This window comes from Lygodium microphyllum, chromosome 5, assembly GCF_053477565.2.
Source record: "Lygodium microphyllum isolate KBCC chromosome 5, Lygodium_microphyllum_v1.1.10, whole genome shotgun sequence".
Classification (NCBI taxonomy): domain Eukaryota; kingdom Viridiplantae; phylum Streptophyta; class Polypodiopsida; order Schizaeales; family Lygodiaceae; genus Lygodium; species Lygodium microphyllum.
Window position 1 is genome coordinate 101,001,251 of NC_141139.1, and position 144,179 is coordinate 101,145,429.

Below are 144,179 nucleotides of genomic sequence, written 5' to 3' on the forward strand. Positions count from 1 at the left end.
TTTGTAGAGACTTGCAGAGACTGCCAGATGTATTCGGTAGTGCGTCATCGAGATGAGCTTCATCCGACCTATCCCCTATGCATTCATTATAAGTGGGTAGTTGACTTGGTTACTATGCCTATGGGTCTATGGCAGATGAGATATATTGTTTTGGCTAGAGAGGATCTTACCAATCATGTTGAGGGCAGATCTTTGAGAACGAAGACCACTAGTGCAGTGTGTAAGTTCTTATTAGAAGAAATTTTCTGCAGGTATGGCTGTGTGGGTAAGATCACTGCGGATCGCGGTGAATTGGATGCAGATGAAGCTAGGGAGTTTTTCTCTCAGCTAGGAATCAAGTTGGCTCTAACCACAGTATACAATCCAGAGGGAAATGGGAAGAGTGAAAGAGGGCATCCGCCAATAGTGCAAGCATTAGCCAAAGCATGCAGAGGACGGATTGGAGAATGGCCGAGACTTCTACCATTTGCTTTGTGGGCTGATCGTACGACTCACAGTGTTACCATAGGATATATGCCCGCAGAGTTGATGTATGATCAAAAATCGGTTATGCCGACTGAGACTTGTGCTTTGACTTGGTCAGTTTTACCTTGGCAGGAGGATTTGACGAGAGAGGAGCTTTTAGCTCTTCGGATTTGACAGTTGGAGAGAAGACCAGAGGATATTCAACTAGCTATTGACAGGTTGAAGGTTGCTAGACTAAGAAATAAGGACAAGTTTGATAGCAGGCATCGCTTGCGGCCTAGAGCAATAGAAGAGGGAGACTGAGTATTAGTCTTTGATAGCAGCCTTGAAAATCAGCATACTGCACTTCGGAAGATGGTGAAAAGATGGTTTGGGCCGTACATAGTCAGACATGTCTTTGACAATGCAACATATGAGCTGACCGAATTGGATGGGACAGTGCTTAGAGTGCCTATTGCAGGAAAAAGAATCAAGATTTTCAAGAAAAGAGATGATGAGGATTATGCATTGGAAGAATTTGCAAGAAAAGAGCAACGAGAAGAAACTCCAGTAGAAGAGACAGATGATATGACAGATAATCTTGCTGAAATACAGGGAATATACAATGAAGAGATTGATCTATTTGTGGATCTTGATGATAATGATCATGGGTAGTTGGCCCATCCGGAGGATGCACAGGATTAGAGGGGGTGGATGTCGTATTGCTGCGCATCCGAGGTGTGAAATCCACCCAAAAGTTGTGTGTGTGGGAGTTGATTTTTTGTACATACTTAGTTGTTATGTTTGCATCTTTATTCTGCTTGGTGGAGGCTTAGAGTTAGCCATGTCCTGCCATGGGCGAATTGCAACTCCCAAGTCACAGCTTATCTTGCCTGAACTTCAACTTGGGGTCATTCCAGGTGCTGGAGGCACTCAATGTCTACCCCGATTAGTTGGTTTGTCAAAAGCCATGGATATGATCCTGACATCAAAGTCTATCTCTGCTGAAGAGGCTCTTGAATTGGGCCTTATCGATGCCATTGTGCCATCAAAAGAGCTCCTTGACTACGCCAAAAAGTGGGCTTTAGATATTGCAAATTTTTGCAGGGCATGGAGTATTTCTCTTCATAGAACTGACAAACTAGAGCCCTTTGGTGAGGCACGACAAACTTTGAAGTTTATAAGACAACAAGTAGAAAAGAGAGCAAAAAAAAAAAGCACCCTTTAATTTGCTTAGATGCTATTGAGGAAGGACTATTTTTGAAAGGGCTTTTTTTGGGGGGAAAAAGGCTTAATGGAGGAGAGAGCAGAAAAGTAGGGGAAGGAAAAGGAAATCAGGGGGGAGCTTCGGCGAGCTTGGAAAAAAGACTGCAATGGGGTGATAAAGGATGAGAACCAGGCCGTGAGGAGGAAGAGGATGACAGTAACAACGAAGGGAGGAATTGAAATCGGAGGGCTCTGCAATTTCGACAACTTGGGGGGGAATTCTGAGAAGAGAAGAACAAGCAATTAGTTGGTTCATCGCTGGTAAAAGGACAATGATGTGATGTTTCTGTGATCGCTCTCTTTGGCGGATCCACTAGTCTTGTCTTGGTTCCTCTCTCCGTGATTCCTTTTCGACTGTTGGACACAGTGACGATCGAAGCGAGAAATGGAAGCTACTGCGACAGTAAAGATCGTTATGCTCGTGGAAGACGTGACGAAGGAGATGCAGTAGAGGAACATGAGGTGAACAGGGGAAAGGAAGGCGTTTTGAGTGATTGCGTAAATAGATCTTCTCTGAAACGGTACTCGACCATATGGCGACGAACAACAGTTGTGAAAAAGATAAGGTGGCATCATTGATACTGTGTATAGCTGGGCAGAGTGGATCCAATGCCGCATTGCAATTGGCCTTGCTACTGTTGTTCACGTACAACTTGTGCTCATAGTTCAGTAGGATTTTCATGAAGGCACTTATAGTCTAAAAAGATTTTCATGAAGGCGCATGTCTAAGCATTAACAGGAAAGAATGTTTACGGAGGAGCACAAGAATAAAGTAGAGATCTAGATGGCATACAGTTTTAATGGTAACAATAAGGCATCTTTGAAGGCTCCATACTATATAATGCAGGGATCCGACTGGCATTTCTGTGCTGTTCAGTGATATGTTGTGGAAGATCATATGTGTGATTTCGAATTCAAAGTGATAGGAGGATTGCAGTCTGCAATGTGCACCCTTCGGAGTCAGCTATCCTTCAATGCCTAGGATGTGTCAAAACAAAGATAATCAACAAGAGTTACCACTGTTCTCCTGAGTGCTTTGCGGACTGTTGGAAATATTGTGACCGGTGATGATATTCAGACCGAGGTTATCCTAGACAACGAAGCACTTCCTTGTTTGTTGTCTCTGCTTTCTCAAAATCCTAAGAAAAGTATAAAGAAGGAAGAAGAAAGGGGAAAAGACTCCCAATTTGATCGGCTTTTATGAGATGACTGGTGCTGGAGCAGGCTGATCTGCCTCCAGATGGGCTCCATTTGCAGCTGTCCAGATCTGGTTGACTGTTACAAATTTTTTTTATCTATACAAGAGAGCTGTATGTATCTACAAAAACTATACCTGAATACAAAGATGCCTTCTTGATCCTATTCCAACCCCTTAAATCTTACTTCAGATTTCCTTGTTCCTTTGGAAAAGACAGGCTATTAACATGACATGAATTTTTGTCAAGATGTTTATTGGAGAGGTTCCTATTCAGATGAAGTTGATTGTATGTCACATATTATCTGAAATTGAGCTTTTAAATTGAATCTGATCTCGCTAGATTGATCTCCTATCCTGAAATTATTCAAAGTCCTCTGTGGTCGCGACTTTACTTTCGACAATCCTTCGACAACATGCAATGGATGGATTGCAGGAGCCAATCCACCACTCACAAGGCCAATCTATACCCTCAATGCCAGAGGAGATAGACAACCTTCCAGACCTACCTTTAATCTTGGAGCCTGAGATGGAGGCAATGATCGATGCATTGATTCCCATGGATGTTGAGACATCTGATCCGCTTAGAGAGGAAGCATCCATACCATTATATGATGGGTGCCGAGTATCTCGGTTGAAAACATTGCTTGCACTCTTAAGTGTGCAAGCAAAATACGGGTGGAGCGATACGAGTATGACCGAGTTATTCAGGTACCTTGCACATAGGCTTCATTGATTTTTTTTTTGACACTATTATTACAAACATTTGTGCTTTTTCAAGGTGTTTTATGATTTTTTTCAGGTTATTGAAATATCGTATATTACCACTTGCAAATACCATGGTTGAGTCTCTGATGATGCACGACATGTTTTACGGAAGCTTGGCATGGACTACAATAATATCCATGCATGTATCAACGATTGCATACTGTTTGGAGATGAATACGAGACTATGGAGACATGTCCAAAGTGTGGTGCTCACAGGTATCGACAGGACTTGCAAGGGCAAACCATCCCTCAAAAAGTTCTCAGACACTTTCCGCTCATCCCCCGCATAAACCACATGTTTCATACGTCTGACATGGCAAGCTTGACAACGTGGCATGTGCAGAATAGGTCCACGGATGGAGTTCAACGAATATCAACGGATTCGCGCGCATGGAGCCACATTGACTCTACCTTCGCAGGATTTGCGCGAGAGCCAAGGAATCTTCGGCTTGGTCTCGCAATGGATGGTGTAAACCCATTCGGTCTGTACTCAACTTCTTACAGTGTGTGGCCTATAGTGCTTGTCAACTACAACATCCCTCCATGGCTTTCTACGAAGAAAGGACATCTCATCCTTAGCTTGCTCGTCCCAGGCCGCTACAAAGTAAAAAATATGGACGTGTATCTTTGTCCATTAGTCGATGAGCTTAAGATTTTGTGGGAGGAGGGGGTCATTGTGCAAGATATGAGCATGCGCAATGGTCGGCGGTCAGCCAACATTCGAGCCATTCTCATGTGGATGATGCATGACTTTCCGGGATTGGGAGAGTGCTCAAGTGAGCAGACCTCCGTTCTCGCTGGTAATATCTATATTTTATCTCATTCAATCAAGTATTCACTAGGTCATGGCTCGCCTTATAGGTCTGGTTACCTCAGGTTATCATCCATGTCCATTGTGTGGGCCACAGCTAGACTCCCGAAGGTCACGAACCATGAAGAAGATGGTTTATCAAGGACATGCCACTTTCTTGCTGGAGGATCATGAACTCAAGGAAGGTTTCCTTGGACGACCTCCAACACGTATGAACGTTGCAAGCTAGTACGAGCTGAAAATGGTAAACCCAGAATCACATCCAAATGGAATGCGACGGTTCTCAATTTTCTACGAGTTGCCATATTGGACCCACTTACAGGTCAACCACTTGTTGGATCCCATGCATATTTTCAAGAATGTGGGCAGCTTGCTATGGGACCACATCATAGGTAAGAGAGACACTATAGGGGCACAAATGGATTTGAAGGAGGTAGGTAAGATGGAGGCGCTTTGGCCGCAGTCGAGTGCTGATGGTCATGTGAAACTTCCTCGCGCTCCTTGGGTTTTGTCCACTAAAGAAGAGCGCATTGTGAAGCAAGTAATCAAGTCTATCCGCACTCCGATGGGTATGATGCGTTCTCTCAGGTCCGCATTTTCTAAAGATGACCAATTGTCGGGGCTAAAATCCCATGATTGGCATAAGATATGTCAGGTTTGTGCTACGAATGGATTGTAATTAGTGTGGCCATTTTGCAATTTGAAAAGTGGCCATTATTCATAATGCTTTCTCATTTGTGGCAGTTTGTGCTACCGATCACAATCGCAGGATGCCTTACTCCAGAAATTCGTGGGGCCATTTACAAGTTGTCGACTTTGGTGCAATGGATCTCACAGAAAGAGATTAAGACATCCTCTATTGAATCCGCGAGGCGAGGAGCAGTGGAGACGGTCTGTCTCTTTGAGAAATACCTGCCCACTAGCATGCTCATGATACAAGTCCACCTTCTTGTGCATCTTGGACGAAGTGGAGATTGCTGGACCTGTCCATACGCGATGGATGTTCTTCCTAGAGCGCTTCATGAAAACCCTAAAAGGCTTTGTGCGACAACGAGCTCGGCCAGAAGGTAGCATGGCCGAAGGTTGGTTGGTGTCAGAGGCGTTAGTGCATATCTCACAATGGCTACCAACGGTGGAACCAGACAATGAAATGCTATAGACACTGAAGGATGATGATAGACTGACTGGAGATGTGGTGGTTGGAAATGGGGTTGAAAAAAGAATGGATGCCTCAATGGAAGAGAAGGTGAATCGCTTTTGTATGTTGCACCATGCCTCCATGGAGACGTGGCTCGCGAAGTACCAGATTGCAAGGCAAGATCGAGAGGAAGCGCGAGCTGAATTCCGATGTAGTACGCGTCATCGACCGATTCGATATCCCGAAGGCATGGAGGAGATGCCGCGGTTTATGTCAACACGATGGTTGCATGGAACCTTGACCGCAGCATCCAGCGAAGGGACAGAGGTCTCAATGGAGGAGTGGGAATTCTTGAGGGGATGTAGTCCAAAGGTGATGAGGGGTTTAGAATCTGTCGTATCTAAATTTTATATGCGACATCTAATTTGAGTGTTTCAATGTACAGTACAAAATATATAGTGCAGCGTGGTCGCACGGACGGCATTTTCACGTGGAGCGTATTGACAAAATGCGCTCCACAATGAACTGTGGTGTCATGGCAAGGTTCGAGCAAGAGAGCCGACGATGAGCAACGGATCCGAACACGGTTGTGAATGAGATGGAGTATTTTGGGAACTTGCAAAGTATTATTACGGTGGATTAGCGTAGCTTCTCCATGATACTATTCGATGTGCAGTGGTTCAAAGTGGTACTTGGAGAAGCTGGAGCAACAGTTCGACGAGGTCCATCGAGATTTCTCAAAATAGATTCTGAAAAAAAATGGACGGATTTGCGCGACACCTTTGTGTTGCCAGCCCATTGTGAATAGGTGCATGGAGTCATTTGCTTGCTAATTGTAATACAATATGGTTTATGTCACAATGGTTTGAACTCGCTTTGTACGTGTTTGTGAACAGGTAATCTTCTATCCAAAACCCCGACAACCTCGATGGTGGTATGTTATACCTTCAACTCCCCGAAGTGCGAGAGTATATGATCAAAGCGATGTTCCGAGCATAGATGAAGATAACATGCAAATAGAGGGGTCGATATTACAAGGGGTGGAGGCCGTCAAAAGCTTAGAGCCCGCATCGGCTAACAATGATGGAAATACAAGAGTCCAAGAATTTTTTGAGAACGAGGCGGACTCATTCTTTTGTGGTGACATGTCTATCGACCTTCCAGTGTATGCGGAGTTGTGTCAGGAGATTAACATGGGACCATAGGATACTTCATACTTGGAGCATCCACTTACTCAATTCGTTGTTTAGATCTCCTATAAAGGTACATAAGATATGCACTTTAAGAGGGATTTTTTAAAAATGATTTATATTACTGTGCTTTGTATAATTTAAATTGATTATTCTAACACCATTTTTTATTTGTGCACGTGACATTTTCAGGATGAGTCGAGGGATGAGCGATGAGGAGTTGCACGACATCTTCGCACGCATGTCTCCAGACCAGCTTGCGAGATTCAGAGAGATGGCAGACTAGGAGCTGTCTCGTTCTTCGTCAGGGTGCTCTGCTAGATTTGCTTCAGCGCGATCGGATGCTTCAGCTTCGAGCAGACGATCTCGACACTCACGACTTGGGCCAAAGGGAGGGACTGCATCGGGATCAGGGGGATGCTGCTGTGGAGACACAGATGTGGTGTCTTTGTCTCGTTGTTCAGCTGGAGTTGCGTCACCTCTAGGATTTGTCACACCTGTGGGGACGTCTACTCCAGTTACTCCGGCTTTTGCGCAGCCGTCAGCAGGTGGCACCCCTTTTGGTGCCACCCCTTTGGGTGCCACTCGGAGAGAGGTTACCCCCCTCGGTACACCGGATGTAGAGGGGTCTCCTGGATATGCCCAGGAGCGTGGACGGAGATGGGAGAGGACCCATCTTAGGCAGACTCCTAGGGGTTATGGATATCTAGTCGATAGTAGGTCAGGAGCGGAGGAGGGTGATGGCTTGCATGAGAGAGTTGTGCCAACAAGTTTTTCGGCACAATGTCTTGGATCATTGGAAGAACATACCGGAGGGGAGCAAGGAGTACATAGTAGTGTCCTTGCACAAGGAGTTTTCGGTGCCAACCGCAGTAGATAGATTCTCTACGGGCTGGATGATGGATTGCATGCGTGCATACATGTCACATAGATGATTTGACACACACAAGGCAATCAAGAGTGGGACTGCAAAGCCCGAGTGGTTAGATGCAAACGACTAGCGCCGACTGAGAGAGGAGGCTACAGATTCTCCAGGATGTTGGAGTCAGCAGCACGAGGCGGCGAGGGCACGACTTGAGGCCGAAGTGGTCCATCATCTTGGGAGTGGCGGCCATAGGACATATTTGGAGGACTTTGTAAGTTTCTCTTTTGTTTTACTTATTTGTTTTTTTGAAATATTCTTTGTACTGACAATCATGTTTCTAACAGTTAGCATTTTGTTTTCTTTGCAACACTCCATTACAAATCGCGATCCGCAAGGCCTTGAGACTCGATATGCAGAGAGGCATGGTCTCAATGCATTGATCGACCGATTGTATAGACGCGACGGCCCTGTAAGTCACTCATCTTTCTTGTCCGTAGTTACCATGAGATATTTGAATGCATTATTGTATGGTGGATTGAAGTGTTGTTTCTTTTTCTGCAGAATCCGTTCGATGCTCCTTTGCGGCGGGATGAGCTTTTGAGGGGCGAGGATTTCTAGCTCGCCCTTGGATCCTTGGAGCTCACACACCTTTATTTTTTAGTCGCCTGATCTATGTAGACATTTTCTATGTATTAGTGATATCCTGTCATGATTGTACCAATCGCTTTTTATGCGATCATGTATTTATTTCATGTATCAGTTTTATGATTTCAGTATACATTCTTTTTGTTTGCAAGCGCTTTGTATACAGTAGTGCATAAACTATTTTCAAAATTTTTTTAATCCATGTTACCGTCGCTATTGGCATCACAAATTTACTGCTCGCATCGCTATTGCCATCGCTATGCGCGTCACAAATTTTATCTATTGGCGTCGCTATTTGCGTCACATTTGCGACGCTAATAGTGACGCATATAGAGATGCCAATAGCGACGTTTCTATGGCATTGTCAATAATGACGCTTTTTGCGATGACGGGAGAAAATTTTGTTGTTTGTATTTTCATCGCTTTAAACGTCGGTATAAGGTCTATATCTTATAGTGCACGAGTAGGGGAAGATTGGTTTGATCATGCTGAAAAGAATTGCCCTAGGGTTCCATTATACGTGGATGAAATATTAGTGGAGCATGCTATCGTAGACAGTGGGCCCTCCGTCAATATCATGAGTTCAGAGTTGATGGAGAGGTTGGGCCTAGGCATCCAAAAAGATAGCTCCACCCTTCTTACAATGGCTGATGATAGTCTAAGGCAACCAGAAGGTTGCATTACTAAAGTCCATGTTACAGTTGCAAGTGTAGAATGCTTCTTGGACTTTAGGGTAATAAGATTTGCAGGACGTCCTAGCTATCGAGTATTTCTAGGTAGGCCTTGGATCTTACGAACAGACTATCAAGTCGATATACCTGCCGGTCGAGTGGTTCTAGGTAGAGGTGCTAATCGAGTAATAGTCGATGCTTACCCTGAGTCTTCTCAGAGTGAGAGAGCTCCTTTATCCTCTACTGAATTAGAAACAGTAGATGATCCATCTAGTAGTGAGACATCATCCATCAATGAATCTAAAGAGGGGTCCACTATAGAGAATATTTATCAGATAACTCTAAATGAGCTAATAGAGCCGCAAGATAGGATAAGAGACGCAGATGTGATTGAGTTGGACCTTGGCACACCGAATGATTCACGACCAATTAAATTAGGTTCCATGCTCAATTTAGCAGAAAGGGAGGACTATGTGTCCTTGATTCAAGAATTCCGCGATATCTTTGCCTGGAGTTATGATGAGCTGAAAGGCATTCCTCCCAGCCGGCCTGTTCATACTATTCCTGTAAAAGAAGGCAATCGTCTTGTGCATCAGAAAGTAAGGTGTATGCCTTTTGAATTGAGGGACGGGTTGTTTGAGGAGTTGCAGAAGTTACGGAAAGCTGGTTTAATCTTCCCTGTACAACACATAGAATGGTGTTCACCAGTTGTCATCAGGAAGAAGAAAAACAACCTGATCTGACTATGTGTAGATTTTAGAGAGCTGAATAAGTAGATGGCTAAGGATTACTACCCGTTGCCATTTATTGACCAGATTTTGGATCAATTAGCGGGTAGGGAAATACATTCGCTTATGGATTACTTTGCACGATACAACCAGATGGCAATTGCAAAAGAGGACAAGTTGAAAACAACTTTCATTACTGTCTTTGGTACGTTTGCGTACCATGTGATGGCCTTTGGTTTGTGCAATGCACCTGGATCATGGCAACGAATAGCAGAAATGACCTTTGGTGACATCTCCCCAGATGAGTTGAAAGTATTTATCGATGACTTGGGGCAGCCACTGTAAGGGAAAGGATGTTGATTATCTTAAGAAAGTGTTTTAAGCATTGTAGACAATTTTGTATCGCTCTTAATCCACGGAAGTGTCTTTGGAGTGCCTTATGGGCTATTGCTAGGCCATGTGGTTAGCTCAGTAGGGATCGCAACTGACCCTGAAAAGATCAAGGTTATAGTTGCTATGAGTCCACCACGCACTCTGAAAGAGGTACATAGCTTTCTGTCATCGATAGGATACTATCGGAGGTTTATAAATGCCTTGGCAGAAAGGACGTTGCCATTAACGAACTTATTATCCTTCAGCTCTTTATTTGTATGGAGCGACCCTTGTCAGGTAGCTTTCGAGGATGTGAAATAGGAGCTAGTAAAAGCACCAGTTTTAAAAGCACCTAAAAGAGGCAAGGTATTTTATATATTTTTAGCAGCCACTATGCATAGTATCAGCTCTGCTGTTTAGCCCAAATCTGGGAGGAAAAATGATATCATCCGATAGCTTTTGATAGTTGAAAATTGGGCATATCAGAAATTAACTACACTTACATGGAGAAGTTGTGCCTTGCGATGGTCTTTGCGACTAAAAAATTTAGACACTACATCCTCTATGAGAAGGTAGTTTTCTATACGAAGGCGGAAGGGCTTAGATTGCTTATGAACAAGCTGCAACCGCTTGATCGTCTGTCAAAGTGGTTAATCACTTTGCAGGAGTTTGATTATGAGATTAAGAGTAAGCCACCGAGGTTGTAGGGTATTGTGGAATGCCTTGTGGATTTCGGGGAGATGAAAGAGACTTTGGCTGAAGGAAGTGATATCGAAGAAATGTTTAAAACTGATACAGCTTCTATCCCATCTTGGTATGTTACTATCGCACATTATCTATCAATAGGAGAGACTGGAGCTGGTTTATCAAAATCAGAAAAGAGGAAAATCATACAACAGGTTTTGAAGTTTTCCTTAATCACAGGAACACTATATCGGCAGGGTGTTGATGATATCTACCCCCGATGTGTCATGCCTGACGAGGTCCCTTTCATCTTGGAAGAGTGCCATGACTCTGCATATGGAGGGCACTTCGCTAGACGGTTGACGACACAGAAAGCTTTAAGAGTTAGGTATTGGTGGCCGTCCATCTTCCAAGATTCCTTTGAGTACATTAAGAGATGTGATACTTGTCAAAGATATGACAGCAGAGAGAATAGGAAACGCCCACTTACACCTATTATGGCTATCCTTCCATTTGAGAAGTGGGGCATTGACTTTGTGGGTCCTATCACCCCGTCGTCTACTACTCAGAAGAGGTACATTATAGTAGCAACTGATTATTTTACAAAATGGTCAGAAGGGCGGGTGATGAGGTAGGACAATGCAAAAGATACTGCAAGTGGGACAGTGCAAAAGAGAAGCATGGGTGACAAGGCAGGACAATACAAAATGGTCAGAAGCGTAGGTGACGAGACATGACAATGCAAAAGAGACTGCAAGTTTCGTTTTAGAGTAGATTATCTACCGTTTCGGTCCACCGAAGGAACTAGTATCGGACTGTGGAATCCACTTTTTGAATAAAGTGATCAAAAGCCTAACTGAAGCTTGGCAAATCAAGCATAACAAAACGACCCCCTATAATCCGCAAGCCAACGGACAAGTCGAAAGTACTAATAAGCAACTTGTGGGTATCTTGTCTAAAATAGTCTCTAAGAAGAAACGAGACCGGGACAGGAAGCTGTATGTGGCAATATGGGCATATAATACAATGTTCAAGCGAGCTACCAGCCATACTCCATTTAAATTAGTTTATGGGGAAGAGTGTGTGTTACCCCTCGAGATCGATTTGCCAACCATACGGTTTGCAATTAACCACTCTTTGGGAGACGAGGATGCACTCTTTGAACGTTTCACGACCATAGCCCACCTAAATGAGCTGAAATTGGAGAGCTTATTACACCAGGAGGTAGCTAAACATCAGATGAAGTAGTTGCACGACCTTAAAGCAAAGAAGTATACCTTAAAAAAGGGCAATTAGTTTTATACTACGATGCGCGTAGAGAGCTGTTTCCAAGGAAGCTGGAACCTAGATCGGATGGCCCCTACAAGATTGTCAGGATAGGAAAAAATAGGCCTACGGCTCTATGGCTGATCTGCAGGGAGTAGAATTTAAAAATAAGGTTAATCTTAATAAGGTTAAACCTTATTATTTCTAAGTATGCTAACACGAAGAAATGCATTGCAGGTCCATGCTGGGGCTGATTTGAGACCTGCAAAAGAGCTTAAAGCTGGTTGATGGGGCGGTTAATTCCTTATTTCGAGCACCCATATCTAGAGCAGAGATACCATCAGGGGAAACTTCTCTGGTGGAGAAAAGGATACAAAGTGATTGAGCAAGAGGACGGAACCTTTGTGTGGGAGATCAAAGTCTTCTGCCCATCACTCCTTATGAATGTTGACAAGTATCCCTTTTGAGTTTAATAAAGAAGGTGGGATGGAGCCATTAGTTCATCCTCTAAACATGCTAAATTTTGACTATCATAATTATGAATAGAGAAGTTTGTGATGGCAGGCTGTGTAAACCCATTGTGGACGTACACATTATATTTTGATGGAGCATCTAGGGGCCCTAATAAAAAGGGGAGTGTTAGAGTAGTAATCCGAGATCCCTGACGTAGAGTTACGATGAAGTTAGCTGCTTATCTCGGGGTAGGATTCACTAACAACATGGCAGAGTATAAAGCCTTGATTATGGGACCGCATATTGCCAAGCAAGGTGGTATTCGACAGTTGTTAGTAAAAGGGGATTCCCAGTTGATCTTGAATCAGCTAGATGGGACATACACAGTGCGGAATCCCATCTTTTGTATGTATCATCGAACTGCCATGACCCTACTTGAAGAGTCTGAGAGTGTCTCTTCAGTTGATTCCACGTTACTGGAATCAGTTTGTGGATTCACTGGCAAACCTTGCTTATGAAGAAGACCTTTTCTTCAACTGTGGTCCTAGTTTGGATATTGCTATCAGTAATGAGACAGGACCCGGTCGCTTGTGGGGAATGTTATCAGAGCATGCAATACATGGCATGCGATGGTTAATATGGGTGATGCAAAGAGTAGCCGAGACCCATCTACCGTTGTTATCCTGGACCCATAGGCTGATTAGACAACATATTATGCGTACGCCTCTTGCTATATATGCAGGAGGGATGTGTCATAATCTTATGCATTTAGTTTAGGGCTGCGAGCCCTATTTTTTCTCCTTGGAAAGGAACATATTATTGTATATCTATACTATTTTAGGGAGGGATGTGTAGGTGCTATTCTGTTTGATTTCATTAGGCCAAGAGGGCCAGTTTTGCGAGGTTTTAATGTTTTATCTCGTTAGACCAAGAGGGCCGATCAGTTTTTGTAGTGAAATGCTTTGTTTCATTAGGCCAAGAGGACCAGTCGTCTGTTTAGTACGGGTGCGGTTAATGATTTCTTGTTTTATCCTATGCTAGACAGGTTCAAAGAAGAGCTTGGAAGGAGCCTATGTCGCGCGGAGACTTCTCGTGGCCCTATCCAGGTGATATCTCTCCTTTACGAGTAACATGCTTTTTATGCTATATGTATCTGTGTACTTATAGGGGATTTTTCTTTCTTGATTGGGGATCGACGTCCAAGGCATAAAGTCCCAGGTTTAGGTTAGGTATGTCTGAGGGAGGTCTAAGTAGTTGTTGCCTCCTGTAAAGACATTACCAGGCATCGAGAGACCTGTTTCAGAAAGTCGTCCTAGTGACTCTATTCTGCTAGCCTACTAGGCAACCGTTCTAGGAGTTCTTGTTAGTTGTGAGGCAGTTAGAGAAGCCTGCTAGAGGAAAAAATGATGATGATAGAGAGGAAGAAACCCCGAATATCTCAAAGACAATAAATATATACACATCTGTAAAAAGGGGTTCTAACCCCTATAAAAATAGAAAAGCAAAGAAAGAAAAATTTATAAGCAGTTGCTCATCACCTTGCAAAGGCCTGGTAGGTACCTGGGGACGAGTCAGACCCGGGGTCGATGCCTTGTCTTCCTAGGGATGGCATCTCACTGGAAAAGAAGAAAGTAAGGAAGGTTGGAGCGAAAAACAAAAGTGAGCATTAGAAAAGGATTAACTGTCGCCTCGCGAGGGCTTGGTAGGTTCCTGGGTGCCGAGACAGGACCCAAGGCCGATGCCCTGTTCTCCTTGGGTCACTACGCTCAGCTCCCTCCTTTTTACATGCCTAAGTATGGAAAAATAAAAACCTAAAAGAAGAAATGTGCTAAAAGAAAATACTTCTTGATCAGGCTATAGGAGTCCTCGCCTAGTAGGAGCTCCCGGGTGTGTTGTCCTTAGTTAGGTAGGTAGTTCAGACCACCACTTAGGGCGACCTTTTTGATAGTTCTTTTTAGTTTGGCCATGTTGGAGTAGTGGGTTAGTGACTAGCTTCAGGTGTTCTACTAGATTATACTAGGTCTACTCCTTATGGATTTCATGCCGTGGGTTTGTCAGGGGTAGGGTGAGCAGTGTGCTGTGATTTTAGTATGTATCTATTTTGTATCAGCTTGATGCTTCCTTTGGTTGTTTTGTACACATCTGTTGTGGGATTCAACGGGCTGAGTCACCCTATCCCGTGGTCGCCAATGAGAGTGGAGTTTTGAGCTTGGGATGTGCCTAAAATTTGCCAAAAAATCCAAAATCTAGGGGAAAAATGTTCAACATCGAAGGCGGCGGCTGCAGCTAGGACGATTTTAAGCACCAAGTGAAAGACAGCTTTCAAAAGGCGCCCGAGCGACACTTGCAGATGTTTGATAATTTTTTCGACTGTCATGCCTGATGCTGGGAGCTACCAGTCAGTGCAGGATGTCGAGACGGACGCGCAAGATTTTTCAGAGGGTCGAATCGGAGCCTGGACGCGGAAGAGGCTAAAAATTGGCCAGGATTTGAAAAGGTGGACAAAAACTTAGGACCAAAAGGGGGTGCCCTTTGGGAGGGGGCAAACCTCCCCTCCAATTTTTTCGTGGCAGGCGAGAGCATGCCATGGCTGAAAACGGCGCAAAAATCGGACCCCCCTTGATTTTGGGGTTGTAAGCAACCCATAGATCAGACATTGCCTAGCAAATGCTCCTTCTTCCCTGATCATATCGCCGGTCTTCGCGTGAGGTATGGCTAGCTGAATGAAGAGATCAGAATCTAGTATTTCTCTCTCCTCCCTCTCTCCTCTCTATGGGCTATTCATGTGCACTATCTTGAAGGAGGAATCGGGAAGGAGATTGAAGAAAATGGTGATGGAGATTGATGGAGATGCTGAATATTGATGTGCAGCATTGGATTGAGAGTAATGGAGGCTCCGTGTGCTGGTCATGCAGTCATTTCATGCATCTCGGGTTTCGTAAAAACATGGTATGGCCATTTTTATGAAGAAAATGAAGGCTTTTTGGTATTTTATGATGGTAATGATGTCCTTATTGGATGAAAATTTATTTGAGTGCTGGTTGCATCATGATTAATTGCTATTTATCAAAAAATATTGATTTTGCAATGATTTACATGTGCTATATAATTTCCGTAAAACTTGAAATGCAATTTTTAAGCGGTAAAATGACAGTTTTGTCGTTTCGGGTGGGTGGAATGTGTTCCTATGGGGGGAAAATGGAAAATACATTGAATGTTAGTATGTTGAAGTGATTGGAACAAGAAAAATCATAAAATAGCATATTTTATTGATAAATAAATCAAGAAAATGGAAAAAATAAGGGGAAAAATAGAAATACGTTTCACAAAAATAAGGAAAAATATAATGATTGTTTGTGGATGTATGGTAGTGGCAAAGCATGAGGTTTAGCCTCAGTTTTCCCCACATCCTTGTCAAATTGGTGATTTATCGCTTTTCATACATCAAAACATGACAAAATGAACCTCTACACCTATGCAGCGAAAGCAATACCTAAACGTAGGGGGTTGGGATGTTTGAATGGTGCGATTTGCGTGCTGATTGTTGCTGATTTTCTGATGCATATCATGACATATAGTTTGTTGTATTTTAATTAAGAGGATAGTAGCACGGGTGTTGTCTCGGTGCTATCCTTACATCGTCGCAACAAGTTAGTGAATGAGCATTGGAAAGCTTGTTGTGCACAACACGTTTCTGATTGAAAATTATGTTTGAGAACTTTAGGATCATCCACTTTTGCATGTGCATGTGAACCATGGTATCAGAATACAAAGGACTGGATGCATAGCACTTGTCTTCGATGACGATGACCCACGCTTGAATGTGGAAAGACAACCTAAGCCATAGGATAGACGTTTGTTTCTTGCGGAATTATTTGGTAAGGACACATGGTATCTCCTGGAATACGTTCAAAATGAAATAGTGGAGTTTGTTCATTTGTTCTATATGTTGAGCAGCACATCAAGGGGCTAATCCCTGCAATGTAGGAGAGCTGTAGTTGGGTCGTGGTGATTCCACCGAGAGGTTGCCTCCCATGTATGTGATTATCGTGGCATTTATTGCCAATGTGTATGGGTTCTCCCTATGTGGAGTTTATAGAAAGAGAAACGTTGGACTACAAAACTATAAATGCATAGATTAGGCTTTAGGACAGTTTCTCCTTTAGCAGCAGATAGACGCTCCTGGACTACGAGGCCGTGTGGGTGGGTTTGTCTATTATGAGCATGAGGTCCAGCTAGTGCCATAGCCAGTGCGGATCCATTTGAGATCCCATCACATCTCCCAATTTTGACACCAATAAATCTTGGATTCATTTGGCTATAAAGTATAGATATGGAAACCCTTCAGAGGGGCAGCAACAACAGCACATCAATTAATGACAGCAGCATGTCCTTGGTAGCAAGAAGCAGTACTCAACAACCTTGAATAGCAGTGTCATGACCAACAACAGGTCAAATAGTAGCATGTTCTCATGGCAATGAATAGGGTGACAATAACCAAATATCTCAACTTGTTTTTAAACAGTATTTAAACTTAAATGGAAAGGAAAATAGAAGGGTTCAATGAAACAACATACCTCTTTGAAGCTTTTGGACTTGAACAAGAAGTTCCACTAGGCTAGGAGTCCAGAGAGCTCGGCGGTGTATGATGATTCTTGAGTGATGTCCCACCAGGCTAAATTGTGAATCTTTGCCTTGCTCTGAACTTGCTGGAATAAATAGCTGTACCCATCTTGATTCAAAAGAAGGAAAAATTAAATCTCCACCCATCTTGATTCAAAATAACGAAAACTTAAATATTCTAATTTACCCTCATCATTTTCCAAAATGGTATGTGCAACCTTGGCCTATGCCTAATGCAGCAACCAAGACATACTGAACTTGAATGCAGGAGTTGTACTACTTATAAGCTGAGGTCCATATAGTAACAACAGTACTAGAAGCATCCAATTCTTGTGTCTAAGACTTGTCACATCTCATGGGAGTCTTATCATTTCTTTGTACATAACTCTTGTTCTTATCCTATTATTTTGGGGCAGCCATTTATTGTTGAGTCTCGAATGGAGACTAACGTTCTGGATGATGGGTCTGCCTATGTACGGATCCAAAGCAAGTATGGAAAGAGAGTTGTCCAGTTCATGACCATTTGTATCAATCATCAACAGAATAAAGATTCTTTAAGGGATTCCCCTCTTCCAACAAGAGAGCCAAATTTTTGTTAGGTACCACTATCTTGCGAGACGATAGTGGTACGAGTTAGGGAAAGCTCTCGCCTCCTGGCATTGGTAGTTTTTCCTCATGTGTTTATGGTGTGTCCACTGAAAGTACTTTGTCTTCTCAATATATTTCTGATATGCATAGAGCTACCAGTTAGTATGTAAAAAGAAAAGAAAAAGAATTGATGCTTGGATGTGTTTGCAGGAAGAAGATGGATAGATGGTCTCTATGATGGCCTTTCATGCTCAGATACCATGGAAGAACTTTCGGTATTTCTGAATAGTAACAATCAAAAGTTGTCATATGTCTTACAATTCCATTCTCTGGTGATGTATTATGAAATTGTTGATTTCATTCTTCAAATAAATTTAGGTATTGAGGATTCTTAGCAAAAAGTATTCCTTGCTTACATATTTCGGCAAAAAGATTTGGATGTTGTTGTTTATACACAAAAAAAATTGTGTTTACAAAGGTATTTTCATCAAGGGTTGAAATTTTCAAGTTGTGGCAATGAAGCTAGAGTTCATACAAGATATAAGATAGTTGATAAGAAGGTTAGACCAGTTGCAGGACCGCTACCTTTGGATAGTGATGAGATGATTAGGAGAGCTGCTATGCAACCTCCTTTACATGATCTTGTAGTTTTTCTTTCTTTCCACATGAGATTGGATGTGTTGATCCTAGGGTTTTGACACTTATGGTCATTTTTACCCTTCTGCATGTCCCTTGGAATCTATGGCCTATTCCTGTGCCGACGGCTCACCTGCCCAATTTGGTAGAGCTTTTGAATAAGCGGACCAGGGTGGGGATTCTAGAGCCATCTTGAGCTCCATATTCCAACAGATGGTTCATCGTTCCTAAGAAGAATGGGACATTCAAATTCATACATGACTTACAATGAGTAAACAAGGTCACTATTTGGAATGTTGGTACATGACCTATTGTAGGTTTGCCAAAGCTTTTGCTAGACGAGCTATCTCTTCACTCGGCGATATTTATTTTGGATATGATCAGTTCTAGCTTTCCCTTGAGAGCAGAGATTTGATTAGGATGAAGACACCTTTAGGCCTTGCCCGAATGTGTACGCTTCAGCAAGGAGCTACTAATTCGGTTGCCCATATGATGAATGTGATGAGGAAGGTTCTACGGGATTTTATTCCTGAGCTTACCATGCCCTTCATTGATGACTAACCTATCAAGGGTTGCTTAGAGAAAGAGAGGGATGATTCTTTAGACGACCATGGATGCAGGTTCTTTGTGGCTTCACATATTAGAGATGCTGAGAGTTGAAGGAAGTCAAATTGACCTTATCAGGGTTGAAGTCTATTTTTGGAGGAAGTCAAATTGACCTTGTCAAGGCTGAAGTCTATTTTTGGAGCGAGAGAAGTTCTAATTGTTGGACATATGTGTGGATATTATTGGTGCACAGATCGGTCGCCGTATGCGCGCGTAGTGAGCGTCAGAAGGTTCCCAAGAACAAAAGAACTCTATTTTTTGCACACAAATCATCTATAATCTTCTCTATGGCATCAACCTTCATAGGAGAAGGCTTCCTGCCATAGTTGATGCTAGGAGGCATATTCCATGGTCGATTCTGTGAGGTTTTGCAGTGGATTCTGTAAAATTTTATTGCTCATATACAAAGTGAATTCTTTGTGTGAGAAGTTGATAGGGACGCCTATCCTTTTCGGGCGTTTTTTTAATTTTGTAAGTACATGGGTGATTCCATAGTGGGTGATTCTGCAAAATACATATTTAAATTACTAAATGTTTATGAGTTTAGAGTGTGCACTCGTGATAAATTAAGGTTAGGATTGATTTCTAACCAATTTATTTATGTAGGTGAAGACTGCTAGGTATTCACTTTTGTCGATTTAATTGTATTATTTTTCTAATAATTGTGAATGCTTTAGTTGATGTGTAAAGCAAGCAGTGGTGGCAGTGGAAAGCATTGGAGGATAGTGTGTATTCAAATTATCATCAATTTTTTATGGGCGTGTATCTTAGGCATGGCGCCTATATTTTATCGCGCTTATTTATTAAAGCGCTTGATATTTATTTATTATTTTTGTATGCGCATGGGCGCACGATTTAAATACTTGTATTGGACATTGTATTTGGGTACCGCCTGACTTCTTGGGCGCCCAATAGCTTTAATTCTTTAGTGCCACAAAAGCAAACACAAAAGCTAAAGCATGCTAATTGTAAATCGGGCTATTTTTTGAGCTTGAAGATGAATAATATATAAAATACATGCTTTGTGGAGCGCTCACACAAGGCATGGGGGGAGATTGCACCCAATTGGTCTCTTGTTCATGTCATGCAAGCTTTCTTCATGATTTGTGTGCAAAAAGTAGAGTTCTTTTGTTCTTGGGGACCTTCTAGCGCTCACTACGCGCGTATACGGCGACCTATCTGTTGAACAGTGCGCGAGGGAGACGAGGAACGGAGGAACAGAGAGACACAAGACACCGAAAGTGGAACCCCAGAAGTGTATCAACTGAGCATACATGATAGGAATATATAGAGGGGACCTGGGGTGCTATATATAGACAGACTATATATATAGCTAACACCCCTGCTCAAATAAATGTCCCTTACTATGGATGAAAAAACCCTTGGGGGCTCAAGGAAAAAACCCACAGCTCTATATAGGCCTACCATTATATTAATATTCAAAATATAAAATTACAAAGTTGAACTTACAAGAGCCTATTCATAGGCATCAAAGGAGCTACATCACTCAGGAATTACAACATCAACAAAGAAGGAGCTACATCACTCCTGAATTACAACATCAACGGAGAAGGAGCTACATCACTCCTGAATTACAACAGCCTATTCAAAGGCATCAAAAGAGCTTTATCACTCCTAAATATACAACATGTAAAATAAGGATAAGCGACATCACTACAAAAGATAAAATCTCCAAGAAATCCTTCAACTGAACTTGGGATGTAAGCAGTATATCTATCACATTAAAACTTAAAGAAAAACGTTACAGTGACATTAGAACAACACAAGGTCTATAGAGACGGTTTGCGACGCTGCTCTATAGACAACATAACACATGTGGAGCCCCATGAAAATAATATAAATAAAACAATTTTTCATCAGCTGGAATATAGACGCTCATCAACTGGAAAGAATATAAACGAAATAATATGTCATCAGCTGGAATTTAGATGCTCGAAACAATGTGTCATCAGCTAGAAAGAATATAAACGAAACAATGAAGAGTTTGTTGTTGTCATGAAAGCTGACAACATACGAAGGCCAAAACGTTGCTTCTTCTGTAGCATCAATAGATTGGTAAAGATGTTGCTGAGCTCGCCATGATGTGCAGTAATGCGTCTACAGATTTGATAGAAAAATCTTAGAAAAAGCTTCGTTCATGATAATAATAGGTGTTGCTTCTTCCCTACGTTACAGCTACAAAAGCATGATAGATATAATTAATGCTCCATATAAAGCTAAGCTTTAGAAATAAAGCAACTAATAAAAGCACTGTCATACTCTGCAAGAAGCTTCCTCTCTCTCTCTCTCTCTCTTTATCTCTCTCTCTCTCACTCTCACTCTCATTCGTTTGTATCAATCCCCCTGCACTTCCATTGATCCTACACCTATAACATCTTCCTATTTTCTTTAACATAATCCACCAAACCAATTTCTTTGCACTCGAGATAATGGCATGGGACGCCCGTCTCAAGGAGTCTTCGTATAAGATTTGCTTCTAAAAATAACTCTACAAAATTTCTTTCATCCATCTGCCTAATGTGGTAGCCAAATTTTGTTGGATCAGTTGATCATTTAAAGATGGGAAACCCAATGCGGCTCTCCACATCATGCATTCATTGGATCATGTAGACATCAACTAGCCAATAGTTTTTTTTTTTTGCAACCTTTGGGACAAGGAACTTTAGAAATATGGAAGTCCAAACATTGTCATGGCACTTATGGGGAATAAAATAGATTTGAATGCTTCAAGGGTTGATGTAATAAAAAAGGCTTCAAGTTGAAGCACTATAATTGTGTGACTGTAGTGGGCTACTATGATATGTGCACTAAAGTCAAAGAGTTGGAACAAGTATCATGGAGTGAGAGCACAACTCTGAGATGTGTTAAGAATTTGATCCAAGCATTGAGTAGCTACATGAATTTAAGTTTGTGTAATCAACTTTTATGAGTCAAATCATTTTTAGTTCTTTGAGTGTTTGCTTCCTTCATGCTTGAGATCTCCAGTAAATCGAGGCCTGGCGTTTGACTATCAACCCACGAGATGTAGATCTATCTCACATGCCAACCATGATCAGTGTCCACATGCCATGCACCATTTCCATACAATCCATGCTCAATGACATTAATCTCAAACCTCTAGCAAAGAAACACAAGGAGTTTCACGCTCCCCTATTTTCACTACCGTTTCAATGGTAGCACTTGCAGAGTGATTTCTTGTGTAATGACTCCAAGCAATAAATCCTAGAGTCTCGTCCCCATATTGTTGCATCTTCCTTACTCCATCATGCAAAATATTGTTTTAAGACAATGCATTTTTAGCTACTTTCTTCTCTTTTCCACATGCTATCCATTGATTAGCAATATTCTACATAGATAAACCAGTACTTACATCATGCTCATATTCAGCCTCAATGCCCAACAAACCACTTTTCTCTTCAAATTGCAGTAATGCACTAGTGGTATCACCAAGAAATTGATGCTTTGTCTTAATTATGTCAATGATTTCTTCATGAAATTCCCGCATTGCAATGCCAAGCACCTCTCCCAATGTGAATTCCACCTGATTGTTTAAAATCCATTCTTCAAGAACCTTCTTAAGATCCATGGTTATCTCAATATTAGACTGCAATTGATATCCTAAATATTTACCCTTATTTTTGCCCCTTGTTTGCTATCTTGTTTTATATCCTACCCAATCTCTTCCATTACATGCCTGGGAGGTGGCTAATTTGTATCTTTAGACTTATTCACACTCTTCTTGTCACTCTCTTAGATGTCTCTGCATTATCTTCATTTCTCTTCTACAAGTGCATCTATGTTTTGTACTTTTGCTAAATATGCATATACTGAATATGTATCTACTAGTGATTCCCAGCCAATTATGTCATAATGACTTGCCATGCATGAGACATTTCACTATCAATAACTTTTCTATTTTCAACTCTACATGCAAAGCATGTATCCATATTCAACCTTCGCACCAACCATCACTTGGCTAGGCATTCTATCCAAATATAGACCAAAAGTAGTAGCATGTACAACCACATAAGCATGTGGAACAACCAAGTCTTCCAACAACTTTTGCATACCTCTCTTTCCAAAATTCAAACCAAGAGGAAATTTTGTTTCTTGTGTATGAATCTTGCAATCTTTCTATAAGATGAGCTATTGTGCCAAGGCCTCCTAATAAGCAACACAATCCTTCCTTTCATGCTACAGACTATCACACCACATGCATCTTCAACAATCACTTGGCTAGGCATTCTATCCAAATGTAGAGCGAAAGTAGAAGCATGTACAACCACATAAGCATGTTGAAAAACCAAGTCTTCCAACAACTTTTGCATACCTCCCTTTCCAAAATTCAAAGCAAGAGGAAATTCTATTTCTTGTGTATGGATCTTTCCATCTTTCTATAAGATGAAATATTGTGATGCCAAGGCCTCCTAATAAGCAACACAATCCTTCCTTTTATGCTGCAAACTATCACACCACATACATCTTTTCCTTGGTTTAGGGGGTTGTTGCCTGTCCCCTTTCCTCTTGTCCTTTTTCATCCAATTTTTCAACCTTCAATTGAAGATCTCATGTACCTTTAACCAATTCATCTAATACATCTTCCCTAACAATGGGAACAACAAGTGTAGACATAGGGTTAGTCGACAGTTAGCCACAAAAGTGGGTGGCTTATTGGATACATCAACTATTTTTTCTGAAACAGTGAGCAAGCTAGATACATGCAATCTTTCTCTCCTTCTATACTTTTTCACCAATGGAGTAACAACTTTCTTGCCTCTACTCTATTTTAAGCCATGTCTCTATAGTCCAACCCTCTAACCAATCATCAAGCTTCTCTTGAAGCTCAAGCTCTACTACTTGTAGAAACAATTCAATCTTCTAGCTTGCAAGAGCTTACTGTTCTACAAGATCTAACCGCTCAAAAGTACTTTCAAATTATCTTAATAACTCTATATCCATAAGACCCTTATTGGGTTTTAGAACCCACTCCTAGAAAGTCTTGTGGGTAATCAAACTAGTGCCTTCATGTATATTTTTTTCCTAAGTCTCTTCTTAAAAGCTATTGAGTTAGCATCGAGCATGTACAATTTAGTAACTTAGGCTTTCAATTCATGTACACTAACCCATACAAAATACTGGCTCCATGCAAGTTGAGCCACCCCAAAGGACTCCATCTTTTGAGCATAAGTATGAAAACATGCAAATACATTCCTGCCATTAAACAAATTCATCTCATACGCTACTGCTTGCAGAGTATTCATCACAACAGTTTCTATTTGAGCAAAAGCTTACATCACCTATTGTTGTTATAACTACATAAGCATGTTTATATTCTACACTAACTACTACAAAAAAATCACTAGAAATTGTGCTTGAAGGCTCTCCCATCCGGTCTTTCCTTTTAATGACATTTCACGTCAGCTTCACCAATGTCGAAGGGGTTTTAGTCGAAATATCATATCCACTAGGGTTCATAGAGAGAGAGAGAGAGAGAGAGAGAGAGCAGGAGATAAAAGAGAAGAAAAAGAATAAACAAGAGGTACACAAGATAAAGATAAAGCTCAATGAATCAAAGTGCTATGTATTAATAGAACTTGAGAAGATAAACAAAATCCTTGTCTAGGACTACTCGGAAGCAATCTCCAAGCATTAGATCTTTGAGAGCTCCCTAGTAGACTAAAAACGTGCACAAAAAACTAGCTTCTTCTCTATTGCTTAGACAAAAAATCTGATGGTTCCATTGGCTCTAAAAGGGGGGTAAAACCTGAGGACATCTTATCAAAATTCTCCCCAATAACTCCTTCTTCTCCCCATTTGAAGTGCTATCACACCCGCACAAATTCAAAAACCCCTTCTTTTTTCTTGAGATCTCCCAAATTTGACTAAAAAGCCACTTGCTTTTTGCATATCACTCTATTCTAGAAGTTTTCTACACATTTTTAGGATATTTACAATAAATAATATCTAAAAGATCAAAAATAGGCTAAACTTATCCAAACATCACGTGTTTTTGAAGTAACCATACTATAGACACTAGCACTAATGACTAAGATGACATTGACTCTCTAGATTCATAAGAAAGCTGGATGATGATGCACTTCAGGTTTTTGTCGCATTTTTTTTCATGTTAGCAACATGACAACGTACTACGAACTCAAAGTTTAAGATTCTTCTTGAGCTCAAGATTACTTCATCATGCAATATTCCAATGCAATGCCAACTTGTAGAATTGTTGAGGGTGGCATGTCTTATTATTTGGGATGAGGCACCAATGATGCATCGACATGTGTTTGAGGCATAAAATATAGCATTGACGGACATAATGGAATGATGTATGCCTTTTTTGAGGAAAGGTTATTCTCTTTGGTGGAGATTCCCATCAAATACTATTTGTGGTACCAAAGGGTAGTCATCATGAAGATATGATGTGTTGTTCCAGATCTATTTGAAAATGTTGCATATACATATTTCTCGTGACCATGTCTTTTGTGCTAATGGAGGAGGGGTTGACACATCCACGACCAAAAGATGAGGCAAGGTGAGATGCATAGCCTTTCTTCCCAAAGTGTCAAAGAACTATGGAGATGATGAGTAGTTGTTCTTTCTCTTGGAGTTTTTGAAAAATTGATGCTAAAGTTAAGAAATTGACAGGTCAATTAGGAAAACTCATGCAATTGTTTTCAAAGAAAATACAAATGCAGAGTATATGCACATGATGTTCTATGGGAGTTTCAGAATGCACATATTCGCTCACATAGCATTGTCAGAGAGTTGCAATGTGAGCTGAAAGGTGCATTAGAGCGGGTGTATGAAACAAGGAAATTAGTGGATAGTATGATGAAAAGAGAGAGGCATGATTCAAGTAGATCAGAGAGCGGGACAAAGACTTCCATCAACTAGGAGAATGTTGAACATGCTGTGGTTTTGAAAAAAGAAGTTGCATCTTTAAATTGTCTATTGCTAGGTTTAATGGTCCACTGACATTGCCCTTCATCTCAAACATTTTCTTCAAAAAGTCCTTAACTTAAGCAATCCCACTTTCACTATGACTTGTAATAATCAAGTCATCCACATAGATGACTATGATGGCCAAAATCTACATTTTCCTTTCTCATATAAAGTGATCAATGTCATAGAAACATAAAAGCCAATATTGACAAGATACTCTCTGATCTTGTGAGACCATGTTCTAGGTGCTTGCTTCAACCCTTAGAGCACCTTCTTTAATTTGCACACATATGTGCGATACTCTAAATCCTCATAACCTACTTCTTACTCCATATACCTGTTCTTGTGATTCACCATGCAAGAAGGCATTCTTGACATCCATTTACTGCAAACTCCAACCTTTGGCTACTGCCAAAGCAATCACACATCTAAAAATTTCCATCCTAGCAATTGGACTGAATGTCTCTTCATAATATATGCCATATTTTTGAGCATAGCCTTTTGTAAGTATCCTAGTATTATATGTGCTAATAGATCCATCTGCATTATTCTTGCTTTTGTAAACTCATAGCCCCTCCCACAAGCACCAAGAACAGCAAGAAAACTAGAGAACACTCCCACAAAATCTATATGGAAAGCTTGGCTTTCAATCTCGAGCCTCTCTTCATTCCACAAAGCTGGCACACAAAAGATCAACACTCTCCTCATCCTCACTCTCTCCCTTCTCCATAGATACAACAAGAAACGCACAAAGAGAAAGAAGCAAGAATTGAGCCCCAAAAGAGAGAGAGAAATATACGTGAGAGTGGGATGATAAAGAGAGAGCAAGTGGTTGCAACTCCCCTAACCAACCATCACACAACTCTTCCCATATTAATATTTCTTATAAAAAAAACATTTGAGTACATAAAAATTTAGGACTTTAGAACCTTAGCCTTTTTTTTCCTCCTTGTCCACATATTAGACCATGCAACATGGTACATTTTGTATTTGGGAATACACAAAAGGATGGCTCTCATGACATTTTGATGCAAAAATTTCACTTTGCATGACATAAATTTTCCCCATATTTGAGCTCCATGATACTCCCACACTAAGAAGTGAAGCGTCCTCACGAACTAGTGAAGAAGATTCACCATCAAGGAAAGGGAAAAAAGGGAAATCGAATGGAAGAAGAGTCACCATCAAGGAAAGGGAAAAAATAAAAACCAAATGAGGGAAGTCAAATTATCGTGAAGCTTGCAAGGAAGGGACCCGTGCAAACTCCCACACTAAAAACATCACATAGTCTCGAAAAAGAAAATGTTCTTCCGCAACAATCTAGTGAGGTGTCCACCATCCCACATAAGAGTATAATAGGAATTTGTGTACCTAACATAATAGGACGCCACATATTTGTGTACCCAGCATAGCATGTGAACATGGACTCTCTCTTGAGTTTTTCTCTTAATTTCTACTTTGATGGTTTAATAAAGAAAATATTACAAAGGTTAATATCTAATTAAAGTAATAGATGATAAGGTTCATGGAAGAAAAATGAAACGCTACCAGATGTGTATCCAAGAATAGGTCGTCAATGTCTACAAAGTGAAGCAGAAAATATGAGTGCTTGATTCTCCATGACATACATGCATTGGATATGGAAGAGAACTCAACCTTGAGTGAAGCATGTGATGAGCTAGGTGTTGAGATATTTATTATATAGAAGGTAAACCAGTGCCCTTCTTTGCACTATCTAGACAAACACTAAGTTTCTTTTCTTCTTTTCAAAGACCATGGCAATATCTACATGAAGAGAATAGATAGGCACCATGAGCTGAATCCAAAAGAGCCGGCTGCTATCAGGGTACGATGAAGAACAGTCTGGAGGACAAAGCAACCTCATGTTGTTCTCTATCATCACATTTAGCTTTGCTCATAGCCTTCGCTTCACCTTCTCTCCTTCTTGACGTGAAATTGTAGTTTCCTTAGCTATGCACCACTTGACAACCCCTCCCATAAGCACCAAGAACAACAAGAAAAGCAAAGAACACTCCTACAAAATGCATGTGGAAAGCTTGGCTTTCAATCTCAAGCCTCTCTTCCTTCCACATAGCTGGCACACAAAAGATCAACACTCTCCTCATCCTCACTCTCTCCCTTCTCCATAGATACAACAAGAAACACACAAAGAGAAAGAAGAAAGAGTTGTGCCCTAAGAGAGAGAGAGAGAGAGAGAGAGAGAGAGAGAGAGAGAGAGAGAGAGTGGGGTGATAAAGAGAGAGCAAGTGGTTGTGACTCCCCTAACCAACCATCACACAACTCTTCCCATATTAATATTTCTTTATAAAAAAATCATTTGAGTACATAAAAAATTAGAAATTTAGAAGCTTAGATTTTTTTTCCTACTTGTCCACATATTAAACCATACAACATGGTACATTTTGTATTTGGGAATACACAAAAGGATGGCTCTCATGACATTTTGATACAAAAATTTCACTTTCCATGACATAAGCTTTCCACATATTTGAGCTCCATCATAAACCCACTTACAGCCAATTATAGCTATCTTGCCCTTAGACAAGAGCACCAAATCCAAGCCTTATTGGCTTTTAATGCAACCATCTCCTTATCCACTTTGTTGCATCCCAATGAGCATGACCAAGAGCATCCTCAAAATAACTGAGCTCAATGTCCTCAACTACCTTTACCATATAAGTATAATGGTGAGATTCATAACCTTCAAAATCAAATATTTTAATAAGATATCTAACTTTGCTAGACTTGCATACCACTCAATCACTCAATGGAGCCTTTACATTACCATGTGCTCTCTATACACTTGATGTTCTAACTGAAGGAATACCAAGCTCATCATCCAAACTCTCTAAATCACTAGAATCTCCATTAAACCCCAAATGACTAGTAAATTTATCATTACTATCCAACACTTTCTTATTCCATTTGTCTTTAACTACAACACATAGATTCACCTAAAGATATGGGGTTACTCCTTAGTCTCCTAGAGCAAGAGCTAACTATAGGTATCAAATGTTGTTTCAGGCTCACTAAGATTCCATGATTCTTTCTTTTCTTTCTACACATAACTATCACGATCATCATCACTATTTAATGCATCACCACTAGATACATACCAACTACTCATCTCATAAAAAATAACATCTGTGCTCACTCTGAACTCACCTATGACATCGTTATATCAATGATACCCTTTCTGCTCTAAAGATTATCTTATAAAAATATATTTTTAAGCCTTTGGATCAAGCTTATTTTTAGCTCATCTAGCACATGAATATATGCAATACAACCAAACACTTTCAAGTGTGATACACTAGGCTTCTTGCCTGTAAAGCATTTTTCAAGGGTCATCCCATGAACTACAATTGTGGGAGTTCTGTTCATAATATAGACAATACTATGAACAACTTTAGACCAAAAATGTTTTGGCATATTCTTTTTAACCATCATTGCCCGTGTAACTTCTACAATATGCCTATTTTTTCTTTTTACAATGCCATTTTATTGTGGGATATATGTGCAAATAAATTTTCTCTTTATCCCATGATACCTCAAGAAGCTACTCAACTCATTAGAGAGGTACTCTCCCCCTCCATCTGATCTTAAGCACTTTACTTTCAAGCCCATTTTTGTTTCAACATCAGCCTTGAAAGATTTGAAGCACTCAATACATCACTATTTTCCTTCATGAAATATACCCATAACTTTCTTGAATAATCGTCAATAAATATGATAAATTTTTTTCTATCACCAAGAGATATATTCTATGTAGGACCCCAAACATCTATATACATAACATCAAGTAGATTTATGTCATCTCTATCATGCAATAAAGATTATCTTGCATGCCTACCAAACTGACATGCTTCACACACTTTGTGAAATCGTACAACTCTAAAAGAAGACAAGTCTGTAACTAATCCTTTGGATTGCTTTAAGTTTATCATATACACATTTTCATGTCCAATACGTTGCCATATTTCAATGTCTAGAACTGCTCCTTTCCCTTTAGCATACAAAACAACATTCATAGTGGGAATTCAAGTATCTAAAATGAATATAGAGCCAACTCTACTTCCTTTGATGACCGACCTACACTTATCATTAAAGTCTTCTACAAAACAACCTTTTGTATTAAATCATACTTGCAACCCTTGCTCTACCATTTGGCCAACAGACACTAAATTCTTTGTGATTGATGGGACATGTAATATACCACACAGACTCTTTGTCTGGCCATCATGTAAGGACAATGGATTCTTTTTAATGTGTGAAATTGGGTGCCATGAATCATCACTTGTGTGCACATAACCTAAATTTTATAAATCATGCATCTCTCCAAATAATTAAACATGACTAGACATATGATTAGATACAGCTGAATCAATTTACCATACATCATCATGTGTTCCCTTTCCTATAACATCATTCATCATATGCTACATAACAAATAGATGCTTATTTTTGTCTTCATTCTACCATGAAGTCAATGCATAGTGTTCAAACACAAACTTGTTGCTTTGACATAGAATTTGTAGAGACTCCAAAACTTATGAGTCTAGTTTAGGTTCCAAAACCCCAACAGAGAATTTCCATTTCCTCCCTTCTTTAACCTTGGGCAAGTTTAACTCCAAAGAATTTGAAAGATCTTCCATCAATATCCCTTCTGATACAACAAGGCTTAGAAGTTTCACGGCCTTTCCAAATCATGTAAGATCAATCACAGACTACTACATGGCATCTATAGTTTGTCCTACTTCATCTTGACCATAGGCTTGAAACAAGGAGTACCCTGAAGGAGACTCATTTAGTAAATAGAGTGCATGTTGGTATTGAATGTTTGCCATTGAATCTGCTTTACATGTGTATGCCTTCGACTCAAGTAAACCACCTAAACCCTTTTGTTCCTATGGCCTCTTACAAGGACTTACTTTTTGAAAGAACATTTCCTCCTAAATCCTTTTATTATTGTGGCCTCATACAAGTACTTACTTGAAATAACATTTCCCCACTAATGCTCTACATCCCCAACAGTAAACAACAATTGCATTACCCTTCTCTGCTACATCATAAAGGTATTTTGTAATGTCTAACAAAGCAATGAATTTACCTTTTTCCACAACTTGGAGATGTTGAAACTAACCCTAAACCATCTTTTGCAAGGCTTCCACAGTAAGTGTATTGCTTATCACAAACATTGGGTTCCTTGTCATGTCTTTAGATATAGGAGTATCCTCTAGCTTAATATTCTCATCTATCACCCTAGTTGCTACAACCTGGCTCTCTAAATACTTGCTATTCAACTCAATAGAGGTACTAAATGAGGTGATGTATTGATGCTTCTCTTCATGATATGTGTCAAAACTAGTTACACTCTTAATCTATTCAAATATAGAAAAATTTTATGAAGGTGGCATGCAACCTCTTTTAAGAGCAAGCAAAGCAGCACACTACATGGTAGAAATAGATAATCCAACCAAAGACAATGGAAAAGAAACTATTTTGTTACCCGGTTCTCCTAGCTCCATAGGAGTTAAGATAAAGGTTTTCCACCATTCTCTAGCATATTTTCTATTTTGGGTATGCCCACAACTACATTACAAAAAGACCTCATCTCTTCTTTTGAACTAAGAGCATCAAACAAAAGCACATCTTCCCTAGCATCATTGAGTCAATTCTAAAGTACACTAAAACCATCCAATAAGGTTTTCACTGTTAATATCACGCTTCGTATGACCAAAGAGCATTCACGCAACCTCATAGTGACTCATACTAGTCCCATGTGTGCATACCTACTACTTTGAAAAAATCTTGTTTAATGTTAATATCAAGCCTTCTAGCTTGCGCATCTCGTGCATTCTACTAATGTTCCAAAAATCCAAGGTGCATGACTTTGACCTGGTGTCTCAAGATAAATAGCATGTTTTTAGCAAGTCTTGGTTTCCCATTTAGTGTATTTCTTGTTTGCTCCTATTTGATTGCACTTAGGTGACTACTTTTCTGGGATCTTGAAACACCAGTTAATTGACTTGTAAACAATTATCTCTCTCTTTTCATTTAAACCCACTATCTCTCTTAATTCTTCAACAAATGATATTTCCTACATATACCTAGTGTTGTTTTAGTGCAATATGTCCTAGTAAAAATATGCTTTTGAATATGTACTTTGTGCTCAATTACACATGACTTTGAAAATGTGAAAATCAAAATCTATGCCATGCATTCACATTCGATGAAAGACGTGAATAGATGAATGCACTAAGTGCCTAGCCTATCTAGAAGTGCCAGTGCATCATGTAGAATGCAAACATAGTTTCTTAATTATTTTTTATCCTTAGTCTCACCTCTCATCACTCAGCAGAAAGAATTGTTGCACCGTACTCCACCTACCTATATCTCATAGTCTCTTAGGAAAAATATGTGGTCCTCATGATGTTGACCAAGTAAATAACCCTTCTCACAACTAGAGGAGTCCTTCACAAACCTCAAACTCACCCAAACATATTTCCCACTCTACCTAAGATTCCTAATTTGGTGATAAAAATCCCAACTCTTGTACATGCAAAGACTAGTGTGTGCTCAATGAAAGTTGTTGTCTCAAGTGCACATGCACCTAAATATTATTGTATATAGCTACAACAGAAATCATTCCATAGGAGTGCTCAATGATGGTGCAAGTGTGCATTAACCCATCCCGTGGCATAGAAGTAATTGAAAAAATTCAAGAGATGACCCTTGAGTAGTGTAGTGCATCCAACAAGTGAAGTGCTCGTGAATCCATAATCCATGTAATGTGCAAAGATAACAACAAGGCAGTATACCTGATTCAGGATGTCCAATAATAATCAAAATCCAACTTCAATGTGTCCAAATAATACGAACCTTGACCAAAGGTATCAAGTCTTCTTAGAGTCATCACAAGTGGCTCCAATAGCAGTAGAGGTGGATCAAAAGAAGAACAAAAGACCAAGAGAAGAACAAGAGCCAAGTATTGAGCACTCACTCAAAGAGATGGACCAAGAAGGAAATAAGAAAGGAATATATTCCTAAGAGCATCACCCAACCATCAAGGAGTCCCAAAAGGAAGTGCAACCTATAAAGGAAACTCTTTAGAAGAAGGGAGAGAGGATCACAGCCATGCAAAAAACATCCAAAGGAGACATGTGAAGAAATAAAGCTTCTCAATCTCAAGGAATTGAGCATGGAATGGTTGGAAAAAGTAGGAAATTTTGATGGTGGACAAGGGAAGGCTCCAAAGTAACAGTTTTTGATTGGATGAGGAGATTTACAAATGCTCATGACTACACTGTGAGAAATGCGGGATCTAGAGCATGGCAAAGGCGTAAGCTATGGAGGATGGAAGATGAAGATACTACTCACGTTGACATTGACAAAGAAGACAACTGTTACACAAGTGAATTAGGTTTCAAGATTGAGACTTGAACTCATAAACACAATCTTGTGTAGGACTGACAATGACACAGTGACTTGACAGAAGGAAACAAGTACTATTGCATTATCATGATCACAAAGTGATAGTCAAGTACATCATTATATAGGATTGCTTGGTAACACATTTCATCCACTGTGCATATGGGATTCTGTCTCTCTTCCTAGAATAAACTGCATCTTCCTAACCTAGCTGTTCCATACAAAGGGGCATACACAAGGTGTGATTGATAGATTCTCAACACCCCTCCTCAATCACAACCTAAAAGTACAAAGTGTGTAGAGGCTTTAGTGAGAGCAGTACCTGCAAAGTGTGGGCATACCACAAACATGGCAAAACACCAGAGGCTGTCGCAGAAAAGGCTAAGTGTGGGTACCATAAACATGGTGGACATCCAGATGCTGTAACAGGGGCCTCACAAAGTGTACAGAGGCTGTAGTACAAGGCTACATGAGGAGTTTACAAAGCTTATGAAAGGAACATTAAGGCAAGTACAATGCTTTTAAAACAGAAAATGAGAGACAAGGACCGATAGGCCCTTGTGGTCTTTTTCAGCATATGCTATTTCTTTGTCAGCATCATGGAAAATCTTCTTATCTTTCTTCTCTTCTTCATGATCTTCTTGGTCTGCTCCTTTATTGACTTTGCTTGTAGCATTTTTGAGTTTGCTCTTCCAGTTGTCCCCCTCAAGCAAAGTGATAGACATGTCTTCAGAATCTTCAAATGGATTCATTGATTTCTCTTTGGTGTAGGTAGCTCCATTTCCTTTTGCAAGTAGAGTAAGAACATCTTCTATGTCATGTAAATAAGCAACACAAGTCATGTTACTCTTCATGAAGTGTATCCACATAGAAATCTTCCTGATTTTCATTGATATGACCAAGAATCAGCTTCAAATCTGAGATAAATCAGTAAGAGTGTTGTACTCAAGTGTATCAAAGGATACAAGAGGAATAGTGTCAAATAACACTTGATAAGTATCAATAGATACTGTTCTTGATGAGCCTGATGTTGATGCTGGATCTTCTTGAACCTTCTTCTTGTTGATTTTGATGTTTTGATTTCTTGCTGAAGACTGAGTTTTGGAGTAGATCAGAGTAGCAAAACCTTCAGTTGAGTGAAAAAAGTAAGAAAATGAAGCTTTGGAGCTCAAGTCTATGAGAGGTCTTCAAATCTTCAATGGTCTTTAAGTGCTTCAGAGATCTCCTCTCCTTGATTTGATGGACAAATGTTGTTGGAGACTAATCAAATTAGTGAATCAAAGTGGCAGGGTTTAGCTTGACTCAAGCCAATGAGGAAAAATCAAGTGAAATGAAAGCTTGAGACAAAATAGCTATGGAGTCCCACAGTTAGGGTTTTCAGCATGACTGGTTTTTCTGCTGCATCAGCCCACACACACGACCATCCGGCGTCAAACTCGAGTTGGAGGTAGCTTAGGTCATGGGCTTACAAAGCCCTATGGTTGCAGGATGCGGCGCAGTACAGACGGGCTCCATGGTGTGTACGACCGGGCAGAGGCGCAGTTTTAACAGCGATCTCGAATTTCCGCAATGCTGCCGTCTCCATGATGTGATAGGAAGCTACGCCACGAGTAGAGGAACGTTTTTCTAGAAGGAATCGTGGGATGAAATGGCTTGTAGTGTGAGATCCAGGGGCTCAATCAGAGCTATGTGCTGTTTGGCTATGGCTGCCACAAGCTTGGTTGAAGATGAAGTTGAGAAAAGAAGTCATACACTGACACTGAGCTGGATGGAGGTTCAGAAAAATCAAGAGAGGCTGGAGAAGCAATGCCATGCCCAACTGGGCTCTGATACCATGTGAGAAATGCGGGATCTAGAGCATGGCAAAGGCGTAAGCTATGGAGGATGGAAGATGAAGATACTACTCATGTTGACATTGACAAAGAAGACAACTTGAAAGGTGAGAAGGATCGAAGCTTGCACGCGAGCTATGGCGGGAGAGCAAGAGCAAGAAAGAGAGAGACAAGAAATGGGAACTCCAACAGTCACAATGTGTGACCGGGCCTTCCTTTATTCAAACTGTCACTAAAAGAATAAATAATAAAGTGACGTGACGGGCGCCCGCCACCTGCAGTGTGCAGTGGCGAGTACTGTCAGTGTAGTAATACACGGGGCGGCACGGCGGAGGCGCCTTTACCCCCAACAACCTCCCACTTAAAGGCGAATCTGCCCTAGTGAGAAGAAAAGAAAAAGAAAAGACAGTACAAATGTACATAGGTGAGGAAAGGTGACATCTCATCCAACGCCCATCAACCTCCTGAGGAAGGCAAAGCGCTCAGTAGTGAGGCTCTTCATGAGCAAATCTGCAGGATTCTCGTCAGTGGAGATCTTGACAAGGTCAACAGACCTGTCCTCCACGACACCACGTATGAAGTGATACCTCACCTCAATGTGTTTCGTCTTCGCATGGAAGACCGGATTCTTAGCCAATTGAATGGCACTCATAGAATCCGAATGCAGTGTAGGTGTAGCATCAATCCCAAGGTCAGCAACTAGACGGCCTAACCATATGGCCTCCTTGCAAGCCTCAGTGGCTGCAACATACTCGGCCTCAGTGGTAGACAAAGCCGTACACTTCTGAACCCTGGACATCCAAGAGATAGCCCCTCCAGCATAGGTGAATACATAGCCAGAAGTGGACTTCCTACTATCTGCATGTCCTGCATAATCGGAGTCAGTGTACCCCACGACCCCTGTATCCTGGCTGCCATAGCAAATACACATATCTGCTGTGCCCTTCAGGTACCTCATGATACCCTTCACGACATCCCAATGTCTGCTGCCAGGTGTAGCCATATAGCGTGCCACAACACCAACTGCATGTGCAATATCTGGACGAGTGGCTATCATGGCATACATCAAACTGCCCACGGCTGATGCATAAGGGATCTTGGCCATCTCGGCCCTCTGCTCATCTGTCTGCGGACAATCGGCCTGTGATACCTTCACATAAGAAGGTAATGGACAGCCAATAGGCTTTACGTCCTGCATGCGGAAGCGCTCAAGGACTTTATGAATGTACTCCCGCTGTGAGAGATACAAAAGTCCCTGATGCCTATCGCGCTTAATGCACATCCCAAGTATATGTGAGGCCTGTCCCAAATCCTTCATCTCAAAGCTCTTCTTTAGCTGAGATTTAAGAGCATCTAGCTCATCATGAGCTTTCCCTACTATCAGCATATCATCAACATAGAGTACCAAGATAAGCAAACTGCCATCACGGGCTTTCTTCGTGTAAAGACACGGATCCATAGCACTCCTGCTGTAGCCCTGTGAGTGCATAAAGGCATCAAACTTATGATACCATTCCCTAGGTGCCTGCTTCAATCCATACAAGCTCTTCTTCAACTTGCACACTAGGTGCTCCCTGCCAGGTTCTGCAAAGCCCTTAGGCTGATCCATATAGATCTCATCATGCAAGTCCCCATGTAGAAAAGCCGTCTTGACATCCATTTGATATAGATCTAAGTCAAGCTGTGCAACCAAAGCCAAGACTAAGCGCAGGGTGGTCATCTTAACCACAGGAGAGAAGACCTCATCAAAGTCCACACCATGTTCCTGCTTAAAACCCTTTGCTACCAATCTAGCCTTGTATGCCAGCTTGGGGTGTCCAGGGGTACTTTTCAGCTTGTACACCCACTTGCATGGCAAAGCCTTCTTGCCCTTAGGCAAGGCAACCAAATCCCAAGTCTCATTCTTATGCAGGGAGTCTATCTCAGACTGCATAGCCCTCTCCCAGGAGTGACTGTCACCCCTGCGCATAGCCTCATCATAAGTGAAAGGCTCTCCTGCATCTGTAACCAAAACATAATGCATAGAGGGCTGAAATCTGTCAGGTGGACATCTATCTCTAGCAGACCGTCTCACCGCAGGCTCTGCTGCCTGTCTAACTACCTGTCCAACATCCTGGCCCTGTGGAGGAACTGCTGCAGGCTGTACTACTGGCTGTGCTGGAGCTTTAGGCTCCTCCTGAAAGATCACTCTGCGGATCTCAACCACCTTCTCAGGCTGCCTGTGCATCTTGTCTTCATGGAAGACGACATCATGGCTGCGTACTATTTTCCGCGCCTGCGGATCCCATAGGCGATAGCCCATCTCTCCTGACTCACCATAGCCAAGGAATATCCATTTAATGCTCTTTGGATCCAATTTACTCCTCTTGTCCTTGGGCACATGGCAGAATGCCTCACATCCAAAGACACGGAGATGCGCATAAGAGGGTGGCTTACCAGCCCAAACTTCCTCTGCAACCTGGAAATCCAATCCACTGGAAGGCAATCGGTTTATGACATGCACTGACGTACTAACTGCCTCAGCCCAAAAACTCAGGGGTAGGCCTGCATGGCTAAGCATAGAGTGCACACGCTCCTGAATAGTCCTGTTCATGCGCTCAGCCAAACCATTCTGGGGTGGGGTGTAAGGGGCGGTCAACTGACGCTTAATACCCCTGTCATCACAAAACTGCTCAAAAGCATGCGAGACATATTCTCCCCCATTATCTGTCCTAAGGCATTTCAGCCTATACCCAGTCTGGTTCTCAACAATAGCAAGCCATCTCTGAAAAACTGCCAAGACATCAGACTTCTGCTTTATGGGATAAGCCCACACTTTCCTAGAAAAATCATCAATGAAGGTAACGAAGTACTTCGCGCCACCCATAGACATGCAAGGCATAGGCCCACAAACATCGGAATGCACCAATGCCAAGGGCTCACTCATGCGTGGCCTACCCGATTTCTTATGCGTAGACCTATTCTGCTTACCATAAAGACAATGATCACACAAGTCAAAACATGCATAATCCAAAGGCGGAAGATACTGCAAACCAGATAACATTTTCATTCCTTTCAAAGACATATGCCCCAAACGGGCATGCCAAAGTGATACATGTGGGATAGAGCCCACTGCCAAAACATGGTCTACAGAAGACCCAGATACAACAAGAGGATAGAGGCTGCCAGCCTTGGCGCCTCTAGCAAGCACAAGTCTGCCTTTGGTAATCTTCCAGGCAGAATCCCCAAAATAGACATGAAATCCTGCATCATCCAACTGTCCTGCAGACATAAGACTACGCGTAAGCGCAGGTACATGACGTACATCCCTGAGCAAAAAGGAACTGCCAGTGAAAAACTGCAACTAAATATCTCCACAGCCCACAATATCAAGAGACCTGTCATCTCCAAGTTTGACTGATCCAGATACAGTACGGTAAGAGTGAAACCACTCACGGTAAGGCGTCACATGGAAGGACGCACCTGAATCCAATAACCAGCACTGTGCATACATACTAGGTGTCTCAGTCAAGTGTGAAGCATCAGAAGAACTAGCTGCAAGTATAAACTCATCACCACCATCGAACTCTTCAGTCTGCGTGACATTAATTTCCTCAATCTTGACGTTGGACTTCGCAGGTACTATGCTGCGATCAGAGGACTTCTCCTGCACTTTATCTTTCCCCTTATCCTTGCGCTTCTCATTGCGCAACTCATGACACTGTGGTCTAATATGGCCCTTTTTCCCACAATGATGACAAGTGACATTTGCATTGCGTCCACGCGACTTACTACGCGACTTGCCACCACGAGATTTAGACCGACCCTTCTGCGAGTCACGGCCTCGGCCATTACCACGGTCATACCTGTCATTCCTGCCTCTAACTGTCAAAGCATGACTACCACGAGAGGCATCCAAGTTTTTGCGATTCACCTCTTCCTGAAGAAGAGCACTCTCAACATCTGCCAATTTTAGAGTAGCACTAGAGGCACAAAGAGCAGTGCGGAATACATCCCATGACTCATTCAGAGTTCCAAGCAAGAAAAGAGGAGTTACTTCCTCTCCAAAGGTGATATCCTGCAAAGTCAGGTTCTTCAGTATAGCATGGAACTGGCTCAAGTGAGCAGACATAGTCGCATTATCCTTCATGCGCAGATCCATAAGCTGCTTCAACCAGTACATCTGACTCGCCGGACTTTTCTTATCATAAAGATTCTTGATCTTATTCCATAGATCCCATGCACTCTGTGCTTCCTCAAATACATTATAATGTACCTGTTCAGTGAGAGACAATACAATCGTGGACTTGCATAGCTCATCAAGTTCAAGCCAGTCGTCATTGTCCATAGTTTCAGGCTACTCCCCACTCAACCGAAGTGGCTTAATCTGAGATTTCTGCACCAAAACCTGCCATATTTGACTCTTCCAGTAAGAGTAGTTGGTACCATCCAACTTTGTAATGTTAAAGATGGCACTATCATGCGAAGATGACGCCATTATGCAGGCTGGAAATGCCCAAACAGTCCAAAACTGCTTGCTGTTTTACTGCAGAAACTGCCCAAAAATGACCAAAAACGGGGTCCAAAGGGTGAGCAAAGTGTGCCAAAAGTTGCTGCCCACTTAGTACTAGGTGCGGTACACCAAATCAGGATATTTCAGCATGAAAAGTACACCTCAGTCCACCAATAACTGCTTGCTGTAATAAATTGCAGGTATGCAGTCTAGAGAGCAAACTGTCCCAAAATAGGATCCAATGTCAAGCAAACAATGCTAGGTCCAAAGCCGGCATGAAATGGACATAAGCAAGGCCAATGACAGTGAAAAGAACATGAGCTCAACACCAAGCATGTCAAAATAACATCTGCCAGTGAAAGGCACACCACCAGACACTCTAGGCAAAGTGTTCCTGTAACTGCCAAAACCTGACACAAATAGGTATGTGCTCAAAGAGAAAGATCCAAATATGAGACTCAGCTCATAAGCATCCTGTGAACCAAGAGCACATCAATGCATATCCATAAAGATCGGAGTATGATCCCAAAGTCTCAATGTGTATGTAGCTGCTCAAGACATAAACTGCTTCAAATACATGTAAGTGCTCCAATAGCATGCAACTGTCAAAGGTCAAGAAAGCATGTAAAATGCTCCCACTGGCACAAAAGGCATACAAAGCGAGCTCAGAAGCTCAAACAACCCAAGAGAAAGCACCAGTGATAAGTGACCCTGTCAATGCATCAAGCGCATCCAAGAGAGCATGACATACATGAAGCACCGGTCGTATTAACCATGAAGCAATACATAAGCCCAAATAAGCTCTCGGTCAACTTAATGACATCCAAATAGCAACCAAGATCAGTGATCAAGTAAGCCGGGAATGCTCAAATACATCCAAATCCAAGCTCCAAATGTCGGTATGGCATACACGAACCAAATAGCATATGTCACGAACCAAAGCATGTAATGCAAAACCCTAACTGTCAAGCAGAGACATGAGGCATAGGCGGTCCACGAGCATGCCGAGTCGGTCCAAATGCCAGTGAAGACGGAGCTAATGCGAAGCTCAAAATCATCCCATAATCTCATACATATGCTCCAAGTCGTCCCCAAATGTCAGAGATATCATGCCAAAGCTCAAAGCATACATCCGGTATCGGTAGGTAAGTGCCAAAGCATGTAAAGTACCTTCAGCCCACTGTTATTCCAGCATGTATTTACTGTTCTAAACAGTAGATTTCAGCCCCAAATTCAAGCCAAAATCATGGTCAAACCAAATGCATACATCCCCAATACATCCGGGTAGGAAGTAGACCGCATACGGGCATCAAACAAGGTAACCGGAGTAGAGTATAAGCATTAAATGCCAATGCCAAGTGTGGCTGCCCTATTTCCAGCACTATATAACAGTAAATAACACTCCCAAATTAGCCAATATTTCAAGCCAAAATCATGGCATAATCATGTGCATACATTCCCAAGGCACTAGGCATCATGTAGACCGCATACGGGCATCAAATAGCACAACCGGAATGGAGTATAAGCAACAAATGCTAATGCCAATGGTGCTGCCCTGTTTTCAGCCTATTATGACAGTTTATGACAGTCCCAAATCTGAAGAAATCAGCCCCGAAAGATCAAGACCAATACCCAAAGCTTGAATGACATCAAACATGAAGTCTATAGCCCTCTTGATCAAGGTAGAGAGCAAGAAGCAATGGCCAAGTGTGGAGCTGAAGTAGATGAGTGCTCACAGCCTGGAAAAAATGATGCAATCTGCCCTGTTGGTGCTGAACTTGCTGCTGCTCCACATGGGCTGAAAAGGGGGTAATGGGGGGCTCAATGATGGCCCAAGGTAGGCACATACCAAGCCATGAAGGACCAATGCAAAGGGGAGGGAAGATATGAGCTATGGAGCTCAAGAAGAGTGGCTGCCCTTTGTTCCTGCCCTGTTTCAATCTGAGAATACACTCAAATGCCTGCAAATGCTGAAGCAATACCTCAAGGGCAAGGCCCTGATGAAGCTCAAGAAGGCCAGGATGGAGCTCGGGAAGCCGGGGAGAGTCGGGAGCTCAAGAGGTCGACTATGGCTGCCGGGATGGAGACCCAATGCGTGAAGCGAGTTGATGCGAAGGTCGGGAAGCACCGAGTCGAGCTCGAGCAAGAGAATGCCAAGCTCTGATACCAGTTGAAAGGTGAGAAGGATCGAAGCTTGCACGCGAGCTATGGCGGGAGAGCAAGAGCAAGAAAGAGAGAGACAAGAAATGGGAACTCCAACAGTCACAATGTGTGACCGGGCCTTCCTTTATTCAAACTGTCACTAAAAGAATAAATAATAAAGTGACGTGACGGGCGCCCGCCACCTGCAGTGTGCAGTGGCGGGTACTGTCAGTGTAGTAATACACGGGGCGGCACGGCGGAGGCGCCTTTACCCCCAACACAACTGTTACACAAGTGAATTAGGTTTCAAGATTGAGACTTGAACTCATAAACACAATCTTGTGTAGGACTGACAATGACACAGTGACTTGACAGAAGGAAACAAGTACTATTGCATTATCATGATCACAAAGTGATAGTCAAGTACATCATTCTATAGGATTGCTTGGTAACACATTTCATCCACTGTGCATATGGGATTCTGTCTCTCTTCCTAGAATAAACTGCATCTTCCTAACCTAGCTGTTCCATACAAAGGGGCATACACAAGGTGTGATTGACAGATTCTCAACATACACTATAGACCATGTAGGCCAAAATCACTAAGTTGGAAAGAGAGAATGGAATGATGATAATAAAGTCACTTCTCATATAGAAAATCAAAAACTTGTTGAGCTCTCTCAAGAAGATCAAAAGATGGCACAAGTAGTACATCAATAAGCCTAAGTGGTCTTGGTACATTAGAGCTCTTATGTAAGGAGTTGAAATAGGACAAGGAAAGAGCCATTTAAGATAGAATAGAATTACAAAAGAAGTATGATGAGGAGAGATTGCCTCATCAAATTTTTTTGAAGCAATCAACCCAACAATGAAATAAACTACAAACCTAGATAGCAAATAAAACCAAGAGATGGAGGGACTAAAAACTAAGCTACAAGAAGTTGAGAATATGAAAAGACAGGAAGAAATCACCCATGCATAGGTTGCTAATCTGATTATCTAGCTATAGAACAAAAATGAAAGGACAATAGCCCTTACCAAAGAGTTGGTATAAGCTTATCAAACTCATGAACAATCGAAGGTGACCATTGCAAGTCTACAAGGCACCATTGGGATGAGTCTGGTTACTACAATTAGTCAAGTTGAGGAGAGAGCTAGAAATTCCAATGAGGAAATATTGCAAAAACTATTTATTGACTTGGCACATTCCCTTCATAAGGAACGTAAGCTCGAGCTTCATGCAACTACCTATAAACATGCATTCTCTGTTGAGATATCGAGCTCCACTCATGATATGCCAGGGTGACTGTTGTGCATTTATGTCACCGACTTGTCAGTTGCAGATGCGGTTGGTACACCGCCCATGAATAATAGCTAGATGACAGCTATCCTTATCTACTCTAGTTCGTGGCTCAATTAGTATGCCACCTTAGTTAGTTGAGTTTGGTTTGAGACCCATATATAGGGTTCTTCTATTTCTATGCACTTGAGTTCTTTTGGCTTACACAACTAAGAAGAGGAAAATTGTTTTCAGCCTCCACCTTTGTGTGTATTCCCCCATTGTGCAAGCAAGAAAGCTACAAGTGAGACTCCTTCCTTCTCTCCCACAATCTTGACATGGTATCAGAGCCTTGTTCATGGTAAGGAGCTCAAGAAAACAAAACAAGTTCGCGATGTTCTGGTAAGAGGACCAGTGTTGCTTTCATTTTTCTGTTTTGGGAGCAAGTCTTTGTAGGTAGCACAGCCGGAAAGTGCAAGAGTGCATTGTCTCATTGAGACGCCCTTCGCGGTGTAGCAAGAGGGCAGTATATGCTGCGGAAGCGGGCTTTAGCCCTTGGTTGCTCTGTTTTTTTTATTTGAGGCCATTTCGGGGCCTGTTTTGGAGGCGGAAGTTTTCTGCACGCACTCAGGAAAAGGCCTTGTTTTATGTTGTGCGACCACTGTTCTACAGGTCGGTGAAAAGTTACTGTAGAAATTGCATTGTATGCCTGTGCGCAGAGACATTGGGAGTTATAGAATCATCCTTGTTTCCTGTTGATGCAAAATCGTCACTAGGAAGTGACTGTGTGGTCAAATACCACTTTCGTCAGTTTTGCATATTTGCCCTTGTGAGGCTGAAGCTGTGTTCTTTGCAGTGACATAATTTTTTGCAATGTTCTATAATGGCGTCTGATTCTCTTTCACAGATTGTCACTGAAAAGCTTGACAAGAACAACTTTCAAGCATGGAAGTTTAGAATGACGAATTTCCTTATGGGAAAAGGATATTGGAAATTCGTTGTAGGAAATGAAGAAGAACCAGTTCTTCCTGATGTTCCCAATCAACAGCAAATGCAGGCATTTAAAGCATGGCATGAGAGAGCCAGGAAAGTTATGTACTGGCTATCTATCAGCATTTCAGACTCTATGATTGTGCATATTCAAGATGTAAGTACACCAAAGGAGGCATGGGATACTTTGTCAAAAATGTATAGCACAAATACGCAAGCCAGGAAAATGCAGCTCAAGCAAGAGTTGCACAATGTGCAAAGAGAAAGTATGAGCATCAATGACTACCACATGAAAGGTGAAGAAGATTGCAGATGCACTTGCTTCCATTGGGTCGCTAGTGGAAGATGGTGATTTAGTTTCTGTGACCTTGAATGGTCTAAGAAAGGATTATGCACAGTTCCGAACATCCATTTCCGTCCGTGAAAGATTTCCTGATTTTGAGGAGTTGATTGCTCTTCTAATTTCTGAGGAGCAGAGAAATGGTGGTGCATCTTCTTCAGGAGGAACTTCAAAAGAAGCTGTCTTCTACTCAAATGTTGGAAGAGGTAGAGGCAGAGGTAGAGGAGGCCGATCTGGAGGCCGTGATAGAAATCAGAATATGCAGCAAACTCAAGAAAACCAGTCCTATGGAGGAGGACGTGGTAACTCTAGAGGCAGGGGGAGCCAAAGAGGTCGTGGTGGATGGCAAAGAGGCCAAAATGCAAACAGCAATGTTGAATGCTACTACTGTGGTAAAATGGGTCATATGGCTAAAGACTGCTATAAAAAGCAGAATGACATCATGAATGAAAAATTGCAACAAGGGAATTATGCATCTTCTAGTAGACAAGGTGATGAGAGAAATGAGCATTTGTTTATGGTGCAGCACATGACCAATTCTGTGACAAGTGCAGAAGAAAGAAACGATGTGTGGTATGTTGACTCAGTGCATCAAACCACATGACAGGTCATGCAGAATGGATGCAGGATGCAAGAAAAATGGAAAAACCAGGATTTGTGGAGACTGGTGATGATACTGCACATCCTATTGTGCAGATTGGAAAAATTCCTTTGTCTATCCAGGATGGGAAAAAGAAATACCTGTCGGATGTATTTCATGTCCCGAATATCACCAAGAACCTGGTTTCTGTTGGTCAAATGGTTGAGCAGGGCTTGCAAGTCAGATTTAATTCTCATGGATGCTTTGTTGAGGATATGAAAAATAAAGGTCGCTTGATAGCAAAAGGAAAGAAGAAGGGAAGAATGTTTACGTTGGATGCAGACATGCCTTAATTAAGTGCAGCAATGTTTACACATGGGACCGGTGTAGTTGCATATTTATTTGTGGCATAAACGCATTGGTCATGTTAATGTACAATGACTTAAATCAATGCAAGCCCAAAATATTGTTGCAGGATTGCCTAAATTCAAGGTTGCAGAAATGCATAAGGTATGTGAAGCCTATCAATTTGGAAAACAGGCAAGGAAACCATTTCCTAGACATGTTCAAGAGAGTAAGAAGCCATTGGAATTAATCCACTCTGATGTGTGGACTACTAAAGCTGCAACTCTTAGAGGCTGTCATTATTTTGTCACTTTTATTGATGACTATAGCAGAAAAGTTTGGGTGTATTTTATGAAAAAGAAAAGTGAAGTTTTTGGGCATTTCAAAACTCTTAAAGCTATGGTTGAAAAAGAAACAGGCTTGCAAATAAAATTCCTAAAGTCAGATGGAGGGGGAGAGTACCTCTCAAATGAGTTTGCAAGGTTCCTACAGGAGCATGGCATAAAGCAGCAATATTCATGCAGTCATACCCCACAACAAAATGGAATTGCAGAAAGAAAAAATAGGCATATTGGAGAGGTATCTCGTGCCATGCTCAACGAAAAAGACTTGCTAGATTTTTACTGGGCTAAAGTAGTTGCTACAGCAGTCTACATAATGAACAAGACTCCCACTGCAGCAATACATGGGATGACTCCAGAGGAGAGGTATATTGGTAGGAAACCAGATATTTCTCATTTGAAGATTTTTGGCTGCATTGCCTATGTTCATGTGCCAGATGAGTTGAGATCCAAGTTGGATCCAAAAGCTGAGAAGTGCATCTTTATTGGTTACTCTCTGTACAGAAAGGGTATAGATGCTATAACCCTTCTACTCGTAAGTTTACAGTGAGAAGAGATATTGTTTTTGATGAGATGAGTAGCTGGTATAAACCAGTAAATGTGATTGATGTTGTAGATGCACAAAATGGTAATGCTGCACAGAATTCACAGCAGCAGTCACAAAATATTAGTGGACCTGGAGTGTCCTCTAGCAGTGGTTCACATTCTTCGCCATGGACAGGCAGATTGAGATCATGAGAATCTCCTCAAAACAATGCAGATAGTGGTATGCAGGTTTCACCAAAAGGAAAAGAGAAGGTAGATCAGCCCATGTTTGATGTGAATGCAGGTCACTCTTATGTGGATGGTGAATCCAGTGGCTCAGAACAGAGCATTAATGATGAGTTGGGTATTCCTTCTATTGTTACACTTGGAGTAAGGAAGACCAGGGATGTTTTGAGAGCACCTGGGAGTGAACCTACTTTGCACAGGTCTACCAGAGCTAGGTATCCTGTGGACAGGCTGAAATATGATGGATTTATAGCCATTCACTATGCCTATATGGTCAAAGTGATACAGGAACCAGAACCCACTTCTTTTGAGAAAGCCATGGAAAAAGAAAAATGGGAGAAAGCCATGGATGAAGAAATGGATGCCTTGGAAGCAAATGCTACATGGGAATTGGTACCTTTGCCTAAAGGTAAGAATGCAATTGGTTGTAAGTGGGTTTATAAGGTGAAGCACAATGCAGATGGTTTTGTGAACAGATACAAGGAAAGATTAGTAGTCAAGGGGTATGCACAAACATATGGCATTAATTATGAAGAAACATTCAGTCCGTTTGCAAGGATGGCAATCATAAGAGCGGTCATTGCTATGGCTACATCAAAGGAATGGTCTTTACATCAGATGGATGTAAAGAATGCCTTCTTGCATGGTGATTTGCAAGAAGAAGTATATATGGAGTAGCCACCAGGTTGTGTGCATGATGTTCATCCTGAGTTTGTTTGCAGGTTGAAGAAAGCCTTGTATGGCTTGAAGCAAGCACCTAGAGCATGGTCTGACAAGATAGGATAGTATCTTGTCACTATTGGCTTTCAGATTTCCAAGGTAGATTTCTCACATTATGTGAGAAAAACAGAGAAAGGCATTATGCTACTTGTCATTTATGTTGATGATTTGATTATGACAGGTGACAGTGATGAAGATATCCTTCATGTGAAAATGCTATTGAAGCAGAAGTTTGAGATGAAGGATTTGGGAGAGGTGTGTTATTTCTTGGGCATTGAGATGATTAGATCACCAAGTGGGATATGGCTCTTGCAGAGGCAGTATGGATTGGACATGCTGTCCAAATATGGGATGACAGCTATATGCCTATTTCAGTTCCTTTGGAGCAAAATGTGAAGCCGAGCGCAGATGCAGGTGAGCTTCTGGAAGACCCTACTATGTACAGACACATAGTAGGAAGTTTAATTTATATGACTATTACCAGGCCAGATTTGAGCTATGTTGTTGGATTGGTAAGTCAGTTTATGCAGGCTCCAAGGAAACCGCATTTGGATGTGGCTAGATGCATACTCAGGTATGTGAAGTCCACATTGCAATATGGACTACTTTATGAGATTGGGGTTCTGATGCAGTTGCATATGGATACACTGATGCTGATTGGGCTGGTAGTATTTCTGATAGATGATCTACCAGTGGATATGTGTTCTCTTTTGGGAGTGTTGCAGTCACTTGGAGCAGCAAGAAACAGCCTACAGTTGCCTTATCGAGCACAGAGGCTGAGTACATGGGCACAGCAATGGCTGCATGTGAGGTAGCTTGGTTGCATAAGCTACTTTATTATATGCATCAGCCTACAGATGGGCCAGTTGTCATTTATTATGACAACATGAGTAGTATACACTTGGAAAATAACCCAGTTTATCTTTTTAGAACAAAGCACATTGAGGTGCATTATCACTATGTGCGGGAGAGGGTTTTACTAGGTCTTATTGATCTAGTTTATGTCAGCACAAAGGATCAGGTAGCTGACATATTTACGAAGGCATTGGGTGCAGAGAAGCTGCGCAGGTTCAGAGACCTGCTTGGTGTGCAGGAATTGGAATTGAGCTCAAGGGGGAGTGTTGAGATATCGAGCTCCACTCGTGATATGCCAGGGTGACCGTTGTGCATTTATGTCACCGATTGTCAGTTGCAGATGCAGTTGGTACACCACGCATGAATAATAGCTAGATGATAGCTATCCTTATCTACTCTAGTTCGTGGTTGAGTTAGTACGCCACCTTAGTTAGTTGAGTTTGGTTTGAGACCCATATATAGGGTTCTTCTATTTCTATGTACTTGAGTTCTTTTGGCTTACACAACTAAGAAGAGGAAAACTGTTTTCAGCCTCCATCTTTGTGTGTATTCCCCCATTGTGCAAGCAAGAAAGCTACAAGTGAAACTCCTTCCTTCTCTCCCACAATCTTGACATTCTCACTATAGAAAGGGCTCTATTAGTAGGTCATTTGTGATATGTCCAATAGAAGCACAATTACTATTGCAAAAATCCAAGCTCAGTTGTTGGGAGTGGCTTCAAGTGATTAGCCCAATTTTCATTAGGAGATAGGGATCACATGAAGAGCACCCTGCCACGGCACCATGAGAACCACAAACCGGCCAAGAGAGGCTGCAAATACATTGCTGGCCATGAAAACCTGCAAGAAAACTCTCCTTCTCACCAAGAGTCCATACTCTCCAAACACACAAGAGGAACGCACACAAGAAATTGGACATTTCTTCCATCCTCACCCTCTTCCTCTTCCTCACTCTCCATGAGATCTTGCAAAGGAGCACAAGAGAGGGAAAACAAGAACAAGAAGGCAAGTGTTGTGCCAAAATGAGAGAGGGAGAAATGAACCGTGAGAGAAGAAGATAAAGGAAGAGAGAGGGTGTAACCACCTCAACCTCCCACCTCCCCAAATCCCATGGCTGCAACCACCTCCTTTTTCTTTCTTGAATTATAAAAATTCAAATTTGCATACATGGACTAAGGTCTAAGGACCTTTCAATTTTAGCATGAGACAAAAAGGTTTGACCTTCCCTTTCCTTTCAACATTTTTTTAATGTGAGTCTTTTTGACTATACACTTTACATTGCTTCATATTTGAAATTTTACAAGAGAGTACAAAAGCAAAGTGTTAGTTTGCAAAGGATGTTTCCATGTTTAGCACATTTTGGTGCCTTTATTTGCACATATTTCTTGGTCATCATTTCCTCCCACGCTTAAGTGTGAAGCGTCCCCGCGAACAAATTTGAAGAACAACCACAATCAACTCTTGGAAAAATCTTAATCTTCATCTTGGGTCGTCAATCTTCATTTCTGTTCTTCATTGTCTTTGAATTGTCATTGGATTTGGAAAGGAAAATAATCACAAAAAATACACACACAACTAGGTCATTGAGCCTAGGTCACAAACACATGCCAAATAAAACTACAAGAAAATACCCGAAAGATAGGGCTCTTCAACAATTTGAGCACAAGAGCAACATCACACTTTAGTTAGAATGAAAGATAACCACATTATAAAGCTCATGAAGAAAACCCGAAAAAGATATTACATAAAAGCACACCCTCACAAGAGATATAGAAATGAGGTACTCCACCCGGTTCATTCGAAAAGGAAAAGAAATGAAAATTTTATTACAAACACATAAATAACAAGAACTCAAATTTATTAAAATGGAAAGATAATGGAAAATTGTGTGTATATTGAAAGGGGTAATTTTGGTAAGAGAAGAATCGGCTCAAGATGAAATGAGATGTGTGCATGAATAACCATAAAGAAGGATGAATGTTCATAAAATTGAAGTGTTGTTAAGGTTAAAGGTTAACATATTTTTTAAAAAATAAAAATGATTGTAGGAGTTTGGATAAGTTCACGCCTTGCCACGTAATGGATAAGAGGAGGTGGAGATGAGGGTTGCTGCAACCGCCGTGTTGAAAGTAAAGCATTGGTATAGTAATCTTGCCGCCAGGAAGGATTCGCTGTTGGGATTGCATCGATAGGCAGACTGGAAGATCTAAGGCAAAGCACGTATACAGGGCATGTATACAGGCTGGAAATTTTCGTCTCTGGTATTGCAGTATGGAATAAGGGAGAATGGAACATACGCTAGCATCGAGAGAGGACACAGATGCCAAAATGAGTATGGGCAGAAGTCTGGCGAAGGAGAGGTGTAGCATTGATGGGCAAGAACGATAATGATCGGAGCAGGAAAAACGCACGTGGAGTAGACATAGCTAACCACATCCTTCCTGCGCTTGATCATGATGGGGCGAGCATCCTAACGGCGGGCAGTCAGTAAGAAATCCTTGATTTCGCTGATTTGCTTTGGCATGGCTGCTTCGCTTCAGGAGTTGCGATGGAGCACCCAAACTCTAATTCTACCGAGGGACGGAGAAGTTAGGTAGATGGCGTAGAGGGTGAAAGGGAATAGATGATGGATAGGAATGGAGAGGATTTGGAGGCCAACAATCGAACAATTGACAGCATTCTCTCGTCTCCTTCTTCTTACTCATGTGCAACATTCAAAAACCCCTCTTCTTCAACTTCTTGATCCTTGAAAATGCAGCCAAGAAAGATAGCTTGCTATGGCTAAAATATAGATTGCAAATCCTTTTCTCTTGCAAACTCCATGACCACCTCTTCTCCTGGCCAGTGCACCAAATGAAGAGCACCCTGCCACGGCACCATGAGAACCACAAACCGGCCAAGAGAGGCTGCAAATACATTGCTAGCCATGAAAACCTGCAAGAAAACTCTCCTTCTCACCAAGAATCCATACTCTCCAAACACATAAGAGGAAGGCACACAAGAAATTGGACATTTCTTCCATCATCACCCTCTTCCTCTTCCTCACTCTCCATGAGATCTTGCAAAGGAGCACACGAGAGGGAAAACAAGAACAAGAAGGCAAGTGTTGTGCCCCAAAATGAGAGAGGGAGAAATGAACCGTGAGAGAAGATGATAAAGGAAGAGAGAGGGTGTAACCACCTCAACCTCCCACCTCCCCAAATCCCACGTCTGCAACCACCTCCTTTTTCTTTCTTGAACTATAAAAATTCAAATTTGCATACATGGACTAAGGTCTAAGGACCTTTCAATTTTAGCATGAGACAAAAAGGTTTGACCTTCCCTTTCCTTTCAACATTTTTTTAATGTGAGTCTTTTTGACTATACACTTTACATTGCTTCATATTTGAAAGTTTACAAGAGAGTACAAAAGCAAAGTGTTAGTTTGCAAAGGATGTTTCCATGTTTAGCACATTTTGGTGCCTTTATTTGCACATATTTCTTGGTCATCATCACACTATTGACTTCAGAGCCAACCAGGAGCTAGATGATCGATCCCTTGCATGATATGGGATATAATGATCAAGAATTGAAAGATGTTGAATGTTGCTACCAATATTCAAAATTCCCTAAGCCTTGCATCACATATAGGCTGAGTCACTCGTGCTGAAGATACCATTGTACAAGAGTGTAACGTGTTCGCTCATCCTCTTGTGGAACACGTCTTAGCAGCCCATCGGGAAGAAAGTCTAGAAAGTGCCACCTAGCACTCGCAAGGAATGTCATAGGGTTTGCGATCTAGGTCTTTCTGAGTTTGCCCCGAGCGGAAGTATCCGGCCATTCCCACTTAGGACTGATCTGAAGTGTGGGTTTCTTTCCTATCAACAAAGTCTCTAGGAAGTAGCTAGCGTCGAGCTCTAGATGAACCACTTTGCATAGGAGCAACAGAGTCGAAGTGGATTTATGCTATACTTGGTTCATGGAGAATGGGAAACAAGAGGGATGTGAAGCTCAACCTCTCTGCCCATAAGGCATAGTCCCATTCCGATCCCCTTAAACAGTAAAAATCAAGATTCTAACTTTATTGACGCTAGGTCTTCACAGTCTCGTTATCATGTCTTTTGAGAAAAGTTCCCAACTAACTGGGACCACCCTTCCGTAGAACGGACCCAAGTCACGTCCAATGCACTTTCCTCAGTTTGCTTAGTTATCTAACTACCTACCACATTATGTTTGACATGCAAAAGGAGCTTCCTTGATTAATCAATTTAAACACAAGTTCCTTCACGTAGCTTAGGCACTAACACAAAAACAATGTCAAGCAAGCTCCTCTTTCAAATATCTGATCTTTATTCATCATAGTCCTAGAATACATCAAGTATCATGTCCAAAGGCTATCCAAGCAAACAACACGATTGTTGCTCCAAGTTTCGCCCGTAGACTAGTACACAGGCCTCAAGATCCCATCTCGAGTCACATCGACCTCTTGTACGGGATCCGGAGGCAAGGAATTTACAGCCAGAGCCTCCCTTGGCACCCAAGCATCCTCCCGCCCCAAGCAGCACCCACGAAGAGATCTCTCGCAGCGGGTTCGGTCCATATATCCGGTGCGGCTAACAACCCCCTTGGATAGGGCCAGGCAGGCAGTCAGAGATAATTGAACCTGCCTATCCCTCCAGGCTTGTAACTTGAAGCATTAAGTGGTTTTCCTTGAATTAGTTCCTCAAGCAAAGAAGTTCAAACAATGTACCTAAGTGTACAATCACAATCATTTCTATGGTCGTTCGTACGACCAACTGCTAAGGTGTGATTCCTTCTTCCCGAATGCTCCTAGCATTCGATCTTGGATCGTTCACGACTTGGCAAGATTCCAGGGGCTTAGCAAGCTAGGTTGCTTATTTTCCCTTTTTCTTCGGGTTACGGTTTGTACCCTACCGACCCTAATTATCCTTACCTTAGGTCTCCTTGTAAGATAGATCATGGAGAACCCCGTCGTCCTCGTTTGGTCAATTTGTTGGTTGTCTCCTAGATCCCTTGAAGTACCTATGTACCTTTATCTTTGATCTTAATTGATCAAGATTGTCTATCTCCTTGTCCATGGTTGGTCAAGATGGTTCTGTTTAGAACAGTTCCTACTCCATCTTAAGTATAATCTTCTTAAGCCCTCTTAATAATGCTCACATGCACTAAGCTTTTACCTATCCCTCTTGAAGTCACCAAGGACTTTGACATGGGACTCATGGATCTTAGTCCCATTTGGTAAAATTACAACAATGTTGAATTTTCCCAATAACTTTAATGCATGCAATGTAATGCCATGCCTTCATTTCAATGTTACAATTTTGATATAATCCATACAATATTTTATGCCAGACATGCGAAGGTATTTTCTATGCATGCAATCTTTACATTATCCTCTATGTAATTATTTACACAATCCATAACCTTCTTGAATGATCTGATCTTTATAACTTTATGTGATTATTATATGAGTCTAACTGCGCTTTAATATTTTCTACAATTTATTACATGTACCTTAGAATCCATCTTGCGATATGGAGATGCACTTTGTTTCTTTCAATGTCCTCTAAAATGCTTTTTTATGCAAGAATTCATGCAAGATTTTTTTGGGTAATTTATGATGCAATGACCTAATCAAATTCACCTATTATGATGTCATTCTACAACGAAATTTATCTTGTTTGTTACAAACATCACAACTAAATTCATACCAAGGCAATTACCCATCAATCGCGCAATCAATGTGATGCATTTGAATATGATTTTCATCATGATAATTATAATCTATGATTTAATAAATAGAGCAACCTGGGTTTGAAGTGATGTCTTGATTCCAGTGGTATTTAGGCCTGATGATAGACCATTCACGGTTGCGATACCGCCTTGATTCAAGCCGCCATCCACTCTTGCGAGGTTTTCCGCTATCACGCTCTGAGTGGGGAGTCCTACATGTGCTCCTCTTACTCCCGCGTATGTCCTCATGTGTGGCGCTTTGGGGCCATCGCAATCGGGGCTAGGGCAGGTGGAGGGTGTGCTGAAATTCCCTACAATTGGTAGTCCTTCCCTACCGCAAGGGAACTCTCTTCACAACAAATTGTGTCCTTCACCCGATCTAAGTCTTTCATAGGAGGCTTCAATACATCGACTAAATTGAAAATAGAATAATTTAGAAGTACATTTTAATAATGATGGTAGTATTAGATGCCACATAGATCAAAACATATACACGAGCCCCATGCTTTAGCTAGTGTAACATGTCGTAGCATGTTTTACAACTAGTTGCAAATGATTTTCCACACATGATTATATTTTTAATTCACATCACAATCTCAAACATGATCTAAATCCAACACCCTGGAAGCCAATGCGAGGATTGGCGAAGGCCATCTTTCAAGGCTAACGTCCATGTGTTATGCTTTAGTGTTCGTCTAGAGACAGACTCTAGCGTGATTAGAGATGTTAGCCAAAAGCTAAAGTGACTCTTGAGTGTGGGAGACTGAGAGAACCAATTCATCCCTCTCGACACTTGCATCCTGTCTTTTGCAATTGTGAATTAGATTAACATCATCTACGAGGCCTTTATCTCCAAGGCTCATGCAAAGCAACCTACAAGTCATAGGTGTGTAAGACGACATGTGAGACGAGACAAAGCACCAACAAATTGTTTACAAAAGTGACACTTGACTGGGAGAAAATTCTGGAGGGCGTCGAGCTGAGGATGGGGAGGAAGTCCAAGATGATGATAATGTTGATGATGGGGGGGGTGCTTGTTGATCACGGCGAGGGGGGGGGGGGGGGGGGGGGCGGCGGGGGGGGGGGGGGGGGCGCTACTGTCGACGACGAGGGGGGGACTCCCCTTTATAATGGGGAGGGGGGGGTATGTGGGGGAGAAAACGGCCGTTAAAGGCCACCACCCCTCCACGTGGGGGGTTGCATGCCCCCCTTCTCTCTCTTTACTCCCTCTCTCTCTCTCTCTCTCCCCGCCATGTAGCCGGAAAGGGAAGAGACGAAGAGAGTAAAAAAATTTGAGTTTTAAAAAAAAAAATTAAGGGGGGGGTTCTTATGGGGAAGGTTAGGGGGGGATATTACAAAGAGCCTCTTGAAGTCATAGCACCACCATCAAATTACATGGATCCATTGGATTTTGAGGACTTGGAGGATCCCCCCACACTAATAGCTCTAGAACTATCATCTTGATTGGTTGAACATTTGAGACTCAAGAGCTATTTAATAGAATGGTACAAGTTCTTCATGCCACTTCTCAACCAGTACTTGAGTATTCACTTCACTTGCAAGGAGTAGAATTGCAAAGAGAATATCTAGATGAGCCCATCACAATCTCTCATGAAGCGCAGACACAAGAGGAGACCGTAGTTTTTGATTTTGATATTTATACGACTACCAAATTTAGGAAACCCTTACCATCCAACTTACTATAGAGGCTCATCAAAGTGGAAAAAACCATAGTTGAGTAAACTAGATGAATCCGCTTAGAAGGTGTTGAGATGTAGAGAGAGAAGATATGTAGAAATGTGTGAGGGAGAGAAGAGACACATCATATACACTCCCAAAGATTACTTCATATTGATCACAATCTACACATATATATAGGTGAGACCTAATCTAGAAAGGGTGAGCTATATATAGCTCCAATATCCCCACTCAAACAAAGATCTATAGCTGCAAAAGGAAAAAAAACCTTGGGGAGCACAAGGGAAAAGTCCAAGCTCCTATATAAAAATGTGCAAACATGATCAATAAGGATTATTGTGTGCATATAATGTGAATCAGTGTTTGTGAAGTGAAATTGAATATGTATGTACCAAAATGACCAAGAGATCTAAGGTATATGCACATGTGTGAACTGTATGGTGCCTAGAAGGAGTATGTACAATGGCACTATGAAGTGTTTGGTGCCTACAAGGAGTATGTACAATGGTACTATGAAGTGTATGGTGCCTTACAAGGAGTATGTACAATGGCACAAAAATTTCATAGTAGATTAATTCCCAAATATTAAAGCTGAGACAACTCCAATTTCAAACCGAAAATTAGGATTCATTGAGTCCTTTGGTGATTATATTTGCACTCATTTGATCACTTGACAATGTTGAATTTTTGATTGTGCCTTTCCTTACTTCATATGAAACATAATGATAATGCACTGCAATATGTTTAGACTTGTTATGTTGAACATAGTCTTTAGCAAGACTTATAGCACTTTGATTATCACATCAAAGTGGTGTGCTTGAGAGAGGAGGATGGCCAATATTTGATAGAACTTATCAAAAAGACATACTAACTCTTGAGCTGCTAAAGATACAGCTACATATTTAGCCTCTGTATAGTGGAAACAACAACACAACATTGTTTCTTGCTAGTCTAAGAAATAAAACAACCATTGAAAAGAAATAATTTTCACTTATAGAATGCATAGATAAGTGAGAGCTTGCCTAGTCTGCACCTGTATAACCCAAAATTTGAAGTGAATGTAGAGAATTAGAGTTTTGTTGGTGTTGATAAATCAACCCAAAATCTTTAGTGGCTTTCAAATACTCCCAAAGTCATTTAGCTTTGCAATCCAATGTTTAAGGGTTGTCAACAAAAAATTAGAGCAAAAAGAATGTTAGGGTGAGAATTCAATCCAACAAATTGAAGACATCCAACAAGATTAGCATAAGGTTGATGTAATATTGATTATCCATCATTTTGCAAAAAGTGAGAGTTTTTGGTAGAGGTCACAAGACAAGGAGTACTAGCAAAATGTGCAAAACCCAAACCAAACTGCTGAATAATATCTTTAATAACTTTGTTTGACACTGGAATAAAACACCCTTTTGTTGATAGCATTGAATATGAATATCAAGACATAAGCATATGTCTCCAAGATCCATCATGTCAAATGCAGAAGATAAAACCTTTAATTGTTGAAGAAGTTGAGACTATTAGAAAAAAGTATGGTATCATCCACATATGGAGCAAGAATAACAAAACTATCATTGTAATGCTTGACATATAAGTTAGGATTTGAAAAATAAGAGATACAACCTTGTTTTGTAAGGAAGAGATCAATCTTTTGATACCAAGCTTATGAAGATTGTTTGAGACCATAAAGTGCTCGATGAAGTTTGGGTTTCACTTTGAACAAAATGGATTACACTCTTCATATTCTTCATAGAATTTATCAAGAGACCACAAAAAAACAAGAGAGTACACCACTTTGAATGGAACTGATCAAATAACATTCTTCTTCAATAGTTCCATAGCTTTTTCTCACAATCTCACTCATAGATACATTGTTTTGCATAGATTTGGCTATCTCTCACTCACTCACTCACTCTCATATATATTCTCTCTTAATGGTACAATGTAATAATCAAGAATCATCATTCATAACCTCTCTTTGGTCGTGGATACCCCTCCCAAGAGGTATGTCTGGTATGAAAGGTCACTAAAGCTACTACAGTGTTTCTTCCTCTCTTCCTAAGGTTAGAAAGCTTCCCCAACCTACACATCCATCCCACATAACACTTATAAAGGCATATGGAATAGAACAAAACAAAAACAGAGGCTCTAAGGAAGCTCAAGAGAGGGTCTCTAAAACCTTATAGAAGTTCATCAAAAAGCATTTAGCTCAGCTTAAATAATTCAAAACCATAAAAAATCAATCAATAAGCTTCCAAAAACTCTCAAACTTCATCAATAATTATTCCAACCTCTCATACAGAAAGAAAACAGAGCAAAATAGAAGCTCAAGAGACTCAATTAGACATTAACAAACCATCAACAAAACATCATATCTCCATTATAAAACATCACGAGCTTCACAAACCTAATGAACCTCATCCAAAACTCTCCTAAACACTTCCAAACCAACTAATTATGACTAATTATAATTCAAAATCAATAAAATATCAACCATTGAGTCCACAAAAACAACAAAAATCTGCCAAAAAATCAAGTCATTTCAACCCTCAACATATCCCCACACTTAATCAAGGAGCATTCTCTCGCAACCTAGGAAAAAGAGAATAGAAGTTTAAAATAATAACCCAGCTTGATCTTCCATAGCATCTTCAAAAACACCATCCAAACACTACCCCAACTTATAACTTGTATCTAATAGAGAATACAACGAAAGGAAAATACCTTGATCCATTGACATAGCTTAGAAACATAAAAGCATGACAAAATTTTAAAGGATACAAGAGGTTCTGCTTCTTTTTCATCTTAAGCTATCCATCCATCATCACCACCAGGTGTAATATTTCCGCTCAAAAATATTACTAAACCCGACTCCCCGTACGCTGCGTAAAACTCGTGCAAGGTTATCTCCCACATTGTATTTGCCGGCAGCTCAATCCGTACCCCGCATGTGCAAGAACGAGGCCTCAGCATTGTGAAAATGAGCCTGGGGGCTGAAGTCCGCATAACCGCGGGGAAACACCCTCTTGGGGGGGGGGGAAACGGATAATAATAATGCAATTTTTTTTTATGATTATCCCTTTCCCCCAGCCGATGCATGGCTGGAGGAGAGGGAGTGTGGGGAGGGATGGGCTACGTGAGAGGTGTGGGTTGCATGAGGGGGGGAAGCCATGCATAGCCCACGTGGTGGGGCTTCCCTCTCCCCCCCTTAAGCCTATATAAGAACCCCCCCTTAGTGGGGGATGGAAAAGGGAGGGAAGGCTGCGTGGAGAGAGAGAGGGAACACTGTTGTCGACGCCGTGATGTGGAGAGAGGAGGACTGCCACACTGCTAGTTGAGAAGCGCCGCCCGCAACGCTATTGCTACCGCCATTTTCCCTTGCCACCCCCATCAACAATCCCTTTTTTTTCCAGTGTGACCTGGAGTTTGTGACTTGTAGAAGTGATTTGCCTTAGATGACTTAGGGAAGTAAGAAGCTTAGTGCTTCTTAGTCGACGGCGATTTGGAGGACAAGAGGATGTCCACGGTGCGATTTTCGGCCCTCAGTTCAGCCCGTCGTCCTCTCCACGATTCGATTTTTTTTATAAAGCTTAAGTCAATTAACTAAAGCTTTTGAAACTTTGAGGTTTAAGCTTTTTAGCTATGGAAAATATGAGCTTATCTCTGGTTGTCCACAACTTGATGAAGGAGATGTAGGAATGGTCCTCCGCCTCTGTAGCCCGGTCCTTCGCGATCAACAGAAACAGGGGTTCTTGATCGCCAGAAGTCTGCCTGTATCGACGGTTCGCAACGAGATTGACCATAGAGCCCGATCGTTCTAGGAGCTCCACCTTCGCACGAGATGGGTAGCGATTGGAAGCTCTTGATCTCAGCTCCGCTCTGATACCACTGATGCGCAAATCAGACGCTGTATGCTCGCGTAGTGAATGCCGGAAGGTCCCCAAGAACAATGAACTCTACTTTTTGCACAAATTACAAGGTAAAAAACATGAACGACAAGAGCAAGAGACCAATTGGGTGCAATCTCCCCCCATGCATTGTGTGAGCGCTCCACAAAGCATGTATTTTATGTGTATTTCATCTTCATGCTCAATAATAGCCCAATTTACAAAAAATAGCAAGCTTTTAGCTTTTGAGTTTGCTTTAACACAAAAATAGGAATAAAGCTAATGGATGGTGCCCAAAGAGTCTGGCACGCCCAATACAATGTCCAAATAGAAATAACATAACCCTGCGTCCATGCGCATACAAAATAATAATAAATAATCAATGCCTCAATAAATAGGCATGAAAAAATATAGGCGTGGCGCCTATCAAAATATAATCCATAAATCGAATACTCGCTATCCTCCAATGCTTTCCTCCACCACTGCTGCTATCTCTATATATCAGCTGAAGCATTCACAATCGTTAGTAAAATAATACAATTAAACCGACAAAAGTGAATACCTAGCAGTCTTCAGCTACATAAATAAATCAATTGGTTAGAAATAAATCCTAATCTTAATTTATTATGAGTGCGCACTCTAAACTCATAAACGTTTATTAATTTAATATGCATTTTGCGGAATCACCCGCTATGGAATCACCCATGTACACACTAAATTAATGAAATGCCCGAAAAGGACAGGCGTCCCCATCAACTTCTCGCACAAAGAATCCACTTTGTGTATGAGCCCCGGTCATCAAAATTACGGAATCCACTGTAAAACCTCACGAAATCCACCGTGGAATATACCTCCTGGCATCGGTTTTTATCAGACTAACTTGATATCCACCGCTTCAAGGCGCCTATCGACCAATAGAATAAAGCTAACAGGTCCCTTATGAGACCAAGATTCAAAGACCGCCACTTATCGACAGCTCCCAGCAGACGCACCATTGATGGGACCTAAAATGGGCCGGCACTAGCTATAGCACTAGTCGGACTTCATGCTCATGACACACAAACACCCTCACGGCCTCACGGACCAGGAGTGTCAATCTAATGCTGAAGGACAAACTGCCCTAAAGTTGAATCTCTGCGGTTATAGTTTATAGTCCAATATTTCTCTTAAACTCCTCAGAGGGAGATCCCAAAGTACTTAGGAATAACGCCACGATCACACACACATAGGAGGCACTCCATCGACTAATAGTCGAAGCCCCACTGTAGCTCTCCTACATCGCAGGGATTGGCCCTTTGATGCACTGCTAAACATATAACACAAACGAGCACAAACTCCTCTCTTTTATATTTCTCGTATTTCCAGGAGATATACCATGCTTCCTCACTTCACAGTCCCCTAGGAAACTGACCCTCTATCCTACGGCAAGGGATAACCTCACACTCTCAATCGTGGGTCAAAGTCCTAAGAAAACAATTGCTATGCAGTCCAGGAGATTTTCCTTTGATACCATGAACCATGCATAGTGCATAATGTGAATGGTTTGGTGCACAAACAATGGAAAATCAGCATTGTGCATCGTGTGCAACCAATCTTTTCATGATTTCCATGCTAACGTTTATGTATTGAAACGAGGAGAGACACCGAGCCTTACGCTCATGTTGCCTTTTCCTTTATTTTAAAACAACGTCCTATAGCCATGATGCAACACATAAATCATATTTAAGATTGTACTTTAATGCTCAAACTCTCCTCTCACCCTACCGTTTAATGTTTTGCAATCATTGATAGGTGTAAGAGTCATTTTATGTGTATTTCTTTGTAGAAAAAGCAATAAATACAGACAAAAACATAGAAATGAGGGTAAACCGAGACTAACCTCATGCTCTACCTTCATTATACATTTCACAAACACTTATGTAATTTTTTGAAATTTTCTTTTTATCGTTTCCTAATTTTCTCCCATTTAAAACCCAATTTTCACCAATTTTTAGTATTTTTCCTCTATTATTTCCAATAAAAAATGACTAAAAATTGAAATTGATTATGGGCTGTGGCCCTTAGATTCTTTGACAGTAAAATTTCAGGTTTTATTGATGTTATATTTCATGTTTCCCCTTTATTTTGCAAAAAACCCCCATTTTGCCTCTTAAACGCGTGTTTTACGGGTTTTATACCATTAATTTCAGTCACATAACACTTATGATTTTCTGTTTTTCTAAGCATAAACTGACAAACTCACTGCAAACAACAACATGATGCATAATCAGCCCACGGGAACAAAAATTCATGAAGCAAATTGCATAAAACATCAATTTCCTTTGTAAAAATAAAATTACTGTTCTTTGCGGGTTGCGGGTTTTTGTTTGCCATGTCTCGGGACTGATTTCCAGCAGCCATTAATGTCCATGACAGTCTGGAATTAGCAATCTACCCTCCTCTTGCATCACAGAGCAATCCCATCTCGGTTGGACAAGCATCCGTCAATCCTTCTTCTTCCCACATGAATCTACCTCTAGAAGAGAGAGAGGGATGAGAGAGAAAGACTGATTTCTGAGATTTCCATTGAGGCCACCATTTGACGGGCGAAGGGCGGCGAAATGACCAGCAGACAAAGGGGAAGCAAGCCCCATAATCACTTCAATGGGTTGTTTGTAGGCTGCATCCTCCCTCTCCAAGAATTGGGCACAAAAATCGGCGCCATTTTCTCACGCTCCCTCCTCCTTTATGTTGCCCACGATTTGCTTGTTGCATAAAATGCTACATGTCCCCCCCCAAAGGTCATGACCATTTGACCAAAGTTTGGTCCACCTTTTCAAATCTTGCCCGGTTTCTTGGCCATTTCCCCGTCCGGACTCCGAATTGAGCTCTGAAAAATCCTGGGCGTCCGGCTTGACATCCCGCATTGGCCGGTAACTCTTGACAACCTGCACGGCAGTCTTAAAAATTATGAAACATCAACAAGTGTCACTCGGGCGCCTTTTAAGCACTTGACGCTTAAAATCGTCCTAGTTGGAGCCGCCGCCTTCGATGTTGAATATTTTTCCCTTGATATTCGTAATTTTTAGCTATTTTTAGGCACTTCTCCGCATCAAAACTCCACTCTCATTGGCGACCACGGGATAGGGTGACTCAACCCGTCGAATCCCACAGTAGATCTGCACAAAACAACCAAAGGAAGCATCAAGCTTATACAAAATAGATACATATTAAAACACATCACAATGCTCACCCTACTCCCTGACAAAACCAAGGCATGACATCCACAAGGAGTAGGCCTAGCATAATCTAATAAAAGGTCCGAAGCTAGTCACTAACCAACTGCTCCAACACGGCCAAACTAAAAATAACTATCAAAGAGGTTGCCCTAAGTGGTGGCCTGAACTACCTACCTAAGTAAGGACACAACAACTAGGAGCTCCTACTAGGCGAGGACTCCTATAGCCTGATCAAGAAGTATTTTCTTTCAGTACATTTCTTCTTTTAGGGTTTTTATGTTTCCATACTCGGGCATGTAAAAAGGAGGGAGCTGAGCGTAGTGACCCAAGGAGAACAAGGCATCGGCGTCAAGACATGTCTCGGTACCCAAGAACCTACCAAGCCCTCGCAAGGTGACACTTAATCCTTTTCTGATGCTCACTTTTATTTTCGCTCCACCCTTCCTTAATTTCTTCTTTTCCAGCAAGATGCCACCCCTAGGAAGACAAGGCATTGGCCCCGGGTCTGACTCGTCCCCAGAAACCTACCACGCTTTTGCAAGGCAATGATCAACTGCTTCTAAATTTTTCTTTCTTTTCTTTTCTATTTTGGCAGGGGTTAGAACCCCTTTTTACACACCTTTGTATATATTTATTGTCTTTAAGATATTCAGGGTTTCTTTTCCTTTATCCTCATTTTTCCTTTTCTGGCAGGCTTCTCTAACTGCCTCACAACTAACAAAAACTCCTGGAACAGCTGCCTAGCACACTAGCAGAACAGGGTCACTAGGACCCCCTTCAAAAATAGGTCTTTTGATGTTTGGCAATGTCTTTACAGGAGGTAACCACTACTCAGACCTCCCTCAAACATACTGAACCTAACCCTGGGACTTCATGCCTTAGTTGCCGGTCCCCAACAAGAAAAGAGAATCCCCTACAAGTACACAAATGCATATAGCATAAAAACCACAGAACTCATAAAGGTAATATATCACCTGGATAGGGCCACGAGAAGCTTCCGCGCAACAAAAGGCTCGTTCCAAGCTCTTCTGCCGAACCTGTCTAGCACAAAACTAAAACAAGAAACCATTAACCGCACCTGCACTAAACAGACAACTGGCCCTCTTGGCCTAATGAAATCTGGACGTAATATCCAAAGTATCTAGCCTTCCTAGCTTAAAACTAGATAAGTCATTTTAGTCCACGTAATGCTGATGTCCTTGGCATATACATCACACCCTATCAAACTACCCAGGGTGCCAAGGATAGCATATCATAGGTCGACTAGCCCCATGCTACTCATGCAAGTTAGCTAAAAGCTTGATCTTGTATTTTTTTATCTTAGGTTTTTTTTTTTTTTGTAGAGCTACAAGTCCAAGCCTTTCCACAAATAACTCATCAATAAGGCCGATCCCTTCTTGGGCACTATGAGCTGAATGAATGGCCTCAATGGGCTCGCATGTCCTACATTTATTGTGATCCGAATAAACTGGTCGTTCAAGCGGCTGAGTGGATTCTTTGGCAGAAATAATCATAGCTTTGTACTCATTCGAACCTCCCCTATTTGGGTTTTCACATAAATTAGTGATGCGACCCAAACTAGGTAGAGCTTCAAGCCTAGGCACATCACATGGGTGTATCCCAAGGCAATGTACATTGTCAGATGTATATCCAGTCTTATCCTCTTGGGGGTTCGACAAAATATATCCAGATGGGATCCTTGGCCTTGCATCTGACACTCCTGCCATACTTTTGGAGATTTTGGGTCTCCAAACCCATCTCACATTTCCCTTAATATTCTTGCATTCCCTCAATTTGCTGCACTGGTCTAACGAACTCAATGCAAACTTGTCCCTATGGCCAAATGGCCTCACATCCTTATGACCTTTGTGAAGCACAGGTGGACTTTTAGCATTTTTCATCCTCTTTACAAAAGATGTCTTTACTTGTTTATGTCCATACTGCAAATTTTTCCCCATAAGAACCATGCTTTCACTGAAGGGAACAATATCCACCCGGAAGCATGATTCCAATACCAAAGGTCTCTCAAGAGCCTTACTAGCAACAAAATTAGAACCACACACAGAATGCTTATCAACACTCATAGGCCCATTGGTTCTATCCATGTTACCATCACAAATACCTCTCGTGGAATTGTTGCAAGCCCTAAGGGGACTTACATGGCTTGGCACATGTTCATTGAGAGGCATGTCATTACTATTCATAGGATGGCCATTTTTTGCTTTGAGATTTTGGTCACCAAGGTTCCCCTCATAGGCTGCCTTGGTATCAACAAGTGATCTATCTCCTTGCAGAAGTGATTGGAAGCTAGGATGCACTTGTACTGAACGGGGAAAACTCCAAAAGTTTTCCCAACATCTCTGAATATGCCCCTCATAATCAATGGCATGCAGTTTTGCTTCCCTTAACGACTTAGGATTCTGCAGTTCCACTTGGATTTGCGTATTAATATCTAAGCCATTCAGAAAGAGCTCACATAGCACATCATCTGGTAGTGCACTGGCTCTTCTTGGCCAAAGCCTAAGAATACTATCAAAGGCTCTAGCATACTCTTTAACAGAAGGATAAGACTCCTGTCTAAACTGCATAAGCTGCCCTAAGACCTGAATCATAGGGAGCTTCTTTTCATACTCATCTAGAAATCTATCACAAGACTCCTCAAATGATTTGATCGACCCTCTTGGGAGGCTCCAGTACCATTTCCTTGCCTCTCCCTTTAGGGTACTTGGGAATACGAGCATCCGATGTATATCATCGAACCCACTTGCAATGCAAGTTAGGTTATATTCTCCTAAATGAATCATCAGATCCTCATTTGGCAACCCATAAAACACTGGGAGATCCCTATAAAGAGGAGGACATTTAGTCCTCCCTTTTGGGATCAAGACTGGGTCATCAAAACCTTTGTATTCCTCTTGACCTAATACTAGTGTGTTAGGGTCTTTAATCTCTTCCATTTCCACCTTTACTGGTGTGGAAGAGTCACTAATTCCATGAACTTCCCTTTCCGCCAACTCACAAAGTGGTTTAGGGAGTCCAACACTATGCAATAGGGAATCTATCCCATCATCTGCTAGTGGTGTTCTAGTAAGCCTATTCTCATCTGCCACCACTTTGCTAGAACTTAGGATAGGTCCTAATGAAGTATTCCTTACTAACAATGGTTTCCCACACACATGGACATCATCCAATGCTTTATGGATCTTGGCAATCACACTACGGTACCCAACTGCGTCGGGCACTAGCATCAGATGTATCTTTAGATCATAATCATCATGTCCTCCTATGTGCATATTAACCATCATTGTCACCGTCTTTTCTATGACATTATCATCATGAATGATCATAGATGACTGTGTCATCTTAGCACTACTTTCACTTTCCCTTTTCTCTAATCTCCATGGGCTGTTAATCTTAGAGGTAGCTTTATGGGTGTTTTCCCATAGTGACCCAAACTCAAGCAATGTATCACTTTCAGGGCAAAGGGTAAAATAGTCAAATCACTCGACGTGTCAAAGATCCCACTAGACTGTTCAAGATAGAAAAAGTATCCTTTGGGTGTTGGGGATTTCTTGGATTGACCGTCATACTGATGACCAAGGTTTTTATCAGACTAACTTGATATCCACCGCTTCAAGGCGGCTATCAACCAATAGAATAAAGCTAACAGGTCCCTTATGAGACCAAGATTCAAAGACCGCCACTTATCGGCAGCTCCCAACAGACGCACCACTGATGGGACCTAAAATGGGCCGGCACTGGCTATAGCACTAGCCGGACCTTATGCTCATGACACACAAACACCCTCACGGCCTCGCGGACCAGGAGCGTCAATCTAATGCTGAAGGACAAACTGTCCTAAAGCTGAATCTCTGTGTTTATAGTTTATAGTCCAACATTTCCCTTAAACTCCTCAGAGGGAGATCCCAAAGTACTTAGGCATAACGCCACGATCACGCACACATAGGAGGCACTCCATCGACTAATAGTCGGAGCCCCAGTGCAGCTCTCCTACATCGCAGGGATTGGCCCTTTGATACACTGCTAAACATATAACACAAACGAGCACAAACTCCTCTCTTTTATATTTCTCGTATTTCCAGGAGATATACCATGCTTCCTCACTTCATAGTCCCCTAGGAAATCGACCCTCTATCCTACGGCAAGGGATAACCTCACACTCTCAATCGTGGGTCAAAGTCCTAAGAAAACAATTGCTATGCAGTCCAGGAGATTTTCCTTCGATACCATGAATCATGCATAGTGCATAATGTGAATGGTTTGGTGCACAAACAATAGAAAATCAGCATTGTGCATCATGCGCAACCAATCTTTTCATGATTTCCATGCTAACGTTTATGTATTGAAACGAGGAGAGACACCGAGCCTTACGCTCATGCTACCTTTTCCTTTATTTTAAAACAACATCCTAAAGCCATGATGCAACACATAAATCATATTTAAGATTGTACTTTAATTCTCAAACTCTCCTCTCACCCTACCGTTTAATGTTTTGCAATCGTTGATAGGTGTAAGAGTCATTTTATGTGTATTTCTTTGTAGAGAAAGCAATAAATACGGACAAAAACATAGAAATGAGGGTAAACCGAGGCTAACCTCGTGCTCTACCTTCATTATACATTTCACAAACACTTATGTAATTTTTTGAAATTTTCTTTTTATCGTTTCCTAATTTTCTCCCATTTAAAACCCAATTTTCACCATTTTTTAGTATTTTTCCTCCATTATTTCCAATAAAAAATGACTAGAAATTGAAATTGATTATGGGCTGTGGCCCTTAGGTTATTTGATAGAAAACTTTCAGGTTTTATTGATGTTATATTTCATGTTTTCCCTTTATTTTGCAAAAAACCCCCATTTTGCCTCTTAAATGCGTGTTTTACGGGTTTTATACCATTAATTTCAGTCATAACAATTATGATTTTCTGATTTTCTGAGCATAAACTAATCAAACTCACAGCAAACAACAACATGATGCATAATTAGCCCATGGGAACAAATATTCATAAAGCAAATTGCATAAAACATCAATTTTCTTTGTAAAAATGAAATTACCGTTCTTTGTGGGTTGCGGGTTTTTATTTGCCATGTCTCGGGACTGATTTCTAGTAGCCATTAATGTCCATGACAGTCCGGAATCAGCAATCTACCCTCTTCTTGCATCACGGAGCAATCCCATCTCGGTTGGACAAGCATCCGTCAATCCTTCTTCTTCCCACATGAATCTGCCTCTAGAAGAGAGAGAGGGAGGAGAGAGAAAGACTGATTTCTGAGATTTCCATTGAGGCCACCATTTGACGGGCGAAGGGCGGTGAAATGACCAGTAGACAGAGGGGAAGCAAGCCCCATAATCACTTCGATGGGTTCTTTGCAGGCTGCATCCTCCCTCTCCAAGAATTGGGTGCAAAAATCGGCGCCATTTTCTCACGCTCCCTCCTCCTTTATGTTGCCCATGATTTGCTTGTTGCATAAAATGCTACATGTCCCCCCCCAAAGGTCATGACCACTTGACCAAAGTTTGGTCCACCTTTTCAAATCTTGCCCGGTTTCTTGGCCATTTCCCCGTCCAGACTCCAAATTGAGCTCTAGAAAATCCTGGGCGTCCGGCTTGACATCCCGCATTGGCTGGTAACTCTTGACAACCCGCATGGCAGTCTGAAAAATTATCAAAAATCAACAAGTGTCGCTCGGGCACCTTTTAAGCACTTGACGCTTAAAATCGTCCTAGCTGGAGCCGCCGCCTTCGACATTGAATATTTTTCCCTTGATATTCGTAATGTTTAGCTATTTTTAAGCACTTCTCGGCATCAAAACTCTGCTCTCACCAAGAGTGGAAGGCAATTTGTTTCAACTATTACATGTGCATCCATGAAGTACTCCCGGTCACATTTCAATGTATTTACTATTCCCCAAAGTTCTATTTTAATTTGAGCATACCTTCTTTGTCGTTCATTAAGAACCTTCACTCCAAAGCGAATTGCATATCTATTGCCTTCAAGGTCATCTTGACTGACTGCCCATCCTATTGCAATAGGACTTGTATCCACTGTGAGTATAATAGGCTGTCCATTAGAGTAATTAGCCCTCTTTAAGGTGGGGGCTGAAATCAACAATTTCTTCAATTTTCGAATAGCTTGAGTATGTTCTTTTTCCCATATAAACCATTGGCATTTTCTTAGAAGTTGATAAAGATTTTCAGCAACATGAGCAAAATGTGGGATCCAAATGAGGTAGAAGACACATGCACTAAGAAATTTTCTCACCTCCTAAACATTTGAGCATATTTCCCGCATTTTGCTGATAGCATCAATCTTGGTTGGAGAAGGCTTTCGGCCATATGGACCACACATCTGCCCTACCACAAGAACTTCTTCGACTCCAAAAATAGATTAAGCATCTGAAAGAGTAAGATGGACTTCTTCTAATTTAGACAAAGTTTGAGCACAATCATTAATATGATTGGAAACAAACTTGCGACATCCAAGTTCATTGATTTTTTCATTCTTCTCATGAACTTCACATCCTTTGATTGGTACATCATCAAGAAAAGGAAGAGTTAATTGGGGAATATAATCTCTCAACACTTTATGCATGGCATTCATCATGTGAGCTACTGAATTCGTAGCTCCTTGAGGTAGAGTACACATGCGGACTAAACCAAGAGGCATCTTCATTGTGGTAATGTCTCGGCTCTCCAAAGCAAGTTGAAATTGCTCATAGCCTGAATATAAATCTCCCATGGAATAAATTGCTCTACCTGCAAAAGCTTCAGCAAATTTCATCAACAATCGGCCCCGAACCAACATTTCTAATAGTGACTTTATTGACAGGCTGTAAATCTTGAATGAATCGCAAAGATTCATTCTTCTTAGGCACGGTAAACCATCGGTTGGAATATGGAGCTGAAGATGGCTCCAATATTCGCATTTTTATCTTTTCATTTAGAAGCTCCAATAACTTAGGCAAATGATCCCTTGGTACTGGAATTGGTTTAAGATTTCAAGGAACGTGCGGAACCGTAAAAATCACCATTGGTGCCACAACACTTGGATCCACACAGCCAATTTCAAGTGGCTGAAATGAAAAAGCTTTGCCATGATTCTTTAATATCTGCATGAAGATTTGCTTTTCAGCTTGGCAAGAGAAAAGAGTTGTCACCAATTTTCAGCTCTTGTAGACTTTCTGCTGTGAATTGGCGACCAATATCTTTGGGATCACGAAGGCTTGGTTGTTTGGATACCCTTTCTGCCAGTCCTTCGCTTTAGGGTGGTAGAGGACTAGCCACCGGCTTGACCTTTTTATCAATTGTCTTATACTTTGTTTCTACTCTTACCTCATCCTTGTTTGGCTGTCCAAAAGCTTCATGATCTGCAAATTCTTGAATTATGTCATACATATCCAATGTGCACACCTGTAGCTTGATTTTCTGCATGAACAGCTGCATATATTTCAGCCATTGTATCATTATAAATCAGCCCATAAAATAGCCGTGAAATTTCTTCATCTTTAGGCAAAACATCAATTTTCTTCAGTTCTTGTTCCACATGACATAAATGCTTTCTTTCAGCCCTATTCATGGCTGAAAACTATTTATAACAGCCCATACTATTGGTTGTAAAAACCTGCAAGTCAGCTTTTGGCCTTGCCTCCTTTATATGTGGAGGCAATTTTTTATAACATAGTGCACTGCCATAGCCCCCACTTATAGCAGTTCCACTCAAAAACCCTTAAATTCTCGGGCATTAGGAGGAACAAGATGATCTCTCAATCGATCTCTATTCCGGTGATGATTTACACATACAGTCAAGAATTGGACAGCTTTGTCATTATCCTTACTTCTTATTCGAGCATATGATGAACCATCATCAAGGGCCCTTGTCTCTAAACGAGATTCAGAAATAAAAGTTTGTCCAAGAATGATAGGATAGCTGCAGGAATCTTGAACAAAGAAATGAAATTCATCTTTTACATTACCATAGTAACTTGTACATAAGGGCATGCTGCATAAAGATCGCTAGAGGAGTTATTGGCTGCTTTCATGCGCCATCCTGGGTCCACATCAATGGGCCATCTGCCATTCTTGTAGAGACTTCTTGACATGACATTAATCTCCGAGCCATGGTCTATAAGGGCAATGCATGGAGTCTCTTTTTCTCCAATCTTAACAACGGTTTCAGTGGTCGCCCTTGCCCAATGGGTACGGGAGTAGTGACTACTAGGAATAAAGTGAGCATCACTTTCTTCTTGCATGTTGTGAAGATGAACTCCTTTCTTATGCATGGGATGCACTTTGGATTGAGAAGTTCCCACCATAATAGCTTCTTCAATTTCTGCTTTATGAATGTCTTCATCTTTGGCTTCTATGGCTGCAATCAATTCTTTGATTGCCTCTAATCGAATCCCTTGAGTTTTGAGCTTCTCTTCATCTTGCAAATACACATGAAGTGCTTGCAAAAAAGCATGCACTGATTCTTCAATTTCCTCACCAACGTATTGTCTTTTTCGTTTAATTACATCAATTATTACATCATGCAATCCTCGGTTTGCGATTTCGAGAATTTCACCTAATGTAAATTCAATTCTACTTCCAAGATTCCTTTCTTCTAGGATCTGCTTAAGATCCATTGCGGTCTCTATGTCAGACTGCAACTTGTAGCTGGGATGTTTGCTTTTTCTTTTTCCTTCTGTCTTCTTTGCTTGAGGGGCATCTCCCATCTCAAGCTCTGGCAGTGGAGGGTTTTTAGCAGCCTTCTGCTGATCTGGTTTACTTCTTATCATGCGTTTAGTTGGCCCCGAAAAAGAGAGACAGGCAACACCTTCAACTCTTCTTCTCTTTTATTCTATCATAGCTTCATGATTATTAATCTTAGCTAACTGAGCAAAAGCGGAAAATGAATCAACTGGCTCGGTCCATCCGGTTCTTCCTCGGATGCATTGACTGGCAGTAGTTAAATCATCTCTGGTTGCCTTGCCTTGCTCCATGCGATCTAATGCCTGCATCCGCACTTTAGATTTTGCATCAATTTTACATGCTTTAACAATTTCATTAGTCGGCTCAATTTGCAACCCATAGGTTGCTGCATCAATAGCTGCATAGGCTGTCCTTGTTGCCAAATCCTCTAATCTTTTCTTCATGCCACCGTTACTGAAATTTGGCTCGAGAGGAAGCCCAATTTTGTTTGCATGAATTTTACCATCCTTCCAAAAGACTAATTTTTGTGCTTCAGCTTCACGGAATGCACTGCACTCCTTCTTATCATGCTATAGGCTATCACACCAGATACAACGTCTTTTGAAGCCTTCTCGTACAGGTCTTTGGGCAGTTGATCGTCCCCTTTCTTCCACTTTCACATCAAGCCTTTCCACTTTGGAATTATTCTCCGTTAGATTAAGATGGAGATCCCGCATGCTTTTAATTAGCTCATCCATGAAATCCTTCTTTGGAGATGGAACAACAGAATTTCTTGGTTGCTCGGCCATAGAGACAAGAGGTCGAGAAATAGGAGTAGGCTCCTTCATGGATTCAGTTGGTGTAGGGGTAGATCCCCATCTTAGGCGCAACTGCTCTCTTCGAGCAATCATATTAACTGCTTCAGTGACATCACTCAAGGCAGTCTTTAATCCCGTCTCAGAGTCAGGATCTTCAAGTGGATCAGTTAGTTTCTCTTGAAGGAAAGGATCTACAACCTTTAGAAATAATTCAATCATCTGGCTTTCCATTCCTTACTGATCGTCACGATCTAGTTGAGCAAATTTGCTTTCAAATTCGCGATGAAGAGCAGTGGCGGTTAGACCCTTATTAGGCCTTTCGACCCATTCAGTGAAAACTTTCGTTGTCATAAGGCCAGAATCTTCAAGAAAAAATTCTTCTCAAAGAGCCTTTTTGAATGCGGACCATCCCGCGTCTTTTTGGAAAAGACCATGAATTCGGTCCTGGAGACCATGCACGGCCAAACGGGAAAAATATCGGCTCCAGGCATGATGAGGAACTCCGAAGAAGACCATCTTGTCAGTATAGAGGCAGATAAAAGAGGACACATTTTGCCTATTAAATTGCTTGAGCTCTTGCCCAACTGCTTCCAAAGCTTTAATGGCGGTGGCATCATTTCGCTCTTCTTCTTGCCTCCGTTGTTGTTGCAATTGCAACTGCTGCTGAAATTGCAATTTTTGTTGTTGGCTTTCTTGCATCAGACAAACCAACTGTTGCAAGGCATCTCCTCCCGAACTTGATGATTCTCCCATTGTACTTCCTCTTCTGCAGTGGACCTTCACGTCGGGTTCATCACTGTCATCGTGTTAGGGGTTGAAGGTCTACCACCGGGGCTTAAAGCAGAAGAAGAGTGTGGGATTCAAGATTTGGAGAAGGGAAAAAGAATGGAGTTTTGACAAGATTCGGGTTTTAGAAATGACTTAGTTGAAGAAGAAGATATCAAGCTTTTTCTATGTATTTAGCATACATGAATGGAATGAATGCCTTTGACTTGATTACATCAAATACATTTGGGAGAAATAAGCCATTACATAAAGGATATTGTTAGATTTTAATCCAAATGCATATGCCAAATGTAAGCTCAAAGGGCTTCTATCTCATGTACATAGACGGATTACAACTCCAAGAAACAGGTATTTTGATGATAGACTCAAGTACATTCAAGACATAGATCAATAGTACATGAAATGCATTGATGGAGCATAAATTTAACTTCAGCCCTGTATTAAAACAGAAATTTCTAGCTCATAATCAAGCTCAAAAATTGTACATAAACTCAAGAATAATCTCCTCTAATCATTAATGAGTAAAGCCCTGATGATAAGAGATCAATTTCTTCTATTTCAACCACATGAATCACTTGTTTGCTCACCAAAATGGACAAGAATAGTGGGCTGCCCTGTTTATGACTGGTTTTTTCAGCCCATAACAACCGACACACCTTCAAAATCCTCCCCCTTTTCTTGCCCCAAAGTCACTCAAGTACTTGGGTACAAGTCGGGCTTCATTGGACCATGAATAAGGTAAATAAAATGAGAGAAGACGTACATAAGATCAGGCTGAATCCTTTTCTCTCAGATTTCCCCCTTTTATAGACTATCATACCATTCATTTTCTTTAGACCAAATGGACGGGTAAGAGGAGTTCTCACCTTTCTTGTTTGTATCTTCATCTTCAGCTCCAGTTTGCCTTCAGTTTACATGCTCCAAAGCATGCACCATAGCTCACAGTATTCTCCAATTGTTGTAGGTATGCAGGCCCGCATTTTGTGCCGAAAAATGCAGGCTGCATCCTGCTCAGCTCCCGCTTCACTTTTTGACCTACTTAGGTCATTGACAGGTCACTTAAGTTTATTACTCCATGTCCCCCATGAACCTAGTGGACTTTTGGCATTTTTCTTGAGTTCTAACCATATTTTCCACTTGAATCAATGTGATTTATCCTGTAGACTGTCAATTACTTCCAGCTGATCAAGTTATAGGTTCCCATAGACTTAATTTTTTATCAATATACGTAGTACAATTGAAAATTGTATGTCAAATACACATGAACTTATGTAACTTAGTGATATCTAAGTTGGTTGTTGGGTAACAATGGTTGAGTTATGTATGAAAATTCCTCATATAAATCCTAGTAAAGTTATTTTTGTGTTCATAAGAATCCCATGATTTATATTATGAACAATAAACTCTTTGACACCGGTATACATACTCTCGTTCTATAGTAGACAAGCCCACTATTGATAGAGAATTCTTGATACTTAGCCTATAGCTTTTGGTCCTGGTCCTTGATAGATATCTCCCTTAGCATCTTTTGATAGGATGGATCATGGCATGCTTCCTCTCTAGCTAGCTCAAGTATTGAGTTGTTTGGCATGGACACCTTTGTGGCTAGAGATCTATGGATTTTGCAAGATTAGAGAATTAAGGAATGCCTTGCGACTGAGTGCATCGACAACTACATTCTCCTTTCCCGGTTAGTATTTGATTTCAAAATCATACTCCTCCAGCACTTCAATCCACTGACGTTGCCTCATGTTGAGCTTGTTTTGGGTAAAGATCCACTTGAGACTTTTATGATCAGTCACTAGAGTAAACTTGTTACCCAACAGGTAGTGTCTCCAAAGCTTTAGAGCATGGATGATAGCTAACAGTTCTAGATCATGGGTAGCATAATTCTTCTCATGGCTCTTCAGATTCCTTGAAGAGTATGCTACACGATGACCTTCGTGCATGAGCACACATCCTAAGGCAAGCGTGCTAGCATCGGTTACTACCTCGAACTCCTTATTGAGGTCTGGAAGTCTTAGGATAGGTGCTAATACCAAACTTTGCTTCAATCTATCAAAGCTGGTTTGTTCGGCAGTTGACCATGCAATGGATGTTTGCTTCTTCAGTAAGTCTGTCAGAGGTGTTGCAATCAAAGCATAGTTTTTTATGAAGACCCTATACCATCCTGTCAATCCAAGAAAACTGCGTATTTCTTTGACAATTGTTGGTATTGGCCATTCTAGAACATCTCTGACTTTGACCGAATCCACTGAGATTCCTTTTGCTAATACGATGAATCCGAGATATTCAATGTGACATTTGAAGAATGCACATTTCTTCATCTTAGCATACAGCTTGTGTGACCTCATTGTCTCAAGGACAATCCGAAGTTGGGGTTCATTATCTTCCTCCTGTTTGGAATAGACTAAAGTGTGGTCGAAGAAGATGAGCACGAAGTCATCAAGATATGGCCTAAAGATATCCTGCATTAACCTGTTGAAGGTAGCAGGTGCATTCTGAGCCCGAATGACATAACTAGGAACTTAAAGTGTCTATATCTTGTGTTGAATGCCGTCTTTGGGATATCTTCATCCTTGATCCTATCTGATAGTAACCAGAATGAGATCAATCTTGGAGAATATCTTTGCACCTTGAAGACGATCAAGAAGCTCATCTATTCTAGGAATAGGGTACTTGTTCTTGATAGTTGATTGATTCAACCCTTTGTAATCAATACACAGACGAAGCGTTCCATCTTTTTTTTTCTGGAACAGTACTGGAGCTCCCCATGGTGAACTCCTAGGATGGATGTAGCCCTGATCTAGCAGTTGCTTGAGTTGTTCCTTCAGCTCAATTGCTTCCAGGATGGACATTCTATAAGGTCTCTTTGCAATTGGCGCAACTCCTGGCACTAGCTTGATCTCATGATCCACTTCTCTTCGAGGCGGGAGTTTTGTCAACTCTTTAGGAAATATGTCTGCGTATTCCTTTAGCCATGAAGGTCCTTCACTAGACTCCTGCTTTTGATCTAACTTATTGAGCTTAATCAAGTAGACAGGTAGTCCCTTTCTGACTCCCTTTATAATCCAAGATGCTTTGGCCAATTGAATTTTTGGCTTTCCAGCCTCACCTTGAGTTGTGACCAATTCCCCTTCAGAGTTTCAAAAGGAAACTTGGCCCTTTCCAAAATGAATGTGGGCGTCATTAAGTTTAAGCCAATCCATTCCGAGTAGACACTCATGGATACCTAGGTTCATGACTTTGAATTTGACCGAAGTCGTCTTTCCTTGCAGAAAGAATTCCACCTTAGCAGTTTGCCTGGTACAAGTGACCTCACAGCCATTTCCTAATACCACAAGCAAGTTAGGTGCTTCTACTATGGCTATTCCTAATCTTCTTGCACAAGCTGGTGAGATAAAGGAATGTGTACTGCCACAATCAATCAAGGTCTTGAAACCTTTACCTTGATAGTCCGATGGTATCTGAATCACCGAAAAGTACTAGTGATTCGGCCCTTTCTTGTGAAGAGCGGCATGGACTGTCGCCCTTTCAAAGTCTGCTTCCATGGTCGGATCTTCTTCTTCGCACATTTCCTTGTTGGCAACGCAGGTGGTTCTTCCTTTGCCTCAGGTAGCGGCTCCTTGGCCATGGCCAGTTCCTTGGAAAGGCGCTTGGCGATGTCCTCCTCCAAGCTTGGGACATTGCCTCTTGAAATGACTGGGCTCGTTGCAGTGGAAACAACGGAGGTTTCAGCCATTGCTTTGGGTAGGGACAAAGCTGTTGGCAGTATTAGTCCTTGCTTTCTTTCTTTGTCCCCGATTCTGACCTTGAACTCTCTTCATTTGAGGCCTATATGCTCCTCTGTTCGGGTCATTATAAGACCAATTTTTGTTACTTCTTGGCCTAGCCTACACCTCCTGAATTATAGGCGTAGCTCGAATGAGTGTGTCCTGAAGATCTGATGGGCGCATAGATTCGAGACAGGTATTCACTGGTGGGTTTAAACCAGCACAAAATTTTGACACTTGATGTGTCATGTCCATCTGTGGCACATACTTAAGAAGTGAGATAAATTTAGAGTAGTATGTGTCAAGAGTGAGTCCCAACTATTTCAGCTCATAGAACTCATTCATTTTCTGCATGCGATACGCAGGTGGTAAGTATCTTCCTTGCACGGCTTTCTTCAGTTTTTCCCAAGTAACGGATCCTTCTGCGATCCCTTGATCTCTGCACCATTGCTTCCACCAAAGCCCGGCCCTCTGGTGAGCTTTAGCTTGGCGAGCATAGGCTGGTTGGTGGGTGCAGTACCGGCTGCTTCAAAGTAATCCTCCATAGACTTTATCCAAATTTCAGCATTGGCTTGGACAGTTCTACCTTTCTCGTCAAATTCAGGCGGCTTAATCTACTTGAGAAGAAACTTCTTCTCCTGGATTACGGCAGTACTTGATGTATGAGGCGAACTAGGAATCTGTAACTGGGGTTGTGCCTGGATAAATGTAATATTCCATGGAAGAAATAAAATGGGAGAAATAACTTTTTTTAAAATTCCCCCCCTTATCCCTCCAGCCGACTGACAAGCTGGAGGGGGAGGGGAATAGAAGGAGCCATTTAACCTCCTTGGTGGAGCCTTACGAGGCGGGGGGGACATGCGTGTCGACACGCAAGGAGGGAAGATCCCCCTCCCCTCCAGTATTTAATCGAGGGGGCGTAGCCTGAAGGGAGGGCACGGTCTACTGTTGCCACGTAGGAAAGAGGCCGCCATAGAACAAGGGGAAGATACTGTCGCTTGCCGCAAAGGAGAGGAAGAAGAACATTGTGGCTGAAGGACGCCGCCGTGAGGGAGAGGTGGGTGTGGCTTGAGAGAGGAGGGATTGCTGTGGAGCGACGCCGCCAGTCCGCCCTAGGAATCCGAGTTGCTGTATAGAGGCGGCTGCCATCCACTGTCGTTCAACTGCCATTTGTTGCCGTCAGCCACCATTCGACCCTAGTTCGCCACGCAACCCCTTTCACCCCCCCCCCCCCCCCCCCCACGTGCCTCTGTGAGGCTTCTAGAAGGCTTGGAAGCTTCCAAGGGGGCTCTCTAAGCCCCTTTCCCCCCCTGGTTTTAATCTCTCTAAGCCCCCTTTTCCCCCCCCGGTTTTAATCCCTCTAAGCCCCTTTCCCTCCCCCGGGTTTTAGTCCTTCTAAGCCCCCTTTCACCCCCCCCTTGTGTTTTTTTTAAAACCCCCTTTGTCCCCCCCCCCTCCGGGTTTTAAATCTCCCCTAAGCCCTTGTTTCCCCCCCCCTCCGGGTTTTAAATCCCCCCTAAGCCCTTGTCCCCCCCCCAAATTATCCTTAGAAGTCCTTAAGAGGTCTTTAAGCCTTTCTAATCCCCATAAGGTCCTTGTTTTCCCCCCGAGTTTCAAAAATTCCCTTAGCCCTCCCCATGGGTTGGAACCACACATCCCCTAGGTTTTTTTTATCCCTTTTTCCCTTAAGCCCCTCCCTTGGCTTTGGGAACCTAACCCCCGTGTTTTATTCCCCTAAACCCTTTTTCACCCCCTTATAACCCTTTTTACCCTTTTTCAACCCCCCTCATAACTCTTATTTTCCCACAACTCCCTAAGCTTTCTTCTTAATCCCCCCGTATCTCCATTATTATTTTCCCCCCGAACCTAAAAATCCAAATCATCATCATGGCCTCGGATGGTATCTCGTAAGGGAGAAATAGCCGTGAGATAAAAGATAGTGAGGGAAGTAGAGGGAGTGAAAAGAGGGAGTGAAGGAGGAAGAGTGGGAAAAAGATAAAAGAAAAGGAAGGAGAAGACGATGGAATTCCAAGAAGAAAAAGGAAAAGGCTATCTCACATTCGAACTACGATGCCGCCGAAGAAAGTCCAAGGTGTAGCTGTGGGAGGGTCATCTCCCGGTATCCATGTGGATATCTCACCTCAAAGCCAGGTTTTTCTTCTTGGTGTTAATTCAGTTTTAAGTCGATCATGCAAAGAAAAATTGTTAAGGATAGGATATATTTGTTCGAGTTATTTTTAACGAAGGAGTTAGCTTATGAATGACAATGTATACAACTTAGCTTTCTTCAAATTGCATCAAACATTACAAAATTACGAGAAAGATTAACCATTTACTATAGTAATATATTCCTAAGGGGTAGAAATTATATCTTGCACCATTAGTCTTATTCCTTTCGCAATGATTCATGGCAAATGGCTAAATTCAAGAAAGGTTTCTTTCGATGCTCAAATTACTAGGGAGTTATCTTTGCTAGTTGCACATCTTAGCAAGAAAATTGTTGTTATTTGGCATGAGTTCATCTTTAAAGAAAACGGAAGTTAAATGTTAGGAATTAACAAGTATAAAAATTAGATATATGAACTCATTTGGAAAGAAAATGTAATAGGGGATTGCTGGATGACACTCTATTAACACTTTTCCCTTGCTATTTGAGAACTTGGGAACTAATAAAGTGTGTATACACCAATTTCACAGCTAGGCCTTTTTGCCCCAAGGAGTATTGTCACTCTTTGTATCACCTTGGCATTAGGCTATATGCCAAATTAAACTGTATTGGTTGGGAGAGTAAATTGTCATAAGGATAGTAAAACCGTGACAAGACGATTAATATTACCTTCCAAAAGATAACTGAACCAATCTAAACATAGAAACATTCATACCCTAAACACTTGACTACTTTCCTTACTGTAGGGACAATAAATTCATAAAGATAAGAAACTAGGGTTTGTCCCTAAGGTTCTTAAAAGAAGAAACCCTAGGCCTGACATACGTCAGCTTAAAGAATCTAAACATATTATTCCATCGCAGGACTTGCGCAACATGTATGAAATCATTTAGTCTTGTGATTGATTCACAAGGGAAAAGGGTAAAAACCCTCATCAAGGACGGCAGATCCCTACGCAAGTTATCTTACAAAAAGACGTATTTTTGGATATCCTTCTAAATAAAGAGAGTTGTAAACCAGAAACTAGCATATCTAAGGCACTTTAGGGATTAACCAAATTGGGTATGCCCTACACCGGAGTGTAAGAGATCTTGCCAAGTTACAAGACACCTTGGGAACGAGTGCTGATACACTCAAAAAGGAAAGAACACTTCCTTAGCAGTTTGCCAAACAACTCGGTTGATTAACGGAAATGTTTGTGCTTGCTAGAGATTTTAGAGCTCTGTTTGAAATATAAATTACAAATTAAATGAGTACCTATACTTGAGGTTAAAAACCTGAAGGGAGAGGCAGCTTCAGTTACCCCCGACTGCCTGCCTGACCCTAACCAAGGGGGTTGTTGACCGCGCCGGTGTCGTAGAGTTCACGCAAGGGCTGCAGAACACGGGGTTCAAGGGACAGCAAGGAAAGAGGCTAACAAGAAGATCTCAATATTTGATCCCAAAGTTCACTTTATAGCAAGAGAAGAGTCAAAATAAATGTCAAAGTATGACAATCTGTCCTCAGCTTTACAATAATCATAAGAGCTTGGTTTTCAGGGCACCAAATAAATCAATTAGATTCTGGATTTAGTCATATCCAGCTTGTTAAAACTCCAGGACCATTAAGAAGAACATAATATGCATCTGAGGGAGCTCAATAGGCAGATTCTGCTGATGTTAATCAATAATGTCCTCTATAAAGGGTATATAGCTGAGAATGAGTATAAAGCTTAGAGAGCTGATCACTGCAGCTTGGCAGCTCACAGGTCTTCCCTGGAAAGCAAAATCTAGACATATATCAAAGCTTTAATCTTCATCATCTACTTAGCTGCAATCATCCATTACATCCAGGATGGCCTCCTGTCTCAGAAAACTCAATAGGATTTACACTGTTTACAAAGAACCAGGTACTACCTCTAGTACCCACAACTTATACATAAAAGAGTGATAGAAGCACTAATCGGCAACTTGTAATCTTCCTTCATGATCATTCTCATCTTCTTTCAAAAGTGAATGACTATCAAGAGGAACAGCTTGAAAATGTGTCATTAGGAATAATTCTACTCTCACCCAAGGAGGATTCCAGCTTGCATCAATTCATAGATTCTCTTTAGTGATCCGAAGATTGAAATCAGCATGTTCTGAACTTCCTGAATCGGTTGTCTTCCCACAAATCAGAGTTTGTCCATATTGTAAAGCAACCGACCTCTTTGTGCACTTCTGTTCAAGTAGCATCAATTCAAAGGAAGCACTAGGACAAAATCAATAAGAAACCATATGATTTGTCCAATTTCAGCAGCTATAGGTATATGGATGAGTTAACGACCAAAGCACTTCAAGTCAGAGGATGTAACCATGGATGAAAGGAAACGCATTTCTGCTGAAACCCCAGGAAAGTATGAAACCACATAGTACAGTAAGGCAAAAACTTGAACTTCTGAGAAGACTTCTGAGAGTTTATAGCAGTGAAGAACCATTGATACATAGATTGTAGCTGCCATGTTTGTGAAGAATCCAATAGTAAATAGGAGCCTGTGCTGAAGATACCAAGGAGAATAGTGTTGGCAGATTGAACGGCACTTCCAGATCAAGGCTAAGTTGGGAGGCGAGGGTCTTAACTATGCAGTCATGTTTGATACGGTATGCCTCCCCTGAGATAGTGATCTGAATTGCTCCACGATTCCTGTGTTCGATGTTCAAAGGTAGATATACAGGACTGGCAATGCTTTTCCGTATCTGCGATCATTAGGATGTGCCAACAATTGGCAAAGGCATGCACCCTTGAAGCAACCAACGAGTGTAGCACCGCCCATCAACCATCTTCGTCATGTCAAAAGCATTATAATTCCTGGATAATCAGATATAGAGGCTTCTGTTCCAGGCTTCTGATTTTTGTCTCGTCCAATGCTCTATCAATCTCTACCATGCTCTCCAGATTAAATCTATGTTCGCCATCGCCAGCCAATACGAGCTCGTAGACAGTGCGGTTGGCTTTAACAGTAGTCTTCCTATGCTCGATCATCGTCAGGAACTGGGCGATGGCACAGAGAATGCACAACTAAGAAAGGAAGGAGCGAATGATGAGATGCACCACTCACGGGCGGGACGCATACTTCCCAATCCCCTCCTTTCTCCTTTGAACTCTCTGATTCTTGCCTTCCTTTTCTTTCAATCTCCCTCCCTCCGTTTCACAGGCGGCTCCCCCAAATGTCAGTCTGTAACACATCCGTGGACAGAATTCTCCGTCCTATGTGACTCCCGCGTATTCCTTGGAAGCATTCAGCTGACGCTGTATCCCTTGGAAGCATTCAGCTGAGAATGCAGTGCGCAACTTGCTTAGGAGAGGTCCCTTGGTATGCAGCTTGCGCAGGTCCACCGAATTGTGATATAAATGAATCCCCTGGGTATGGGGCGACAGCCGATGTCCTCAGCATTGATCAGACAAGAGATAAATCGCCAAGCCTCTGTAATCTGCTTTTTTTTTTTAAATCAGAAATTTTTCTGTGTGTGATCAGGACCCAGAAGAAAAACAACCGCCATTTCAAAAATAGCTCTCCCATTTCGAGCACAGAGAGGTCCTGGATTTTCTGAACTTTTTCCCCCCTTTTAGCCATTCAAATCCTCCTTTTCCCCTTCTTTTTGCCATACGAATATTTTTCCTCTATCTTTAGCTTCCTATCTTTCCATTTGTAAATTCCTCCTTTGACGCATAGTGATCAACCATACGAACAGCCTCGTTTAAACAGTATATCATAGTCTCAACAAAATCAGGGACCTTATCACTAGAGTCCTGATTACAATCTGGATCAGTGAAGGACTCATTGTAAGCTTGCCCCAAGTCTCGGATGCTCCCACGAACAGGACGGTCTACAAAGGGTAGGATAAGTTTTCCTTCCTATTACAAGCATCGTGTATGCATTACATTTAAGGGAATATATACATACATTGAATGTAATTTATTAAAATGCACCACACAAACGATGAATCACACGCAGAAATTAACACAAATGCACAGCAAAAATGGAGGTGTTCACGACTCAGATGCGCAGGTTTAGAGGGGGTGGATGTCGTGATGCTGCGCATCTGAGCCGTGAACACCTCCATTTTTGTTGTGCATTTGTGTTAATTTCTGCGTGTGATTCATTGTTTGTGTGGTGCATTTTAATAAACTACATCCAATGTATATATTCCCTTAAATGTATTGCACACTGATCATGTTCTGGAGTTACTATCTGAAGTTGAGAAAACTGACCTCAAACCACTCCAACCATGTTTTGACAGTGCCATGAAGATGTATTAGCAATTGAAGTGCTAAAAAGAAATGGAGTCTTTGTTTGATAAGGCAAAAGCTGCGAATGAGTGACCTGTCTTAAAGAAGGGACAAGAAGTTCAAAAGACAAAGCTGAAACTTGTAATGGAGCACCGAGAGAAATTATCAGGCTTATTATTAGGAGGTTGACGCCACGCACTCTTGCCTATTGGTACATGTATGGGGGCCATAAATGTGATAGGACAGGTGGTATTGTTAGGAAGGACATCAAGTTCGCTTTTAAGGCAAATCAACATCTAAGAATGGGGAGGTCATGAATGGAGAGGGAGAAATGCTAAAAGGGAGAAAAGGAGGCTAATTGAGGAAAAGAGTATTCGAATGGAAAAAGGGAGGGAAAAAGATGGATTGTCATGCGCTTGAATGGGAGGAAAGGTTCCTTCTTTTTCGCTTCTGTGGCGAAAGGAAGGGGAGTAATGCTTGGATTGGAAAAAGGGCATTAGGGAGAGAAAGGGGAAGGAAGCGAACCATTGAGGGGATTCTATCGCGAGGCATGGCAACAAATGAGTTGGATGACACAGGCGTGAAAAACACTCAGATCCACACAGTGTTCCTGTCTTTATGTCTGTTTCTCTCTTCCCCGTTCTGAGAAACGCGGCGGCCAAGGCAGCCTTCCTTCCATTGCAAGACGTCAATTTGGTAGATTAAAAGAGCATTATTCCATTCCTGGGCAGACCTTTACAGAGATCGCGTTCTTCATCATGGCAGGAGCTTTGTCCGATTGACAGTGAAGGGGAGATTGATCAATTGCGGAGCACCACCTTAATGCCAGGGCCTCCATCGACAGTGGGGACGCAATGCTCACTCCTCGATCAGAAAAAAAGCAGGGACCACGACGACGAGGGGCCAGCGCTGTGCAACTCGGAATGGAGCTCAGTATCCCTTATCAGACGATTCCTCTGGACGGATGGAAAGTCTTATGAAGGCTATGATTCCTCATGTAAGCGACGAGCTTTTCTTCTTCTGATTTAGTCGTGAAGCTCGATCAGGTGCCTCGCTGGAGTGATGCTGATTACAGGTCTCCCGACAACCTCTTTCTCTCTCAATCTGGACCCTCTTTCCTCTGCAACTGCCTCGGGTCCAGGTTCCCTGTCGACCATGAAATCAACTCCAAGCTCTACCTTTGGCGTGATCACCCCTGGAACCTCGAAGTGGATGCTGTGGTCAACTCTTCGAATGAAAACCTTGACGAGATGCACAGTAGTCCGGGCTTACATGCTCGTAGAGTGTCTGTATATAGAGCGTTGACGGTCTTCTATGGTGGTTGGTCGGGACGTCCGAGACTCATTCACTCTCATCAGATCAAGAGGCAGCTGATCATCGGGACGTCGGTTCTTGCCGGCAGCTTTCGTCCTAGCGCTGCACGCAGGAGAGACAAACGCCGACGAGTTCATGGGCCCCTTAGCTTTTCTGCAGGTGCACATCTTCCTCTTTGCTCAGAGCCGCTGCTTTTTTTCCTCAATCTACAAAAAAATTCGACTCCCAGGAGCAAACAAACCGTTTCACTATCAGATGCAACGGCAAAATACGATGAAGAGGTTGTATAACTGGATAGATCGCAAGATCTTCCTGTACAACGTCACATTCGGGCTGTACATGCTGGACTGAGATGATGCAAGTGATTCTCGCCTGAGGGCCTCAATCAATGAGACTTTGAATGAAACTGTGTGGTGTTTTACTGAAGATACGGCTTCCATTATGATGCAGTTGGTCCCTGTTGTGCTCCAAAAGCTCTACCAGAAAGTATTTTGCTGTGCAGCTCCTTGGTGTCACTGAGGGCTGACATGAATAAGCTTTCATACCTGCCTTCCCAACTTGGGTTCAATCTGAAGAATCTTCAAGACCTGTCTGTTCAGTGGAATAAATTGCGGTCCCTACCTGCTTCTGTCTACAACCTGAAGTAACGGCAATTATTGAAAGCAAAAAGGACTTCAGAAAGTTTGACAGTTTCTCAGCCTTGTGGGAAGGCTTAGTCAACACTTAATGATCTATTGGTTTGGTGGAGCTCTGATTTCCTTGTCTGTTTTACTGGAGAAGAAGAGTCGAAGAGCAGAAATGGCACTCTAAGTACTTCTACGTTCAGCAGACTCTCTGTGGTATATTTTAATGAACGCTGCCAGATATTAGGCATGCTGAAGTGGCCCTTTTCTGTCTTTGCATGGGAGGTATTATGTACTTTCATGAGCATAAGCCAGACACTACAAAGCAGAATCTTAACTCTTTGAATGCTGCATGACATTGAGAAAGGTCTTTTCTTGCTGATCGACCACGTGCAAGTCTTTACTGGTGCTATACTTGTTGAAATACTAAAACTGTTCATGACAGCATATCAAGAACATGGGTTTGATCAGTTTCTTTATTATAACTCTACGATTAAGACAAGGAATATAGTGAACTTTGACATCCAATATTCGATTTCTTCTTGTTAGCCTCATTTCTTGCTGTACCTTGAACCCCGTGTTCTGCAGCTCTCGCACGATCTCTTTGACATTTCTCAGATGCGCAGCATCACGACATCCACCCCCTCTAAACCTGCGCATCCTCCGGATGTGCCAACTATCCAGGATCATTCAAGTCCACAAACAGGTCAAGTTCATCTTCTGATTCTAGCGGACCTGTTTCTCCATCGGCTCCATCTTCTATGTCCTCTGTTTCTTCAACATGTCTTTCTCCTACCTGCTCATCTTCTGTCAATGCTTCAAGCTCATATTCTTCATCTTCTCTTCTCTTAAAAATCTTGACTCGTTTTCCAGCAATAGGCACCCTCAATAATGTACCATCTAATTCAGCCAGCTCATAGGTTCCATTGTCGAAAACCTTTTTCACTTCATACGGTCCAAACCATCTTTGAACCATTTTTCTCATACTACTATGCTGATTTTCTAGACTACTGTCGTAGACTAGAACCCAATCTCCTTCTTTTATGGCTCTAGGCCTCAAGCGATGCCTTAAATCAAACCTGTCCTTATTTCTGAGGCGGGCTGCTTTCAAATGGTCAATGGCTAGCTGCACATCTTCTGCCCTTCTCTCTAGTTGACGAATCCGAAGGGCTAACAACTCTTCCCTTGATAAATTCTCATGCCAAGGAAGAACACTCCAAGTGAGAACACAAATTTCAGTAGGCATGACAGGTTTTTGCCCATACATCAACTCCGCAGGCATGTATCCAGTAGTCACACTATGTGTAGAGCGATCAGCCCATAATGCAAAAGGTAGTAATCTCGGCCAATCTCCAATCCGACCTCTACAAGCTTTTGCCAATGCTTTAACTATTGGCGGATGTCCTCTTTCACTTTTACCATTTCCCTCTGGATTGTAGGCAGTAGTAAGAGCCAATTTAATCCCAAGCCGTGAGAAGAATTCTCTAGCTTCATCAGCATCTAGCTCTCCACGATCAGCTGTAAAATTGCCTATACATCCATACCTGCAAAATATTTCTTCCAACAAGAATTTACATATTGTAGTGGTGTTCTTCGTCCGCAACGGTCTTCCTTCAACATAGTTGTAAGATCCTCCCTAGCCAAGACAAGATATCTCATCTGCCAAAGTCCCACTGGCAAAGTAACCAAGTCTACCACCCACTTGTAATGCATACATAATGGATAAGTCGGATGCAACTCATCACGATGTCGCACTAAAGAGTAAAGCTGGCAATCCTTGCAAGTCTCCACAAAGTGAGAAACATCTTTATACATCCCTTTCCACCAGTATCTTTCTTTGATTTTCTCATAGGTAGCCCACACACCTCTATGTCCAGCCCATGAGCTCTCATGAAACTCTCGCATAATCTGTATTTGCATCGCTACATCACAAACTACTCTCAAGGGCAAGCCTCCTCTCTTCTTTGGATGTTTCCAAAGAAAACCATCTTTCAAGAAATACCCATAAGCCTTCCTTCTGATTTTCTTGAATTCATCATCTGTCCAATCAGCTCTTCGAGTCAATGAACTTAAATACTGTCCAATTTGCAGCCACTCATCAACATAAAGTTCTTCAATAAAAGCTTCAACAGTAGATACATGACAATCATGAATAAGGACAGAAGCAGCAAGCTCTGTCTCATCATCTTCTGCAAGCATTGACTCCTCATCCTCATATCTCGCTCTAGAAAGCATGTCAGCAACTGGATTATCTTTCCCTGCTATGTGTCGAAATTCTGGATTCAATGATTTGATATAGGCAATCCATCGAAGCATCGCTATATCTGGAGTCGAGCAACTAGTAATCATGCCAAGCAAAGGCAAACAATCTGTTTCCACAATAACTGAAGCTCCAATGAAATACCCTTTATCACACTTCAGTGCAGTGACTACTCCCCACAACTCTCTTTTGATCTGCGGATATCTCCTTTGTCGCTCATTAAGAACTTTAGCTCCAAAGCGGATAGCATACCTATTTCCATCAGCATCATCCTGTCCCACAGCCCATCCTATGCCAATAGGGCTAGTATCAACTGTCAACATGATCGGCCATCCACACTGATAATCCGCCTTGCGTAGAGTAGGAGCTGATTGCAACAGCTTCTTGAGCTTACGCATGGCTTTTGAATGCTTCTCATCCCAATGAAATTTCTGCCCCTTTCGAAGCAGCTGATAGAGAACATCTGCAATATGAGCAAAATGAGGAATCCAAATCATGTAAAATACACAAGCTCCCACAAATCTCCGCACCTCTGAAGTAGTCGAGCAATACTCTGCAATCCTGTTTATGGCATCCACCTTTGCAGGAGAAGGCTTTCTGCCATAATATCCAACCATATGCCCAACTATGATGACTTCATTAACAGCAAAGACAGATTTCAGCCCTGAAAGTGTCAAATTTACCTCCTCTAATCGTGTCAATATTTGCTCACAAGCATTCAAGTGATCAGCCACAAACTGTCTACATCCACGCAAATCAAGACTTTCATTCTTTTCTTCTTCTGCACAACCCTTAATAGGCACATCATCTAGAAATGGCATGGTATACTGTGGAATATAGTCTCGAAGAACTATATGCATAGCATTCATCATATGAGCAACTGAGTTTGTAGCACCTTGAGGCAAGGTACACATCCTCACAAGACCAATAGGTGTCCGCATAGTAGTAATATCCCTGCTTTCCAAGGCAAGCTGAAACTGATCATAACCTGAATACAAGTCACCTAGTGAATAGATGGCTCGTCCTGCAAAAGCCTCAGCAAATTCATCCACAACTGGACCTGTACCCACATTCCTGATTGTCACTTTGTTCACGGGCTGCATATCCTGAATGAATCTCAAAGTACCATTCTTCTTTGGTACAGTAAACCACCTGTTAGAATAGGGTGCAGAAGAGGGCTCCAGAATCCCCATTTTAATCTTCTCATTCAGCAACTCTATCAGCTTTGGCAAGTGTGCTTTAGGCACAGGTATAGGACGTATATTCCATGGTACATGAGGAACAGTGAAGATAACCATAGGTGCTACCAATTCGGGACTAATGCAACCAATTTCATGTGGAAAGAAAGCAAATGCCTTACCATGACGTCCAAGCATCTCTCTAAAACATTCTTTTTCCACTGGAAGCAAAAAAACTTCATTTCCAATCTTCAATTCTGCAAGAGTTTCAGTAGTAAACTTATGTCCAATATTTGCAGGATCCCTCAACATAGGCTGCTTCATAGCTTTTTCAATCTGCTCATCACTATCAGAAGGAAGCGGGCCTGCAACCGGCTTAACCTTCTTATCAACTGTTTTATACTTCGTGTCAACCTTGGCATCATTCAAGCATTCTTTCCTTTGCTGCAATTTCTGCAAATTTTCAGCATCTTTCAACTCTGTTGGCTGAAAAATTTCAGCCTTTAGCTCTATGGACTGCATGGGTGCAGTCTGAAACTCTGTATGCAGAAATTTTTCTGCATTCAACTCTGTTGGCTGAAAAATTTCAGCCTTTAGCTCTATGGACTGCATGGGTGCAGCCTGAAACTCTGTATGCAGAAATTTTTCTGCATTCAACTCTGTTGGCTGAAAAATTTCAGCCTTTAGCTCTATGGACTGCATGGGTGCAGCCTGAAACTCTGTATGCAGAAATTTTTCTGCATTCAACTCTGTTGGCTGAAAAATTTCAGCCTTCTGCAATTCTGTTAGCTGATCAAGATCAGCCATAAATTCAGTTTGCTGAGTTTTCTCAGTCTCTAACTCTGTTTGCAGCATAAAACCAGAAATTTCCTGAAACATATCCAAGGTTTGCACAGGTATGATCTTTGAACCCTTGCATGCATCAGTTTTCAGCATTGTTCTCATCTCAAGCAATGTATCTGCATAGGACATCCCTTCATACAATCCATCCACATGCTCTTCTGCTTGCAAAATACCTACATTCTTCAACTCTTTCTCCTTACGACCAATGTACTGCCTGGCAGCTCTAGGCAAATCTGAAATTTTCTGATAACTTACCGAACTATCTAAAGTAAATCCAACAAAGTTATTGGAGAAAGACTGACTGCCAGGAGGCGAGATCTCCTCTTTTCTCCGCTCCGTACCACTGGCGTCTCGCAAGACAGCGGTACCTAATGAAAATCCAACTCCTTCGCAGGTAGTGGAGCCTCACGCAAGGAGTCCCTGTTTCTCGGATGGTTTACCCCAACAGTCATAAACTGAACAGCTCGCATACCATCTTTACTGCGTATCCGCGCATAAGCTGATCCGTCATCCATCACTTTTGTTTCCATTCTTGCTTCTGTAATGAAAGGCTGTCCAAGAATAATCGGATAAGAACATGAATCCTAAACAAAGCAATGATAATCCTCTTCAACATTACCAATAGAAATTCTGATACTCGGACAAGCAGCATACATATCACCAGAAGTATTATTGGCGGCTCTCATGCGCCAGCCATGCTCTGCATCCATAGGCCACTTGCCACTCTCATAAACACCTCGAGCAATAAGATTAATTTCAGAACCATGATCAACTAAAGCAATCAAGGGAATTTGTTTCTCTCCAATCCTTACCACTGTCTCAGTGGTTGCTCTAGCCCAATGACTTCGTGAAAAATGGCTACGAGGAATAAGAATAGGGGACTCATCATCTTCATACTGCATAGGCTGCACTATTTTCTCCAATTGCGGATTAACAGAAGCATTCTCAACAATCACTGCATCATCATGCTCTTCTCCAAGAGCTCCATGCCACAATCCCTGTAAAGCAGGTCCTTCCATCGCATGCCATTTCCTCCGCAAAAGATCCTGCATCTGATCCTGTATTTCTCTTCTAGCAATCCCAAGAGCCTCTCCAACAGTAAAAGTAACTTCACTATTCAAAATTCTTTCATGAAAAATCTTACTCATATCCGTTTGCATATCAAGGTCTGACAAGAGCTTGAATCCTGGCTCTTTTCTTGGTTGCTTCTTTTCCTTCTGCTTGTCTTCCATTGGTTGATCGGAACCTGTTTGAGTTGGAGAATTTGACATAGGTGGAGCTGTAACAGGTGGTGAAACAAAGTCACCCCCTCTAGTCTTTTTGGAGGAGCTAGGACCCTCCTCATCTCTTCTTCTCTTCTCTTCAACCATGGCATCTAAACCCTGCGTTTTAGCAATATAAGCAAAAATAGAATACCTGTCAACAGGAGAATCCCATCCGGTCTCTCCTCGGATGCTAGAGCCCACACAAGTCATAGTAGAAGTTTGAACTTTCCCTCTTCTCGCTATCTCCAAGGCAGAAGACCATAAGGCAGAGTCTCCATCAGATTTCTGCTCAAGCTGGACTCCAAAAGCTGAAGCATCTCCTCTAACACTCACATAAGCTGATCGCGCAGCCATATCATCAACAAGCTTCTTCATACCTCCCTTACCAAAGTTCGTGTCAAGAGGAGCGCCAGTCTCTGTCAGCCATATCTTCCCATCTTGTCCCCAGAACACTACATTCTTCTTACGTGCTTCCTGAAAAGCATCACAATCTCTGCAGTGTTGGTGCTCTGTACTATCACACCAAATACATCGTCGCCCTTTTCTTTGACTAGCTGGAAAAGCAGTCACTGGAGCAGGTGCTACAGCAGGTACTGCCATAAGTTGCTCTTTTAACTTACCAACTTCAGCTTTGACTGCTTCAATCGTCAAATCCGCCAAGCCTTTAATAACATCATCTACAGATAAGGGCACTGGAGCAGCAGGTACTTGTGGATTCACAACAGGAGGAGTAGGCTTAGGCAAAGAAGTAGCAGGGGTAGAAGAAGAAGTCTCCAAGGATTTTTCAGGAACTAATCCTGTATTACGATGCAATCTGACTCTCCTGCGCTACTTCTTGACAAGGGCATTCACAGCATCAATAACATGTCTCCACTCAGTCTTTAAACCTGAATCAGTAGCTTGATCTTCCAAAAGATCATCCAACTTCTCCTGTAAATCAGCATCTGCAGCTTGCAAAAATAATTCCACTTTCTGCATCTCCAAAGCTTGCTGTTCAGTCCCATCCAACTGATCATAACGGCTTTCAAACTCTCGCAGAAGAGCGGTAACAGAAAGTCCCTTATTAGGCATAGAAACCCATGCTAAAAAATTCCTGCGATTCATAAGACCTGTATCCTCCAGGAAATATTCATCTTTTAATGCCTTTTTAAATTCAGCCCAACCTGCATGTGCCTCTTGAATTTCTGCAATTCGACCTTCAAGAGCGCGCACCACGATCCGCAAGAAGTAGCGGCTCCAAACATCTTGAGAAACTCCAAAAAACTTCATCTTTTCTTCATACAAATGCAGGTAAGTTGACACTTGCTGGCCATTAAACTGCTTCATCTCCTGTTGGACAGCTTTCAAGGCATCCATAGCATCACTTTCACATTTAGCATGAGCTTGTTGCTGCATATACATGGTAAATGACTGAAACAGGTTCTTCATGACATTATCATCTGTCATCTCTTCTTGCGAGTCTTCCATCTTGCTGATGACGCAGCACTTTCACGTCGGGTTCACCAGAAATGTCAAAGAGATCGTGCGAGAGCTGCAGAACACGGGGTTCAAGGTACAGCAAGAAATGAGGCTAACAAGAAGAAATCGAATATTGGATGTCAAAGTTCACTATATTCCTTGTCTTAATCGTAGAGTTATAATAAAGAAACTGATCAAACCCATGTTCTTGATATGCTGTCATGAACAGTTTTAGTATTTCAACAAGTACAGCACCAGTAAAGACTTGCACGTGGTCGATCAGCAAGAAAAGACCTTTCTCAATGTCATGCAGCATTCAAAGAGTTAAGATTCTGCTTTGTAGTGTCTGGCTTATGCTCATGAAAGTACATAATACCTCCCATGCAAAGACAGAAAAGGGCCACTTCAGCATGCCTAATATCTGGCAGCGTTCATTAAAATATACCACAGAGAGTCTGCTGAACGTAGAAGTACTTAGAGTGCCATTTCTGCTCTTCGACTCTTCTTCTCCAGTAAAACAGACAAGGAAATCAGAGCTCCACCAAACCAATAGATCATTACGTGTTGACTAAGCCTTCCCACAAGGCTGAGAAACTGTCAAACTTTCTGAAGTCCTTTTTGCTTTCAATAATTGCCGTTACTTCAGGTTGTAGACAGAAGCAGGTAGGGACCGCAATTTATTCCACTGAACAGACAGGTCTTGAAGATTCTTCAGATTGAACCCAAGTTGGGAAGGCAGGTATGAAAGCTTATTCATGTCAGCCCTCAGTGACACCAAGGAGCTGCACAGCAAAATACTTTCTGGTAGAGCTTTTGGAGCACAACAGGGACCAACTGCATCATAATGGAAGCCGTATCTTCAGTAAAACACCACACAGTTTCATTCAAAGTCTCATTGATTGAGGCCCTCAGGCGAGAATCACTTGCATCATCTCAGTCCAGCATGTACAGCCCGAATGTGACGTTGTACAGGAAGATCTTGCGATCTATCCAGTTATACAACCTCTTCATCGTATTTTGCCGTTGCATCTGATAGTGAAACGGTTTGTTTGCTCCTGGGAGTCGAATTTTTTTGTAGATTGAGGAAAAAAAGCAGCGGCTCTGAGCAAAGAGGAAGATGTGCACCTGCAGAAAAGCTAAGGGGCCCATGAACTCGTCGGCATTTGTCTCTCCTGCGTGCAGCGCTAGGACGAAAGTTGCCGGCAAGAACCGACGTCCCGATGATTAGCTGCCTCTTGATCTGATGAGAGTGAACGAGTCTCGGACGTCCCGACCAACCACCATAGAAGACCGTCAACGCTCTATATACAGACACTCTACGAGCATGTAAGCCCGGACTACTGTGCATCTCGTCAAGGTTTTCATTCGAAGAGTTGACCACAGCATCCACTTCGAGGTTCCAGGGGTGATCACGCCAAAGGTAGAGCTTGGAGTTGATTTCATGGTCGACAGGGAACCTGGACCCGGGGCAGTTGCAGAGGAAAGAGGGTCCAGATTGAGAGAGAAAGAGGTCGTCGGGAGACCTGTAATCAGCATCACTCCAGCGAGGCACCTGATCGAGCTTCACGACTAAATCAGAAGAAGAAAAGCTCGTCGCTTACATGAGGAATCATAGCCTTCATAAGACTTTCCATCCGTCCAGAGGAATCGTCTGATAAGGGATACTGAGCTCCATTCCGAGTTGCACAGCGCTGGCCCCTCGTCGTCGTGGTCCCTGCTTTTTTTCTGATCGAGGAGTGAGCATTGCGTCCCCACTGTCGATGGAGGCCCTGGCATTAAGGTGGTGCTCCGCAATTGATCAATCTCCCCTTCACTGTCAATCGGACAAAGCTCCTGCCATGATGAAGAACGCGATCTCTGTAAAGGTCTGCCCAGGAATGGAATAATGCTCTTTTAATCTGCCAAATTGACGTCTTGCAATGGAAGGAAGGCTGCCTTGGCCGCCACGTTTCTCAGAACGGGGAAGAGAGAAACAGACATAAAGACAGGAACACTGTGTGGATCTGAGTGTTTTTCACGCCTGTGTCATCCAACTCATTTGTTGCCATGCCTCGCGATAGAATCCCCTCAATGGTTCGCTTCCTTCCCCTTTCTCTCCCTGATGCCCTTTTTCCAATCCAAGCATTACTCCCCTTCCTTTCGCCACAGAAGCGAAAAAGAAGGAACCTTTCCTCCCATTCAAGCGCATGACAATCCATCTTTTTCCCTCCCTTTTTCCATTCGAATACTCTTTTCCTCAATTAGCCTCCTTTTCTCCCTTTTAGCATTTCTCCCTCTCCATTCGTGACATCCCCATTCTTAGATGTTGATTTGCCTTAAAAGCGAACTTGATGTCCTTCCTAACAATACCACCTGTCCTATCACATTTATGGCCCCCATACATGTACCAATAGGCAAGAGTGCGTGGCGTCAACCTCCTAATAATAAGCCTGATAATTTCTCTCGGTGCTCCATTACAAGTTTCAGCTTTGTCTTTTGAACTTCTTGTCCCTTCTTTAAGACAGGTCACTCATTCGCAGCTTTTGCCTTATCAAACAAAGACTCCATTTCTTTTTAGCACTTCAATTGCTAATACATCTTCATGGCACTGTCAAAACATGGTTGGAGTGGTTTGAGGTCAGTTTTCTCAACTTCAGATAGTAACTCCAGAACATGATCAGTGTGCAATACATTTAAGGGAATATATACATTGGATGTAGTTTATTAAAATGCACCACACAAACAATGAATCACACGCAGAAATTAACACAAATGCACAACAAAAATGGAGGTGTTCACGGCTCAGATGCGCAGCATCACGACACCGGGAATGTGGACCGAACCCGCCGTGAGAGGTCTCTCCGTTGAGTTCTACTTGGAGCAGGAGGACGCTTGGGTGCCAGGGGGGGCTCTGGCTGTAAATCCCTCGCCTTCCGGGTCCTGTACAAGAGGCTAACGTGACTCGGGATTGGATCTCGAGGCCCGCATACTAGTTAACGGGCGGAAGCTTAGAATAGTGATCCCTGAGGATTACTGGATAGCCTTCGAGCGGATTATGGACAAGCCTACGGGCGGAACTCCTTGTATTTCAAAGATAAAATGATGAAATGTTAAAAGAACTTGCTTGATGTTGTTTTTCTATGTCACGTGATAAGATTACGTGAAGGAACTAGTGCTTAACAAGGTTAATTAAAGAAGCTGATTGTTATATGTCAAATTAATGTGTTAGATAATTACATAACTAAAACAAACCGAGGAAAGTGCGGAGGATGGGCCATGGGTCCGTCCTACGGTTGGGTGGTCCCGATTAGTCGAGAACTTTTCTCAAAAATCTTGAAGAATAGCGGAATGATCATCATCATCAAAACGAATAACGAGAACGATGACCTAAAGTTACGTCTTACCCGATTTACGCTATTTTAGGGGAACGGAATGGGACTATGCCTTATGGCAGAGAGGTTGAGCTTTGCATCCCTCTCGTTTCCCATTCTCCTTGAACCAAGTGTAGCGTGAATCCGCTTCGGACCTGGCGTTTCTGCGTAAAGTAGTTCGCTCGGGTCTGACGCTAGTTGCTGTTAGCTGATGACCCATCAGGAAAACCCTAATTCCGGTAGATCCTAAGTGGGAACGGCCAGGATACTTCCGCTACGTGGCAGACACGGAAAGACCTAGATCGCAAAACCCGTAACATTCCACGGGAGTGCCAGGCGGAGCTTTCAAGACATCCTTTCCGATGGACTGCTAAGACGTGTCTTGGATGATACTAGGGGACACGTTACAATAAAGGATTCTTAACGTTATAACTCGCTAATCGTTATGATTTATATTTCATACCCAATTCAACTATCAACCAATAATCCTAGTCACTTAACTTTTTATCAATTCTCATGGACAAAACAGACATTGATAAAAAAAAGTCTTATTGCATTTATATAGGTCTAGCCCTTTTGGAGTACAATATTTCTTGAGATGATAGGGCAACTGTTTACATTTAGTTTGGGGAGAATAATGTTGTATTACATTTATCTATGGGAACTGGATAATAGTATGGTTTTGGGTCATGGATCTTCAGGAATTGGTAAGTCATTGGAAGATTAGGGTATCCTTTCCTTTGGAACCCATTGTTCTCATAGCGCCCCAACACCTTGATCCTGTCAGCGGGGATTACACGGGTCAGTTCCTCATATACATATGAGTTTAGCTCAACCCTCTGACCTTGAATATGTAAAGTTTAGTTTACATGAGCCTCCACAAAAATGAACAGCTTCACGATCTTTAGGTCTTCCAACCACTTGATCCTCTTTAGGTTGGTTTGAAGGTATGCAAACCGGTGGGCACCTATGTAATAGATTCCTGAGTCTCCCATCCATCTTCGTTCCACGTATAAAGGCGATGGATTATAAATATGATCTAGGATGTTCATCATCTCAACCCTTTGTCGATAATCCGGAGAATGCATCACGGTCAATAAACATGACTCGAAACACTAAGAACCTGTTCCATGCTTCATAATTCTGCAAGACAGCATTGAAAGTAAGGAAATGTTGTGAATGGTAACATTTTCTTTACTTGTTCTTATTAAGATTTCTTTAAAAAAGTAAATCCTTTGTTGGTTCGCTCTGATACCAACTGTAACGTGTCCACCTGTTCCCTTTAGGACACATCTTAGTAGTCTATCGAAAAGAAGGTCTAGAAAGCTCCGCCCGGCACTCCCATGGAATGTCACGGGGTTTGCAATCTAGGACTTTCTGCATCTGCCACGTAGCGGAAGTATTCTAGCCGTTCCCACTTAGGACCGACCTGAATTAGGGTTTTTTCCAATGGTCATTTCCTAAATGGCAACTAGCATCGAACCTCAGCGAACTACTTTACGCAGAAACGCCAGGGCCGAAGCAGATTCACGTTGCAGTTGGTTCAAGGAGAATGGGAAATGAGAGGGATGCAAGGCTCGACCTCTCTGCCATAAGGCATAGTCCCATTCCGTTCCCCTAAAATAGCATAAACCGGGATTATTGTAACCTTTGAACGATCTTCTTGCTGTCCATCCATGATTGAGAAAAGTTCCTGGCCAACCGGGACCACCCATCCGTAGGACGGACCCATGGCCACATCCACCACACTTTCCTCAGGTTGTTTTAGTTATCTAATTACCTACCATATTTAGTTGGATATGCATCAAGAAACTTCCTTAATTAGACTGTTAGGCACTGGTTCCTTTGCGTAATTTTAGCACTTGACATAGAAAAACTGTGTCAAAACAAGTTCCTTGTCAACAGGTTATCATATTTATCTTTGGAATACATATATAAAGTCTAGCCTGTAGGCTTAACCATAATCTACCCAAAGGCTATCTAGCAATCCACAGGGATTACTAATCCAAGATTCCGCCCGTAGACTAGTATGCGGGCGTTGGGATCCAATCCCGAGTCACATTGGCCTCTTGTGCAGGGCTCGAAAGGTGAGGGATTTACGGCCAGAGCCCCCCTGGCACCCAAGCGTCCTCCTGCTCCAAGTAGCACTCAACGAAGAGACCTCTCGCAGTGGGTTTGGTCCACCTTCCCAGTGCGGTTAGCAACCCCCTTGATTAGGGTTAGGTAGACAGTCGAGGGTAACTGAGGCTACCTCTTCCTTCAACCCTTCAACCTAAAGCATTAGATATCTTTTCAACCTTTAGTTCCTTGAGTAAATAAAGCAAACAGTGCTCTTTAAACTGTTACAAGCACAATCATTTCCAGTGGTCATTATTTGGCCAACTGCTATGGAGTGAATCCTTCTTTTCAAATGCATCCAGCACTCGATCCGGGATCAATTGCGACTCGGCAAGATCCCCAAGGGTTTGTTTGTTAACCCTTATGTCTTTGGGTTAGGGCCGTACCCTATTAACCCAACTTAACCAATACCTTAAGTTCTATTAATAGAAAATATTTTGTTCCAAATTATTGATTGGTCCTTTGCTTCCAAGCAAATATCTAATCCCCTTATCTTGGTCACTTTTCCCAAGAAAGATGCTATGTCAAGATGACTGTTGAGATATCGAGCTCCACTCGTGATACGCCAGGGTGACCGTTGTGTATTTATGTCACCGACTTGTCAGTTGCAGACGCGGTTGGTACACTGCCCATGAATAATAGCTACATGATAGCTATCCTTATCTACTCTAGTTCGTGGCTCAGTTAGTATGCCACCTTAGTTAGTTGAGTTTGGTTTGAGACCCATACATAGGGTTCTTCTATTTCGTTGTACTAGAGTTCTTTTGGCTTACACAACTAAGAAGAGGAAACTGTTTTCAGCCTCCACCCTTGTGTGTATTCCCCCATTGTGCAAGCAAGAAAGCTACAAGTGAGACTCCTTCCTTCTCTCCCACAATCTTGACATGGTATCAGAGCCAGGTTCGTGGTAAGGAGCTCAAGAAAGCAAGCCAAGCTCGCGGTGTTCTGGTAAGGGGAGCAGATCTCTGCAGGTAGCACAGCTGGAAAGTGCAGGAGTGCATTGTCTCAGGTTGAGACGCCCTTCGCGGTGAAGCAAGAGGGCAGTATATGCTGCGGGATAGAGCTTTAGCTCTGGGCGACCCTGTTTTTTTTATTTGAGGCCATTTCGGGGCCTGTTTTGAAGGCAGAAGTTTTCTGCACGCACTCAGGAAAAGGCCCTGTTTTATGCTGTGCGACCACTGTTCTACAGGTCGGTGAATAGTTACTGTAAAAATTGCATTGTATGCTTGTGCGCAGAGACATTGGGAGTTACAGAATCATCCCTGTTTGCTGTTGAGGCAAAATCGTCACTAGGAAGTGACTGTGTGGTCAAATACCACTTTCACCAGATTTGCAGATTTGCCTTTGTGAGGCTGAAGCTGTGGTGTTTGCAGTGACAGAATTTTTTGCAGTGTTCTGTAATGGTGTCTGATTCTCTCTCACAGATTGTCACTGAAAAGCTTGACAAGAACAACTTCCAAGCATGGAAGTTTAGAATGACGAATTTCCTTATAGGAAAAGGATATTGGGAATTTGTTGCAGGAAATGAAGAAGAACCAGTTCTTCCTGATGTTCCCAATCAACAGCAAATGCAGGCATTTAAAGCATGGCATGAGAGAGCCAGGAAAGTTATGTATTGGCTATCTATCAGCATTTCAGACTCTATGATTGTGCATATTCAGGATGCAAGTACGCCAAAGGAGGCATGGGATACTCTGTCAAAGATGTATAGCACAAATACACAAGCCAGGAAAATGCAGCTCAAGCAAGAGTTGCACAATGTGCAAAGAGAAAATATGAGCATCAATGTCTACCACATGAAGGTGAAGAAGATTGCAGATGCACTTGCTTCCATTGGGTCGCCAGTGGAAGATGATGATTTAGTTTCTGTGACCTTGAATGGTCTAGGAAAGGATTATGCACAGTTTCGGACATCCATTTCAGTTCGTGAAAGATTTCCTGATTTTGAGGAGTTGATTGCTCTTCTAATTTCTGAGGAGCAGAGAAATGGTGGTGCATCTTCTTCAGGAGGAACTTCAAAAGAAACTGTCTTCTACTCAAATGCTGGAAGAGGTAGAGGCAGAGGTAGAGGAGGCCGATTTGGAGGCCGTGGTAGAAATCAGAATATGCAGCAAACTCAAGAAAACCAGTCCTATGGAGGAGGACGTGGTAACTCTAGAGGCAGGGGGAGCCAAAGAGGTCGTGGTGGATGGCAAAGAGGCCAAAATGCAAACAACAATGTTGAATGCTACTACTGTGGTAAAATGGGTCATATGGCTAAAGACTACTATAAAAAGTAGAATGACATCATGAATGGAAAACTGCAACAAGGAAATTATGCATCTTCTAGTAGACAGGGTGATGACAGAAATGAGCATCTGTTTATGGTGCAGCACATGAACAATTCTGTGACAAGTGCAGAAGAAAGCAATGATGTATGGTATGTTGACTCAGGTGCATCAAACCACATGACAGGTCATGCAGAATGGATGGAGGATGCAAGGAAAATGGAAAAACCAGGATTTGTGGAGACTGGTGATGATATTGCACATCCTATTGTGCAGATTGGAAAAATTCCCTTGTCTATGCAGGATGGGAAAAAGAAATACCTGTCTGATGTATTTCATGTCCCGAATATCACCAAGAATCTGGTTTCTGTTGGTCAAATGGTTGAGCAGGGCTTGCAGGTCAGATTTAATCCTCATGGATGCTTTGTTGAGGATATGAAAAATAGAGGTCGCTTGATAGCAAAAGGAAAGAAGAAGGGCAGAATGTTTACGTTGGATGCAGACATGTCTGAATTGAGTGCAGCAATGTTTGCACATGGGACCGGTGTAGTTGCAGATATTGATATCTGGCATAAACGCATTGGTCATGTTAATGTACAGCGACTTAAATCAATGCAGGCCCAAAATATTGTTGCAGGATTGCCAAAATTCAAGGTTGCAGAAATGCATAAGGTATGTGAAGCCTGTCAGTTTGGAAAACAGGCAAGGAAACCATTTCCTAGACATGTTCAAGAGAGTAAGAAGCCATTGGAATTAATCCACTCTGATGTGTGGACTACTAAAGCTGTGTCTCTTGGAGGCTGTCATTATTTTGTCAGTTTTATTGATGACTATAGCAGAAAAGTTTGGGTGTATTTTATGAAGAAGAAAAGTGAAGTGTTTGGGCATTTCAAAACTCTTAAAGCTATGGTTGAAAAAGAAACAGGTCTGCAAATAAAATGCCTAAGGTCAGATGGAGGGGGAGAGTACCTCTCAAATGAGTTTGCAAGGTTCTTGCAGGAGCATGGCATAAAGCAGCAATATTCATGCAGTCATACCCCACAACAAAATGGAATTGCAGAAAGGAAAAACAGGCATATTGGAGAGGTATCTCGTGCCATGCTCAATGAAAAAGACTTGCCAGATTTTTATTGGGCTGAAGCAGTTGCTACAGCAGTCTACATAATGAACAGGACTCCCACTGCAGCAATACATGGAATGACTCCAGAGGAGAGGTATACTGGTAGGAAACCAGATATTTCTCATTTGAAATTTTTTGGTTGCATTGCCTATGTACATGTGCCAGATGAGCTGAGATCCAAGTTGGATCCAAAAGCTGAGAAGTGCATCTTTATTGGTTACTCTCTGCAGCAAAAAGGGTATAGATGCTATAACCCTTCTACTCGTAAGTTTACAGTGAGCAGAGATGTTGTTTTTGATGAGATGAGTAGCTGGTATAAACCAGTAAATGTGATTGATGATGTAGATGCACAAAATGGTAATGCTGCACAGAATTCACAGCAGCAGTCACAAAATATTAGTGGACCTGGAGCATCCTCTAGCAGTGGTTCACATTCTTCGCCATGGACAGGCAGATTGAGATCAGGAGAATCTTCTCAAAGCAATGCAGATAGTGGTATGCAGGTATCACGAAAAGGAAAAGAGAAGGTTGATCAGCCCATGTTTGATGTGAATGCAGGTCACTCTTATGTGGATGGTGAATCCAGTGGCTCAGAACAGAGCATTGATGATGAGTTGGGTATTCCTTCTATTGTTACACCTGGAGTAAGGAAGACCAGGGATGTTTTGAGAGCACCTGGGAGTGAACCTACTTTGCGCAGGTCTACGAGAGCTAGGTATCCTGTGGATAGGCTGAAATATGATGGATTTACAGCCATTCACTATGCATATATGGTCAAATTGATACAGGAACCAGAACCCACTTCTTTTGAGGAAGCCATGGGTAAAGAAAAATGGGAGAAAGCCATGGATGAAGAAATGGATGCCTTGGAAGCAAATGCTACATGGGAATTGGTACCTTTGCCTAAAGGTAAAAATGCAATTGGTTGTAAGTGGGTTTATAAGGTGAAGCACAATGCAGATGGTTCTGTGAACAGATACAAGGCAAGATTAGTAGTCAAGGGGTATGCACAAACATATGGTATTGACTATGAAGAAACATTCAGTCCGGTTGCAAGGATGGCAACCGTAAGAGCGGTCATTGCTATGGCTGCATCAAAGGGATGGTCTTTACATCAGATGGATGTAAAGAATGCCTTCTTGCATGGTGATTTGCAAGAAGAGGTCTATATGGAACAGCCACCAGGTTATGTGCATGATGTTCATCCTGAGTTTGTTTGCAGGTTGAAGAAAGCCTTGTATGGCTTGAAGCAAGCACCTAGAGCATGGTCTGACAAGATAGGACAGTATCTTGTCACTATTGGCTTTCAGATTTCCAAGGCAGATTTCTCACTTTATGTGAGAAAAACAGAGAAAGGTATTATGCTACTTGTCATTTATGTTGATGATTTGATTATGACAGGTGACAGTGATGAAGATATCCTTCATGTGAAAATGCTATTGAAGCAGAAGTTTGAGATGAAGGATTTGGGAGAGCTGCGTTATTTCTTGGGCATTGAGGTGATTAGATCACCAAGTGGGATACAGCTCTTGCAGAGGCAGTATGGATTGGACATGCTGTCCAAATATGGGATGACAGGCTGTAAGCCTATTTCAGTTCCTTTGGAGCAGAATGTGAAGCTGAGCACAGATGCAGGTGAGCTTCTAGAAGACCCTACTATGTACAGACGCATAGTAGGAAGTTTGATTTATATGACTATTACCAGGCCAGATTTGAGCTATGCTGTTGGATTGGTAAGTCAGTTTATGCAGGCTCCAAGGAAACCACATTTGGATGCGGCTAGACGCATACTCAGGTATGTGAAGTCCACATTGCAGTATGGACTATTTTATGAGACTGGGGTTCAGATACAGTTGCATGGATACACTGATGCTGATTGGGGTGGTAGCATTTCTGATAGACGATCTACCAGTGGATATGTGTTCTCTTTTGGGAGTGCTGCAGTCACTTGGAGCAGCAAGAAACAGCCTACAGTTGCCTTGTAAAGCACAGAGGCTGAGTACAGGGGTGCAGCAATGGCTGCATGTGAGGTAGCTTGGTTGCATAAGCTACTTTATGATATGCATCAGTCTACAGATGGGCCAGTTGTCATTTATTGTGACAACATGAGTAGTATACACTTGGCAAATAACCCAGTCTATCATGCTAGAACAAAGCACATTGAGATGCATTATCACTATGTGCGAGAGAGGGTTTTACTAGGTCTTATTGATCTAGTTTATGTCAGCACAGAGGATCAGGTAGCTGACATATTCACGAAGGCATTGGGCCCAGAGAAGCTGCACAAGTTCAGAGACCTGCTTGGTGTGCAGGAATTGGGATTGAGCTCGAGGGGGAGTGTTGAGATATCGAGCTCCACTCGTGATACGCCAGGGTGACCGTTGTGTATTTATGTCACTGACTTGTTAGTTGCAGACGCGGTTGGTACACCGCCCATGAATAATAGCTACATGATAGCTATCCTTATCTACTCTAGTTCGTGGCTCAGTTAGTATGCCACCTTAGTTAGTTGAGTTTGGTTTGAGACCCATACATAGGGTTCTTCTATTTCGTTGTACTAGAGTTCTTTTGGCTTACACAACTAAGAAGAGGAAACTGTTTTCAGCCTCCACCCTTGTGTGTATTCCCCCATTGTGCAAGCAAGAAAGCTACAAGTGAGACTCCTTCCTTCTCTCCCACAATCTTGACAATGACTACTCATCATCTTGCAAGATAAACTTGAACAAGAATTTGCCAATCTCATTCGGAGGAATTTGGCCATTCCCTTGTGATCAAATCACAAGATCATGCGACTTTGCAACATGTTGCATAAGTGTTGCATTTAATCCATGTGACTATTTTACCCATCAAACGGCATCTTCTAATCATGGAATCATAATTAGATAGGAAACAGGGTTAAGGTGTCTTCATAACAATCTGTTCCTGATTGCACTAGGCTGACATTGTCGGTCCTAGGGTTCCGAATTCAAATCGAGTTTCATCTTTTAAGCAAGCGATCCTTAGGGTAGAAACCCTAGAGTGTTTCTTGCAAATATGTCCTATTGTCCCTACATTCCATGAATGTGGGCAGGTCTTTAGGGATACGAGAGTTTCGTCTTGGCAATAAGTGCATCTAGGTCACATCCTCAATGTGCTAAACCCTAGTTAGCACTTGGGGTATGTTGCATCAATTTAACCATTCCTAAGCAATTCCTTCGCGGTTTAGGTGTTTAGGGTAAACCAATTTACTTGTCTACTCATGAAGATAATGACGATGCCATTCTCGTAATCACATGATTTATTGCCTACGTATGATTAGATTTACAAACCCTAACTTTTTTGGTTAAGATCAAAGCGTATGTTAAGTTACAACATAATTTCCATTGATCCTTCTAAAGCATGCATTCAAGATTAAGCTTTTAGGGTTTTATGCTTAAAACGAACCATGCAGCCTTTTCCTAATTTCATTTCTGAATGAATTTTTCGTACACTGAATGAGCATTACACAATCTTTCGTAACTACTTACATAGTTGATTGAGATTTATGCCAACTGACTAGAGTTTAATCTACTTTATGCAACTCTAGAATCATTCCAAAGCCTTGCAAATTCCTACGGTTGTTAGCAATCTTATTTAATGAATCCTTGCGAAGAAAGAAATGTTTAATAATGCAATATGTGAGTTTATCTTTCCATGCATAATCGAAGAGTACAATAATAATTTCAACTTTGTAAAGATGATCATTAGTTGATCTAAATTCGTTACTTTGCAATGCATAACAACAACTTGCTCAGACTGCCTAGACATCTTATGTCCTTCTTTCATTTGTTTCTTTGAAAAATACAAATGACCGATTCTTCAATTGTGAGTTATTTCCTTTAAAATAGCCAAAAGTGCACCCTAATTCCATAAATTATCCATGCACAATTTCAATATTTCGAGGTAAACCAAAATTAGGAAGAAAACCTAGACTTGTGGATTTGGTGAAATGTCCACATGAATGTTAGGAGATGATCCTCCTGCGGTTGCGCCTTGTGCCTTTTTAGGGGCCATTGCAAATTTTATCTCCTTGCCTTGGCCGCAGACTTATGATATTGGCCCGTCTCCTTCGCACGTGCAATTCCCTTTGAGAATCGACTTCCTTGACCGATGCTCCATCTTGTGGAATTGGGCTTTGGAAGACCTTATAGGCTTCCTCCTCGAAGCTGTAAGAGGGGAAAGAAATTTGGGCTTTCGGAGGGTTCAAAAGGGAGGGGCCTTTTAATTCGGTTACAAAAATAAGCTTGTGGGAGTTGCAATAGGAAAGATGGTTTTTGAATCCTGCGGTTAGAGTGAACCTGAGGAGAACCAATGAAAAGAGGGTTTAAAACTTGCTAATATGGCTTGACTGGGAATGTCATGGGAGCCTTTGAAGAACTTGTGTGGGGGGAAAATCCACGGAAGGGTTAAAAATGACTTTGTGGAATGCAAGGGGAGGATTTAAAAGGAAACGGGGGCTAAATAGCCTTATGGAAATGCAATGAAAAGGGCTTAAAAACCCGAGCTAGGTGAGTTTTGGGGAAACCAAGGGCCAAAAGGGTTTAATTCCCAGTGATGCAAGGAAAAAAATGTTTTTTTTAAAGAACCCCGAGGTAAATGGTCCAAAAAGGGACTTGCATGGGAAATCCCACGGGAAGGTTTGCTCAAACCCCAGGGAAATAAAAAGTCATTGTGTAAGAGTGAAATGGAAAGAGGGGTTTTAAAGAAACCAGGGGGTTAAAAAAAAAAACGCTTGATGAGGCAATAGAAAAGGGGGATTAGAGAGCCCCCTCCTTAGAAGCTTCTTAGAAGCTTCTAAGGCTTTAGTTACAGTAGTACGTGGCATGGAGGGAAGGGGGTAGGAGCTTGATGGCGGCCCGATCTTCAAGCACCACAAATGGAGATAGCACTAGCGGTGTACTCGGCTTCAGGCAACTGCAGGGCGCAGTGCGTACTTCTCACCTCCCTCCTTCAGCTTCACGACTACCTTCGGCCTCGACTACTCCGCTCCTCCTCATGATTCAGAATACTCTCCCCTTCTCTCATGATCAGCCTATTCTCTTTCCTCCACTCGGATAGACTGGCGCAGTATTTCTTTCCTGATGCCTTCCACGTTTTTTCACACCCTCTTCTCCTTGCTCCCCCCCCCCCCCCCCACAGGGGGTTTTGATAGGTGAAGGGAGGGGGACCGCCCCCCCCCCCCCACGCGGCCTATTGCATGGTCATATCCCCCCCTCCACGACCTCCAGCACTGGGCTTAGTCATCCATGCCTACTCCCTCTCCTCCAGCACAGCCTTCGGCTGGGGGAAGAAGGTTAAAATTAAAAAAAAATTGCCATATATCCATCAATTATCCTTTTGACCTCCTCCCAAGAGGAGGTTCACATGTAGATTAGCGGGTTCTTTTAATTTTGTCTCACTTGGCCAGTGGAGACTCATGATATGTCATGTACCATTAAAGTTTGCATCGTCCCTAACTTCGATGCCAAAATTGTCCTTGCATGAGACTCACGCGAGCTCGTAATATTTTTCAACAGAAATATTACATCGTTTGTCATTTTTTTCTTGAAGAAGTGTTTTGTAGATATGATTGTGTGGGTAAAGTAACTGCAAATAGAGGAGAGTTAGATGCTAATGAGGTATGCAACTTCTTTACTCAATTAGGTATTAAGCTGGCTTGAACATCAGCCTAAAACCCTGAAGGCAATGGAAAGAGTAAGAGAGGACATCAACCTATTCTAAAAGCTCTACCAAAGTCTTGTAGAGGAAAGATCAAAGAATGGCCTAAAATGCTACCTTTTGCATTATGGGCTGATCGAACTAGTCACAGTATAGTGACTAGCTATATGCCAACTAAATTTATGCATGGACAACAACCAATTATGCCAATTGAAGAATCTACTTTCACATGGAGTCTTACACCTTAGGAGGAAGGCATCAGTAGAGAAGAGTTGCTGACTTTGCACATATGGCAGCTAGAAAGAAGGTCTAAAGATGTTCAAGCAGCTATTGAGAAGCTAAAGACATCAAGACTAAAAAACAAAAGAAGATTTGATTAGCAACATCAACTTTGACCAAGAGCAATTCAAGAAAATGACTAGGTTCTTGTCTATGACAACAGCCTAGACAATCAATACAGTGATTCTAGGAAGATGGTAGAGTGTTGGTTTAGCCCATATGTGGTAAAGGTCGTTCATGACAATGCCACATATTCATTGGCTGAATTGGATGAAACAAGCATGAAGATATCCATAGCTGGAAAAAGAATCAAGCTCTTCAAATGAAGAGAAATTTCAACATATGAGTTAGAAGACTTGGATATAATTCAAGATCATGAAGACATAGAGAAAGAAGAAGAGGCAGAAGATAAAGACATTGACATGGTAGAAGATACTTCTTCTAATACTACAAATCCGTAAGACTTTGGCAAATGCCAGAGGATGTGCACATTAGGAGGGGGTGGATGTCATGTTACTACATGCACACTGTATAAAAAAATCTAGAGTGTGGATTTCTTATTGATTTAGAGAGCCAATACCATTTTAGACATTAGTGTTAGTGTCGATGGTTCAAAAAAATTAGATTTTAGTCAATTTTTGATATTTTAGACATTATCTATTGTAAAAATCCATAAAACTATAGACAACTTCTAGATTAGGATAACATGTAAAAGAAATTATGTAGTTGTTAGCCAATTTGAGAGGATTTTATGTAAAAAGAGAGATTGACGAAATTGCGCGACATGTGATCGCTGTTTTTAGGTAATGAACATCACTTCGAAGGGGGAGACAAAGAAGGAATGATTAGGTAGAATTCTGGCCAATTGTGCTACTATTTTACCCCCCTTTTGGAGCCAATGGAATCATCAGATTGGTGATCTAAGTAGCATAGGGGAAGGTATTATTTTATACACGTTTTTGTCTATTAGAGTTATATCTTCTCATAATGCTGAAAGAAACTGACAGGCTTCATCTCTGTTAGTTTTCTTCTACATTTTCTAATTCTTTTTGGGAGTATTCTTCTATCTTCAATTTCTTCAAATCCCTTCTCTTTCATCTACTCCTCTCCTTGAATTTACCTTCACCCTATTGTCTCTTGCCCTCGTGGTGGACTCTCGACACTAAACTTATCGACACCGTGTTAGGGGAAGTTTATGCTATCATCAGAGGTGAATTTTGAAAGATATTTGGGTTGATTTGGAGCTGATATCTTCAGCCATATTTAGAGAATTAGCTACAACATTGTTCTTTTAATTCACTTCTTACTCTATAGAAGACATGTTATCAAAATATGCAAGTATTATGTGCCCCTATGGCAAGGCAATGTTTGTAGATCATTCATTGATGCTTTGAGTTGAATTAAGAGGAGCTTTTTCTCTTATTTTTTGGCTATAATAACTTATCCTTATCAAGAACTCAATTTAAAGATCTCTTGAAGCAATTCTCTTTGCCCTACAAGTCTTGTAATTGACTCATAAGCATTTTTCCCTCTAACGGTCTACGTTGAATGTAATCATGCAAAGTTTATTCATGCTATGGCATCATGTATGAATGATGGGATATAGAGTTGTTTATGAAATATGACACCATATTGTACTTGATTTTATAAGTTGTGATTGCTCTTATAGTCAAGAAAACAACCTTGATTTGAGATAATACTCTTGTGATCTTTGCTAAGAACATGAAGTTGGAAGCTTTATCAACATCTTCAAGAACTTGGCTTGAAACCTTCAACCCTTCTCTTATCTCTACCATCTCCAGAGTCTAAGCTCTTGAACCCCCATTTATTCTTCTCTCTCAAATTGTTGTGATTGACCTTGAAGTACCTCTTGAACCTTTAAACATTCACTGTAATCTACTTATCCCTTGAAGACACATCTCCATCTATCTTGTCCAGTTTTCTTCCCAAACCCATGTTGTTACCTTCAACCCTACGTGCTGCGACAACATGGTATAAGTGGAAAGTTTTTGAGAACCTTTTGAGGGATGGTTTTCCCTTGCAAGTCATCTTAATACCTATGAGCACCATACTTTAGACATGTCTCCATAGTCACGTAGTCTCCTCAAAAGAGCACACAATCATTGACATATGCATGGATGCTATTGTAGTCCATGCCAATCTTTCATAACACAAATCATGCATCATCACAAGACTCAAACATTGTGTTTTCAGGTGGTAATATATGATACTTTAGAAACATGAAAATATATCAAAAGTAACCTTGAAGAGAGCACAAGTGTTTTTAATAATACAGTCAAAAAAATCAACAAAGCGTAGAATATACATGAACAACTTGGTCACACTCACATCACTCTACCCATACTTTTCTTCCACACTTAGGAGTGCAAGCAACATCTTTAGACAAGATACTCAACACCCATCATATAATGGTATGGACACATTCTCTCTCAGTGGATCAAATGACTTGACATCCATGGGCATCAATGCATCAATCATTGCCTCCATATTAGGCTCCAAGATTGGAGGAAGGTTCAAAAGGCCCACTCTCTCCTTTGGTATCACGGATGTAGTTTGCAACATGTCCTCCAATGGGTGTATCGGCTCAAGCACTCTATCCATCACATGCCCAAAACTCTTCTAACGGGTTGCAATAAGTGTATTCTTTGGGAAGTATCTTCACCTCTCTGTGCAAATTTCACAAGTACGTCTAATATTTTTGTATATGATATTCAATAATTACTTTATGAATATAAAGCACAATTAATACACACTTTTCTTTCCATTCACTCAAAGTCTAAGATCACCTAGTCAATGATCTTTGATTGAAACTCATCGAGGCGTCATACATGCTCTATGGATAAGTGACCCTTTTGTCTGATTGTCACCTTGCATTGAGTGTAAGGACACATGACATGTTGATCAAGATACACCTTGCGATCTTGGACATTTTAGCCATCATTATTCTCCATATGTTCTATGTTATAGATAACAATATATTTTTGTTACCCTCATTGATGATCTTCCTCCATTTTAATCTCTACTCCTCTTTCTCTCCCTTTCCCTTTATTTGTTTACCTCCCTCCATCTCTTTTTGTCCATTCCTTTTCGCTCTCTCTTTTTTCCTCTTTATCTATCCCTCTCTCTGTTTCTCTCCCCACCTCTCTTTCTCTCTCTTTCTCTTTTTTTTATTTTCCCCCTTTATCCTTCTTTATTTCTCTCTCCCCCTCTCTCTCTTATTGTTGCTTTCTCTCCCTCATCTTCCCTTCCCACTCTCACTTCTTCTCTCTTTAATTCCTTTCCCTTCATTCTACTCTCTATTTCTTTTTCTCTTTTCCTCTTCACTCGCACCCAAAGCATCTCATTACAATCAAAATAAAAGATAGAAAATAAAGAACTTATAAAACAATAACATTGAAAGGCCCCCATCTTCCCTCCCCACTCTCACTTCTTCTCTCTTTTCCTTTCCCTCCCTTCTTCTCTCTATTTCTTTCCCTCTTTTCCTCTTGCAATCTTGGATATTCTAACCATCATTTTTCTCCATGTGGTCTATGTTACGGAAAACAATACATTTTTGTTCACCTCATTGATGATGTTCATCCATTTTAATCTCTACTCCTCTTTCTATCCCTTTCCCTTTATTTGTGTACCTCCTTCCATCTCTCTTTGTCAATTCCTTTTCTCTCCCTCTCTCTCTTTTTATCCATCCCTATCTCTATTTCTCTCCCCACTCCTCTCTCTCTCTCTCTCTCTCTCTCTCTCTCCCTTCCTTTTTATTCGCCCCCCTTCATCCTTATTTGTTTCTCTCTCGCCCCTCTCTCTCATTGTTTCTTTCTCTCCCTTGTCTTCCCTCCCTACTCACTTCTTGTCTCTTTTTCTTTCTCTGCCTTCTTCTCTCTATTTCTTTCCCTCTTTTCCTCTTTACTCTCACTCACAAGGCATATCATTATAATCAAGATCAAAGATAGAAAATCTGTCAAGAATCGCGTGGTGGGGGGATTTGCTCAAGATGTGGTGCCAAACACACACAGAATGCACAAGGAGAAGCTCACTCAAGAGACAAGAAGAGAGATGGAGGCCAAAACGTTTTCTTGCTGGTTTCTTCTTCTTCTTCCACACACTTTACAATGTACACAAAGTATAGATAAGATACAACATAAAGGAAAGTGGCCTACTAAGTCAATCAATGCATAACCAACTACACTAGTCGACTGGCACTATAACTATGCCAGCTGTAAATAGGTGTAACAACCTGAAGATAATAAGTAATGAGTCAGTGGCCATGTGAGAGTCATAATGACCACCGACATGCTAAGTGTAGATGTGTGGATCCATCTAATCAGGCGGTCTATCATTAATGTCTGTCAACACTCCCCCTGAAGCTCAACTGCATCTTTGCAACTCCAAGTAAGCTTCGAAACTTTTGAAGCTTCTCTATACCCAATGCCTTTGTGAAGATATCAACTATCTAATCTTGTGTGTTGATATACACCAAGTCAATCTCACCTGCTAGTACCTTCTCTCTCACAAAGTGATAGTGTATCTCAATATGTTTTGTCCTGGCATGAAACATAGGGTTCCTAGCCAACTGTATACTGCTCATGTTATCACAATAAATGACAACTGGACCTCCCACCTACACATCTAAAGCAACCAATAACTTTTGCAGCCATACTACCTCACATGCTGCAACAACAGCACCTCTATACTTAGCCTTTGTACTCGACAAAGCAAATGTAGATTGCTTTTTGCTGCTCCAAGTAGCTGCTGCACTACCAAGAGAGAACATGTATCCGCTGGTAGATCTTCTATCAAACATACTACTAGCCCAATCTGCATCTGTATATCCAAACACTTGTATATCTATGCCTGCCTCATAGAAAATTATATAACGTAATGTGGACTTCACATATCTCAATATGTGTTTGACTGTATCCAAATGTGGCTTTCTAGGTACTTGCATAATCTGCATTGTGCTTAATCTTATAAACCCAGTTACATCCAATAGCTTTCTTGCCCTTTGGCAATGATACTAGATCCCAAGTCTTATTGGCCTCTAATGCAGCCATCTCCTCATCCATTGCTGCATCCCAATGAGCATGACCAACAACCTCCTCAAAACATGTGGGCTCAACATCCTCAATCACTTTCACCATATAAGCATAATGGTGAGCTGCATAACCTTCAAAACCAAATCTATTAACAGGGTACTTCACCCTGTGTAACGTGTCCACTTGTATCTTCTAGACACGTCTTAGCAGTCCATCAGAAAGGATGTCTAGAAAGCTCCGCCCGGCAGTCCCATTGAATGTTACAGGGTTTGCGATCTAGGGCTTTCCACGTCTGCCACGTAGCGGAAGTATTCCAACCATTCCCACTTAGGATCGACCTGAATTAGGGTTTTCCTTACTAGTCATTTCCTAACGGCAACTAGCGTCAGACCCAAGCGAACTACTTTACGCAGAACCGCCATGTCCGAAGCAGATTCGTGCTGCACTTGGTTCAAGGAGAATGGGAAATGAGAGGCATGCAAAGCTCAACCTCTCTGCCATAAGGCATAGTCCCATTCCGTTCCCCTAAAATAGTGTAAATCGGGATCAATCATAACTCTAGGTCAACGCTTTTGTTGTTCGTGTTCTTCACGATCTTCCTGCTGTCCATCATGATTTGAGAAAAGTTCCCGCCAACTGGGACCACCCATCCATAGGACGGACCTATGGCCCATCCTCCGCACTTTCCTCCGGTTGTTTTAGTTATTTAATTACCTAACACATTAGTTGGACATGTAACAATCAGCTTCTTTAATTAACCTGTTAGGCACTGGTTCTTTCACGTAATCATATCACTTGACATAGAAAAACAATATCAGACAAGTTTATTATTAATAGGTTACCATATTTATCTTTGAAATACAAAAAGTCCAGCCTGTAGGCTTATCCACAATCTGCCCGAAGGCTATCCAGCAATCCACAGGGATCACTAATCCAAGTTTCCGCCCGTAGACTAGTATGCGGGCCTCGAGATCCAATCCCGAGTCACGTTAGACTCTTGTGCAGGGCCCGAAAGGCAAGGGATTTACGGCCAGAGCCCCCCCTGGCACCCAAGCGTCCTCCTGCTCCAAGTAGCACTCAACAGAGAGACCTCTTGCGGCGGGTTCGGTCCACTTTCCCGGAGCGGTTAAGAACCCCCTTGGTTAGGGTCAGGCAGGCAATCGGGGGTAACTGAAGCTGCCTCTCCCTTCAGGCCTTCAACTTGAAGTATAGATATCCATTTATCTTTTAATTCATTGATCAAACAGAGCCAAACAATGCTCTAGAATCTGTAGCAAGCACAAACATTTTCATTGATCATTTTTTGTTGGCAAACTGCTAAGGAATGAATCCTTCCTTTCGAATGCGTCCAGCACTCAATCCGGGATGACTTACAACTTGGCAAGATCCCCTATATCCTGGGTTAGGGCATACCCTATTAACCTGACTTGGTCAAACCTTAAGTTCATCGGTTATTTTAGTTTATCGGCTGGTCTTTAGTTTCCAATCAATCTTCTTTACTCAAGAAAGATACTAAATTAGGATGATTATTTATCCTCTTGCAAGATAACTTGCGTAAGGACCTGCCAACCTATTTGCTAGAATTTTACCATTCCCTTGTGATCCAATCACAAGATCATATGACTCCACACTTGCTATGCAAGTGTCGCATCGAATTATGAGACTTATTCTACTCATTGAATGTGGGCAAGTATTTAAGGTATAGGAGTTTCAGTTTTAGTAATACATACGATTAGGTCACGTATTAATTTCCTAGTGAATTTCTTGGAATTTAACTCATTCTAAACGAGTAGTCTGCGGTTTAGGTGTTTTAGGTTTATGCCAATTTTTTTAACTCTAGAGGATAATTACGTGATCATTTTCACATGACTCATTGTCTATGTGTAAATTCATTTTTCAACCTAACTTATCGATTTAAGGTTAGGCATAGGTTAGGTTAATTCCAACTAATCTTCCTATATCTTGCGAACAAAATTCATGCTAAACAAGCAACCTTTTTCTTGATAATTTATGCAGTTGACAAACGATAATTTCCTAGAGTTATGCATTGTAAGAATCATTTCATGCCTTGCACTTTCCATGATGATTCTTTGCGAAGAGGATATGGGTCAATAGTGTGATATGCAGTTTATACTTCCAGGCTTAAACAAAGTATATTATTTTAATGGGCATTAAACTAATTTTTAATTCATTTCAATGCATAAATCTATTTGCTAGAAATGCATTTATGCTTCCTTTATTTTTGCTTGTTTTATTGAAAGTATTAATGACTAAGTTCCCCCGTTGTGAGCATTTAGGACAAAAATATATCCTATTTCCAACAATTAACCTTGCATGATTGAATTACAACAATACCAAATAAAAATTAGGAAGGAAAACCTGGGCTTGGGGTGACATATCCACGTGGATGCTGGGAGATGACCCTCCCACGGCTGCGCCTTGGACTTTCTTAGGAGGCATTGCAATTGTAGTCTTTCCGTCGTGGAAGCAGCTTTACAACTTCCTTTTTGAAACTCAACTGTGGCTCCCTTTTTGCAATAACTTGCACCCTCCGTCGAAAGCAGTTTTAGAAGGCTTCCACCTTGAAGTAGGGAATTCGAAAGGGGGTGTTTCAAAATCTTTCACGACTAAGACCTATTAAAGCCATGGGAAAGGCTTAATGGCCTTTGTAAAGACTCGCAGGAACAGGAAATAAAAGGTGTGGAATCCCTTACAAGGGCTTTTGAGTGGGAAATGAAGGTGTCAAAAGACCCTCAACACTCTCTTTTCTTTTATGTGTGGGGGAAAAACAAAGCTCCAAGGGGTATTTTGCATGGGAAAAGAAAAAGGGCTAAGGGGGCCCTTAGGGGGGATTTGAGATACGGGGGGGGGGGGGGGGGGGGGGAATAAGGCCCTTTAGGGGAAAAACTTTTGGAGGGAAAAAAAGTCCTAAGACCTCCTAAAGGCCCCTCCAAGGAGAATTTGGGGGGGGGGGGGGGGGAACTTATAGAGGCCTAAAGGGAAGTTTCTGGGGGGGGAGAAAAAGGGTAGTCCAAAAGTTTATAGGAAGGGGGCTTAAGGAAGATTTAAACACAAGGGCGGGGGGGGGGGGGGGGTGGTTCCAAAGCCCAAAGGAAGGGGGCTTAAGGGAGATTTAAACACTGGGGGGGGGGGGTTCCAAAGCCCAAAGGAAGGGGGCTTAAGGGAGATTTAAACGGGGGGGAACACAATTTGCTACTCGACAGCGTTTCGACAGCTGGGGGTGCGGACTACAAAGGCAGAGGGCGACTGGCGTATCAGGCGGCTCCTCCTTGGCACAAGCGGCGATTTGCAGGGTCTCCCCTCAACTCCTCCTCTCTCTCAGACAGCGGCTGCAGCGCCTCAATCTCTCTCTTCCTCAACGATACTACAGCGCCTCCTCTCCTTTGAGCATTAAGGCCAGCCTCCTCTGGTTTATATAGGGGGAGGGGATAGGATCCTCCCCCACCTCCGTGTCAGCGGGCATGCCACAACGCCCTGGCAAGCTCCAGCAAGGAGCTTGCCTACTTACTAATCCCCTCTTCCTGAGAGGGGAAATTTAAAAAAATTGATTATATATATATATATATATAAAATTATCCATGTGCCCTATTCACGCATGAAAGGAGGAAAATAGAATTAGATCGTTACACCCTGCTAGACCTAAGTACCACTGGATCACTCAATGGAGTCTTTGCATTGACGCGTGCTCTCTGCACACCTACAGTCCTCACTGAAGGAATGCCAAGCTCATCATCCAAGCTCTCTGAGCCACTAGAGTCTCCATCAAGAACTACATCAATGCCATCTAACACTTTATTCTTTCCTTTGTCTTTACCTTTAGTGCTACTAGATGCACTTGAAGATGTAGAGCTACTCCTTAGTCTCCCAGACCAAGGACTACTAGATGATGTCTTTGGTCCACCAAGAGTCCGTGATTCTTGCTTTTCAGCCTACACATGAGTGTCATAATCATCATCATCATACAAGGCATCACCACTAGATGCATACCAACTGCTCATTTCATCAAAGATGACATCACTGCTCACTTTGAACTTACATGTGACAAGGTTATAACAATGATATCCTTTTTGCTCTAAAGAGTATCCAATAAAGACACACTTTTCAGCCTTTGGATCCAGTTTCTTTTGCAACTCATCTAGCACATGAACATATGCAATACAGCCAGACACTTTCAAGTGTGAGACATCAGGCTTCTTACATGTAAAACATTCTTCGAGGATCATACCATGAACTGTTGCTGTGGGAGTTCTGTTCATAATAGAAACAACAGTATGAACAGTCTCAAACCAAAAATGCTTAGGCATATTCTTTTCATCCATCTTTTCAGCCATCAAGGCACGTGCAACTTCTGCAATATGCATGTTTTTCCTTTCTGCAACCCCATTTTGCTGTGGGGTATACCTGCATGTGAACTGTCTCTTTATCCCATGAGACCTTAGAAAATCACTAAACTCATTCGAAAGGTACTCTCCCCCTCCATCTGACCTCAAGCACTTTACTTTCAAGTCTATTTCTCTTTCAACTGCAGCCTTGAAAGTTCTAAAGTGCTCAAACTCTTCACTCTTTTCCTTCATAAAATATACCCACAACTTTCTAGAACAATCATCAATGAATGTGAGAAAGTATGAACTACCTCCAAGAGATATATTTTGTGTAGGCCCCCAAATATCTGTATATTGCACAACATCAAGGATATTTCTGCTTACATCTCTGTCATGTGAAAAGGGTTGTCTTGCTTGCTTACCAAACTGACATGCTTCGCATACCTTATGAAATTTTACAATTCTAAATGTAGGCAAACCTGTAACCAACCCTTTGGACTGCATTAATTTTAGCCTTTGTACATTTGCATGTCCAATGCGTTTGTGTCAAATTTCAATATCTACAACAACACCATTTCCTTTAGCATACATAGCAGCATTCATAATAGGAATTCCAACATCCAGAGTAAACATATGTCCAACTCTACTTCCCTTTGCAACCAACTTGCACTTGTCATTGAAGTCTTCTACAAAGCAGCCCTTTGCATTAAATCTGACTTGTAGCCCTTGCTCTACCATCTGACCAATTGACACCAAGTTCTTTGTAATAGATGGCACATGTAATACATCTGAATGACTCTTTGTCTTACCATCATGCAAGAACAAGGAAAATTTTCCAATGTGTGAAATTGGGTGGCATGAATCATCACCCGTCTACACATAACCTGCATTTTGCAAATCCTGCATCTCTCCAAACCATTCTGCATGGCTGGTCATATGATTGGGTGCACCTGAATCAACATACCAAACATCATCATGTGTTCCCTTTCCTGTAATAGCATTCAGCATATGCTACATAACAAACAAACGTTCATTTTTGTCTTCATTTTGTCGTGAAGACGATGCATAGTTTCCTTACTGCAACTTACCACTAGGAATATCATCTTTCTTAGCATAACATTGGGCTACAATATGACCTGTTTTTCCATAGTAATGACACACAATACCAAAGTTTTGAAAACCTCTATTCTGCCATCCACCTCTTTCTTTAGAGCTCCCCCTGCCTTTAAAGTTTCCTCTGCCTCCAAAAACCTATATTTCACCAAATTGTTGATTGAACCTGTTTTGTTAGTTATCGCTAGCACGTCCCATACCATGGCCTATTGAAGAGGATCTTCCATGTCCCCTTCCTGAACTCGAGTAAAATGCTTAGACGTGTTCACCATTTCTTTCATATGAATCACCCTGCATATTGATCTCTCTAGTAATCATGAGAGGGATCAGCTCATCAAAATCTGGAAATCGCTTTCGTACATATACTGAAGTAATAAATGATTTCCATGCCTTCTCATTGTTAAGGCCACTCAGAGTGGATGAAACCAAATCATCATCATCTGGCATTGCATCAATCGCTGTTAAGGCATCTGCAATGCTCCTCACCTTCAAAACATACTCATTGACAGACATTTTCCCTTTCTTCAAGGCATTCAACTCTTGCTTGAGTTGAATCTTTTGTGCCTTTATATTTACTGAAAACGTGCTCTCAAAAATTGTCCAAGCTGCATGTGAAGTTTCTGCATTCCTGATATGTCCCAGCATAGTATTATCAATTACTGCAGATAGCTAGTACATCACCTTTTTGTCTTTCACATTCTACTCTTTTCATGCTTTTAATGCATTTGCAGTCGGAGGGATACCCAGCTCTAGCTCCTTTTCTTCACCTGAAACAAATTCATAAAGGCCCTTTCCAATAAGGAAGTTCGTCACACGGAACTTCCATGAAGGGTAGTTGTTCTTGTCAAGCTTCTCAATAATGGGATCTCCACTGTTCTTTGCCATTTTCACAAAACTAATACCAAAAAACAAGAAAATCTTCTGCAACCCTCAACCTGTAGTGCATAGCAATACACCAGACAGCCTTTTTCACTGTCTGCTCAACAATATATGCAATCTGCAACCAGTTTACAGATAAACCTTGTGTTTATTTGCTAGTAAATACCTTTAAAATTTTAGATTTGAAATCTGTAACCTGTACACCTGCTCTAATCTGAGATTTTTGCTTTGCCCTGCTTCCGGTGTCTTCATAGGCATTATCCAAGAGAGAGAGTGGAAGAATGGGAGAGCTTCTTACCCGTTGCTTGCTTGCTCAAACCTTTCTTCTTCTCCTTCACTTCAGCCTTCGAAATTAGCCTCTCTCAATGGTGTGGATCTAATACCATGTCAAGAATCGTGTGGTGGGGGGATTTGCTCAAGATGCTGTGCTGAACACACACAGAATGCACAAGGAGAAGCTCACTCAAGAGACAAGAAGAGAGATGGAGGCCAAAACGTTTTCTTGATGGTTTCTTTTTCTTCTTCCACACACTTTACAATGTACAAAAAGTATAGATAAGATACAACATAAAGAAAATTGGCCTACTAAGTCAAACAATGCATAACCAACTACACTAGTCGACTAGCGCTATAACTATGCCAACTGTAAATAGGTGTAACAACCTGAATATAATAAGTAATGAGTTAGTGGCCATGTGAGAGTCATAATGACCATCAACGTGCTAAGTGTAGACATGTGGACCCATCTAACCAGGCAGTCCATCATTAATGTCCGCATATATTGAGCTTTTCATCTCAACAAAATCACCCTTTTTTTCCACCTCTTCTCTCACTTTGCATCCCTCTTTCTCTTCCCTCTCTCTTTCATCCTCTCTTTCTTTTTCTTTGTTGCCACTCTCTTTGTTTCTCTCCCCACGCATTGTTTCTCTTACTCATTCCTCTCTCTCCCTCCCTTCATGTCTCGTTTCTCTCTTTGTTACCCCTCCCTCATTTCTCTCTCTTTCTCACTTCCTCTCCCTTCCTTCATATCTCATCTCTCTCTTCCTCTCTTTCTTTGTTATCTTTTCTATGTTTCTCCCTCTCATTCTTTCTTCCTCTTCCTTCCTTCTTTTCCCTCTCTCTTTCAAAGAAGAAAATAAGAAAACAAAGCAAAAAAAAAGAAAAGAAAAGAAGAAAACACAAAAACAAAGTAAGAAGAGGCAATGTATCTACCTCAAAGGATTCATGATGAATTCTTTTTCTCATCCTCTTCATGACATCCCTTCTTTCTCTCTTATGCACTTCTCCCTCTTCTTCGCATACGGTGGCGATGGTGGTGGTGAGGAGCTCTCCTTCGCTCACTTTTCCTCTTCCTCTTCCTCTCCCTCTGAAGGCGATAATTTCTCTTGCTCTCTCTTTCACTCTCTCTCAAAAATATTTGTGGCAAATTCTACACTCGATTTTTCATTTTTTTTCTTTGATCGACATTGCTATTTGTGTTGCAATTAGCACCGCTAAGTGTCACTATTAGCATCACAAATAGCATTGCTATTAGAGTCACTTATTTTCTTTAGCAATGTAAATAGCAATGCCATTATTTTACGTTGCAAATTATCATTGCTATCACCCCATTCCCTTGTATTGGTACACAAGTCTATGCTATCCCAATCAAACAAATAAAGCTAGCCTAATTTTTCTACCATAAGGAACACAAGTCCATGCTGTCGTTCTCCATCTTGAGAGACATACTTCCTTTCAAATCCTATTGATCCTTTCCAACTCCTAAAATCAAAAAATCATGTTTACTATCATGTTGAATGTGATACAAGGAGTTAATATTTTATGATTTTCTACTCTTCATCCTCGTCATCTCCTTCCCCTTCATCATCCTATGCTTCCATGTGTAGCCAAGATGCTTTTGCCCATACCTCCTTGTGCAAAAACACAATCCCAAGCCATATCAAAAGTAGAAGTTGGATTCTTAGCCCCCCCGAACACCTTTGTCTTTCTAATGCTTCACCTCGGGTGGTTGTCAACATAGCTCCTAAGATAACTATATGTAGGAGATTTCATGACAAGCAAAGATGAACTTTTTTTTGTCAAGCAATCAACAACTATGGATGAGTCATTGGAACTATTGGTGCAGAATCAAATCACAGTCCAAGAAGTGGTTGATGATATAGGAAAGTTGATTAGAGTGGTGTCAGACTACGACTTGCTAGCTTTGGTTTATGTCCCAGGAATGAGGACTTTGAGCATTATTTTGTTTCCAAAAGTCGATAGCATTTGGAAGGCATTCAAAGAAACACAGAGGCATCTTGGTAAAGCCCAAGACAATGGATGAAGTGATAATCCCCACACGTTTGGTAGTGCAAGAGATGACTAATTTCACTGAGGCTCCAAGGTTACTGCTGGGAGACAAAGTACCAAAGGTCTTCAATGGTTGATGATTTGGGACAAGTGATTGGTGAACTATTGACAAGAGGAAATGTTGTCATGGTTGCCCTTAAGATAAAGCGTACTATAGAAGGTGGCCAAATATCTCTGTTGGAGGATGTATGGTAGCTTCAATATCTCCAAAAGTAATGAAAGGCATTAGTGAAAAAACTTCTAGTATAGAGGTTAAAGTTAGGTTGGTTTGCAAAAATGTGAAATTTAGTGTGTCTGATCATCTTAGCAACAAGTTTATGAGATGAATCACTTGGAAAAGTCATTCATCGCATTGTTGAGCTATTGAAGCAGAAGGACTCAAAACCAAAAATGATACAGACATATATACAAATGAGTACAATTTTTAACCATATTGTGGACTAAGGATCAACCCTCTAAAAGCGACAACAAACAAAGTGGCACATTTGAAAAAAAAAAGCTTTATAAAAAGAAAATTCGTTAAGGAAGAGAAAGAAACTTAACAGTTTATCAAGCAAAACGTTTAAAAAAATCTTTAGCTTTTAGCAATGGATGATGGATTGTGAAGGGAGGTAAAAAACTATAAAAATGGGGAATAAATAAGGAGTTAGAGGCCCTTTTGATTCAATTGTTTTCTTTCCTTGGTGAGGAGAGGAGGCTCACACCCAAGCATTTGGAGCAATTTGTCTATACTCTACAAGCTTAATGTACGAATCTCAAAGTGTAAGCACAACCAAAATTTAAGGTATAAGAAATTTGTGTGAACTTTTCTTCAAAATGGATTTTTTAAAAGGTTATAGATGCTATAAATTTTTGTGCAATTTTAAATATGTTTGTGGTCATCAAAGGTTATGATGTTGGCTTATAGTTTGAGCATGGTTGTGTTTTTTTGTAAAAAAACTCTTATTAAAGTGTAGTATTTAGACAAAGTAAATCACTTTATTAGCATTTCTTGTCATCTCATTTTTGAGTTGTGTGAGAGAGTTATCCTCAATCATCATTCACAAAACACCATGTGTGATCAATAGAAGGTTATTATATTTAGTAAAACTTACAGGATTATATTTATAGAATGGAATTTTTAATTACAATTTGGAAAAAATTTGTAAGTTTTTAAAAGGAAAAGTGATAATTGTATTATTTAAAATATAAAATAAAAATTTATTTTCTAATATCCTTTGAATGCATGTGATATAGAGGGTTTATATATAGTGACCCCTATCCCCCTCCCTTAGGATCTCAATAGCCCCACTCACCTCATTCTCAACAAATGCCTCACTATCCCAAGCACATTTCTAAAAGAGTATCTCCACAAAAACTTTTTCAAAACAACTAGCATATAATCCCTTTATAGGGTGATATAATCATGATAGCATCTCGTAACCTTATAGAAGTTACAATCTATGCCTTGAACTATAGTTGTAATTACCTATCATCATCCTCCTCACAAGCATTGATCCAAAACTAAAAGGAATTAAACGTGGCCAATATAAGAATCTTGAACAACAAGTGCAAGTTTAGCTCCCATAAGAGTAGACTTTAGTTTATAATTTCTACTCTATTCTTCCCTTACTTAAACAAAAACATGATTATTTAGGTTATATATAGTAATAGGTGCTTTCATATAGATTAGTTGTGTCTCTAGTGCCATATAGATTATGTAAAGGAATTATAACATTGACATGTTCTAACATAGCATCACTAACACAACTATCTATTTTAGGGCCAATATAGCTTTCAGTTGATCTAGGACCATCCCCTTTTTCATGACAACTAGGAGTTTCTCCAAGGCACCATACCTCTTATAAGGAAAACTCCTCACATGGGACATCTATCCAATCTATCTATCTCTACTAACTCTCCTTCAACCACATTCATACCCAACAACATATAATGCTTCTCAAAGGATACTTCACCACCACTTTCTCCTTGAGGGGACATCAAAAGTAAAGCATGAATACCAAAATGTAATTTTAATTTCCTTAAGATAAAATGTAGGTCAGTCATACTATCTATATGTTTTAAGGAAGTCTTCAATTAACGCTAACTCTCAAGACAATATATAAGGAACTCGTAGAATTTTATATGTTCCAAGAGAGTTGTCAATTAATGTTAACTCTTTGTTTTTGTTTATACAATACTTTCCTCACATATTTAGTCATACTTTCTCACTCTATTTTATAGTAGTTTTTGAATTATAAGATATGCAATGATATTGTAATTTATAGATGGTAACCCTTAGAATATTGCATCAGTTTCATATGAGTACCTCTTAGGTTAATATTTATTATCTTCTTAATTTTACACATGATTTTACTTTCCTCCAACCCTTCACCACTAAACTTGAAGTTTTAGTCACATTGTCCTAAGATTAAAATTCTCCAAGTAAAATGAATACCATGCCCTTAAGCTAGTTCAAAATTTTGAATACATCGTTTGTCTTTGTAATCTCAAAACACATGAGATTGGCTATATATGTCTAATGCCTCTTTTAAAAAAAAGGGATATCTCATCTTGAACAAAGCTTCATATGGACATTCATTTCATAACAACAAAAATGTGGCCTAACAATCTAGAGTTAAAAGAAGTTTATATATATGTGTGTGTGTGTGTGTAATAATGTATGTATCTATGCAAATAAAAACCAAAAAATACTTAATACAATCCTTATTGATGACTCCTAATCATGTGTATGTAGACGATGCTAAACGTTACTCCTATTGTTCAAGAATTGTTCCACACCTAACCATAAAATGCTTGCCCATCGACTATTTCCTAAGAGACCTCATCCTTCAGCCTTGCCTACTAACTATCTCCTGAGAGACCTCTCCTTTAGCGTGCTTATCAATGCTTCTAGACAGACTCCTCCACTTTTTCTTCTTTCTATAGTCATTCCATTCACCCAACCGTCCTATTGCTATTTTTGAGATCTTTTGATATTCAAGTGCTCCCTCTATTGTGCACATCTTTATCTCAACCTAAAGTTCCCACCTAATATGGTCATGCTTCTAATCACCCTCCTTTCATATTCATCTCATTAGTGATTATAGTAGTCCCATTACTTCCTTTTTGGATCACTTACTATCACCTTGTGAACTGCTTTTCTTGGTTTATCTCCCTTTCTTCACATGTAGATATATGTCAACTATACTAATAGCACCATGAATCTAAAAATAGATAGCTAGCAGGTTAATAACTGTGCTCTTTTTAGCTAGCAATATTCCACCCAAAAGTAGTGCATTTTTTATATATCCCTCAATTTTAAAGTAGCTTATTCCTAATAGTGTTTACTGCATTTCTTAATGTATCATTCATCTATCAGAAATATAATTTAGGAAACTACAAAACCTGACTCCCAAGCCTACATAGCAACCCTGCAAACATCCTAAAGCTAACCTTTTAAAAGATTACTCTAGAAAGTAGGTAGCTCGCAACTTGTGGAAATTAATAAAAGTAATAGGTACAGTTCAAGGTATACAAAAGAAGGATAGAAAGCTATACATATGCTTGACTACAATGCCCAAAAAGTATAGGAAGTTAAAGCAATCTCAAGCTTTCTTTTTCTAGATGGAAGCGAATTATGAGGGAAAACATGAGCATGAGAATGAACAACCCTAAATCGTCATTGTCCCAACTATAAAACAGAGCAACCATGCATGCTCATAGTTTTGCTATCCTTCCTTCATCATCAAATATATTGTTGATTGTTGATTGTTGATGTTGACTCCATTTCAGCAATATCATTTCTGCAGTGCAAATATTTATTAATGTTGACCATGTCTTTGGTATCAAGTGATCTTGAACACTCTCATTCCCAACAGTGTCTTTAGCACTAGTGTTTTCATCAATAGAAGGTACATTTCCAGCTTTCCTTATTTGCAAAACCATGAAATGCAAGCATAGTTCTTTGTTGAATAATACATGTGAGAGAGGGAGTGAGAGAGGATGTATCAATGCATTGGTAGCCTCATTGAGATCGATTGGCTCATGGAAATCATTCTCTAAAACTAAGTGCACTAAGCATCTCTGTGATAGATAACTATCAATGTGAAAACACTAAGCATTATGGATATTTATTGCCTAGATAGCATGCATGGAAAAGAACTATCAATGTGAAAATAGTGCATGCCAAGTGCAAGCTTACATGCAGTGCTTGCCTTCCCACATTGCCTATTAGTGAACACCCAAAATGAGGGCTTGGATGAGGTGTGGTTGATCCTCGATGAAGTGCGCATGCTACTCCTGACTACAATATCTTCCCTCACACTTAATAGATGTAGCAGTTCCTTTCTTCCCTAAGATCTCTTCATATTCAAGTTCCCTCTCACAGTAGTGATTGTTATACCTTTCCATTAATCTCTAGTCTTCTTTAGTCATCCTATCTTAGGTGACAACTATGGGTGGCTCTCTACTACAATAGTAGATGGCTTCCCTTCTCCTGTGAACCCCCTCTAATTTCGACGAAGCTCCTCGAATGCATGTCTTCTCTTGAGCCTCCTCTCTTACCTTTAAGGCATCTTCTTTAAATATAGAAAGAGGAGACATCTTAGGAGAGCTCCTTCTATAATGTGCCATCCAATCATGCTATCTTCACATTCCTTTGGCCATAGAGTGATTGACTCGCTTCGCTATTCAAGAGCTAAATGCTACATCAAAAATGAAGAAAATTACTTATTCCTCCCACCACCTTGGCTAGTCCCCCTCCCCCTAGGTCCACAATTGCTTTGGGAGCTCGTAGGTGCCTTCTATAGAGGCTGTAATATTCCGCGTGGAGAAAATAAATCGGACTTTTGGAAAAAAAATTATTCCCCCCTTATCCCCCCAGCCGACTGACGAGCTGGAGGGGGAGAGGAATAGAAGGAGCTGTAAGCTCCTTGGTGGAGCTTTAGGAGGGAGGGGGACCATGCGTGTTGACATGCCATGAGGAAAGATCCCCCTCCCTTCCACTATTTAACCGAGGGGGGGCGCTGTACAGGAGGTAGGGGCTGCCGAGCTGCATGAAGAGTGAGGGCCGCCGAGATGCCAGACAAAAGACAAAGGAAGGAGGCGCTATCATTATCCCTGCTGCCGCCCTGCAAAAGATAGAGGGAGGGCCGCCACAAAGCTATCCAAGGCAGAAACCAGGAAGAAGGCAGAGCATCATCTCTCTCTCTCTCCCTTTCGACCAGGAACACGCCGTCTGCTGCCGCATATAGGCCGCCAGCTGGGGCCACGAAGCCATCAAACGGCTCAAAAATTTACCCCCTCCGTAAGCTTTTGAAAGCTTAGAAGCTTCCAAAGGGGGGGGGCCTTCTTAGCCCCTTTTTCCTTGGGCTTAAAAAAACTCCGTGTTTATCCCTTAAGCCTTTCCCTTAGGCTTTAAAGGTCTTATCATCCCCCCCCCTGTGTTTAATCCATTAAGCCTGTCCCTTAGGCTTTAAAACCCTTTTCCCCCCGATTTTAACCCCCTGTAAGCCCCTTTTCCTTGGGCTTCCTTAAGCCCCCCTTCCCACTAATCCCCCCCTAAGCCCTTATTACCCCCCTCCCAGGGTTTTAAATCCCCCCCTAAGCCCCTTGTTCTCCCCCCCCTCCCGGGGTTTTAAATTCCCCCCCTAAGCCCCTTGTTTTTTTCCCCCCTCCCGGGGTTTTTTAATCCCCCTAAGGCCTTGTTTTTTTTTCCCCCCTCCGGATTTTTCTTTAGACTATTCAAGTCACACCCATAAGCCTACTTTGTCCTTAGGCTACCTTGCGGACTTCCATTCTCTTGCATTAATTCCTTCACTCACTTTTTTTTGTGAAATTGCTCCCTTAGTTGAGCTCTGTGATCTTAGTTTTATCAAACAAACCGGTGTCCACACACTCCCATGTCCTAAAAATCCAATTCATCATCATGACCTCGTATAATATCCCGTAAGGAAGAAATAGCCGTGAGATAGAAGATAGGGAGGGAAGTAGAGGGAGTGAAAAGAGGGAGTGAAGGAGGAAGAGTGGGAAAAAGGTAAAAGAAAAGGAAGGAGAAGACGGTGGAATTCCAAGAAGAAAAAGGAGAAGGCTATCTCACATTCGAACTACAATGCCGCAGAAGAAAGTCCAAGGTGTAGCTGCGGGAGGGTCATCTCCCGGTATCCATGTGGATATCTCACCCCAAAAGCAGGTTTTTCTTCTTAGCTTTAATTCGGTTTTAAGTCAATCATGCAAAGAAAAATTGTTAAGGAAAGATATATTTGTTCGAGTTATTTTTAACGAAGGAGTTACCTTATGAATGACAATGTATACAAATTAGCTTTCTTCAAATTGCATCAAGCATTATAAAATTATAGGCAAGATTAACCATTTACTATAGTAATATATTCCTAAAGTGTAGAAATTATATCTTGCACCATTAGTCTTATTCCTTTCGCAACGAATCATGGTAAATGGCTAAATTCATGAAAGGTTTCTTTCGATGCTCAAATTACTAGGGAGTTATCTTTGCTAGTTGCACATCTTAGCAAGGCAATTGCTGTTATTTGGCATGAGTTCATCTTTAAGGAAAATGAAAGTTAAATGTTAGGAATTAACAAGTATAAAAACTAGATATACGAACTCATTTGGAAAGAAAATGTATTGGGGAATCGCTGGATGACACTCTATTAACACTTTTCCCTTGCTATTTGAGGACTTGGGGACTAATAAAGTGTGTATACACCAATTTCACAGCTAGGCCTTTTTGTCCCAAGGAGTATTGTCGCTCTTTGTATCACCTTGGCATTATGCTATATGCCAAATTAAACAGTATTGATTGGGAAAGTAAATTGTCACAAGGATAGTAAAACCGTGACAAGATGATTAATATTACCTTCCAAAAGATAATTGAACCAATCTAAACATAGAAACATTCATACCCTAAACACTTGGCTACTTTCCTTACCGTAGGGACAATAAATTCATAAAGATAAGAAACTAGGGTTTGTCCCTAAGGTTCTTAAAAGAAGAAACCCTAGGCCTGACATACGTCAGCTTAAAGAATCTAAACAGATTATTCCATCGCAGGACTTGCGCAACAGGTATGAAATCATTTAGCCTTGTGATTGATTCACAAGGAGAAAGGGGAAAAACCCTCATCAAGGACGGCAGATCCTTACACAAGTTATCTTGCAAAAAGACGTATTTTTGGATATCCTTCTAAATAAAGAAAGTTGTAAACCGGAAATTAGCATATCTAAAGCACTTTAGGGTTAACCAAGTTGGTTATGCCCTAACACCGGAATGTAAAAGGATCTTGCCAATTTACAAGACACCTTGGGAACGAGTGCTGATACACTAAAAAAGGAAAGAACACTTCCTTAGCGGTTTGCCATACAAATGGGTTGATTAATGGAAATGTTTGTGCTTGCTAGAGATTTTAGGGTTCTATTTGAATTATGAATTACAAATTAAATGAGTACCCATACTTCAGGTTAAAAGGCCTGAAGGGAGAGGCAGCTTCCGTTACCCCCGACTGCCTGCCTGACCCTAACCAAGGGGGTTGTCAACCGCGCCGGGAACGTGGACCGAACCCACCGTGAGAGGTCTTTCCGTTAAGCTCCTTTGAAGTAGGAGGACGCTTGGGTGCCAGGGGGAGCTGTGGCCGTAAATCCCTCGCCTTCCGGGTCCTGCACAAGAAGCTAACGTGACTCGGGATTGGATCTCGAGGCCCACATACTAGTTGTCGGGCGGAAGCTTGGAATAGTGATCCCTGGTGATTACTGGATAGCCTTCGGGCAGATTATGGACAAGCCTATGGGCGGAACTCCTTGTATTTCAAAGATAAAATGATGAAATGTTAAAATAACTTGCTTGATATTGTTTTTCTATGTCACGTAATAAGATTACATGAAAGAACCAGTGCTTAAAGGGATTAACTAAAGAAGCTGATTGTTATATGTCAAATTAACGTGTTAGATAATTACATAACTAAAACAAATCGAGGAAAGTGCGGAGGATGGGCCATGGGTCCGTCCTACGGTTGGGTGGTCCCGGTTAGTCGAGAACTTTTCTCAAAAAAAATCTCAAAGAATAGCGGAATGATCATCATCATCAAAACGAATAACGAGAACGATGACCTAAAGTTACATCTTACCCGATTTGAGCTGTTTTAGGGGAACGGAATGGGACTATGCCTTATGGCAGAGAGCTTGAGCTTTGCATCCCTCTCGTTTCCCATTCTCCTTGAACCAAGTGCAGCGTGAATTTGCTTCGGACTTGGCGTTTCTGCGTAAAGTAGTTCGCTCGGGTCAGATGCTAGTTGCTGTTAGGTAATGACCAAACAAGAAAACCCTAATTTCGGTCGATCCTAAGTGGAAAACGGCCAGGATACTTCCGCTACGTGGCAGACGCGAAAAGACCTAGATCACAAAACCCGTAACATTCCTCGGGAGTGCCGGGCGAAGTTTTCTAGACATCCTTTCCGATGGACTGCTAAGACATGTCCTGGATGATACCAGGGGACACGTTACAGCTGGTATCAGAGCAAACCAACAAACAGAATTGTTTTTATGAGATCTCAATAAAATGAAGTAAAGAAATTGTTGCTGTCCAAACATTTCCTCATCTTCAATGCTGTCTTGCAGAACTATGAAGCGTGGAACAAGTTTTTGGTGTTTCGGGTCATGTTTATGACTGCAATGCATTCTCCGCTTTATATACAAAGAATTGGGATAATTAACATCCTGGAGCAGATTTATAATCCATCACCTTTATACATAGAACGAAGATGGATGGGGTCTTCAGGAATCTACTACATAGCTGCCCACCGGTTTGCTTATCTACAGACCAACCTAAAGAGGATCAAGTGGTTGGAAGACTTGAAAGTCGTGAAGCTGTTCATTTTGGTGGAAGCTCACGTAAATTCGACTTTACATATTCAAGGTCGGAGGATTGAAATGAACTTATATGTATATGAGGAAGTAACCCGGGTAATCCCAGCCGACAAGATTAAAGTGTTGGGCTGCCATGAGAAGTATGGATTCCAATGGAAAGGGTATCCTGAACTTCCAATGAACTATCGATTCCTAAAGATCCATGACCCAAAACCCTACTATTACAAAGTTCCTGTAGACAAATGTAATACAATGTTGTTCTCCCCAAATTGAATGTAATGATTGGATTATCATCACACGAGACGTTGTATAAGGCTACGCCCATGTAAATATAAATAAAAACTTCTTTTATCAATATTTGGCTGTGCATCAGAGTTGTTAAAAAGTTAAGTAGCTTCATTATTTACGAGATAGCTGAACTAAAGATAAGCTAACGCCAATTATCATATAATAACGTTAACAAAACTTTTATTCAGGCACAACCCCAGGTACAGGTTCCAAATTCGCCCCCTACATCAAGTACTGCTGTGACCCAGGAGAAGAAGTTCCTCCTCAAGCAGATAAAGCCACCCGAGTTTGACGGGAGAGGCAGATTCATCCAGTCTAATGCTGAAATTTGGATTGAATCTATGGAGGATTACTTTGAAGCAGCGGGTACTGCACCTACCAATCAAGCCATGCTCGCCAAGTTAAAACTCACCGGCGAAGCCAGACTTTGGTGGAAACAATGGTGCAGGGATCAAGGGACTTCAGAGGGGTCCGTTACCTAGGAGAAGTTAAAGAAAGCCGTGCAGAGGAGATATTTGCCACCTGCATATCGTACACAGAAAATGAATGAGTTCTATGAGCTAAAACAGCTTGGACTCACCCTTGACGCATACTACTCTAAATTTGTCTCACTCTTAAAGTATGCGCCACAGATGGACACGACACAGCAGGTGTCCAAATTTTGTGCAGGCTTAAATCCACCCGTAAATACCCGTCTCGAATCTATGCGTCCATCAGATCTTCAGGATGCACTCATTCGAGCGGCACCTATAATTCAGGAGGTGCAAGCTAGACCAAGGGGTAAAAAAACTTGGTCCTATAGTGACCCGAACAGAGGAGTATTCAGACCTCAAGTGAAGAGAGTTCAAGGTCACAATCAGGGACAAAGGAAGAAAGCAAGGACAAATAACATCAACAACTTTGTTCCTACTCAAAGTAATGGCCAAAACCTCCGATGTTTCCACTGCAACGAACCCGGTCACTTCAAGAGGCAATGTCCCAAGCTCAGCGGGGGACATCGTCAAACGCCTTTCCAAGGTGCAGGCCGCGGTCAAGGAGCCGCCACCCGTGGAAGAGGAAGAACTGCCTGCATTGCCAATAGGCAAAGATGCAAAGAAGAAGATGAGGAAGATCCGACTATGGAAGCAGAATTCGAAAGAGCCACAGTCCATGCCGCTTTACACAAGAAAGGGCCGAATCGCCAGTTCTCGGTGATTCAGACACCGTCGGACTATCAAGGTAAAGGTTTCAAAACCTTGATTGATTGTGGTAGTACACATTCCTTTATCTCACCAGCATGTGCAAAAAGATTAGGAATAGCCACAGTAGAAGCACCTACCCTGCTTGTGGAATCGGCAAACGGTCGTGAGGTAACTTATACCAGGCAAACTGCTAAGGTGGAACTCTTTCTAGGAGGAAAGAAAACCTCAGTCAAATTCAGAGTCATGAATTTAGGTATCCATGAATGTCTACTCGGGATGGATTGGCTTAAGCCTAATGACGCCTACATTCATTGTGGAAAGGGTCAAGTTTCCTTTCGAAACTCTGAAAGGGAATTTATCACAACTCAAGGTGAGGCAGGAGTGCCAAGAATCCAATTGGCCAAAGTATCTCGGATCATAAAAGGAGTCAGGAAAGGATTACCCGTTTACCTGATCAAACTCAACAAATTAGATCAAAAGCAAGAGTCTCATGAAGGACCTTCTTGGCTAAAGGAATACGCTGACGTATTCCCTGAGGAATTGATTGAACTTCCGCCTCCAAGAGAAGTAGATCATGAGATTAGGCTAGTGCCTGGAGCTGCACCAATTGCAAGGAGACCTTATAGAATGTCCATACCGGAAGCAATTGAGTTGAAGGAACAACTCAAGCAACTGTTAGATCAGGGTTACATCCGGCCTAGCAACTCACCGTGGGGAGCTCCAGTACTATTCCAGAAAAAGAAAGATGGAACACTTCGACTATGTATTGATTACCGAGGGTTGAATCAATCAACAGTCCAGGACAAGTATCCTATTCCTAGAATTGATGAGCTTCTCGATCGTCTTCAAGGTGCAAAGATCTTCTCGAAGATTGATCTCAGGTCAGGTTATTATCAGATAAGGATCAAGGAAGAAGATATTCCAAAGATAGCCTTCAATACAAGATATGGGCACTTCGAGTTCCTGGTTATGTCATTCGAGCTTACCAATGCACCTGCCACCTTCAATAGATTAATGCAGGATATTTTTAGACCATATCTTGATGATTTCATGCTTGTCTTCTTCGATGACACTTTAGTCTATTCCAAACAAGAAGAAGATCATGAACCTCAACTTCGGATTGTCCTTGAGACAATGAGGTCTCATAAGCTGTATGCAAAAATGAAGAAGTGTGCATTCTTCAAGCATCAGATTGAATATCTGGGATTCATAGTATCATCAGAGGGAATATTAGTAGACCCAGCCAAAGTCAGAGATGTGCTTGAATGGCCAATACCAGTATCCGTCAAGGAAATACGTAGCTTTCTTGGATTGATAGGATGGTATAGGGTCTTTATCAAAAACTATGCTTTGATTGCAGCACCCCTTACAGATCTACTAAAGAAGCAGACTTTCATTACATGGTCAACTTCCGAACAAAATAGCTTCGACAAACTGAAGCAAAGTTTGGTATCAGCACCTATTCTAAAACTTCCTGACCTCAATAAGGAGTTCGAGGTAGTAACTGATGCTAGCATTCTTGCCTTGGGATGTATACTTATGCAGGAAGGTCATCCAGTAGCATACTCTTCAAGGAAATTGAAGAGTCATGAAAAGAATTATGCCACGCATGATCTGGAATTACTCGCTGTCATCCATGCTCTAAAGCTTTGGAGACACTACCTGTTGGGTAACAAGTTTACTCTAGTAACCGATCATAAGAGTCTCAAATGGATTTTTACCCAGAACGAGCTCAACATGAGGCAACGCCGGTGGATTGAAGTATTGGAGGAATATGATTTTGAAATCAAGTACCGACCAGGGAAAGAGAATGTAGTTGCTGATGCACTCAGTCGCAAGGCATTCCTAAATTCCCTAATCTTGTAGAATCCATCAACGGCCAGATCTCTGGCTACAAAGGTATCTATGCCAAACAACCCTATACTTGAACTAGCTAGAGAGGAAGCATGCCATGATTTGGTCTACCAAACAATGATAAAGGAAATATCTACCAAGGAGCAGAATCAGAAGTTGCAAGCTAAGTATCAAGAATTTTCCATTGATAATGGACTTATCTACTACAGAACAAGGCTCTGTATACCAGCAAGCCAGTCACTTAAGCAGAAGATATTATGGGAAGCTCATGATTCTCCTTTTTCAGGACATCCTGGCTGTGCTAAGACTCTTAATGCAGTTAGGAAGAGCTATCATTGGGAGAGACTTAAAGGTGACATTCTCAAGTATGTCACTGAGTGTTTGTCTTGCCAACGTATCAAGGCCGAACATGTCATGATGCCAGGGAAATTGCAACCGCTTGACATTCCCCAAATGAAATGGGAATTCATCAGTATGGATTTTGTTGTGGGCTTACCCCAAGTCCAAGGAGGATACAATTATGGTTGTGGTTGACATGCTTACCAAGGTTGCACACCTGATTCCAGTAAAGACAAACTATAAAGCCTCCGACATTGCAAGATTGTTTATCAAGGAGATATTCAAGCTACATGGGTTACCTAGAAGAATCATTAGTGATCGAGATTCTCTCTTCACATCACACTTCTGGAGAGCTATCTTTGAAGCTATTGGGAATCAACTCTATTTTAGCACCGCCTACCATCCCCAAACAGATGGCCAAACAGAGCGAGTAAATCAAGTCATCGAGGATATGCTTAGGGCATACTGCTGTCGAGAACCTAAGAGGTGGATTCAATACTTGCCTTTGGTTGAATTTGCCTACAATACTTCTTACCAGCAGAGCATTCAAATGACCCCTTTCCAGGCATTGTATGGTCATGATTGTCGAAGTCCCCTAAAATTTTCTGATCCAACCCTAAGAGTTGAAGCTTCAAGACAAATGTTGGAGGACATGGATGATCAAATAAGGTCAATAAGACAAGACATACAAGCAGCCAAGGATAGACAAAATGCATATGCAGATTTGAAACGTCAAGAAAGAGTCTTCGAAGAAGGAGACATGGTCTTCATTCGGGTACGCCCTAATGAGAGTTCTCTATCCCTAGGAGAATGCAAGAAGCTAAGTCCAAGGTATTGTGGACCGTATAAAATCCTCAAATGCCTAGAACCCAATGCTTATAGATTGCAACTCCCTGAGAACCTAAAGGTTCACAATGTATTCCATATCAGCCTATTGAAAAAATATGTATCCAATCCTAATCATGTACTTGATGACCAACAAATTGTAATGCCTAGTCAAGGAGTCCTTGAACTAAGGCCAGAAAGGATCTTAGATGTTAGGGAAAGACAGTTAAGATCTAGAACCTTGAAAGAATGCCTTGTCCAGTGGAAAGATTATCCCGAAGAGGATGCCACTTGGGTAGATGAAGGCACTCTCAACCATCAATATCCCCAGTTTATCTCAAGATGAGGACATCTCGATTCCTCTAAGGGGGAGAGAATGTAATATTCTGCGTGGAGAAAATAAATCGGACTTTTGGAAAAAATTTTATTCCCCCCTTATCCCCCCCAGCCGACTGACGAGCTGGAGGGGGAGGGGAATAGAAGGAGCTGTAAGCTCCTTGGTGGAGCCTTAGGAGGGAGGGGGACCATGCGTGTTGACACGCCATGAGGAAAGATCCCCCTCCCTTCCACTATTTAACCGGGGGGGAGCTGTACAGGAGGTAGGGGCTGCCGTGCTGCATGAAGAGTGAGGGCTGCCGAGATGCCAGACGAAAGACAAAGGAAGGAGGCGCTATCATTATCCCTGCTGCCGCCTTGCAGAAGATAGAGGGAGGGCCGCCACAAAGCTATCCAAGGCAGAAACCAGGAAGAAGGCGGAGCATCGTCTCTCTCTCTCTCTCCCTTTCGACCAGGAACACACCGTCTGCTGCCGCATATAGGCCGCCAGCTGGGGCCACGAAGCCGTCAGACGGCTCAAAAATTTACCCCCTCCGTAAGCTTTTGGAAGCTTAGAAGCTTCCAAAAGGGAGGGGCCTTCTTAGCCCCTTTTTCCTTGGGCTTAAAAAAACTCCGTGTTTATCCCTTAAGCCTTTCCCTTAGGCTTTAAAGGTCTTATCATCCCCCCCTGTGTTTAATCCATTAAGCCTGTCCCTTAGGCTTTAAAACCCTTTTCCCCCCGGTTTTAACCCCCTATAAGCCCCTTTTCCTTGGGCTTCCTTAAGCCCCCCTTCCCACTAATCCCCCCCTAAGCCCTTATTACCCCCCTCCCAGGGTTTTAAATCCCCCCCTAAGCCCCTTGTTCTCCCCCCCCCTCCCGGGGTTTTAAATTCCCCCCCTAAGCCCCTTGTTTTTTTCCCCCCTCCCGGGGTTTTTTAATCCCCCTAAGGCCTTGTTTTTTTTTCCCCCCTCCGGATTTTTCTTTAGACTATTCAAGTCACACCCATAAGCCTACTTTGTCCTTAGGCTACCTTGCGGACTTCCATTCTCTTGCATTAATTCCTTCACTCACTTTTTTTTGTGAAATTGCTCCCTTAGTTGAGCTCTGTGATCTTAGTTTTATCAAACAAACCGGTGTCCACACACTCCCATGTCCTAAAAATCCAATTCATCATCATGACTTCGTATGATATCCCGTAAGGAAGAAATAGCCGTGAGATAGAAGATAGAGAGGGAAGTAGAGGGAGTGAAAAGAGGGAGTGAAGGAGGAAGAGTGGGAAAAAGGTAAAAGAAAAGGAAGGAGAAGACGGTGGAATTCCAAGAAGAAAAAGGAGAAGGCTATCTCACATTCGAACTACGATGCCACCGAAGAAAGTCCAAGGTGTAGCTGCGGGAGGGTCATCTCCCGGTATGGACAAACTGCAAGGATCTGCTATATTTAGTAAAATAGACCTTAAGTCTCGTTATCATCAGGTGAGACTAGATACGTCAGACATATTCAAGACTGCATTTAAAACACAGTTTGGTCATTACGAATTTTTAGTGATGCCATTTGGATTGACTAATGCACCTGCTACGTTTAGTAGAATGATGAACCGTATATTTCTGAAATATCAGTATTGTGTAATTGTCTTCTTTGATGATATTTTGGTGTTTAGTCAAAATGAGAAAGAACATTACGAGCATTTGTCATTGGTTTTTCAGTTATTAAAAGAAAATCAACTGTATGCAAATCCTGAAAAGAGTGAATTCTTTAAAACAGAAATTGAGTATTTAGGTCATATTGTATCATCTGATGGAATTAAAGTTGATCCTAAGAAAATAGATGCAATATTGAATTGGCCTGTACCTAAAAACGTGCATGAGTTATGCTCATTCCTTGGTCTTTCTAGTTTCTATAGGAAGTTTGTACGTAATTTTTCATTACTTGCTTTACCATTAACCAAACTTTTGAAGAAAGTTATTGTCTATCATTGGTCCGAAAATCAACAGAAATCCTTTGACTTACTGAAACATGCATTAACCCATGCCCCTGTTCTACAGTTGCTTGATTTTAATAGACCATTCTTTCTAGTAGTGACCGATGCTAGTGGATCAGGAATAGGAGCTGTACTTATGCAAGACAATCATCCTATAGCCTATTCTAGTTCTAAGCTGAAACCTTCTGAGTTGAAATATTTCACATATGATAAAGAACTATTAGCAGTTGTACAAGCATTAAGACAGTGGAAACACTACTTAATGGATTCAGAATTTATGATTAAGACCGATCAGCAAAGTATTAGACATTTACTTAGCCAACCTCAAATCTCTGACCATCATATCAAATGGGCCTCCTTTATTCAAAGTTTTCATCCTATCATTCAATACCAACCTGGAAAAGAAAATGTAGTGGCTGATGCATTGAGTAGAAGACCTGCCATTCATAATATTTCTGTTATATCTTTTGATTCTTTGATTGCTATGAAAGATACTTATCATCACGATATTACTTTTCATGCTGATTGGAATAAATTAGTTCAAAGTAATTTTATTCCTATTGATTCATTGTCATATAATGATGGATTTATGTTTTATGAAAAGAGATTGTGTGTTACAATTCCATTCCGATCTTTTGTTTTGAATGAAATTCATTGTCCCCCATATCAAGGTTATAGAGGTATCATATCTACCTTGCGTACGTTAACTGAAGATTTTTATTGGCCGCATATGGATGCTGATGTATCTAACTTTGTTTCTGAATGTTTGATTTGTCAAAGAGTTAAGAGACATCATGGTAAACAGTATGGATTACTTATGCCTTTGTCTATTCCATCTAAACCTTGGGAACAAATTTCTATGGATTTCATTACTGGTTTACCTAATACTAAATCTAACCATGATATGATTTGGACAGTTGTAGATAGATTTAGTAAACAAGCATATTTCATTCCATGTAAGAAAACTTTAACAGCATCACAGGCAGCACAATTGTTTTTGAAAACTGTTTTTACTAACCATGGATTGCCAAAAGTTATTATTTCAGATCATGATTCTAGATTTTGTAACAACTTTTGGATTACTCTGTTTGCTAACCTAGGCACAAAGATTGATTTCTCATCTGCATTTCATCCAGAAACTAATGGACAAACATAAGCCACTAACAGCACAATTCTAGATCTTTTACGTGCATATACTATCTCTAAACCACAAACATGGGACACACATTTGCATTTATTACAGTTTGCATATAACAATACACCACACACATCTACAAAGAAAGCACTGTTTGAAGTCATTTATGGATATAGATTATCTACACCTGTTGCATCTTTGTCAAATAGAATTCAAAGTGCTGATGATATTGCTAGTATGCATAATACTATTTTTGATGAGGTTAAAGATATGATTGCTAAAGCCCAGCAATCATATACTAAACAAGCCAACAAGAAAAGACAAGCAATGAATTTCAAAGTTGATGACTATGTTTGGTTGAGAATAGAAAAACGTAGACTACAAAGTGTAGATAGACATCTAGTTGTGAAATTAGCCCCTAGATTCTATGGACCATTTAGGATCATTCATAAATTTAATGACAATGCATTCAAGTTAGAATTACCACCTCATTGGAAAATTCACAACACATTTCACATTAGCTTATTGAGACCATTTAGAGGCCAATTACCTGTACACCTTGTTTATGAAAACCCACCTTTGTTAGAGGAAGAGACTGAAATACTTGAACCAGAAGCTATCATAGATACTAACTTTATGACCACTAGAACTGGCCGAAGGTATTCTAGATATCTAGTTAAATTTAAGAACCATCCTGTAGAGGAAGCACAATGGATGCACGCTAGAGACTTAAATGCTTTCCCCACTCTGTTAGCTCCACATTGAGCTAATAGCAATTGAGGTCAATTGCTATCCCACCCTAGGGGTATGATGCCAGGAGGCATATTCCACGGTGGATTCCGTGAGGTTTTACGGTGGATTCCGTAAACTTTGATGACCGGGGCTCATACACAAAGTGGATTCTTTGTGCGAGAAGTTGATGGGGACGCCTGTCCTTTTCGGGCGTTTCATTAATTTAGTGTGTACATGGGTGATTCCATAGCGGGTGATTCTGCAAAATGTATATTAAATTAATAAATGTTTATGAGTTTAGAGTGCGCAATCATAATAAATTAAGGTTAGGATTTATTTCTAACTAATTGATTTATTTATGTAGCTGAAGACTGCTAGGTATTCACTTTTGTCGGTTTAATTGTATTATTTTACTAATGATTGTGAATGCTTCAGCTGATGTGTAGAGATAGCAGTAGTGGCGGAGGAAAGCATTGGAGGATAGCGAGTATTTGATTTATGGATTATATTTTGATAGGTGCCACGCCTATATTTTGTCATGCCTATTTATTGAGGCATCGATTATTTATTATTATTTTGTATGCGCATGGGCGCGCAGTTATGTTATTTCTATTTGGACATTGTATTGGGCGTACCAGACTCTTTGGGCACCGTCCATTAGCTTTATTCCTATTTTTGTGTTAAAGCAAATTCAAAAGCTAAAAGCTTGCTATTTTTTGTAAATTGGGCTATTATTGAGCATGAAGATGAAATACACATAAAATACATGCTTTGTGGAGCGCTCACACAATGCATGGGGGGAGATTGCACCCAATTGGTCTCTTGCTCTTGTCGTTCATGTTTTTTACCTTGTAATTTGTGCAAAAAGTAGAGTTCATTGTTCTTGGGGACCTTTCGGCATTCACTACGCGAGCATACAGCGTCCGATCTGCACACCAGAAACCTTGGTCATTAGTATGATGGTCAATCCAAGAAATCCCCAACACCCAAAGGATACTTTGTCTATCTTGAACAGTCTAGTGGGATCTTTGACACGTCGGGTGATTGACTATTTTACCCTTTGCCCTGAAAGTGATACCATGCTTGAGTTTGGGTCACTATGGGAAAACACCCATAAAGCTACCTCTAAGATTAACAGCCCATGGAGATTAGAGAAAAGGGAAAGTGAAAGTAGTGCTAAGATGACACAGTCATCTATGATCATTCATGATGATAATGTCATAGAAAAGACTGTGACAATGATGGTTAATATACACATAGGAGGACATGATGATTATGATCTAAAGATACATCCGATGCTAGTGCCCGACGCAGTTGGGTACCATAGTGTGATTGCCAAGATCCATAAAGCATTGGATGATGTCCATGTGTGTGAGAAACCATTGTTAGTAAGGAAGACCTCATTAGGACCTATCCTAAGTTCTAGCAAAGTGGTGGCAGATGAGAATAGGCTTACTAGAACACCACTAGTAGATGATGGGATAGATTCCCTATTGCATAGTGTTGGACTCCCTAAACCACTTTGTGAGTTGGCAGAAAGGGAAGTTCATGGAGTTAGTGACTCTTCCACACCAGTAAAGGTGGAAATGGAAGAGATTAAAGACCCTAACACACTGGTATTAGGTCAAGAGGAATATGAAGATTTTGATGACCCAGTCTTGATACCAAAAGGGAGGACTAAATGTCCTCCTCTTTATAGGGATCTCCCAGTGTTTTATGGGTTGCCAAATGAGGATCCGATGATTCATTTAAGAGAATATAATCTAACTTGCATTGCAAGTAGGTTCGACGATATACATCGGATGCTCGTATTCCCAAGTACCCTAAAGGGAGAGGCAAGGAAATGGTACTGGAGCCTCCCAAGAGGGTCGATCAAATCATTTGAGGACTCTTGTGATAGATTTCTAGATGAGTATGAAAAGAAGCTCCCTATGATTCGGGTCTTAGGGCAGCTTATGCAGTTTAGACGGGAGTCTTATCCTTTTGTTAAAGAGTATGCTAGAGCCTTTGATAGTATTCTTAGGCTTTGGCCAAGAAGAGCCAGTGCACTACCAGATGATGTGCTATGTGAGCTCTTTCTAAATGGCTTAGATATTAATACGCAAATCCAAGTGGAACTGCGGAATCCTAAGTCATTAAGGGAAGAAAAACTGCTAGCCATTGATTATGAGGGGCATATTCAGAAATGTTGGGAAAACTTTTGGAGTTTTCCCCGCTCAGTACAAGTGCATCCTAGCTTCCAATCACTTTTGCAAGGAGACAACTCACTTGTCGATACCAAGGTAGCCTATGAGGGGAACCTTGGTGGCCAAAATCTCAAAGCAAAAAATGGCCATCCTATGAGTAGTCATGACATGCCTCTCAATGAACATGTGCCAAGCCATGTAAGTCCCATTAGGGCTTGCAACACTTCCACGAGAGGTATTTGTGATGGTAACATGGATAGAACCAATGGGCCTATGAGTGTTGATAAGCATTCTGTATGTGGTTCTAATTTTGTTTCTAGTAAGTCTCTTGAGAGACCTTTGGTATTGGAATCATGCTTCCGGGTGGATGTTGTTCCCTTCAGTGAAAGCATGGTTCTTATGGGAAAAATTTTGCAGGATCGACATAAATAAGTAAAGACATCTTTTGTAAAGAGGATGAAAAATGCTAAAAGTTCACATGTCCTTCACAAAGGTCATAAAGATGTGAGGCCATTTGGCCATAGGGACAAGTTTGCATTGAGTTCGTTAGACCAGTGCAGCAAATTGAGGGAATGCAAGAATATTAAGGGAAATGTGATATGGATTTGGAGACCCAAAATCTCCAAAAGTATGGCAGGAGTGTCAGATGCAAGGCCAAGGATCCCACCTGGATATATTTTGTCGAACCCCCAAGAGGATAAGACTGGATATACATCTGAGAATGTACACTGCCTTGGGATACACCCATGTGATGTGCCTAGGCTTGAAGCTCTACCTAGTTTGGGTCGCAGCACTAATTTATGTGGAAACCCAAATAGGGGAGGTTCGAATGAGTACAAAGCTATGATTATTTCTGCCAAAGGATCCATTCAACTGCTTGAACGACCAGTTTATTCGGATTACAATAAATGTAGGACATGCGAGCCCATTGAGGCTGTTCATTCAGCTCATAGTGCCCAAGAAGGGATCGGCCTTATTGATGAGTTATTTGTGGAAAGGCTTGGACTTGTAGCTCTTTAAAAGAAAAAAAACCTAAGATAAAAAAAATACAAGATCAAGCTTTTAGCTAACTTGCATGAGTAGCATGGGGCTAGTCGACCTATGATATGCTATCCTTGGCACCCTGGGTAGTCTGACAGGGTGTGATGTATATGCCAAGGACATCAGCATTACGTGGACTAAAATGATCTATCTAGTTTTAAGCTAGGAAGGCTAAATACTTTGGATATTACGTCCAGATTTCATTAGGCCAAGAGGGCCAGTTGTCTGTTTAGTGCAGGTGCGGTTAATGGTTTCTTGTTTTAGTTTTGTGCTAGACAGGTTCAGCAGAAGAGCCTGGAAGGAGCCTTTTGTTGTGCGGAAGCTTCTTATGGCCCTATCCAGGTGATATATTACCTTTATGAGTTCCGTGGTTTTTATGCTATATGCATTTGTGTACTTGTAGGGGATTCTCTTTTCTTGTTGGGGACCGGCAACTAAGGCATGAAGTCCCAGGGTTAGGTTCAATATGCTTGAGGAAGGTCTGAGTAGTCGTTGCCTCCTGTAAAGACATTGCCAAACATCAAAAGACCTGTTTTAGAAGGGGGTCCTAGTGAACCTGTTCTGCTAGCCTGCCAGGCAGCTGTTCCAGGAGTTTTTGTTAGTTGTGAGGCAGTTAGAGAAGCCTGCCAAAAAAGGAAAAATGAGGATAAAGGAAAAGAAACCCTGAATATCTTAAAGACAATAAATATATACAAAGGTGTGTAAAAAGGGGTTCTAACCCCTACCAAAATAGAAAAGAAAAGAAAGGAAAATTTATAAGGAGTTGATCATCGCCTTGCGAAGCCCTGGGGACGAGTCAGACCCGGGGCCAATGCCTTGTCTTCCTAGGGGTGGCATCTTGCTGGAAAAGAAGAAATTAAGGAAGGTTGGAGCGAAAATAAAAGTGAGCGTCAGAAAAGGATTAAGTGTCGCCTTGCGAGGGCTTGGTAGGTTCTTGGGTACCGAGACAGGTCTTGAGGCCGATGCCTTGTTCTCCTTGGGTCACTACGCTCAACTCCCTCCTTTTTACATGCCCGAGTATGGAAACATAAAAACCCTAAAAGAAGAAATGTACTGAAAGAAAATACTTCTTGATCAGGCTATAGGAGTCCTCGCCTAGTAGGAGCTCCTGGTTGTGGTGTCGTTAGTTAGGTAGGTAGTTCAGGCCACCACTTAGGGCAACCTCTTTGATAGTTCTTTTTAGTTCTGCTGTGTTGGAGCAGTTGGTTAGTGACTAGCTTCGGACCTTTTATCAGATTATGCTAGGCCTACTCCTTGTGGATGTCATGCCTTGGTTTTGTCAGGGGGTAGGATGACCATTGTGATGTGTTTTAATATGTATCTATTTTGTATAAGCTTGATGCTTCCTTTGGTTGTTTTGTGCAGATCTACTGTGGGATTTGATGGGTTGTCGCCCTATCCCGTGGTTGCCAATGAGAGGGGAGTTTTGATGCCAAGAAGTGCTTAAAAATAGCTAAAAATTACGAATATCAAGGGAAAAATATTTAACGTCGAAGGCGGTGGCTCCAGCTAGGACGATTTTAAGCGTCAAGTGCTTAAAAGACGCCCAAGCGACACTTGTTGATTTTTGATAATCTTTAAAACTGCCATGCGGGTTTTCAAGAGTTACCAGCCAATGCGGGATGTCAAGCTGGACGCCCAAGATTTTTCAGAGCTCAATTTGGAGTCCGGACGAGGAAATGACCAAGAAACCGGGCAAGATTTGAAAAGGTGGACCAAACGATGGTTAAGTGGTCATGACCTTTGGGGGGGGACATGTAGCATTTTATGCAACAAGCAAATTGTGGGCAACATAAAGGAGGAGGGAGCATGATAAAATGGCACCCATTTTTGTGCCCAATTCTTGAAGGGAGGATGCAGCCTGCAAAGAACCCATCAAAGTGATTATGGGGCTTGCTTCCCCTCTGTCTGCTGGTCATTTTGCTGCCCTTTGCCCGTCAAATGGTTGCCTCAATGGAAATCTCAAAAATCAGTCTTTCTCTCTCCTCCCTCTCTCTCTTTTAGAGGCAGATTCATGTGAGAAGAAGAAGGATTGACGGATGCTTGTCCAACCGAGATGGGATTGCTCCGTGATGCAAGAGGAGGGTAGATTGCTAATTTCGGACTGTCATGGACATTAACGGCTACTGGAAATCAGTCCCGAGACATGGCAAATAAAAACCCGCAATCCGCAAAGAACAGTAATTTCATTTTTACAAAGGAAATTGATGTTTTATGCAATTTGCTTCATGAATATTTGTTCCCATGGGCTGCTTATGCATCATGTTGTTGTTTGCTCTGAGTTTGATCAGTTTATGCTCAGAAAATCAGAAAATCATAAGTGTTATGTGACTAAAATTAATGGTATAAAACCCGTAAAACACGCGTTCAAGAGGCAAAATGGGGGTTTTTTGCAAAATAAAGGGAAAACATGAAATATAACATCAATAAAACCTGAAATTTTGCTGTCAAAGAACCTAAGGGCCACAGTCCATAATCAATTTTAATTTTTAGTCATTTTTTATTGGAAATAATAGAGAAAAAATACTAAAAATGGTGAAAAATGGATTTTAAATGGGAGAAAATTAGGAAATGATAAAAAGAAAATTTCAAAAAATTACATAAGTGTTTTTGCAATGTATAATGAAGGTAGAGCACAAGGTTAGCCTCGGTTTACCCTCATTTCTATGTTTTTGTCCGTATTTATTGCTTTCTCTACAAAGAAATACACATAAAATGACTCTTACACCTATCAACGATTGCAAAACATTAAACGGTAGGGTGAGAGGAGAGTTTGAGCATTAAAGTACAATCTTAAATCTAATTTATGTGTTTCATCATGGCTATAGGATGTTGTTTTAAAATAAAGGAAAAGACAGCATGAGCGTAAGGCTTGGTGTCTCTCCTC

At 41.5% G+C, this 144,179-nt stretch overlaps 1 pseudogene; it reads left to right on the plus strand.

Moving 5' to 3' along the window:
* The first annotated feature begins 1,288 nt into the window (after nt 1-1,288).
* Nucleotides 1,289-120,754, plus strand: LOC148036205 (CBS domain-containing protein CBSX1, chloroplastic-like; annotated as a pseudogene).
* Nucleotides 120,755-144,179: the final 23,425 nt, after the last annotated feature.